Raw genomic sequence first — 144,179 nt, 5'->3', positions numbered from 1 at the left:
TCCTTGGGAAAGCTAGATGTCCTCAGCACACCAACAGCTCCAGGGATTCTGTTCTCTCACGTCCTACATGCCATGGAGTCTGCCTCATTGTCCGATTTTGAGCTGCTCTTAGAAACACAATCTGCTTCGCCTTTCTTCCAGGAACTCACACCCAAGGACCCCATACCTACAGTAGAAAGGAGGCTTGCATCCTACTGCAACGAAACCACAGTTTTCCTGTTACACTGCAGGATTATAGAATAGGATTTAGCCTATTCTAGCCCGATAGCCTACATAGAGCATTTCAAATTTGAGGGAGTTCGCTACATGGAGAACACTTTGTGAAGAAAAGTTGATTCAGGCAAGGGACCAGGGTAGAGCTAGAGTCTCTTTTGACTTGTTAGAAATCAGAAGACTTCAGGCTGATTGTTCACCTGCAAAGAAGACCTGATGGCACAAGCCTTGCTTTCCCATATTAAAAGCTCTTAGTCATGCTGCCCTGAAGCTACCTAAATAACTCTCTTTTTGACTGGCCTCTAGTCACTGTAGTTAGCCCTCTGGAACAAAAAGCAGTTTTCTCTAAAGAAACACGGTGCTTCCATAGTATGGGTGGGAGCTCATCCTGTCAGGCTCTAGAGCTAAAGGGAAACTTGACGTGAGTACTTGCCTCACGCTAAGGCCTGAAAAGCCCTGCTGAAGCGAAAGCGTGTTGCAGTTTCCATTAGCTAGTATTCGCAGTTCTGCTTTACTTTAACGTTTCTCCGCTTTTCCAGACACTTAGGACCCTCGTGTGGGCACCCCACTGCCTACAAATACAGTGAGTACCAGCAGGTTCCACTGCCCTTCTAAGAAACTTCCAGGCCGTAAGTCTTTCCAAGTCACTCTGCATTCAGAGAGCAGGGCAATACACTGCACCCTTCCTTGGGAACGCTAGATGTCCTCAGCACACCAACAGCTCCAGGGATTCTGTTCTCTCACGTCCTACATGCCATGGAAGTCTGCCTCATTGTCCTCATTTGAGCTGCACTTAGCAACACAATCTGCTTCACCTCTGTTCTAGGAACTCACACCCAAGGACCCCATACCTACAGTAGAAACGAGGCTTGCATTCCTACTGCAACGAAACCACTGTTTCCTGTTACACTGCAGGATTTTGAATAGGCTAAGGACCGATAGCCTACTCAAAGTGTTCCAAGGATGAGTGAGTTCGCTACATGCAGAACACTTTGGGAAGTAATGTTGATTCAGGCAAGGGAACAGGGTGTAGCTAGAGTCTCTTTTGACTTGTTGGAAATCAGAAGGGTTTAGACTTCGTGTTCACCGCAAAAGATGACCTGATGGCACAAGCCTTGTTTCCCATATTAAAAGCTCTATTCAGGCTGCCCTGAAGCTACCTAAATACGTCTATTTCTGACTGGCCTCTAGTCACTGTAGTTACACTCTGGACGAAAAGGTTTCTCTAACGAAGCACGATGCTTCCATAGCATGGGTGGTAGCTCATCCCGTCAGGCTCTAGAGCTAAAGGGAAACTTGACGTCAGTACTTGCCTCACGCTAAGGCCTGAAGAGCCCTGCTGAAGCGAAAGCGTGTTGCAGTTTACATTAGCTCGTATTCGCAGTTCTGCTTTACTTTAACGTTTCTACGGTTTTCCAGACTCTTTGGACCCTCGTGTGGGCACCCCATTGCCTACCAATACAGTGAGTACCAGCAGGCCGTACTGCCCTTCTAAGAAACATCCAGGCCGTAAGCCTTTCCAAGTCCCTCTATGTGTTCAGAGAGTAGGGCAATACACTGCACCCTTCCTTGGGAAAGCTAGATGTCCTCAGCACACCAACAGCTCCAGGGATTCTGTTCTCTCACGTCCTACATGCCATGGAGTCTGCCTCATTGTCCGATTTTGAGCTGCTCTTAGAAACACAATCTGCTTCGCCTTTCTTCCAGGAACTCACACCCAAGGACCCCATACCTACAGTAGAAAGGAGGCTTGCATCCTACTGCAACGAAACCACAGTTTTCCTGTTACACTGCAGGATTTTAGAATAGGCTTTAGCCTATTCTAGCCCGATAGCCTACATAGAGCATTTCAAATTTGAGGGAGTTCGCTATATGTAGAACACTTTGTGAAGAAAAGTTGATTCAGGCAAGGGACCAGGGTAGAGCTAGAGTCTCTTTTGACTTGTTAGAAATCAGAAGACTTCAGGCTGATTGTTCACCTGCAAAGAAGACCTGATGGCACAAGCCTTGCTTTCCCATATTAAAAGCTCTTAGTCATGCTGCCCTGAAGCTACCTAAATAACTCTCTTTTTGACTGGCCTCTAGTCACTGTAGTTAGCCCTCTGGAACAAAAAGCAGTTTTCTCTAAAGAAACACGGTGCTTCCATAGTATGGGTGGGAGCTCATCCTGTCAGGCTCTAGAGCTAAAGGGAAACTTGACGTGAGTACCTGCCTCACGCTAAGGCCTGAAAAGCCCTGCTGAAGCGAAAGCGTGTTGCAGTTTCCATTAGCTAGTATTCGCAGTTCTGCTTTACTTTAACGTTTCTCCGCTTTTCCAGACACTTAGGACCCTCGTGTGGGCACCCCACTGCCTACAAATACAGTGAGTAACAGCAGGTTCCACTGCCCTTCTAAGAAACTTCCAGGCCGTAAGTCTTTCCAAGTCACTCTGCATTCAGAGAGCAGGGCAATACACTGCACCCTTCCTTGGGAAAGCTAGATGTCCTCAGCACACCAACAGCTCCAGAGATTCTGTTCTCTCACGTCCTACATGCCATGGAAGTCTGCCTCATTGTCCTCATTTGAGCTGCACTTAGCAACACAATCTGATTCGCCTTTCTTCTAGGAACTCACACTCAAGGACCCCATACCTACAGGAGAAAGGAGGCTTGCATTCCTTCTGCAACCAAAGCACAGTTGTTCCTGTTACCCTGCAGGATTTTAGAATAGCCTAAGGACCGATAGCCTACATAGAGCATTTCAAATTTGAGGCAGTTCGCTACATGTAGAACACTTTGTGAAGAAAAGTTGATTCAGGCAAGGGACAAGGGTAGAGCTAGAGTCTCTTTTGACTTGTTAGAAATCAGAAGGCTTCAGGCTGATGGTTCACCGGCAAAGAAACCTGATGGCACGAGCCTTGCTTTCCCTTCTTAAAAGCTCTTAGTCATGCTGCCCTGAAGCTACCTAAATAACTCTCTTTTTGACTGGCCTCTAGTCACTGTAGTTAGCCCTCTGGAACAAAAAGCAGTTTTCTCTAAGGAAACACGGTGCTTCCATAGTATGGGTGGGAGCTCATCTTATCAGGCTCTAGAGCTAAAGGGAAACTTGACATGAGTACTTGCCTCACGCTAAGGCCTGAGGAGCCCTGCTGAAGCGAAAGCGTGTTGCAGTTTGCATCAGCTCGTATTCGAAGTTCTGCTTTACTTTAACGTTTCTACACATTTCCAGACACTTAGGAACCTCGTGTGGGCACCCCATTGCCTACAAATACAGTGAGTAGCAGCAGGCTCCACTGCCCTTCAAAGAAACATCCAGGCCGTAAGCCTTTCCAAGTCACTCTATGTATTCAGAGACTAGGGCAATACACTGCACCCTTCCTTGGGAACGCTAGATGTCCTCAGCACACCAACAGCTCCAGGGATTCTGTTCTCTCACGTCCTACATGCCATGGAAGTCTGCCTCATTGTCCTCATTTGAGCTGCACTTAGCAACACAATCTGCTTCACCTCTGTTCTAGGAACTCACACCCAAGGACCCCATACCTACAGTAGAAACGAGGCTTGCATTCCTACTGCAACGAAACCACTGTTTCCTGTTACACTGCAGGATTTTGAATAGGCTAAGGACCGATAGCCTACTCAAAGTGTTCCAAGGATGAGTGAGTTCGCTACATGCAGAACACTTTGGGAAGTAATGTTGATTCAGGCAAGGGAACAGGGTGTAGCTAGAGTCTCTTTTGACTTGTTGGAAATCAGAAGGGTTTAGACTTCGTGTTCACCGCAAAAGATGACCTGATGGCACAAGCCTTGTTTCCCATATTAAAAGCTCTATTCAGGCTGCCCTGAAGCTACCTAATTACGTCTATTTCTGGCTGGCCTCTAGTCACTGTAGTTACACTCTGGACGAAAAGGTTTCTCTAACGAAGCACGATGCTTCCATAGCATGGGTGGTAGCTCATCCCGTCAGGCTCTAGAGCTAAAGGGAAACTTGACGTCAGTACTTGCCTCACGCTAAGGCCTGAAGAGCCCTGCTGAAGCGAAAGCGTGTTGCAGTTTCCATTAGCTCGTATTCGCAGTTCTGCTTTACTTTAACGTTTCTACGGTTTTCCAGACTCTTTGGACCCTCGTGTGGGCACCCCATTGCCTACCAATACAGTGAGTACCAGCAGGCCGTACTGCCCTTCTAAGAAACATCCAGGCCGTAAGCCTTTCCAAGTCCCTCTATGTGTTCAGAGAGTAGGGCAATACACTGCACCCTTCCTTGGGAAAGCTAGATGTCCTCAGCACACCAACAGCTCCAGGGATTCTGTTCTCTCACGTCCTACATGCCATGGAGTCTGCCTCATTGTCCGATTTTGAGCTGCTCTTAGAAACACAATCTGCTTCGCCTTTCTTCCAGGAACTCACACCCAAGGACCCCATACCTACAGTAGAAAGGAGGCTTGCATCCTACTGCAACGAAACCACAGTTTTCCTGTTACACTGCAGGATTATAGAATAGGATTTAGCCTATTCTAGCCCGATAGCCTACATAGAGCATTTCAAATTTGAGGGAGTTCGCTACATGGAGAACACTTTGTGAAGAAAAGTTGATTCAGGCAAGGGACCAGGGTAGAGCTAGAGTCTCTTTTGACTTGTTAGAAATCAGAAGACTTCAGGCTGATTGTTCACCTGCAAAGAAGACCTGATGGCACAAGCCTTGCTTTCCCATATTAAAAGCTCTTAGTCATGCTGCCCTGAAGCTACCTAAATAACTCTCTTTTTGACTGGCCTCTAGTCACTGTAGTTAGCCCTCTGGAACAAAAAGCAGTTTTCTCTAAAGAAACACGGTGCTTCCATAGTATGGGTGGGAGCTCATCCTGTCAGGCTCTAGAGCTAAAGGGAAACTTGACGTGAGTACTTGCCTCACGCTAAGGCCTGAAAAGCCCTGCTGAAGCGAAAGCGTGTTGCAGTTTCCATTAGCTAGTATTCGCAGTTCTGCTTTACTTTAACGTTTCTCCGCTTTTCCAGACACTTAGGACCCTCGTGTGGGCACCCCACTGCCTACAAATACAGTGAGTACCAGCAGGTTCCACTGCCCTTCTAAGAAACTTCCAGGCCGTAAGTCTTTCCAAGTCACTCTGCATTCAGAGAGCAGGGCAATACACTGCACCCTTCCTTGGGAACGCTAGATGTCCTCAGCACACCAACAGCTCCAGGGATTCTGTTCTCTCACGTCCTACATGCCATGGAAGTCTGCCTCATTGTCCTCATTTGAGCTGCACTTAGCAACACAATCTGCTTCACCTCTGTTCTAGGAACTCACACCCAAGGACCCCATACCTACAGTAGAAACGAGGCTTGCATTCCTACTGCAACGAAACCACTGTTTCCTGTTACACTGCAGGATTTTGAATAGGCTAAGGACCGATAGCCTACTCAAAGTGTTCCAAGGATGAGTGAGTTCGCTACATGCAGAACACTTTGGGAAGTAATGTTGATTCAGGCAAGGGAACAGGGTGTAGCTAGAGTCTCTTTTGACTTGTTGGAAATCAGAAGGGTTTAGACTTCGTGTTCACCGCAAAAGATGACCTGATGGCACAAGCCTTGTTTCCCATATTAAAAGCTCTATTCAGGCTGCCCTGAAGCTACCTAAATACGTCTATTTCTGACTGGCCTCTAGTCACTGTAGTTACACTCTGGACGAAAAGGTTTCTCTAACGAAGCACGATGCTTCCATAGCATGGGTGGTAGCTCATCCCGTCAGGCTCTAGAGCTAAAGGGAAACTTGACGTCAGTACTTGCCTCACGCTAAGGCCTGAAGAGCCCTGCTGAAGCGAAAGCGTGTTGCAGTTTACATTAGCTCGTATTCGCAGTTCTGCTTTACTTTAACGTTTCTACGGTTTTCCAGACTCTTTGGACCCTCGTGTGGGCACCCCATTGCCTACCAATACAGTGAGTACCAGCAGGCCGTACTGCCCTTCTAAGAAACATCCAGGCCGTAAGCCTTTCCAAGTCCCTCTATGTGTTCAGAGAGTAGGGCAATACACTGCACCCTTCCTTGGGAAAGCTAGATGTCCTCAGCACACCAACAGCTCCAGGGATTCTGTTCTCTCACGTCCTACATGCCATGGAGTCTGCCTCATTGTCCGATTTTGAGCTGCTCTTAGAAACACAATCTGCTTCGCCTTTCTTCCAGGAACTCACACCCAAGGACCCCATACCTACAGTAGAAAGGAGGCTTGCATCCTACTGCAACGAAACCACAGTTTTCCTGTTACACTGCAGGATTTTAGAATAGGCTTTAGCCTATTCTAGCCCGATAGCCTACATAGAGCATTTCAAATTTGAGGGAGTTCGCTATATGTAGAACACTTTGTGAAGAAAAGTTGATTCAGGCAAGGGACCAGGGTAGAGCTAGAGTCTCTTTTGACTTGTTAGAAATCAGAAGACTTCAGGCTGATTGTTCACCTGCAAAGAAGACCTGATGGCACAAGCCTTGCTTTCCCATATTAAAAGCTCTTAGTCATGCTGCCCTGAAGCTACCTAAATAACTCTCTTTTTGACTGGCCTCTAGTCACTGTAGTTAGCCCTCTGGAACAAAAAGCAGTTTTCTCTAAAGAAACACGGTGCTTCCATAGTATGGGTGGGAGCTCATCCTGTCAGGCTCTAGAGCTAAAGGGAAACTTGACGTGAGTACCTGCCTCACGCTAAGGCCTGAAAAGCCCTGCTGAAGCGAAAGCGTGTTGCAGTTTCCATTAGCTAGTATTCGCAGTTCTGCTTTACTTTAACGTTTCTCCGCTTTTCCAGACACTTAGGACCCTCGTGTGGGCACCCCACTGCCTACAAATACAGTGAGTAACAGCAGGTTCCACTGCCCTTCTAAGAAACTTCCAGGCCGTAAGTCTTTCCAAGTCACTCTGCATTCAGAGAGCAGGGCAATACACTGCACCCTTCCTTGGGAAAGCTAGATGTCCTCAGCACACCAACAGCTCCAGAGATTCTGTTCTCTCACGTCCTACATGCCATGGAAGTCTGCCTCATTGTCCTCATTTGAGCTGCACTTAGCAACACAATCTGATTCGCCTTTCTTCTAGGAACTCACACTCAAGGACCCCATACCTACAGGAGAAAGGAGGCTTGCATTCCTTCTGCAACCAAAGCACAGTTGTTCCTGTTACCCTGCAGGATTTTAGAATAGCCTAAGGACCGATAGCCTACATAGAGCATTTCAAATTTGAGGCAGTTCGCTACATGTAGAACACTTTGTGAAGAAAAGTTGATTCAGGCAAGGGACAAGGGTAGAGCTAGAGTCTCTTTTGACTTGTTAGAAATCAGAAGGCTTCAGGCTGATGGTTCACCGGCAAAGAAACCTGATGGCACGAGCCTTGCTTTCCCTTCTTAAAAGCTCTTAGTCATGCTGCCCTGAAGCTACCTAAATAACTCTCTTTTTGACTGGCCTCTAGTCACTGTAGTTAGCCCTCTGGAACAAAAAGCAGTTTTCTCTAAGGAAACACGGTGCTTCCATAGTATGGGTGGGAGCTCATCTTATCAGGCTCTAGAGCTAAAGGGAAACTTGACATGAGTACTTGCCTCACGCTAAGGCCTGAGGAGCCCTGCTGAAGCGAAAGCGTGTTGCAGTTTGCATCAGCTCGTATTCGAAGTTCTGCTTTACTTTAACGTTTCTACACATTTCCAGACACTTAGGAACCTCGTGTGGGCACCCCATTGCCTACAAATACAGTGAGTAGCAGCAGGCTCCACTGCCCTTCAAAGAAACATCCAGGCCGTAAGCCTTTCCAAGTCACTCTATGTATTCAGAGACTAGGGCAATACACTGCACCCTTCCTTGGGAACGCTAGATGTCCTCAGCACACCAACAGCTCCAGGGATTCTGTTCTCTCACGTCCTACATGCCATGGAAGTCTGCCTCATTGTCCTCATTTGAGCTGCACTTAGCAACACAATCTGCTTCACCTCTGTTCTAGGAACTCACACCCAAGGACCCCATACCTACAGTAGAAACGAGGCTTGCATTCCTACTGCAACGAAACCACTGTTTCCTGTTACACTGCAGGATTTTGAATAGGCTAAGGACCGATAGCCTACTCAAAGTGTTCCAAGGATGAGTGAGTTCGCTACATGCAGAACACTTTGGGAAGTAATGTTGATTCAGGCAAGGGAACAGGGTGTAGCTAGAGTCTCTTTTGACTTGTTGGAAATCAGAAGGGTTTAGACTTCGTGTTCACCGCAAAAGATGACCTGATGGCACAAGCCTTGTTTCCCATATTAAAAGCTCTATTCAGGCTGCCCTGAAGCTACCTAATTACGTCTATTTCTGGCTGGCCTCTAGTCACTGTAGTTACACTCTGGACGAAAAGGTTTCTCTAACGAAGCACGATGCTTCCATAGCATGGGTGGTAGCTCATCCCGTCAGGCTCTAGAGCTAAAGGGAAACTTGACGTCAGTACTTGCCTCACGCTAAGGCCTGAAGAGCCCTGCTGAAGCGAAAGCGTGTTGCAGTTTCCATTAGCTCGTATTCGCAGTTCTGCTTTACTTTAACGTTTCTACGGTTTTCCAGACTCTTTGGACCCTCGTGTGGGCACCCCATTGCCTACCAATACAGTGAGTACCAGCAGGCCGTACTGCCCTTCTAAGAAACATCCAGGCCGTAAGCCTTTCCAAGTCCCTCTATGTGTTCAGAGAGTAGGGCAATACACTGCACCCTTCCTTGGGAAAGCTAGATGTCCTCAGCACACCAACAGCTCCAGGGATTCTGTTCTCTCACGTCCTACATGCCATGGAGTCTGCCTCATTGTCCGATTTTGAGCTGCTCTTAGAAACACAATCTGCTTCGCCTTTCTTCCAGGAACTCACACCCAAGGACCCCATACCTACAGTAGAAAGGAGGCTTGCATCCTACTGCAACGAAACCACAGTTTTCCTGTTACACTGCAGGATTATAGAATAGGCTTTAGCCTATTCTAGCCCGATAGCCTACATAGAGCATTTCAAATTTGAGGGAGTTCGCTACATGGAGAACACTTTGTGAAGAAAAGTTGATTCAGGCAAGGGACCAGGGTAGAGCTAGAGTCTCTTTTGACTTGTTAGAAATCAGAAGACTTCAGGCTGATTGTTCACCTGCAAAGAAGACCTGATGGCACAAGCCTTGCTTTCCCATATTAAAAGCTCTTAGTCATGCTGCCCTGAAGCTACCTAAATAACTCTCTTTTTGACTGGCCTCTAGTCACTGTAGTTAGCCCTCTGGAACAAAAAGCAGTTTTCTCTAAAGAAACACGGTGCTTCCATAGTATGGGTGGGAGCTCATCCTGTCAGGCTCTAGAGCTAAAGGGAAACTTGACGTGAGTACCTGCCTCACGCTAAGGCCTGAAAAGCCCTGCTGAAGCGAAAGCGTGTTGCAGTTTCCATTAGCTAGTATTCGCAGTTCTGCTTTACTTTAACGTTTCTCCGCTTTTCCAGACACTTAGGACCCTCGTGTGGGCACCCCACTGCCTACAAATACAGTGAGTACCAGCAGGTTCCACTGCCCTTCTAAGAAACTTCCAGGCCGTAAGTCTTTCCAAGTCACTCTGCATTCAGAGAGCAGGGCAATACACTGCACCCTTCCTTGGGAAAGCTAGATGTCCTCAGCACACCAACAGCTCCAGGGATTCTGTTCTCTCACGTCCTACATGCCATGGAAGTCTGCCTCATTGTCCTCATTTGAGCTGCACTTAGCAACACAATCTGATTCGCCTTTCTTCTAGGAACTCACACTCAAGGACCCCATACCTACAGGAGAAAGGAGGCTTGCATTCCTTCTGCAACCAAAGCACAGTTGTTCCTGTTACCCTGCAGGATTTTAGAATAGCCTAAGGACCGATAGCCTACATAGAGCATTTCAAATTTGAGGCAGTTCGCTACATGTAGAACACTTTGTGAAGAAAAGTTGATTCAGGCAAGGGACAAGGGTAGAGCTAGAGTCTCTTTTGACTTGTTAGAAATCAGAAGGCTTCAGGCTGATGGTTCACCGGCAAAGAAACCTGATGGCACGAGCCTTGCTTTCCCTCCTTAAAAGCTCTTAGTCATGCTGCCCTGAAGCTACCTAAATAACTCTCTTTTTGACTGGCCTCTAGTCACTGTAGTTAGCCCTCTGGAACAAAAAGCAGTTTTCTCTAAGGAAACACGGTGCTTCCATAGTATGGGTGGGAGCTCATCTTATCAGGCTCTAGAGCTAAACGGAAACTTGACGTCAGTACTTGCCTCACGCTAAGGCCTGAGGAGCCCTGCTGAAGCGAAAGCGTGTTGCAGTTTGCATCAGCTCGTATTCGAAGTTCTGCTTTACTTTAACGTTTCTACACATTTCCAGACACTTAGGAACCTCGTGTGGGCACCCCATTGCCTACAAATACAGTGAGTAGCAGCAGGCTCCACTGCCCTTCAAAGAAACATCCAGGCCGTAAGCCTTTCCAAGTCACTCTATGTATTCAGAGACTAGGGCAATACACTGCACCCTTCCTTGGGAACGCTAGATGTCCTCAGCACACCAACAGCTCCAGGGATTCTGTTCTCTCACGTCCTACATGCCATGGAAGTCTGCCTCATTGTCCTCATTTGAGCTGCACTTAGCAACACAATCTGCTTCACCTCTGTTCTAGGAACTCACACCCAAGGACCCCATACCTACAGTAGAAACGAGGCTTGCATTCCTACTGCAACGAAACCACTGTTTCCTGTTACACTGCAGGATTTTGAATAGGCTAAGGACCGATAGCCTACTCAAAGTGTTCCAAGGATGAGTGAGTTCGCTACATGCAGAACACTTTGGGAAGTAATGTTGATTCAGGCAAGGGAACAGGGTGTAGCTAGAGTCTCTTTTGACTTGTTGGAAATCAGAAGGGTTTAGACTTCGTGTTCACCGCAAAAGATGACCTGATGGCACAAGCCTTGTTTCCCATATTAAAAGCTCTATTCAGGCTGCCCTGAAGCTACCTAAATACGTCTATTTCTGACTGGCCTCTAGTCACTGTAGTTACACTCTGGACGAAAAGGTTTCTCTAACGAAGCACGATGCTTCCATAGCATGGGTGGTAGCTCATCCCGTCAGGCTCTAGAGCTAAAGGGAAACTTGACGTCAGTACTTGCCTCACGCTAAGGCCTGAAGAGCCCTGCTGAAGCGAAAGCGTGTTGCAGTTTCCATTAGCTCGTATTCGCAGTTCTGCTTTACTTTAACGTTTCTACGGTTTTCCAGACTCTTTGGACCCTCGTGTGGGCACCCCATTGCCTACCAATACAGTGAGTACCAGCAGGCCGTACTGCCCTTCTAAGAAACATCCAGGCCGTAAGCCTTTCCAAGTCCCTCTATGTGTTCAGAGAGTAGGGCAATACACTGCACCCTTCCTTGGGAAAGCTAGATGTCCTCAGCACACCAACAGCTCCAGGGATTCTGTTCTCTCACGTCCTACATGCCATGGAGTCTGCCTCATTGTCCGATTTTGAGCTGCTCTTAGAAACACAATCTGCTTCGCCTTTCTTCCAGGAACTCACACCCAAGGACCCCATACCTACAGTAGAAAGGAGGCTTGCATCCTACTGCAACGAAACCACAGTTTTCCTGTTACACTGCAGGATTATAGAATAGGCTTTAGCCTATTCTAGCCCGATAGCCTACATAGAGCATTTCAAATTTGAGGGAGTTCGCTACATGGAGAACACTTTGTGAAGAAAAGTTGATTCAGGCAAGGGACCAGGGTAGAGCTAGAGTCTCTTTTGACTTGTTAGAAATCAGAAGACTTCAGGCTGATTGTTCACCTGCAAAGAAGACCTGATGGCACAAGCCTTGCTTTCCCATATTAAAAGCTCTTAGTCATGCTGCCCTGAAGCTACCTAAATAACTCTCTTTTTGACTGGCCTCTAGTCACTGTAGTTAGCCCTCTGGAACAAAAAGCAGTTTTCTCTAAAGAAACACGGTGCTTCCATAGTATGGGTGGGAGCTCATCCTGTCAGGCTCTAGAGCTAAAGGGAAACTTGACGTGAGTACTTGCCTCACGCTAAGGCCTGAAAAGCCCTGCTGAAGCGAAAGCGTGTTGCAGTTTCCATTAGCTAGTATTCGCAGTTCTGCTTTACTTTAACGTTTCTCCGCTTTTCCAGACACTTAGGACCCTCGTGTGGGCACCCCACTGCCTACAAATACAGTGAGTACCAGCAGGTTCCACTGCCCTTCTAAGAAACTTCCAGGCCGTAAGTCTTTCCAAGTCACTCTGCATTCAGAGAGCAGGGCAATACACTGCACCCTTCCTTGGGAACGCTAGATGTCCTCAGCACACCAACAGCTCCAGGGATTCTGTTCTCTCACGTCCTACATGCCATGGAAGTCTGCCTCATTGTCCTCATTTGAGCTGCACTTAGCAACACAATCTGCTTCACCTCTGTTCTAGGAACTCACACCCAAGGACCCCATACCTACAGTAGAAACGAGGCTTGCATTCCTACTGCAACGAAACCACTGTTTCCTGTTACACTGCAGGATTTTGAATAGGCTAAGGACCGATAGCCTACTCAAAGTGTTCCAAGGATGAGTGAGTTCGCTACATGCAGAACACTTTGGGAAGTAATGTTGATTCAGGCAAGGGAACAGGGTGTAGCTAGAGTCTCTTTTGACTTGTTGGAAATCAGAAGGGTTTAGACTTCGTGTTCACCGCAAAAGATGACCTGATGGCACAAGCCTTGTTTCCCATATTAAAAGCTCTATTCAGGCTGCCCTGAAGCTACCTAAATACGTCTATTTCTGACTGGCCTCTAGTCACTGTAGTTACACTCTGGACGAAAAGGTTTCTCTAACGAAGCACGATGCTTCCATAGCATGGGTGGTAGCTCATCCCGTCAGGCTCTAGAGCTAAAGGGAAACTTGACGTCAGTACTTGCCTCACGCTAAGGCCTGAAGAGCCCTGCTGAAGCGAAAGCGTGTTGCAGTTTACATTAGCTCGTATTCGCAGTTCTGCTTTACTTTAACGTTTCTACGGTTTTCCAGACTCTTTGGACCCTCGTGTGGGCACCCCATTGCCTACCAATACAGTGAGTACCAGCAGGCCGTACTGCCCTTCTAAGAAACATCCAGGCCGTAAGCCTTTCCAAGTCCCTCTATGTGTTCAGAGAGTAGGGCAATACACTGCACCCTTCCTTGGGAAAGCTAGATGTCCTCAGCACACCAACAGCTCCAGGGATTCTGTTCTCTCACGTCCTACATGCCATGGAGTCTGCCTCATTGTCCGATTTTGAGCTGCTCTTAGAAACACAATCTGCTTCGCCTTTCTTCCAGGAACTCACACCCAAGGACCCCATACCTACAGTAGAAAGGAGGCTTGCATCCTACTGCAACGAAACCACAGTTTTCCTGTTACACTGCAGGATTTTAGAATAGGCTTTAGCCTATTCTAGCCCGATAGCCTACATAGAGCATTTCAAATTTGAGGGAGTTCGCTATATGTAGAACACTTTGTGAAGAAAAGTTGATTCAGGCAAGGGACCAGGGTAGAGCTAGAGTCTCTTTTGACTTGTTAGAAATCAGAAGACTTCAGGCTGATTGTTCACCTGCAAAGAAGACCTGATGGCACAAGCCTTGCTTTCCCATATTAAAAGCTCTTAGTCATGCTGCCCTGAAGCTACCTAAATAACTCTCTTTTTGACTGGCCTCTAGTCACTGTAGTTAGCCCTCTGGAACAAAAAGCAGTTTTCTCTAAAGAAACACGGTGCTTCCATAGTATGGGTGGGAGCTCATCCTGTCAGGCTCTAGAGCTAAAGGGAAACTTGACGTGAGTACCTGCCTCACGCTAAGGCCTGAAAAGCCCTGCTGAAGCGAAAGCGTGTTGCAGTTTCCATTAGCTAGTATTCGCAGTTCTGCTTTACTTTAACGTTTCTCCGCTTTTCCAGACACTTAGGACCCTCGTGTGGGCACCCCACTGCCTACAAATACAGTGAGTACCAGCAGGTTCCACTGCCCTTCAAAGAAACATCCAGGCCGTAAGCCTTTCCAAGTCACTCTATGTATTCAGAGACTAGGGCAATACACTGCACCCTTCCTTGGGAACGCTAGATGTCCTCAGCACACCAACAGCTCCAGGGATTCTGTTCTCTCACGTCCTACATGCCATGGAAGTCTGCCTCATTGTCCTCATTTGAGCTGCACTTAGCAACACAATCTGCTTCACCTCTGTTCTAGGAACTCACACCCAAGGACCCCATACCTACAGTAGAAACGAGGCTTGAATTCCTACTGCAACGAAACCACTGTTTCCTGTTACACTGCAGGATTTTGAATAGGCTAAGGACCGATAGCCTACTTAGAGTGTTCCAAGGATGAGTGAGTTCGCTACATGCAGAACACTTTGGGAAGAAAAGTTGATTCAGGCAAGGGAACAGGGTGTAGCTAGAGTCTCTTTTGACTTGTTGGAAATCAGATGGGTTTAGACTTCGTGTTCACCGCAAAAGATGACCTGATGGCACAAGCCTTGTTTCCCATATTAAAAGCTCTATTCATGCTGCCCTGAAGCTACCTAAATACATCTATTTCTGACTGGCCTCTAGTCACTGTAGTTACACTCTGGACGAAAAGGTTTCTCTAACGAAGCACGATGATTCCATAGCATGGGTGGTAGCTCATCCCGTCAGGCTCTAGAGCTAAAGGGAAACTTGACGTCAGTACTTGCCTCACGCTAAGGCCTGAAGAGCCCTGCTGAAGCGAAAGCGTGTTGCAGTTTACATTAGCTCGTATTCGCAGTTCTGCTTTACTTTAACGTTTCTACGGTTTTCCAGACTCTTTGGACCCTCGTGTGGGCACCCCATTGCCTACCAATACAGTGAGTACCAGCAGGCCGTACTGCCCTTCTAAGAAACATCCAGGCCGTAAGCCTTTCCAAGTCCCTCTATGTGTTCAGAGAGTAGGGCAATACACTGCACCCTTCCTTGGGAAAGCTAGATGTCCTCAGCACACCAACAGCTCCAGGGATTCTGTTCTCTCACGTCCTACATGCCATGGAGTCTGCCTCATTGTCCGATTTTGAGCTGCTCTTAGAAACACAATCTGCTTCGCCTTTCTTCCAGGAACTCACACCCAAGGACCCCATACCTACAGTAGAAAGGAGGCTTGCATCCTACTGCAACGAAACCACAGTTTTCCTGTTACACTGCAGGATTTTAGAATAGGCTTTAGCCTATTCTAGCCCGATAGCCTACATAGAGCATTTCAAATTTGAGGGAGTTCGCTACATGGAGAACACTTTGTGAAGAAAAGTTGATTCAGGCAAGGGACCAGGGTAGAGCTAGAGTCTCTTTTGACTTGTTAGAAATCAGAAGACTTCAGGCTGATTGTTCACCTGCAATGAAGACCTGATGGCACAAGCCTTGCTTTCCCATATTAAAAGCTCTTAGTCATGCTGCCCTGAAGCTACCTAAATAACACTCTTTTTGACTGGCCTCTAGTCACTGTAGTTAGCCCTCTGGAACAAAAAGCAGTTTTCTCTAAAGAAACACGGTGCTTCCATAGTATGGGTGGGAGCTCATCCTGTCAGGCTCTAGAGCTAAAGGGAAACTTGACGTGAGTACTTGCCTCACGCTAAGGCCTGAAAAGCCCTGCTGAAGCGAAAGCGTGTTGCAGTTTCCATTAGCTAGTATTCGCAGTTCTGCTTTACTTTAACGTTTCTCCGCTTTTCCAGACACTTAGGACCCTCGTGTGGGCACCCCACTGCCTACAAATACAGTGAGTACCAGCAGGTTCCACTGCCCTTCTAAGAAACTTCCAGGCCGTAAGTCTTTCCAAGTCACTCTGCATTCAGAGAGCAGGGCAATACACTGCACCCTTCCTTGGGAAAGCTAGATGTCCTCAGCACACCAACAGCTCCAGGGATTCTGTTCTCTCACGTCCTACATGCCATGGAAGTCTGCCTCATTGTCCTCATTTGAGCTGCACTTAGCAACACAATCTGATTCGCCTTTCTTCTAGGAACTCACACCCAAGGACCCCATACCTACAGTAGAAACGAGGCTTGCATTCCTACTGCAACGAAACCACTGTTTCCTGTTACACTGCAGGATTTTGAATAGGCTAAGGACCGATAGCCTACTCAAAGTGTTCCAAGGATGAGTGAGTTCGCTACATGCAGAACACTTTGGGAAGTAATGTTGATTCAGGCAAGGGAACAGGGTGTAGCTAGAGTCTCTTTTGACTTGTTGGAAATCAGAAGGGTTTAGACTTCGTGTTCACCGCAAAAGATGACCTGATGGCACAAGCCTTGTTTCCCATATTAAAAGCTCTATTCAGGCTGCCCTGAAGCTACCTAAATACGTCTATTTCTGACTGGCCTCTAGTCACTGTAGTTACACTCTGGACGAAAAGGTTTCTCTAACGAAGCACGATGCTTCCATAGCATGGGTGGTAGCTCATCCCGTCAGGCTCTAGAGCTAAAGGGAAACTTGACGTCAGTACTTGCCTCACGCTAAGGCCTGAAGAGCCCTGCTGAAGCGAAAGCGTGTTGCAGTTTACATTAGCTCGTATTCGCAGTTCTGCTTTACTTTAACGTTTCTACGGTTTTCCAGACTCTTTGGACCCTCGTGTGGGCACCCCATTGCCTACCAATACAGTGAGTACCAGCAGGCCGTACTGCCCTTCTAAGAAACATCCAGGCCGTAAGCCTTTCCAAGTCCCTCTATGTGTTCAGAGAGTAGGGCAATACACTGCACCCTTCCTTGGGAAAGCTAGATGTCCTCAGCACACCAACAGCTCCAGGGATTCTGTTCTCTCACGTCCTACATGCCATGGAGTCTGCCTCATTGTCCGATTTTGAGCTGCTCTTAGAAACACAATCTGCTTCGCCTTTCTTCCAGGAACTCACACCCAAGGACCCCATACCTACAGTAGAAAGGAGGCTTGCATCCTACTGCAACGAAACCACAGTTTTCCTGTTACACTGCAGGATTTTAGAATAGGCTTTAGCCTATTCTAGCCCGATAGCCTACATAGAGCATTTCAAATTTGAGGGAGTTCGCTATATGTAGAACACTTTGTGAAGAAAAGTTGATTCAGGCAAGGGACCAGGGTAGAGCTAGAGTCTCTTTTGACTTGTTAGAAATCAGAAGACTTCAGGCTGATTGTTCACCTGCAAAGAAGACCTGATGGCACAAGCCTTGCTTTCCCATATTAAAAGCTCTTAGTCATGCTGCCCTGAAGCTACCTAAATAACTCTCTTTTTGACTGGCCTCTAGGCACTGTAGTTAGCCCTCTGGAACAAAAAGCAGTTTTCTCTAAAGAAACACGGTGCTTCCATAGTATGGGTGGGAGCTCATCCTGTCAGGCTCTAGAGCTAAAGGGAAACTTGACGTGAGTACCTGCCTCACGCTAAGGCCTGAAAAGCCCTGCTGAAGCGAAAGCGTGTTGCAGTTTCCATTAGCTAGTATTCGCAGTTCTGCTTTACTTTAACGTTTCTCCGCTTTTCCAGACACTTAGGACCCTCGTGTGGGCACCCCACTGCCTACAAATACAGTGAGTACCAGCAGGTTCCACTGCCCTTCTAAGAAACTTCCAGGCCGTAAGTCTTTCCAAGTCACTCTGCATTCAGAGAGCAGGGCAATACACTGCACCCTTCCTTGGGAAAGCTAGATGTCCTCAGCACACCAACAGCTCCAGGGATTCTGTTCTCTCACGTCCTACATGCCATGGAAGTCTGCCTCATTGTCCTCATTTGAGCTGCACTTAGCAACACAATCTGATTCGCCTTTCTTCTAGGAACTCACACTCAAGGACCCCATACCTACAGGAGAAAGGAGGCTTGCATTCCTTCTGCAACCAAAGCACAGTTGTTCCTGTTACCCTGCAGGATTTTAGAATAGACTAAGGACCGATAGCCTACATAGAGCATTTCAAATTTGAGGCAGTTCGCTACATGGAGAACACTTTGTGAAGAAAAGTTGATTCAGGCAAGGGACAAGGGTAGAGCTAGAGTCTCTTTTGACTTGTTAGAAATCAGAAGGCTTCAGGCTGATGGTTCACCGGCAAAGAAACCTGATGGCACGAGCCTTGCTTTCCCTTCTTAAAAGCTCTTAGTCATGCTGCCCTGAAGCTACCTAAATAACTCTCTTTTTGACTGGCCTCTAGTCACTGTAGTTAGCCCTCTGGAACAAAAAGCAGTTTTCTCTAAGGAAACACGGTGCTTCCATAGTATGGGTGGGAGCTCATCCTGTCAGGCTCTAGAGCTAAAGGGAAACTTGACGTGAGTACCTGCCTCACGCTAAGGCCTGAAAAGCCCTGCTGAAGCGAAAGCGTGTTGCAGTTTCCATTAGCTAGTATTCGCAGTTCTGCTTTACTTTAACGTTTCTCCGCTTTTCCAGACACTTAGGACCCTCGTGTGGGCACCCCACTGCCTACAAATACAGTGAGTACCAGCAGGTTCCACTGCCCTTCTAAGAAACTTCCAGGCCGTAAGTCTTTCCAAGTCACTCTGCATTCAGAGAGCAGGGCAATACACTGCACCCTTCCTTGGGAAAGCTAGATGTCCTCAGCACACCAACAGCTCCAGGGATTCTGTTCTCTCACGTCCTACATGCCATGGAAGTCTGCCTCATTGTCCTCATTTGAGCTGCACTTAGCAACACAATCTGATTCGCCTTTCTTCTAGGAACTCACACTCAAGGACCCCATACCTACAGGAGAAAGGAGGCTTGCGTTCCTACTGCAACCAAAGCACAGTTGTTCCTGTTACACTGCAGTATTTTGAATAGGCTAAGGACCGATAGCCTACTTAGAGTGTTCCAAGGATGAGTGAGTTCGCTACATGCAGAACACTTTGGGAAGAAAAGTTGATTCAGGCAAGGGAACAGGGTGTAGCTAGAGTCTCTTTTGACTTGTTGGAAATCAGATGGGTTTAGACTTCGTGTTCACCGCAAAAGATGACCTGATGGCACAAGCCTTGTTTCCCATATTAAAAGCTCTATTCAGGTTGCCCTGAAGCTACCTAAATACGTCTATTTCTGACTGGCCTCTAGTCACTGTAGTTACACTCAGGATGAAAAGATTTCTCTAACGAAGCACGATGCTTCCATAGCATGGGTGGTAGCTCATCCCGTCAGGCTCTAGAGCTAAAGGGAAACTTGACGTCAGTACTTGCCTCACGCTAAGGCCTGAAGAGCCCTGCTGAAGCGAAAGCGTGTTGCAGTTTACATTAGCTCGTATTCGCAGTTCTGCTTTACTTTAACGTTTCTACGGTTTTCCAGACTCTTTGGACCCTCGTGTGGGCACCCCATTGCCTACCAATACAGTGAGTACCAGCAGGCCGTACTGCCCTTCTAAGAAACATCCAGGCCGTAAGCCTTTCCAAGTCCCTCTATGTGTTCAGAGAGTAGGGCAATACACTGCACCCTTCCTTGGGAAAGCTAGATGTCCTCAGCACACCAACAGCTCCAGGGATTCTGTTCTCTCACGTCCTACATGCCATGGAGTCTGCCTCATTGTCCGATTTTGAGCTGCTCTTAGAAACACAATCTGCTTCGCCTTTCTTCCAGGAACTCACACCCAAGGACCCCATACCTACAGTAGAAAGGAGGCTTGCATCCTACTGCAACGAAACCACAGTTTTCCTGTTACACTGCAGGATTATAGAATAGGCTTTAGCCTATTCTAGCCCGATAGCCTACATAGAGCATTTCAAATTTGAGGGAGTTCGCTACATGGAGAACACTTTGTGAAGAAAAGTTGATTCAGGCAAGGGACCAGGGTAGAGCTAGAGTCTCTTTTGACTTGTTAGAAATCAGAAGACTTCAGGCTGATTGTTCACCTGCAAAGAAGACCTGATGGCACAAGCCTTGCTTTCCCATATTAAAAGCTCTTAGTCATGCTGCCCTGAAGCTACCTAAATAACTCTCTTTTTGACTGGCCTCTAGTCACTGTAGTTAGCCCTCTGGAACAAAAAGCAGTTTTCTCTAAAGAAACACGGTGCTTCCATAGTATGGGTGGGAGCTCATCCTGTCAGGCTCTAGAGCTAAAGGGAAACTTGACGTGAGTACTTGCCTCACGCTAAGGCCTGAAAAGCCCTGCTGAAGCGAAAGTGTGTTGCAGTTTCCATTAGCTAGTATTCGCAGTTCTGCTTTACTTTAACGTTTCTCCGCTTTTCCAGACACTTAGGACCCTCGTGTGGGCACCCCACTGCCTACAAATACAGTGAGTACCAGCAGGTTCCACTGCCCTTCTAAGAAACTTCCAGGCCGTAAGTCTTTCCAAGTCACTCTGCATTCAGAGAGCAGGGCAATACACTGCACCCTTCCTTGGGAAAGCTAGATGTCCTCAGCACACCAACAGCTCCAGGGATTCTGTTCTCTCACGTCCTACATGCCATGGAAGTCTGCCTCATTGTCCTCATTTGAGCTGCACTTAGCAACACAATCTGATTCGCCTTTCTTCTAGGAACTCACACTCAAGGACCCCATACCTACAGGAGAAAGGAGGCTTGCGTTCCTACTGCAACCAAAGCACAGTTGTTCCTGTTACACTGCAGTATTTTGAATAGGCTAAGGACCGATAGCCTACTTAGAGTGTTCCAAGGATGAGTGAGTTCGCTACATACAGAACACTTTGGGAAGAAAAGTTGATTCAGGCAAGGGAACAGGGTGTAGCTAGAGTCTCTTTTGACTTGTTGGAAATCAGATGGGTTTAGACTTCGTGTTCACCGCAAAAGATGACCTGATGGCACAAGCCTTGTTTCCCATATTAAAAGCTCTATTCAGGTTGCCCTGAAGCTACCTAAATACGTCTATTTCTGACTGGCCTCTAGTCACTGTAGTTACACTCAGGACGAAAAGATTTCTCTAACGAAGCACGATGCTTCCATAGCATGGGTGGTAGCTCATCCCGTCAGGCTCTAGAGCTAAAGGGAAACTTGACGTCAGTACTTGCCTCACGCTAAGGCCTGAAGAGCCCTGCTGAAGCGAAAGCGTGTTGCAGTTTACATTAGCTCGTATTCGCAGTTCTGCTTTACTTTAACGTTTCTACGGTTTTCCAGACTCTTTGGACCCTCGTGTGGGCACCCCATTGCCTACCAATACAGTGAGTACCAGCAGGCCGTACTGCCCTTCTAAGAAACATCCAGGCCGTAAGCCTTTCCAAGTCCCTCTATGTGTTCAGAGAGTAGGGCAATACACTGCACCCTTCCTTGGGAAAGCTAGATGTCCTCAGCACACCAACAGCTCCAGGGATTCTGTTCTCTCACGTCCTACATGCCATGGAGTCTGCCTCATTGTCCGATTTTGAGCTGCTCTTAGAAACACAATCTGCTTCGCCTTTCTTCCAGGAACTCACACCCAAGGACCCCATACCTACAGTAGAAAGGAGGCTTGCATCCTACTGCAACGAAACCACAGTTTTCCTGTTACACTGCAGGATTATAGAATAGGATTTAGCCTATTCTAGCCCGATAGCCTACATAGAGCATTTCAAATTTGAGGGAGTTCGCTACATGGAGAACACTTTGTGAAGAAAAGTTGATTCAGGCAAGGGACCAGGGTAGAGCTAGAGTCTCTTTTGACTTGTTAGAAATCAGAAGACTTCAGGCTGATTGTTCACCTGCAAAGAAGACCTGATGGCACAAGCCTTGCTTTCCCATATTAAAAGCTCTTAGTCATGCTGCCCTGAAGCTACCTAAATAACTCTCTTTTTGACTGGCCTCTAGTCACTGTAGTTAGCCCTCTGGAACAAAAAGCAGTTTTCTCTAAAGAAACACGGTGCTTCCATAGTATGGGTGGGAGCTCATCCTGTCAGGCTCTAGAGCTAAAGGGAAACTTGACGTGAGTACTTGCCTCACGCTAAGGCCTGAAAAGCCCTGCTGAAGCGAAAGCGTGTTGCAGTTTCCATTAGCTAGTATTCGCAGTTCTGCTTTACTTTAACGTTTCTCCGCTTTTCCAGACACTTAGGACCCTCGTGTGGGCACCCCACTGCCTACAAATACAGTGAGTACCAGCAGGTTCCACTGCCCTTCTAAGAAACTTCCAGGCTGTAAGTCTTTCCAAGTCACTCTGCATTCAGAGAGCAGGGCAATACACTGCACCCTTCCTTTGGAACGCTAGATGTCCTCAGCACACCAACAGCTCCAGGGATTCTGTTCTCTCACGTCCTACATGCCATGGAAGTCTGCCTCATTGTCCTCATTTGAGCTGCACTTAGCAACACAATCTGCTTCACCTCTGTTCTAGGAACTCACACCCAAGGACCCCATACCTACAGTAGAAACGAGGCTTGCATTCCTACTGCAACGAAACCACTGTTTCCTGTTACACTGCAGGATTTTGAATAGGCTAAGGACCGATAGCCTACTCAAAGTGTTCCAAGGATGAGTGAGTTCGCTACATGCAGAACACTTTGGGAAGTAATGTTGATTCAGGCAAGGGAACAGGGTGTAGCTAGAGTCTCTTTTGACTTGTTGGAAATCAGAAGGGTTTAGACTTCGTGTTCACCGCAAAAGATGACCTGATGGCACAAGCCTTGTTTCCCATATTAAAAGCTCTATTCAGGCTGCCCTGAAGCTACCTAAATACGTCTATTTCTGACTGGCCTCTAGTCACTGTAGTTACACTCTGGACGAAAAGGTTTCTCTAACGAAGCACGATGCTTCCATAGCATGGGTGGTAGCTCATCCCGTCAGGCTCTAGAGCTAAAGGGAAACTTGACGTCAGTACTTGCCTCACGCTAAGGCCTGAAGAGCCCTGCTGAAGCGAAAGCGTGTTGCAGTTTACATTAGCTCGTATTCGCAGTTCTGCTTTACTTTAACGTTTCTACGGTTTTCCAGACTCTTTGGACCCTCGTGTGGGCACCCCATTGCCTACCAATACAGTGAGTACCAGCAGGCCGTACTGCCCTTCTAAGAAACATCCAGGCCGTAAGCCTTTCCAAGTCCCTCTATGTGTTCAGAGAGTAGGGCAATACACTGCACCCTTCCTTGGGAAAGCTAGATGTCCTCAGCACACCAACAGCTCCAGGGATTCTGTTCTCTCACGTCCTACATGCCATGGAGTCTGCCTCATTGTCCGATTTTGAGCTGCTCTTAGAAACACAATCTGCTTCGCCTTTCTTCCAGGAACTCACACCCAAGGACCCCATACCTACAGTAGAAAGGAGGCTTGCATCCTACTGCAACGAAACCACAGTTTTCCTGTTACACTGCAGGATTTTAGAATAGGCTTTAGCCTATTCTAGCCCGATAGCCTACATAGAGCATTTCAAATTTGAGGGAGTTCGCTATATGTAGAACACTTTGTGAAGAAAAGTTGATTCAGGCAAGGGACCAGGGTAGAGCTAGAGTCTCTTTTGACTTGTTAGAAATCAGAAGACTTCAGGCTGATTGTTCACCTGCAAAGAAGACCTGATGGCACAAGCCTTGCTTTCCCATATTAAAAGCTCTTAGTCATGCTGCCCTGAAGCTACCTAAATAACTCTCTTTTTGACTGGCCTCTAGGCACTGTAGTTAGCCCTCTGGAACAAAAAGCAGTTTTCTCTAAAGAAACACGGTGCTTCCATAGTATGGGTGGGAGCTCATCCTGTCAGGCTCTAGAGCTAAAGGGAAACTTGACGTGAGTACCTGCCTCACGCTAAGGCCTGAAAAGCCCTGCTGAAGCGAAAGCGTGTTGCAGTTTCCATTAGCTAGTATTCGCAGTTCTGCTTTACTTTAACGTTTCTCCGCTTTTCCAGACACTTAGGACCCTCGTGTGGGCACCCCACTGCCTACAAATACAGTGAGTACCAGCAGGTTCCACTGCCCTTCTAAGAAACTTCCAGGCCGTAAGTCTTTCCAAGTCACTCTGCATTCAGAGAGCAGGGCAATACACTGCACCCTTCCTTGGGAAAGCTAGATGTCCTCAGCACACCAACAGCTCCAGGGATTCTGTTCTCTCACGTCCTACATGCCATGGAAGTCTGCCTCATTGTCCTCATTTGAGCTGCACTTAGCAACACAATCTGATTCGCCTTTCTTCTAGGAACTCACACTCAAGGACCCCATACCTACAGGAGAAAGGAGGCTTGCATTCCTTCTGCAACCAAAGCACAGTTGTTCCTGTTACCCTGCAGGATTTTAGAATAGACTAAGGACCGATAGCCTACATAGAGCATTTCAAATTTGAGGCAGTTCGCTACATGGAGAACACTTTGTGAAGAAAAGTTGATTCAGGCAAGGGACAAGGGTAGAGCTAGAGTCTCTTTTGACTTGTTAGAAATCAGAAGGCTTCAGGCTGATGGTTCACCGGCAAAGAAACCTGATGGAACGAGCCTTGCTTTCCCTTCTTAAAAGCTCTTAGTCATGCTGCCCTGAAGCTACCTAAATAACTCTCTTTTTGACTGGCCTCTAGTCACTGTAGTTAGCCCTCTGGAACAAAAAGCAGTTTTCTCTAAGGAAACACGGTGCTTCCATAGTATGGGTGGGAGCTCATCCTGTCAGGCTCTAGAGCTAAAGGGAAACTTGACGTGAGTACCTGCCTCACGCTAAGGCCTGAAAAGCCCTGCTGAAGCGAAAGCGTGTTGCAGTTTCCATTAGCTAGTATTCGCAGTTCTGCTTTACTTTAACGTTTCTCCGCTTTTCCAGACACTTAGGACCCTCGTGTGGGCACCCCACTGCCTACAAATACAGTGAGTACCAGCAGGTTCCACTGCCCTTCTAAGAAACTTCCAGGCCGTAAGTCTTTCCAAGTCACTCTGCATTCAGAGAGCAGGGCAATACACTGCACCCTTCCTTGGGAAAGCTAGATGTCCTCAGCACACCAACAGCTCCAGGGATTCTGTTCTCTCACGTCCTACATGCCATGGAAGTCTGCCTCATTGTCCTCATTTGAGCTGCACTTAGCAACACAATCTGATTCGCCTTTCTTCTAGGAACTCACACTCAAGGACCCCATACCTACAGGAGAAAGGAGGCTTGCTTTCCTTCTGCAACCAAAGCACAGTTGTTCCTGTTACCCTGCAGGATTTTAGAATAGCCTAAGGACCGATAGCCTACATAGAGCATTTCAAATTTGAGGCAGTTCGCTACATGTAGAACACTTTGTGAAGAAAAGTTGATTCAGGCAAGGGACAAGGGTAGAGCTAGAGTCTCTTTTGACTTGTTGGAAATCAGAAGGGTTTAGACTTCGTGTTCACCGCAAAAGATGACCTGATGGCACAAGCCTTGTTTCCCATATTAAAAGCTCTATTCAGGCTGCCCTGAAGCTACCTAAATACGTCTATTTCTGACTGGCCTCTAGTCACTGTAGTTACACTCAGGACGAAAAGATTTCTCTAACGAAGCACGATGCTTCCATAGCATGGGTGGTAGCTCATCCCGTCAGGCTCTAGAGCTAAAGGGAAACTTGACGTCAGTACTTGCCTCACGCTAAGGCCTGAAGAGCCCTGCTGAAGCGAAAGCGTGTTGCAGTTTACATTAGCTCGTATTCGCAGTTCTGCTTTACTTTAACGTTTCTACGGTTTTCCAGACTCTTTGGACCCTCGTGTGGGCACCCCATTGCCTACCAATACAGTGAGTACCAGCAGGCCGTACTGCCCTTCTAAGAAACATCCAGGCCGTAAGCCTTTCCAAGTCCCTCTATGTGTTCAGAGAGTAGGGCAATACACTGCACCCTTCCTTGGGAAAGCTAGATGTCCTCAGCACACCAACAGCTCCAGGGATTCTGTTCTCTCACGTCCTACATGCCATGGAGTCTGCCTCATTGTCCGATTTTGAGCTGCTCTTAGAAACACAATCTGCTTCGCCTTTCTTCCAGGAACTCACACCCAAGGACCCCATACCTACAGTAGAAAGGAGGCTTGCATCCTACTGCAACGAAACCACAGTTTTCCTGTTACACTGCAGGATTATAGAATAGGCTTTAGCCTATTCTAGCCCGATAGCCTACATAGAGCATTTCAAATTTGAGGGAGTTCGCTACATGGAGAACACTTTGTGAAGAAAAGTTGATTCAGGCAAGGGACCAGGGTAGAGCTAGAGTCTCTTTTGACTTGTTAGAAATCAGAAGACTTCAGGCTGATTGTTCACCTGCAAAGAAGACCTGATGGCACAAGCCTTGCTTTCCCATATTAAAAGCTCTTAGTCATGCTGCCCTGAAGCTACCTAAATAACTCTCTTTTTGACTGGCCTCTAGTCACTGTAGTTAGCCCTCTGGAACAAAAAGCAGTTTTCTCTAAAGAAACACGGTGCTTCCATAGTATGGGTGGGAGCTCATCCTGTCAGGCTCTAGAGCTAAAGGGAAACTTGACGTGAGTACTTGCCTCACGCTAAGGCCTGAAAAGCCCTGCTGAAGCGAAAGCGTGTTGCAGTTTCCATTAGCTAGTATTCGCAGTTCTGCTTTACTTTAACGTTTCTCCGCTTTTCCAGACACTTAGGACCCTCGTGTGGGCACCCCACTGCCTACAAATACAGTGAGTACCAGCAGGTTCCACTGCCCTTCTAAGAAACTTCCAGGCCGTAAGTCTTTCCAAGTCACTCTGCATTCAGAGAGCAGGGCAATACACTGCACCCTTCCTTGGGAACGCTAGATGTCCTCAGCACACCAACAGCTCCAGGGATTCTGTTCTCTCACGTCCTACATGCCATGGAAGTCTGCCTCATTGTCCTCATTTGAGCTGCACTTAGCAACACAATCTGCTTCACCTCTGTTCTAGGAACTCACACCCAAGGACCCCATACCTACAGTAGAAACGAGGCTTGCATTCCTACTGCAACGAAACCACTGTTTCCTGTTACACTGCAGGATTTTGAATAGGCTAAGGACCGATAGCCTACTCAAAGGGTTCCAAGGATGAGTGAGTTCGCTACATGCAGAACACTTTGGGAAGAAAAGTTGATTCAGGCAAGGGAACAGGGTGTAGCTAGAGTCTCTTTTGACTTGTTGGAAATCAGATGGGTTTAGACTTCGTGTTCACCGCAAAAGATGACCTGATGGCACAAGCCTTGTTTCCCATATTAAAAGCTCTATTCAGGTTGCCCTGAAGCTACCTAAATACGTCTATTTCTGACTGGCCTCTAGTCACTGTAGTTACACTCAGGACGAAAAGATTTCTCTAACGAAGCACGATGCTTCCATAGCATGGGTGGTAGCTCATCCCGTCAGGCTCTAGAGCTAAAGGGAAACTTGACGTCAGTACTTGCCTCACGCTAAGGCCTGAAGAGCCCTGCTGAAGCGAAAGCGTGTTGCAGTTTACATTAGCTCGTATTCGCAGTTCTGCTTTACTTTAACGTTTCTACGGTTTTCCAGACTCTTTGGACCCTCGTGTGGGCACCCCATTGCCTACCAATACAGTGAGTACCAGCAGGCCGTACTGCCCTTCTAAGAAACATCCAGGCCGTAAGCCTTTCCAAGTCCCTCTATGTGTTCAGAGAGTAGGGCAATACACTGCACCCTTCCTTGGGAAAGCTAGATGTCCTCAGCACACCAACAGCTCCAGGGATTCTGTTCTCTCACGTCCTACATGCCATGGAGTCTGCCTCATTGTCCGATTTTGAGCTGCTCTTAGAAACACAATCTGCTTCGCCTTTCTTCCAGGAACTCACACCCAAGGACCCCATACCTACAGTAGAAAGGAGGCTTGCATCCTACTGCAACGAAACCACAGTTTTCCTGTTACACTGCAGGATTATAGAATAGGATTTAGCCTATTCTAGCCCGATAGCCTACATAGAGCATTTCAAATTTGAGGGAGTTCGCTACATGGAGAACACTTTGTGAAGAAAAGTTGATTCAGGCAAGGGACCAGGGTAGAGCTAGAGTCTCTTTTGACTTGTTAGAAATCAGAAGACTTCAGGCTGATTGTTCACCTGCAAAGAAGACCTGATGGCACAAGCCTTGCTTTCCCATATTAAAAGCTCTTAGTCATGCTGCCCTGAAGCTACCTAAATAACTCTCTTTTTGACTGGCCTCTAGTCACTGTAGTTAGCCCTCTGGAACAAAAAGCAGTTTTCTCTAAAGAAACACGGTGCTTCCATAGTATGGGTGGGAGCTCATCCTGTCAGGCTCTAGAGCTAAAGGGAAACTTGACGTGAGTACCTGCCTCACGCTAAGGCCTGAAAAGCCCTGCTGAAGCGAAAGCGTGTTGCAGTTTCCATTAGCTAGTATTCGCAGTTCTGCTTTACTTTAACGTTTCTCCGCTTTTCCAGACACTTAGGACCCTCGTGTGGGCACCCCACTGCCTACAAATACAGTGAGTACCAGCAGGTTCCACTGCCCTTCAAAGAAACATCCAGGCCGTAAGCCTTTCCAAGTCACTCTATGTATTCAGAGACTAGGGCAATACACTGCACCCTTCCTTGGGAACGCTAGATGTCCTCAGCACACCAACAGCTCCAGGGATTCTGTTCTCTCACGTCCTACATGCCATGGAAGTCTGCCTCATTGTCCTCATTTGAGCTGCACTTAGCAACACAATCTGCTTCACCTCTGTTCTAGGAACTCACACCCAAGGACCCCATACCTACAGTAGAAACGAGGCTTGCATTCCTACTGCAACGAAACCACTGTTTCCTGTTACACTGCAGGATTTTGAATAGGCTAAGGACCGATAGCCTACTTAGAGTGTTCCAAGGATGAGTGAGTTCGCTACATGCAGAACACTTTGGGAAGAAAAGTTGATTCAGGCAAGGGAACAGGGTGTAGCTAGAGTCTCTTTTGACTTGTTGGAAATCAGATGGGTTTAGACTTCGTGTTCACCGCAAAAGATGACCTGATGGCACAAGCCTTGTTTCCCATATTAAAAGCTCTATTCATGCTGCCCTGAAGCTACCTAAATACATCTATTTCTGACTGGCCTCTAGTCACTGTAGTTACACTCTGGACGAAAAGGTTTCTATAACGAAGCACGATGCTTCCATAGCATGGGTGGTAGCTCATCCCGTCAGGCTCTAGAGCTAAAGGGAAACTTGACGTCAGTACTTGCCTCACGCTAAGGCCTGAAGAGCCCTGCTGAAGCGAAAGCGTGTTGCAGTTTACATTAGCTCGTATTCGCAGTTCTGCTTTACTTTAACGTTTCTACGGTTTTCCAGACTCTTTGGACCCTCGTGTGGGCACCCCATTGCCTACCAATACAGTGAGTACCAGCAGGCCGTACTGCCCTTCTAAGAAACATCCAGGCCGTAAGCCTTTCCAAGTCCCTCTATGTGTTCAGAGAGTAGGGCAATACACTGCAACCTTCCTTGGGAAAGCTAGATGTCCTCAGCACACCAACAGCTCCAGGGATTCTGTTCTCTCACGTCCTACATGCCATGGAGTCTGCCTCATTGTCCGATTTTGAGCTGCTCTTAGAAACACAATCTGCTTCGCCTTTCTTCCAGGAACTCACACCCAAGGACCCCATACCTACAGTAGAAAGGAGGCTTGCATCCTACTGCAACGAAACCACAGTTTTCCTGTTACACTGCAGGATTTTAGAATAGGCTTTAGCCTATTCTAGCCCGATAGCCTACATAGAGCATTTCAAATTTGAGGGAGTTCGCTACATGGAGAACACTTTGTGAAGAAAAGTTGATTCAGGCAAGGGACCAGGGTAGAGCTAGAGTCTCTTTTGACTTGTTAGAAATCAGAAGACTTCAGGCTGATTGTTCACCTGCAATGAAGACCTGATGGCACAAGCCTTGCTTTCCCATATTAAAAGCTCTTAGTCATGCTGCCCTGAAGCTACCTAAATAACACTCTTTTTGACTGGCCTCTAGTCACTGTAGTTAGCCCTCTGGAACAAAAAGCAGTTTTCTCTAAAGAAACACGGTGCTTCCATAGTATGGGTGGGAGCTCATCCTGTCAGGCTCTAGAGCTAAAGGGAAACTTGACGTGAGTACTTGCCTCACGCTAAGGCCTGAAAAGCCCTGCTGAAGCGAAAGCGTGTTGCAGTTTCCATTAGCTAGTATTCGCAGTTCTGCTTTACTTTAACGTTTCTCCGCTTTTCCAGACACTTAGGACCCTCGTGTGGGCACCCCACTGCCTACAAATACAGTGAGTACCAGCAGGTTCCACTGCCCTTCTAAGAAACTTCCAGGCCGTAAGTCTTTCCAAGTCACTCTGCATTCAGAGAGCAGGGCAATACACTGCAAGCTTCCTTGGGAAAGCTAGATGTCCTCAGCACACCAACAGCTCCAGGGATTCTGTTCTCTCACGTCCTACATGCCATGGAAGTCTGCCTCATTGTCCTCATTTGAGCTGCACTTAGCAACACAATCTGCTTCACCTCTGTTCTAGGAACTCACACTCAAGGACCCCATACCTACAGGAGAAAGGAGGCTTGCGTTCCTACTGCAACCAAAGCACAGTTGTTCCTGTTACACTGCAGTATTTTGAATAGGCTAAGGACCGATAGCCTACTTAGAGTGTTCCAAGGATGAGTGAGTTCGCTACATGCAGAACACTTTGGGAAGAAAAGTTGATTCAGGCAAGGGAACAGGGTGTAGCTAGAGTCTCTTTTGACTTGTTGGAAATCAGATGGGTTTAGACTTCGTGTTCACCGCAAAAGATGACCTGATGGCACAAGCCTTGTTTCCCATATTAAAAGCTCTATTCAGGTTGCCCTGAAGCTACCTAAATACGTCTATTTCTGACTGGCCTCTAGTCACTGTAGTTACACTCAGGACGAAAAGATTTCTCTAACGAAGCACGATGCTTCCATAGCATGGGTGGTAGCTCATCCCGTCAGGCTCTAGAGCTAAAGGGAAACTTGACGTCAGTACTTGCCTCACGCTAAGGCCTGAAGAGCCCTGCTGAAGCGAAAGCGTGTTGCAGTTTACATTAGCTCGTATTCGCAGTTCTGCTTTACTTTAACGTTTCTACGGTTTTCCAGACTCTTTGGACCCTCGTGTGGGCACCCCATTGCCTACCAATACAGTGAGTACCAGCAGGCCGTACTGCCCTTCTAAGAAACATCCAGGCCGTAAGCCTTTCCAAGTCCCTCTATGTGTTCAGAGAGTAGGGCAATACACTGCAACCTTCCTTGGGAAAGCTAGATGTCCTCAGCACACCAACAGCTCCAGGGATTCTGTTCTCTCACGTCCTACATGCCATGGAGTCTGCCTCATTGTCCGATTTTGAGCTGCTCTTAGAAACACAATCTGCTTCGCCTTTCTTCCAGGAACTCACACCCAAGGACCCCATACCTACAGTAGAAAGGAGGCTTGCATCCTACTGCAACGAAACCACAGTTTTCCTGTTACACTGCAGGATTTTAGAATAGGCTTTAGCCTATTCTAGCCCGATAGCCTACATAGAGCATTTCAAATTTGAGGGAGTTCGCTACATGGAGAACACTTTGTGAAGAAAAGTTGATTCAGGCAAGGGACCAGGGTAGAGCTAGAGTCTCTTTTGACTTGTTAGAAATCAGAAGACTTCAGGCTGATTGTTCACCTGCAATGAAGACCTGATGGCACAAGCCTTGCTTTCCCATATTAAAAGCTCTTAGTCATGCTGCCCTGAAGCTACCTAAATAACACTCTTTTTGACTGGCCTCTAGTCACTGTAGTTAGCCCTCTGGAACAAAAAGCAGTTTTCTCTAAAGAAACACGGTGCTTCCATAGTATGGGTGGGAGCTCATCCTGTCAGGCTCTAGAGCTAAAGGGAAACTTGACGTGAGTACTTGCCTCACGCTAAGGCCTGAAAAGCCCTGCTGAAGCGAAAGCGTGTTGCAGTTTCCATTAGCTAGTATTCGCAGTTCTGCTTTACTTTAACGTTTCTCCGCTTTTCCAGACACTTAGGACCCTCGTGTGGGCACCCCACTGCCTACAAATACAGTGAGTACCAGCAGGTTCCACTGCCCTTCTAAGAAACTTCCAGGCCGTAAGTCTTTCCAAGTCACTCTGCATTCAGAGAGCAGGGCAATACACTGCACCCTTCCTTGGGAAAGCTAGATGTCCTCAGCACACCAACAGCTCCAGGGATTCTGTTCTCTCACGTCCTACATGCCATGGAAGTCTGCCTCATTGTCCTCATTTGAGCTGCACTTAGCAACACAATCTGATTCGCCTTTCTTCTAGGAACTCACACTCAAGGACCCCATACCTACAGGAGAAAGGAGGCTTGCGTTCCTACTGCAACCAAAGCACAGTTGTTCCTGTTACACTGCAGTATTTTGAATAGGCTAAGGACCGATAGCCTACTTAGAGTGTTCCAAGGATGAGTGAGTTCGCTACATGCAGAACACTTTGGGAAGAAAAGTTGATTCAGGCAAGGGAACAGGGTGTAGCTAGAGTCTCTTTTGACTTGTTGGAAATCAGATGGGTTTAGACTTCTTGTTCACCGCAAAAGATGACCTGATGGCACAAGCCTTGTTTCCCATATTAAAAGCTCTATTCAGGTTGCCCTGAAGCTACCTAAATACGTCTATTTCTGACTGGCCTCTAGTCACTGTAGTTACACTCAGGACGAAAAGATTTCTCTAACGAAGCACGATGCTTCCATAGCATGGGTGGTAGCTCATCCCGTCAGGCTCTAGAGCTAAAGGGAAACTTGACGTCAGTACTTGCCTCACGCTAAGGCCTGAAGAGCCCTGCTGAAGCGAAAGCGTGTTGCAGTTTACATTAGCTCGTATTCGCAGTTCTGCTTTACTTTAACGTTTCTACGGTTTTCCAGACTCTTTGGACCCTCGTGTGGGCACCCCATTGCCTACCAATACAGTGAGTACCAGCAGGCCGTACTGCCCTTCTAAGAAACATCCAGGCCGTAAGCCTTTCCAAGTCCCTCTATGTGTTCAGAGAGTAGGGCAATACACTGCAACCTTCCTTGGGAAAGCTAGATGTCCTCAGCACACCAACAGCTCCAGGGATTCTGTTCTCTCACGTCCTACATGCCATGGAGTCTGCCTCATTGTCCGATTTTGAGCTGCTCTTAGAAACACAATCTGCTTCGCCTTTCTTCCAGGAACTCACACCCAAGGACCCCATACCTACAGTAGAAAGGAGGCTTGCATCCTACTGCAACGAAACCACAGTTTTCCTGTTACACTGCAGGATTTTAGAATAGGCTTTAGCCTATTCTAGCCCGATAGCCTACATAGAGCATTTCAAATTTGAGGGAGTTCGCTACATGGAGAACACTTTGTGAAGAAAAGTTGATTCAGGCAAGGGACCAGGGTAGAGCTAGAGTCTCTTTTGACTTGTTAGAAATCAGAAGACTTCAGGCTGATTGTTCACCTGCAAAGAAGACCTGATGGCACAAGCCTTGCTTTCCCATATTAAAAGCTCTTAGTCATGCTGCCCTGAAGCTACCTAAATAACTCTCTTTTTGACTGGCCTCTAGTCACTGTAGTTAGCCCTCTGGAACAAAAAGCAGTTTTCTCTAAAGAAACACGGTGCTTCCATAGTATGGGTGGGAGCTCATCCTGTCAGGCTCTAGAGCTAAAGGGAAACTTGACGTGAGTACTTGCCTCACGCTAAGGCCTGAAAAGCCCTGCTGAAGCGAAAGTGTGTTGCAGTTTCCATTAGCTAGTATTCGCAGTTCTGCTTTACTTTAACGTTTCTCCGCTTTTCCAGACACTTAGGACCCTCGTGTGGGCACCCCACTGCCTACAAATACAGTGAGTACCAGCAGGTTCCACTGCCCTTCTAAGAAACTTCCAGGCCGTAAGTCTTTCCAAGTCACTCTGCATTCAGAGAGCAGGGCAATACACTGCACCCTTCCTTGGGAAAGCTAGATGTCCTCAGCACACCAACAGCTCCAGGGATTCTGTTCTCTCACGTCCTACATGCCATGGAAGTCTGCCTCATTGTCCTCATTTGAGCTGCACTTAGCAACACAATCTGATTCGCCTTTCTTCTAGGAACTCACACTCAAGGACCCCATACCTACAGGAGAAAGGAGGCTTGCTTTCCTACTGCAACCAAAGCACAGTTGTTCCTGTTACACTGCAGTATTTTGAATAAGCTAAGGACCGATAGCCTACTTAGAGTGTTCCAAGGATGAGTGAGTTCGCTACATGCAGAACACTTTGGGAAGAAAAGTTGATTCAGGCAAGGGAACAGGGTGTAGCTAGAGTCTCTTTTGACTTGTTGGAAATCAGATGGGTTTAGACTTCGTGTTCACCGCAAAAGATGACCTGATGGCACAAGCCTTGTTTCCCATATTAAAAGCTCTATTCAGGTTGCCCTGAAGCTACCTAAATACGTCTATTTCTGACTGGCCTCTAGTCACTGTAGTTACACTCAGGACGAAAAGATTTCTCTAACGAAGCACGATGCTTCCATAGCATGGGTGGTAGCTCATCCCGTCAGGCTCTAGAGCTAAAGGGAAACTTGACGTCAGTACTTGCCTCACGCTAAGGCCTGAAGAGCCCTGCTGAAGCGAAAGCGTGTTGCAGTTTACATTAGCTCGTATTCGCAGTTCTGCTTTACTTTAACGTTTCTACGGTTTTCCAGACTCTTTGGACCCTCGTGTGGGCACCCCATTGCCTACCAATACAGTGAGTACCAGCAGGCCGTACTGCCCTTCTAAGAAACATCCAGGCCGTAAGCCTTTCCAAGTCCCTCTATGTGTTCAGAGAGTAGGGCAATACACTGCACCCTTCCTTGGGAAAGCTAGATGTCCTCAGCACACCAACAGCTCCAGGGATTCTGTTCTCTCACGTCCTACATGCCATGGAGTCTGCCTCATTGTCCGATTTTGAGCTGCTCTTAGAAACACAATCTGCTTCGCCTTTCTTCCAGGAACTCACACCCAAGGACCCCATACCTACAGTAGAAAGGAGGCTTGCATCCTACTGCAACGAAACCACAGTTTTCCTGTTACACTGCAGGATTATAGAATAGGATTTAGCCTATTCTAGCCCGATAGCCTACATAGAGCATTTCAAATTTGAGGGAGTTCGCTACATGGAGAACACTTTGTGAAGAAAAGTTGATTCAGGCAAGGGACCAGGGTAGAGCTAGAGTCTCTTTTGACTTGTTAGAAATCAGAAGACTTCAGGCTGATTGTTCACCTGCAAAGAAGACCTGATGGCACAAGCCTTGCTTTCCCATATTAAAAGCTCTTAGTCATGCTGCCCTGAAGCTACCTAAATAACTCTCTTTTTGACTGGCCTCTAGTCACTGTAGTTAGCCCTCTGGAACAAAAAGCAGTTTTCTCTAAAGAAACACGGTGCTTCCATAGTATGGGTGGGAGCTCATCCTGTCAGGCTCTAGAGCTAAAGGGAAACTTGACGTGAGTACTTGCCTCACGCTAAGGCCTGAAAAGCCCTGCTGAAGCGAAAGCGTGTTGCAGTTTCCATTAGCTAGTATTCGCAGTTCTGCTTTACTTTAACGTTTCTCCGCTTTTCCAGACACTTAGGACCCTCGTGTGGGCACCCCACTGCCTACAAATACAGTGAGTACCAGCAGGTTCCACTGCCCTTCTAAGAAACTTCCAGGCCGTAAGTCTTTCCAAGTCACTCTGCATTCAGAGAGCAGGGCAATACACTGCACCCTTCCTTGGGAAAGCTAGATGTCCTCAGCACACCAACAGCTCCAGGGATTCTGTTCTCTCACGTCCTACATGCCATGGAAGTCTGCCTCATTGTCCTCATTTGAGCTGCACTTAGCAACACAATCTGCTTCACCTCTGTTCTAGGAACTCACACCCAAGGACCCCATACCTACAGTAGAAACGAGGCTTGCATTCCTACTGCAACGAAACCACTGTTTCCTGTTACACTGCAGGATTTTGAATAGGCTAAGGACCGATAGCCTACTCAAAGTGTTCCAAGGATGAGTGAGTTCGCTACATGCAGAACACTTTGGGAAGTAATGTTGATTCAGGCAAGGGAACAGGGTGTAGCTAGAGTCTCTTTTGACTTGTTGGAAATCAGAAGGGTTTAGACTTCGTGTTCACCGCAAAAGATGACCTGATGGCACAAGCCTTGTTTCCCATATTAAAAGCTCTATTCAGGCTGCCCTGAAGCTACCTAAATACGTCTATTTCTGACTGGCCTCTAGTCACTGTAGTTACACTCTGGACGAAAAGGTTTCTCTAACGAAGCACGATGCTTCCATAGCATGGGTGGTAGCTCATCCCGTCAGGCTCTAGAGCTAAAGGGAAACTTGACGTCAGTACTTGCCTCACGCTAAGGCCTGAAGAGCCCTGCTGAAGCGAAAGCGTGTTGCAGTTTACATTAGCTCGTATTCGCAGTTCTGCTTTACTTTAACGTTTCTACGGTTTTCCAGACTCTTTGGACCCTCGTGTGGGCACCCCATTGCCTACCAATACAGTGAGTACCAGCAGGCCGTACTGCCCTTCTAAGAAACATCCAGGCCGTAAGCCTTTCCAAGTCCCTCTATGTGTTCAGAGAGTAGGGCAATACACTGCACCCTTCCTTGGGAAAGCTAGATGTCCTCAGCACACCAACAGCTCCAGGGATTCTGTTCTCTCACGTCCTACATGCCATGGAGTCCACCTCATTGTCCGATTTTGAGCTGCTCTTAGAAACACAATCTGCTTCGCCTTTCTTCCAGGAACTCACACCCAAGGACCCCATACCTACAGTAGAAAGGAGGCTTGCATCCTACTGCAACGAAACCACAGTTTTCCTGTTACACTGCAGGATTTTAGAATAGGCTTTAGCCTATTCTAGCCCGATAGCCTACATAGAGCATTTCAAATTTGAGGGAGTTCGCTATATGTAGAACACTTTGTGAAGAAAAGTTGATTCAGGCAAGGGACCAGGGTAGAGCTAGAGTCTCTTTTGACTTGTTAGAAATCAGAAGACTTCAGGCTGATTGTTCACCTGCAAAGAAGACCTGATGGCACAAGCCTTGCTTTCCCATATTAAAAGCTCTTAGTCATGCTGCCCTGAAGCTACCTAAATAACTCTCTTTTTGACTGGCCTCTAGGCACTGTAGTTAGCCCTCTGGAACAAAAAGCAGTTTTCTCTAAAGAAACACGGTGCTTCCATAGTATGGGTGGGAGCTCATCCTGTCAGGCTCTAGAGCTAAAGGGAAACTTGACGTGAGTACCTGCCTCACGCTAAGGCCTGAAAAGCCCTGCTGAAGCGAAAGCGTGTTGCAGTTTCCATTAGCTAGTATTCGCAGTTCGGCTTTACTTTAACGTTTCTCCGCTTTTCCAGACACTTAGGACCCTCGTGTGGGCACCCCACTGCCTACAAATACAGTGAGTACCAGCAGGTTCCACTGCCCTTCTAAGAAACTTCCAGGCCGTAAGTCTTTCCAAGTCACTCTGCATTCAGAGAGCAGGGCAATACACTGCACCCTTCCTTGGGAAAGCTAGATGTCCTCAGCACACCAACAGCTCCAGGGATTCTGTTCTCTCACGTCCTACATGCCATGGAAGTCTGCCTCATTGTCCTCATTTGAGCTGCACTTAGCAACACAATCTGATTCGCCTTTCTTCTAGGAACTCACACTCAAGGACCCCATACCTACAGGAGAAAGGAGGCTTGCATTCCTTCTGCAACCAAAGCACAGTTGTTCCTGTTACCCTGCAGGATTTTAGAATAGACTAAGGACCGATAGCCTACATAGAGCATTTCAAATTTGAGGCAGTTCGCTACATGGAGAACACTTTGTGAAGAAAAGTTGATTCAGGCAAGGGACAAGGGTAGAGCTAGAGTCTCTTTTGACTTGTTAGAAATCAGAAGGCTTCAGGCTGATGGTTCACCGGCAAAGAAACCTGATGGCACGAGCCTTGCTTTCCCTTCTTAAAAGCTCTTAGTCATGCTGCCCTGAAGCTACCTAAATAACTCTCTTTTTGACTGGCCTCTAGTCACTGTAGTTAGCCCTCTGGAACAAAAAGCAGTTTTCTCTAAGGAAACACGGTGCTTCCATAGTATGGGTGGGAGCTCATCCTGTCAGGCTCTAGAGCTAAAGGGAAACTTGACGTGAGTACCTGCCTCACGCTAAGGCCTGAAAAGCCCTGCTGAAGCGAAAGCGTGTTGCAGTTTCCATTAGCTAGTATTCGCAGTTCTGCTTTACTTTAACGTTTCTCCGCTTTTCCAGACACTTAGGACCCTCGTGTGGGCACCCCACTGCCTACAAATACAGTGAGTACCAGCAGGTTCCACTGCCCTTCTAAGAAACTTCCAGGCCGTAAGTCTTTCCAAGTCACTCTGCATTCAGAGAGCAGGGCAATACACTGCACCCTTCCTTGGGAAAGCTAGATGTCCTCAGCACACCAACAGCTCCAGGGATTCTGTTCTCTCACGTCCTACATGCCATGGAAGTCTGCCTCATTGTCCTCATTTGAGCTGCACTTAGCAACACAATCTGATTCGCCTTTCTTCTAGGAACTCACACTCAAGGACCCCATACCTACAGGAGAAAGGAGGCTTGCTTTCCTTCTGCAACCAAAGCACAGTTGTTCCTGTTACCCTGCAGGATTTTAGAATAGCCTAAGGACCGATAGCCTACATAGAGCATTTCAAATTTGAGGCAGTTCGCTACATGTAGAACACTTTGTGAAGAAAAGTTGATTCAGGCAAGGGACAAGGGTAGAGCTAGAGTCTCTTTTGACTTGTTGGAAATCAGAAGGGTTTAGACTTCGTGTTCACCGCAAAAGATGACCTGATGGCACAAGCCTTGTTTCCCATATTAAAAGCTCTATTCAGGCTGCCCTGAAGCTACCTAAATACGTCTATTTCTGACTGGCCTCTAGTCACTGTAGTTACACTCAGGACGAAAAGATTTCTCTAACGAAGCACGATGCTTCCATAGCATGGGTGGTAGCTCATCCCGTCAGGCTCTAGAGCTAAAGGGAAACTTGACGTCAGTACTTGCCTCACGCTAAGGCCTGAAGAGCCCTGCTGAAGCGAAAGCGTGTTGCAGTTTACATTAGCTCGTATTCGCAGTTCTGCTTTACTTTAACGTTTCTACGGTTTTCCAGACTCTTTGGACCCTCGTGTGGGCACCCCATTGCCTACCAATACAGTGAGTACCAGCAGGCCGTACTGCCCTTCTAAGAAACATCCAGGCCGTAAGCCTTTCCAAGTCACTCTATGTGTTCAGAGAGTAGGGCAGTACACTGCACCCTTCCTTGGGAAAGCTAGATGTCCTCAGCACACCAACAGCTCCAGGGATTCTGTTCTCTCACGTCCTACATGCCATGGAGTCTGCCTCATTGTCCGATTTTGAGCTGCTCTTAGAAACACAATCTGCTTCGCCTTTCTTCCAGGAACTCACACCCAAGGACCCCATACCTACAGTAGAAAGGAGGCTTGCATCCTACTGCAACGAAACCACAGTTTTCCTGTTACACTGCAGGATTATAGAATAGGCTTTAGCCTATTCTAGCCCGATAGCCTACATAGAGCATTTCAAATTTGAGGGAGTTCGCTACATGGAGAACACTTTGTGAAGAAAAGTTGATTCAGGCAAGGGACCAGGGTAGAGCTAGAGTCTCTTTTGACTTGTTAGAAATCAGAAGACTTCAGGCTGATTGTTCACCTGCAAAGAAGACCTGATGGCACAAGCCTTGCTTTCCCATATTAAAAGCTCTTAGTCATGCTGCCCTGAAGCTACCTAAATAACTCTCTTTTTGACTGGCCTCTAGTCACTGTAGTTAGCCCTCTGGAACAAAAAGCAGTTTTCTCTAAAGAAACACGGTGCTTCCATAGTATGGGTGGGAGCTCATCCTGTCAGGCTCTAGAGCTAAAGGGAAACTTGACGTGAGTACTTGCCTCACGCTAAGGCCTGAAAAGCCCTGCTGAAGCGAAAGCGTGTTGCAGTTTCCATTAGCTAGTATTCGCAGTTCTGCTTTACTTTAACGTTTCTCCGCTTTTCCAGACACTTAGGACCCTCGTGTGGGCACCCCACTGCCTACAAATACAGTGAGTACCAGCAGGTTCCACTGCCCTTCTAAGAAACTTCCAGGCCGTAAGTCTTTCCAAGTCACTCTGCATTCAGAGAGCAGGGCAATACACTGCACCCTTCCTTGGGAACGCTAGATGTCCTCAGCACACCAACAGCTCCAGGGATTCTGTTCTCTCACGTCCTACATGCCATGGAAGTCTGCCTCATTGTCCTCATTTCAGCTGCACTTAGCAACACAATCTGCTTCACCTCTGTTCTAGGAACTCACACCCAAGGACCCCATACCTACAGTAGAAACGAGGCTTGCATTCCTACTGCAACGAAACCACTGTTTCCTGTTACACTGCAGGATTTTGAATAGGCTAAGGACCGATAGCCTACTCAAAGTGTTCCAAGGATGAGTGAGTTCGCTACATGTAGAACACTTTGGGAAGTAATGTTGATTCAGGCAAGGGAACAGGGTGTAGCTAGAGTCTCTTTTGACTTGTTGGAAATCAGAAGGGTTTAGACTTCGTGTTCACTGCAAAAGATGACCTGATGGCACAAGCCTTGTTTCCCATATTAAAAGCTCTATTCAGGCTGCCCTGAAGCTACCTAAATACGTCTATTTCTGACTGGCCTCTAGTCACTGTAGTTACACTCTGGACGAAAAGGTTTCTCTAACGAAGCACGATGCTTCCATAGCATGGGTGGTAGCTCATCCCGTCAGGCTCTAGAGCTAAAGGGAAACTTGACGTCAGTACTTGCCTCACGCTAAGGCCTGAAGAGCCCTGCTGAAGCGAAAGCGTGTTGCAGTTTCCATTAGCTCGTATTCGCAGTTCTGCTTTACTTTAACGTTTCTACGGTTTTCCAGACTCTTTGGACCCTCGTGTGGGCACCCCATTGCCTACCAATACAGTGAGTACCAGCAGGCCGTACTGCCCTTCTAAGAAACATCCAGGCCGTAAGCCTTTCCAAGTCCCTCTATGTGTTCAGAGAGTAGGGCAATACACTGCACCCTTCCTTGGGAAAGCTAGATGTCCTCAGCACACCAACAGCTCCAGGGATTCTGTTCTCTCACGTCCTACATGCCATGGAGTCTGCCTCATTGTCCGATTTTGAGCTGCTCTTAGAAACACAATCTGCTTCGCCTTTCTTCCAGGAACTCACACCCAAGGACCCCATACCTACAGTAGAAAGGAGGCTTGCATCCTACTGCAACGAAACCACAGTTTTCCTGTTACACTGCAGGATTTTAGAATAGGCTTTAGCCTATTCTAGCCCGATAGCCTACATAGAGCATTTCAAATTTGAGGGAGTTCGCTACATGGAGAACACTTTGTGAAGAAAAGTTGATTCAGGCAAGGGACCAGGGTAGAGCTAGAGTCTCTTTTGACTTGTTAGAAATCAGAAGACTTCAGGCTGATTGTTCACCTGCAAAGAAGACCTGATGGCACAAGCCTTGCTTTCCCATATTAAAAGCTCTTAGTCATGCTGCCCTGAAGCTACCTAAATAACTCTCTTTTTGACTGGCCTCTAGTCACTGTAGTTAGCCCTCTGGAACAAAAAGCAGTTTTCTCTAAAGAAACACGGTGCTTCCATAGTATGGGTGGGAGCTCATCCTGTCAGGCTCTAGAGCTAAAGGGAAACTTGACGTGAGTACCTGCCTCACGCTAAGGCCTGAAAAGCCCTGCTGAAGCGAAAGCGTGTTGCAGTTTCCATTAGCTAGTATTCGCAGTTCTGCTTTACTTTAACGTTTCTCCGCTTTTCCAGACACTTAGGACCCTCGTGTGGGCACCCCACTGCCTACAAATACAGTGAGTACCAGCAGGTTCCACTGCCCTTCTAAGAAACTTCCAGGCCGTAAGTCTTTCCAAGTCACTCTGCATTCAGAGAGCAGGGCAATACACTGCACCCTTCCTTGGGAAAGCTAGATGTCCTCAGCACACCAACAGCTCCAGGGATTCTGTTCTCTCACGTCCTACATGCCATGGAAGTCTGCCTCATTGTCCTCATTTGAGCTGCACTTAGCAACACAATCTGATTCGCCTTTCTTCTAGGAACTCACACTCAAGGACCCCATACCTACAGGAGAAAGGAGGCTTGCATTCCTTCTGCAACCAAAGCACAGTTGTTCCTGTTACCCTGCAGGATTTTAGAATAGACTAAGGACCGATAGCCTACATAGAGCATTTCAAATTTGAGGCAGTTCGCTACATGGAGAACACTTTGTGAAGAAAAGTTGATTCAGGCAAGGGACAAGGGTAGAGCTAGAGTCTCTTTTGACTTGTTAGAAATCAGAAGGCTTCAGGCTGATGGTTCACCGGCAAAGAAACCTGATGGCACGAGCCTTGCTTTCCCTTCTTAAAAGCTCTTAGTCATGCTGCCCTGAAGCTACCTAAATAACTCTCTTTTTGACTGGCCTCTAGTCACTGTAGTTAGCCCTCTGGAACAAAAAGCAGTTTTCTCTAAGGAAACACGGTGCTTCCATAGTATGGGTGGGAGCTCATCTTATCAGGCTCTAGAGCTAAAGGGAGACTTGACGTGAGTACTTGCCTCACGCTAAGGCCTGAGGAGCCCTGCTGAAGCGAAAGCGTGTTGCAGTTTGCATCAGCTCGTATTCGAAGTTCTGCTTTACTTTAACGTTTCTACACATTTCCAGACACTTAGGAACCTCGCGTGGGCACCCCATTGCCTACAAATACAGTGAGTAGCAGCAGGCTCCATTGCCCTTCAAAGAAACATCCAGGCCGTAAGCCTTTCCAAGTCACTCTATGTATTCAGAGACTAGGGCAATACACTGCACCCTTCCTTGGGAACGCTAGATGTCCTCAGCACACCAACAGCTCCAGGGATTCTGTTCTCTCACGTCCTACATGCCATGGAAGTCTGCCTCATTGTCCTCATTTGAACTGCACTTAGCAACACAATCTGCTTCACCTCTGTTCTAGGAACTCACACCCAAGGACCCCATACCTACAGTAGAAACGAGGCTTGCATTCCTACTGCAACGAAACCACTGTTTCCTGTTACACTGCAGGATTTTGAATAGGCTAAGGACCGATAGCCTACTCAAAGTGTTCCAAGGATGAGTGAGTTCGCTACATGCAGAACACTTTGGGAAGTAATGTTGATTCAGGCAAGGGAACAGGGTGTAGCTAGAGTCTCTTTTGACTTGGAAATCAGAAGGGTTTAGACTTCGTGTTCACCGCAAAAGATGACCTGATGGCACAAGCCTTGTTTCCCATATTAAAAGCTCTATTCAGGCTGCCCTGAAGCTACCTAAATACGTCTATTTCTGACTGGCCTCTAGTCACTGTAGTTACACTCTGGACGAAAAGGTTTCTCTAACGAAGCACGATGCTTCCATAGCATGGGTGGTAGCTCATCCCGTCAGGCTCTAGAGCTAAAGGGAAACTTGACGTCAGTACTTGCCTCACGCTAAGGCCTGAAGAGCCCTGCTGAAGCGAAAGCGTGTTGCAGTTTACATTAGTTCGTATTCGCAGTTCTGCTTTACTTTAACGTTTCTACGGTTTTCCAGACTCTTTGGACCCTCGTGTGGGCACCCCATTGCCTACCAATACAGTGAGAACCAGCAGGCCGTACTGCCCTTCTAAGAAACATCCAGGCCGTAAGCCTTTCCAAGTCACTCTATGTGTTCAGAGAGTAGGGCAATACACTGCACCCTTCCTTGGGAAAGCTAGATGTCCTCAGCACACCAACAGCTCCAGGGATTCTGTTCTCTCACGTCCTACATGCCATGGAGTCTGCCTCATTGTCCGATTTTGAGCTGCTCTTAGAAACACAATCTGCTTCGCCTTTCTTCCAGGAACTCACACCCAAGGACCCCATACCTACAGTAGAAAGGAGGCTTGCATCCTACTGCAACGAAACCACAGTTTTCCTGTTACACTGCAGGATTTTAGAATAGGCTTTAGCCTATTCTAGCCCGATAGCCTACATAGAGCATTTCAAATTTGAGGGAGTTCGCTACATGGAGAACACTTTGTGAAGAAAAGTTGATTCAGGCAAGGGACCAGGGTAGAGCTAGAGTCTCTTTTGACTTGTTAGAAATCAGAAGACTTCAGGCTGATTGTTCACCGGCAAAGAAGACCTGATGGCACAAGCCTTGCTTTCCCATATTAAAAGCTCTTAGTCATGCTGCCCTGAAGCTACCTAAATAACTCTCTTTTTGACTGGCCTCTAGTCACTGTAGTTAGCCCTCTGGAACAAAAAGCAGTTTTCTCTAAAGAAACACGGTGCTTCCATAGTATGGGTGGGAGCTCATCCTGTCAGGCTCTAGAGCTAAAGGGAAACTTGACGTGAGTACTTGCCTCACGCTAAGGCCTGAAAAGCCCTGCTGAAGCGAAAGCGTGTTGCAGTTTCCATTAGCTAGTATTCGCAGTTCTGCTTTACTTTAACGTTTCTCCGCTTTTCCAGACACTTAGGACCCTCGTGTGGGCACCCCACTGCCTACAAATACAGTGAGTACCAGCAGGTTCCACTGCCCTTCTAAGAAACTTCCAGGCCGTAAGTCTTTCCAAGTCACTCTGCATTCAGAGAGCAGGGCAATACACTGCACCCTTCCTTGGGAAAGCTAGATGTCCTCAGCACACCAACAGCTCCAGGGATTCTGTTCTCTCACGTCCTACATGCCATGGAAGTCTGCCTCATTGTCCTCATTTGAGCTGCACTTAGCAACACAATCTGATTCGCCTTTCTTCTAGGAACTCACACTCAAGGACCCCATACCTACAGGAGAAAGGAGGCTTGCGTTCCTACTGCAACCAAAGCACAGTTGTTCCTGTTACACTGCAGTATTTTGAATAGGCTAAGGACCGATAGCCTACTTAGAGTGTTCCAAGGATGAGTGAGTTCGCTACATGCAGAACACTTTGGGAAGAAAAGTTGATTCAGGCAAGGGAACAGGGTGTAGCTAGAGTCTCTTTTGACTTGTTGGAAATCAGATGGGTTTAGACTTCGTGTTCACCGCAAAAGATGACCTGATGGCACAAGCCTTGTTTCCCATATTAAAAGCTCTATTCAGGTTGCCCTGAAGCTACCTAAATACGTCTATTTCTGACTGGCCTCTAGTCACTGTAGTTACACTCAGGACGAAAAGATTTCTCTAACGAAGCACGATGCTTCCATACCATGGGTGATAGCTCATCCCGACAGGCTCTAGAGCTAAAGGGAAACTTGACGTCAGTACTTGCCTCACGCTAAGGCCTGAAGAGCCCTGCTGAAGCGAAAGCGTGTTGCAGTTTACATTAGCTCGTATTCGCAGTTCTGCTTTACTTTAACGTTTCTACGGTTTTCCAGACTCTTTGGACCCTCTGTGGGCACCCCATTGCCTACCAATACAGTGAGTACCAGCAGGCCGTACTGCCCTTCTAAGAAACATCCAGGCCGTAAGCCTTTCCAAGTCACTCTATGTGTTCAGAGAGTAGGGCAGTACACTGCACCCTTCCTTGGGAAAGCTAGATGTCCTCAGCACACCAACAGCTCCAGGGATTCTGTTCTCTCACGTCCTACATGCCATGGAGTCTGCCTCATTGTCCGATTTTGAGCTGCTCTTAGAAACACAATCTGCTTCGCCTTTCTTCCAGGAACTCACACCCAAGGACCCCATACCTACAGTAGAAAGGAGGCTTGCATCCTACTGCAACGAAACCACAGTTTTCCTGTTACACTGCAGGATTATAGAATAGGCTTTAGCCTATTCTAGCCCGATAGCCTACATAGAGCATTTCAAATTTGAGGGAGTTCGCTACATGGAGAACACTTTGTGAAGAAAAGTTGATTCAGGCAAGGGACCAGGGTAGAGCTAGAGTCTCTTTTGACTTGTTAGAAATCAGAAGACTTCAGGCTGATTGTTCACCTGCAAAGAAGACCTGATGGCACAAGCCTTGCTTTCCCATATTAAAAGCTCTTAGTCATGCTGCCCTGAAGCTACCTAAATAACTCTCTTTTTGACTGGCCTCTAGTCACTGTAGTTAGCCCTCTGGAACAAAAAGCAGTTTTCTCTAAAGAAACACGGTGCTTCCATAGTATGGGTGGGAGCTCATCCTGTCAGGCTCTAGAGCTAAAGGGAAACTTGACGTGAGTACTTGCCTCACGCTAAGGCCTGAAAAGCCCTGCTGAAGCGAAAGCGTGTTGCAGTTTCCATTAGCTAGTATTCGCAGTTCTGCTTTACTTTAACGTTTCTCCGCTTTTCCAGACACTTAGGACCCTCGTGTGGGCACCCCACTGCCTACAAATACAGTGAGTACCAGCAGGTTCCACTGCCCTTCTAAGAAACTTCCAGGCCGTAAGTCTTTCCAAGTCACTCTGCATTCAGAGAGCAGGGCAATACACTGCACCCTTCCTTGGGAACGCTAGATGTCCTCAGCACACCAACAGCTCCAGGGATTCTGTTCTCTCACGTCCTACATGCCATGGAAGTCTGCCTCATTGTCCTCATTTGAGCTGCACTTAGCAACACAATCTGCTTCACCTCTGTTCTAGGAACTCACACCCAAGGACCCCATACCTACAGTAGAAACGAGGCTTGCATTCCTACTGCAACGAAACCACTGTTTCCTGTTACACTGCAGGATTTTGAATAGGCTAAGGACCGATAGCCTACTCAAAGTGTTCCAAGGATGAGTGAGTTCGCTACATGCAGAACACTTTGGGAAGTAATGTTGATTCAGGCAAGGGAACAGGGTGTAGCTAGAGTCTCTTTTGACTTGTTGGAAATCAGAAGGGTTTAGACTTCGTGTTCACCGCAAAAGATGACCTGATGGCACAAGCCTTGTTTCCCATATTAAAAGCTCTATTCAGGCTGCCCTGAAGCTACCTAAATACGTCTATTTCTGACTGGCCTCTAGTCACTGTAGTTACACTCTGGACGAAAAGGTTTCTCTAACGAAGCACGATGCTTCCATAGCATGGGTGGTAGCTCATCCCGTCAGGCTCTAGAGCTAAAGGGAAACTTGACGTCAGTACTTGCCTCACGCTAAGGCCTGAAGAGCCCTGCTGAAGCGAAAGCGTGTTGCAGTTTACATTAGCTCGTATTCGCAGTTCTGCTTTACTTTAACGTTTCTACGGTTTTCCAGACTCTTTGGACCCTCGTGTGGGCACCCCATTGCCTACCAATACAGTGAGTACCAGCAGGCCGTACTGCCCTTCTAAGAAACATCCAGGCCGTAAGCCTTTCCAAGTCCCTCTATGTGTTCAGAGAGTAGGGCAATACACTGCACCCTTCCTTGGGAAAGCTAGATGTCCTCAGCACACCAACAGCTCCAGGGATTCTGTTCTCTCACGTCCTACATGCCATGGAGTCTGCCTCATTGTCCGATTTTGAGCTGCTCTTAGAAACACAATCTGCTTCGCCTTTCTTCCAGGAACTCACACCCAAGGACCCCATACCTACAGTAGAAAGGAGGCTTGCATCCTACTGCAACGAAACCACAGTTTTCCTGTTACACTGCAGGATTTTAGAATAGGCTTTAGCCTATTCTAGCCCGATAGCCTACATAGAGCATTTCAAATTTGAGGGAGTTCGCTATATGTAGAACACTTTGTGAAGAAAAGTTGATTCAGGCAAGGGACCAGGGTAGAGCTAGAGTCTCTTTTGACTTGTTAGAAATCAGAAGACTTCAGGCTGATTGTTCACCTGCAAAGAAGACCTGATGGCACAAGCCTTGCTTTCCCATATTAAAAGCTCTTAGTCATGCTGCCCTGAAGCTACCTAAATAACTCTCTTTTTGACTGGCCTCTAGTCACTGTAGTTAGCCCTCTGGAACAAAAAGCAGTTTTCTCTAAAGAAACACGGTGCTTCCATAGTATGGGTGGGAGCTCATCCTGTCAGGCTCTAGAGCTAAAGGGAAACTTGACGTGAGTACTTGCCTCACGCTAAGGCCTGAAAAGCCCTGCTGAAGCGAAAGCGTGTTGCAGTTTCCATTAGCTAGTATTCGCAGTTCTGCTTTACTTTAACGTTTCTCCGCTTTTCCAGACACTTAGGACCCTCGTGTGGGCACCCCACTGCCTACAAATACAGTGAGTACCAGCAGGTTCCACTGCCCTTCTAAGAAACTTCCAGGCCGTAAGTCTTTCCAAGTCACTCTGCATTCAGAGAGCAGGGCAATACACTGCACCCTTCCTTGGGAACGCTAGATGTCCTCAGCACACCAACAGCTCCAGGGATTCTGTTCTCTCACGTCCTACATGCCATGGAAGTCTGCCTCATTGTCCTCATTTGAGCTGCACTTAGCAACACAATCTGCTTCACCTCTGTTCTAGGAACTCACACCCAAGGACCCCATACCTACAGTAGAAACGAGGCTTGCATTCCTACTGCAACGAAACCACTGTTTCCTGTTACACTGCAGGATTTTGAATAGGCTAAGGACCGATAGCCTACTCAAAGTGTTCCAAGGATGAGTGAGTTCGCTACATGCAGAACACTTTGGGAAGTAATGTTGATTCAGGCAAGGGAACAGGGTGTAGCTAGAGTCTCTTTTGACTTGTTGGAAATCAGAAGGGTTTAGACTTCGTGTTCACCGCAAAAGATGACCTGATGGCACAAGCCTTGTTTCCCATATTAAAAGCTCTATTCAGGCTGCCCTGAAGCTACCTAAATACGTCTATTTCTGACTGGCCTCTAGTCACTGTAGTTACACTCTGGACGAAAAGGTTTCTCTAACGAAGCACGATGCTTCCATAGCATGGGTGGTAGCTCATCCCGTCAGGCTCTAGAGCTAAAGGGAAACTTGACGTCAGTACTTGCCTCACGCTAAGGCCTGAAGAGCCCTGCTGAAGCGAAAGCGTGTTGCAGTTTACATTAGCTCGTATTCGCAGTTCTGCTTTACTTTAACGTTTCTACGGTTTTCCAGACTCTTTGGACCCTCGTGTGGGCACCCCATTGCCTACCAATACAGTGAGTACCAGCAGGCCGTACTGCCCTTCTAAGAAACATCCAGGCCGTAAGCCTTTCCAAGTCCCTCTATGTGTTCAGAGAGTAGGGCAATACACTGCACCCTTCCTTGGGAAAGCTAGATGTCCTCAGCACACCAACAGCTCCAGGGATTCTGTTCTCTCACGTCCTACATGCCATGGAGTCTGCCTCATTGTCCGATTTTGAGCTGCTCTTAGAAACACAATCTGCTTCGCCTTTCTTCCAGGAACTCACACCCAAGGACCCCATACCTACAGTAGAAAGGAGGCTTGCATCCTACTGCAACGAAACCACAGTTTTCCTGTTACACTGCAGGATTTTAGAATAGGCTTTAGCCTATTCTAGCCCGATAGCCTACATAGAGCATTTCAAATTTGAGGGAGTTCGCTATATGTAGAACACTTTGTGAAGAAAAGTTGATTCAGGCAAGGGACCAGGGTAGAGCTAGAGTCTCTTTTGACTTGTTAGAAATCAGAAGACTTCAGGCTGATTGTTCACCTGCAAAGAAGACCTGATGGCACAAGCCTTGCTTTCCCATATTAAAAGCTCTTAGTCATGCTGCCCTGAAGCTACCTAAATAACTCTCTTTTTGACTGGCCTCTAGTCACTGTAGTTAGCCCTCTGGAACAAAAAGCAGTTTTCTCTAAAGAAACACGGTGCTTCCATAGTATGGGTGGGAGCTCATCCTGTCAGGCTCTAGAGCTAAAGGGAAACTTGACGTGAGTACCTGCCTCACGCTAAGGCCTGAAAAGCCCTGCTGAAGCGAAAGCGTGTTGCAGTTTCCATTAGCTAGTATTCGCAGTTCTGCTTTACTTTAACGTTTCTCCGCTTTTCCAGACACTTAGGACCCTCGTGTGGGCACCCCACTGCCTACAAATACAGTGAGTAACAGCAGGTTCCACTGCCCTTCTAAGAAACTTCCAGGCCGTAAGTCTTTCCAAGTCACTCTGCATTCAGAGAGCAGGGCAATACACTGCACCCTTCCTTGGGAAAGCTAGATGTCCTCAGCACACCAACAGCTCCAGGGATTCTGTTCTCTCACGTCCTACATGCCATGGAAGTCTGCCTCATTGTCCTCATTTGAGCTGCACTTAGCAACACAATCTGATTCGCCTTTCTTCTAGGAACTCACACTCAAGGACCCCATACCTACAGGAGAAAGGAGGCTTGCATTCCTTCTGCAACCAAAGCACAGTTGTTCCTGTTACCCTGCAGGATTTTAGAATAGCCTAAGGACCGATAGCCTACATAGAGCATTTCAAATTTGAGGCAGTTCGCTACATGTAGAACACTTTGTGAAGAAAAGTTGATTCAGGCAAGGGACAAGGGTAGAGCTAGAGTCTCTTTTGACTTGTTAGAAATCAGAAGGCTTCAGGCTGATGGTTCACCGGCAAAGAAACCTGATGGCACGAGCCTTGCTTTCCCTTCTTAAAAGCTCTTAGTCATGCTGCCCTGAAGCTACCTAAATAACTCTCTTTTTGACTGGCCTCTAGTCACTGTAGTTAGCCCTCTGGAACAAAAAGCAGTTTTCTCTAAGGAAACACGGTGCTTCCATAGTATGGGTGGGAGCTCATCTTATCAGGCTCTAGAGCTAAAGGGAAACTTGACGTGAGTACTTGCCTCACGCTAAGGCCTGAGGAGCCCTGCTGAAGCGAAAGCGTGTTGCAGTTTGCATCAGCTCGTATTCGAAGTTCTGCTTTACTTTAACGTTTCTACACATTTCCACACACTTAGGAACCTCGTGTGGGCACCCCATTGCCTACAAATACAGTGAGTAGCAGCAGGCTCCACTGCCCTTCAAAGAAACATCCAGGCCGTAAGCCTTTCCAAGTCACTCTATGTATTCAGAGACTAGGGCAATACACTGCACCCTTCCTTGGGAACGCTAGATGTCCTCAGCACACCAACAGCTCCAGGGATTCTGTTCTCTCACGTCCTACATGCCATGGAAGTCTGCCTCATTGTCCTCATTTGAGCTGCACTTAGCAACACAATCTGCTTCACCTCTGTTCTAGGAACTCACACCCAAGGACCCCATACCTACAGTAGAAACGAGGCTTGCATTCCTACTGCAACGAAACCACTGTTTCCTGTTACCCTGCAGGATTTTGAATAGGCTAAGGACCGATAGCCTACTCAAAGTGTTCCAAGGATGAGTGAGTTCGCTACATGCAGAACACTTTGGGAAGTAATGTTGATTCAGGCAAGGGAACAGGGTGTAGCTAGAGTCTCTTTTGACTTGGAAATCAGAAGGGTTTAGACTTCGTGTTCACCGCAAAAGATGACCTGATGGCACAAGCCTTGTTTCCCATATTAAAAGCTCTATTCAGGCTGCCCTGAAGCTACCTAAATACGTCTATTTCTGACTGGCCTCTAGTCACTGTAGTTACACTCTGGACGAAAAGGTTTCTCTAACGAAGCACGATGCTTCCATAGCATGGGTGGTAGCTCATCCCGTCAGGCTCTAGAGCTAAAGGGAAACTTGACGTCAGTACTTGCCTCACGCTAAGGCCTGAAGAGCCCTGCTGAAGCGAAAGCGTGTTGCAGTTTACATTAGCTCGTATTCGCAGTTCTGCTTTACTTTAACGTTTCTACGGTTTTCCAGACTCTTTAGACCCTCGTGTGGGCACCCCATTGCCTACCAATACAGTGAGAACCAGCAGGCCGTACTGCCCTTCTAAGAAACATCCAGGCCGTAAGCCTTTCCAAGTCACTCTATGTGTTCAGAGAGTAGGGCAATACACTGCACCCTTCCTTGGGAAAGCTAGATGTCCTCAGCACACCAACAGCTCCAGGGATTCTGTTCTCTCACGTCCTACATGCCATGGAGTCTGCCTCATTGTCCGATTTTGAGCTGCTCTTAGAAACACAATCTGCTTCGCCTTTCTTCCAGGAACTCACACCCAAGGACCCCATACCTACAGTAGAAAGGAGGCTTGCATCCTACTGCAACGAAACCACAGTTTTCCTGTTACACTGCAGGATTTTAGAATAGGCTTTAGCCTATTCTAGCCCGATAGCCTACATAGAGCATTTCAAATTTGAGGGAGTTCGCTACATGGAGAACACTTTGTGAAGAAAAGTTGATTCAGGCAAGGGACCAGGGTAGAGCTAGAGTCTCTTTTGACTTGTTAGAAATCAGAAGACTTCAGGCTGATTGTTCACCGGCAAAGAAGACCTGATGGCACAAGCCTTGCTTTCCCATATTAAAAGCTCTTAGTCATGCTGCCCTGAAGCTACCTAAATAACTCTCTTTTTGACTGGCCTCTAGTCACTGTAGTTAGCCCTCTGGAACAAAAAGCAGTTTTCTCTAAAGAAACACGGTGCTTCCATAGTATGGGTGGGAGCTCATCCTGTCAGGCTCTAGAGCTAAAGGGAAACTTGACGTGAGTACTTGCCTCACGCTAAGGCCTGAAAAGCCCTGCTGAAGCGAAAGCGTGTTGCAGTTTCCATTAGCTAGTATTCGCAGTTCTGCTTTACTTTAACGTTTCTCCGCTTTTCCAGACACTTAGGACCCTCGTGTGGGCACCCCACTGCCTACAAATACAGTGAGTACCAGCAGGTTCCACTGCCCTTCTAAGAAACTTCCAGGCCGTAAGTCTTTCCAAGTCACTCTGCATTCAGAGAGCAGGGCAATACACTGCACCCTTCCTTGGGAAAGCTAGATGTCCTCAGCACACCAACAGCTCCAGGGATTCTGTTCTCTCACGTCCTACATGCCATGGAAGTCTGCCTCATTGTCCTCATTTGAGCTGCACTTAGCAACACAATCTGATTCGCCTTTCTTCTAGGAACTCACACTCAAGGACCCCATACCTACAGGAGAAAGGAGGCTTGCGTTCCTACTGCAACCAAAGCACAGTTGTTCCTGTTACACTGCAGTATTTTGAATAGGCTAAGGACCGATAGCCTACTTAGAGTGTTCCAAGGATGAGTGAGTTCGCTACATGCAGAACACTTTGGGAAGAAAAGTTGATTCAGGCAAGGGAACAGGGTGTAGCTAGAGTCTCTTTTGACTTGTTGGAAATCAGATGGGTTTAGACTTCGTGTTCACCGCAAAAGATGACCTGATGGCACAAGCCTTGTTTCCCATATTAAAAGCTCTATTCAGGCTGCCCTGAAGCTACCTAAATACGTCTATTTCTGACTGGCCTCTAGTCACTGTAGTTACACTCAGGACGAAAAGATTTCTCTAACGAAGCACGATGCTTCCATAGCATGGGTGGTAGCTCATCCCGTCAGGCTCTAGAGCTAAAGGGAAACTTGACGTCAGTACTTGCCTCACGCTAAGGCCTGAAGAGCCCTGCTGAAGCGAAAGCGTGTTGCAGTTTACATTAGCTCGTATTCGCAGTTCTGCTTTACTTTAACGTTTCTACGGTTTTCCAGACTCTTTGGACCCTCGTGTGGGCACCCCATTGCCTACCAATACAGTGAGTACCAGCAGGCCGTACTGCCCTTCTAAGAAACATCCAGGCCGTAAGCCTTTCCAAGTCACTCTATGTGTTCAGAGAGTAGGGCAGTACACTGCACCCTTCCTTGGGAAAGCTAGATGTCCTCAGCACACCAACAGCTCCAGGGATTCTGTTCTCTCACGTCCTACATGCCATGGAGTCTGCCTCATTGTCCGATTTTGAGCTGCTCTTAGAAACACAATCTGCTTCGCCTTTCTTCCAGGAACTCACACCCAAGGACCCCATACCTACAGTAGAAAGGAGGCTTGCATCCTACTGCAACGAAACCACAGTTTTCCTGTTACACTGCAGGATTATAGAATAGGCTTTAGCCTATTCTAGCCCGATAGCCTACATAGAGCATTTCAAATTTGAGGGAGTTCGCTACATGGAGAACACTTTGTGAAGAAAAGTTGATTCAGGCAAGGGACCAGGGTAGAGCTAGAGTCTCTTTTGACTTGTTAGAAATCAGAAGACTTCAGGCTGATTGTTCACCTGCAAAGAAGACCTGATGGCACAAGCCTTGCTTTCCCATATTAAAAGCTCTTAGTCATGCTGCCCTGAAGCTACCTAAATAACTCTCTTTTTGACTGGCCTCTAGTCACTGTAGTTAGCCCTCTGGAACAAAAAGCAGTTTTCTCTAAAGAAACACGGTGCTTCCATAGTATGGGTGGGAGCTCATCCTGTCAGGCTCTAGAGCTAAAGGGAAACTTGACGTGAGTACTTGCCTCACGCTAAGGCCTGAAAAGCCCTGCTGAAGCGAAAGCGTGTTGCAGTTTCCATTAGCTAGTATTCGCAGTTCTGCTTTACTTTAACGTTTCTCCGCTTTTCCAGACACTTAGGACCCTCGTGTGGGCACCCCACTGCCTACAAATACAGTGAGTACCAGCAGGTTCCACTGCCCTTCTAAGAAACTTCCAGGCCGTAAGTCTTTCCAAGTCACTCTGCATTCAGAGAGCAGGGCAATACACTGCACCCTTCCTTGGGAACGCTAGATGTCCTCAGCACACCAACAGCTCCAGGGATTCTGTTCTCTCAAGTCCTACATGCCATGGAAGTCTGCCTCATTGTCCTCATTTGAGCTGCACTTAGCAACACAATCTGCTTCACCTCTGTTCTAGGAACTCACACCCAAGGACCCCATACCTACAGTAGAAACGAGGCTTGCATTCCTACTGCAACGAAACCACTGTTTCCTGTTACACTGCAGGATTTTGAATAGGCTAAGGACCGATAGCCTATTCAAAGTGTTCCAAGGATGAGTGAGTTCGCTACATGCAGAACACTTTGGGAAGTAATGTTGATTCAGGCAAGGGAACAGGGTGTAGCTAGAGTCTCTTTTGACTTGTTGGAAATCAGAAGGGTTTAGACTTCGTGTTCACCGCAAAAGATGACCTGATGGCACAAGCCTTGTTTCCCATATTAAAAGCTCTATTCAGGCTGCCCTGAAGCTACCTAAATACGTCTATTTCTGACTGGCCTCTAGTCACTGTAGTTACACTCTGGACGAAAAGGTTTCTCTAACGAAGCACGATGCTTCCATAGCATGGGTGGTAGCTCATCCCGTCAGGCTCTAGAGCTAAAGGGAAACTTGACGTCAGTACTTGCCTCACGCTAAGGCCTGAAGAGCCCTGCTGAAGCGAAAGCGTGTTGCAGTTTACATTAGCTCGTATTCGCAGTTCTGCTTTACTTTAACGTTTCTACGGTTTTCCAGACTCTTTGGACCCTCGTGTGGGCACCCCATTGCCTACCAATACAGTGAGTACCAGCAGGCCGTACTGCCCTTCTAAGAAACATCCAGGCCGTAAGCCTTTCCAAGTCCCTCTATGTGTTCAGAGAGTAGGGCAATACACTGCACCCTTCCTTGGGAAAGCTAGATGTCCTCAGCACACCAACAGCTCCAGGGATTCTGTTCTCTCACGTCCTACATGCCATGGAGTCTGCCTCATTGTCCGATTTTGAGCTGCTCTTAGAAACACAATCTGCTTCGCCTTTCTTCCAGGAACTCACACCCAAGGACCCCATACCTACAGTAGAAAGGAGGCTTGCATCCTACTGCAACGAAACCACAGTTTTCCTGTTACACTGCAGGATTTTAGAATAGGCTTTAGCCTATTCTAGCCCGATAGCCTACATAGAGCATTTCAAATTTGAGGGAGTTCGCTATATGTAGAACACTTTGTGAAGAAAAGTTGATTCAGGCAAGGGACCAGGGTAGAGCTAGAGTCTCTTTTGACTTGTTAGAAATCAGAAGACTTCAGGCTGATTGTTCACCTGCAAAGAAGACCTGATGGCACAAGCCTTGCTTTCCCATATTAAAAGCTCTTAGTCATGCTGCCCTGAAGCTACCTAAATAACTCTCTTTTTGACTGGCCTCTAGTCACTGTAGTTAGCCCTCTGGAACAAAAAGCAGTTTTCTCTAAAGAAACACGGTGCTTCCATAGTATGGGTGGGAGCTCATCCTGTCAGGCTCTAGAGCTAAAGGGAAACTTGACGTGAGTACCTGCCTCACGCTAAGGCCTGAAAAGCCCTGCTGAAGCGAAAGCGTGTTGCAGTTTCCATTAGCTAGTATTCGCAGTTCTGCTTTACTTTAACGTTTCTCCGCTTTTCCAGACACTTAGGACCCTCGTGTGGGCACCCCACTGCCTACAAATACAGTGAGTAACAGCAGGTTCCACTGCCCTTCTAAGAAACTTCCAGGCCGTAAGTCTTTCCAAGTCACTCTGCATTCAGAGAGCAGGGCAATACACTGCACCCTTCCTTGGGAAAGCTAGATGTCCTCAGCACACCAACAGCTCCAGGGATTCTGTTCTCTCACGTCCTACATGCCATGGAAGTCTGCCTCATTGTCCTCATTTGAGCTGCACTTAGCAACACAATCTGATTCGCCTTTCTTCTAGGAACTCACACTCAAGGACCCCATACCTACAGGAGAAAGGAGGCTTGCATTCCTTCTGCAACCAAAGCACAGTTGTTCCTGTTACCCTGCAGGATTTTAGAATAGCCTAAGGACCGATAGCCTACATAGAGCATTTCAAATTTGAGGCAGTTCGCTACATGTAGAACACTTTGTGAAGAAAAGTTGATTCAGGCAAGGGACAAGGGTAGAGCTAGAGTCTCTTTTGACTTGTTAGAAATCAGAAGGCTTCAGGCTGATGGTTCACCGGCAAAGAAACCTGATGGCACGAGCCTTGCTTTCCCTTCTTAAAAGCTCTTAGTCATGCTGCCCTGAAGCTACCTAAATAACTCTCTTTTTGACTGGCCTCTAGTCACTGTAGTTAGCCCTCTGGAACAAAAAGCAGTTTTCTCTAAGGAAACACGGTGCTTCCATAGTATGGGTGGGAGCTCATCTTATCAGGCTCTAGAGCTAAAGGGAAACTTGACGTGAGTACTTGCCTCACGCTAAGGCCTGAGGAGCCCTGCTGAAGCGAAAGCGTGTTGCAGTTTGCATCAGCTCGTATTCGAAGTTCTGCTTTACTTTAACGTTTCTACACATTTCCACACACTTAGGAACCTCGTGTGGGCACCCCATTGCCTACAAATACAGTGAGTAGCAGCAGGCTCCACTGCCCTTCAAAGAAACATCCAGGCCGTAAGCCTTTCCAAGTCACTCTATGTATTCAGAGACTAGGGCAATACACTGCACCCTTCCTTGGGAACGCTAGATGTCCTCAGCACACCAACAGCTCCAGGGATTCTGTTCTCTCACGTCCTACATGCCATGGAAGTCTGCCTCATTGTCCTCATTTGAGCTGCACTTAGCAACACAATCTGCTTCACCTCTGTTCTAGGAACTCACACCCAAGGACCCCATACCTACAGTAGAAACGAGGCTTGCATTCCTACTGCAACGAAACCACTGTTTCCTGTTACCCTGCAGGATTTTGAATAGGCTAAGGACCGATAGCCTACTCAAAGTGTTCCAAGGATGAGTGAGTTCGCTACATGCAGAACACTTTGGGAAGTAATGTTGATTCAGGCAAGGGAACAGGGTGTAGCTAGAGTCTCTTTTGACTTGTTGGAAATCAGATGGGTTTAGACTTCGTGTTCACCGCAAAAGATGACCTGATGGCACAAGCCTTGTTTCCCATATTAAAAGCTCTATTCAGGCTGCCCTGAAGCTACCTAAATACGTCTATTTCTGACTGGCCTCTAGTCACTGTAGTTACACTCTGGACGAAAAGGTTTCTCTAACGAAGCACGATGCTTCCATAGCATGGGTGGTAGCTCATCCCGTCAGGCTCTAGAGCTAAAGGGAAACTTGACGTCAGTACTTGCCTCACGCTAAGGCCTGAAGAGCCCTGCTGAAGCGAAAGCGTGTTGCAGTTTACATTAGTTCGTATTCGCAGTTCTGCTTTACTTTAACGTTTCTACGGTTTTCCAGACTCTTTAGACCCTCGTGTGGGCACCCCATTGCCTACCAATACAGTGAGAACCAGCAGGCCGTACTGCCCTTCTAAGAAACATCCAGGCCGTAAGCCTTTCCAAGTCACTCTATGTGTTCAGAGAGTAGGGCAATACACTGCACCCTTCCTTGGGAAAGCTAGATGTCCTCAGCACACCAACAGCTCCAGGGATTCTGTTCTCTCACGTCCTACATGCCATGGAGTCTGCCTCATTGTCCGATTTTGAGCTGCTCTTAGAAACACAATCTGCTTCGCCTTTCTTCCAGGAACTCACACCCAAGGACCCCATACCTACAGTAGAAAGGAGGCTTGCATCCTACTGCAACGAAACCACAGTTTTCCTGTTACACTGCAGGATTTTAGAATAGGCTTTAGCCTATTCTAGCCCGATAGCCTACATAGAGCATTTCAAATTTGAGGGAGTTCGCTACATGGAGAACACTTTGTGAAGAAAAGTTGATTCAGGCAAGGGACCAGGGTAGAGCTAGAGTCTCTTTTGACTTGTTAGAAATCAGAAGACTTCAGGCTGATTGTTCACCGGCAAAGAAGACCTGATGGCACAAGCCTTGCTTTCCCATATTAAAAGCTCTTAGTCATGCTGCCCTGAAGCTACCTAAATAACTCTCTTTTTGACTGGCCTCTAGTCACTGTAGTTAGCCCTCTGGAACAAAAAGCAGTTTTCTCTAAAGAAACACGGTGCTTCCATAGTATGGGTGGGAGCTCATCCTGTCAGGCTCTAGAGCTAAAGGGAAACTTGACGTGAGTACTTGCCTCACGCTAAGGCCTGAAAAGCCCTGCTGAAGCGAAAGCGTGTTGCAGTTTCCATTAGCTAGTATTCGCAGTTCTGCTTTACTTTAACGTTTCTCCGCTTTTCCAGACACTTAGGACCCTCGTGTGGGCACCCCACTGCCTACAAATACAGTGAGTACCAGCAGGTTCCACTGCCCTTCTAAGAAACTTCCAGGCCGTAAGTCTTTCCAAGTCACTCTGCATTCAGAGAGCAGGGCAATACACTGCACCCTTCCTTGGGAAAGCTAGATGTCCTCAGCACACCAACAGCTCCAGGGATTCTGTTCTCTCACGTCCTACATGCCATGGAAGTCTGCCTCATTGTCCTCATTTGAGCTGCACTTAGCAACACAATCTGATTCGCCTTTCTTCTAGGAACTCACACTCAAGGACCCCATACCTACAGGAGAAAGGAGGCTTGCGTTCCTACTGCAACCAAAGCACAGTTGTTCCTGTTACACTGCAGTATTTTGAATAGGCTAAGGACCGATAGCCTACTTAGAGTGTTCCAAGGATGAGTGAGTTCGCTACATGCAGAACACTTTGGGAAGAAAAGTTGATTCAGGCAAGGGAACAGGGTGTAGCTAGAGTCTCTTTTGACTTGTTGGAAATCAGATGGGTTTAGACTTCGTGTTCACCGCAAAAGATGACCTGATGGCACAAGCCTTGTTTCCCATATTAAAAGCTCTATTCAGGCTGCCCTGAAGCTACCTAAATACGTCTATTTCTGACTGGCCTCTAGTCACTGTAGTTACACTCAGGACGAAAAGATTTCTCTAACGAAGCACGATGCTTCCATAGCATGGGTGGTAGCTCATCCCGTCAGGCTCTAGAGCTAAAGGGAAACTTGACGTCAGTACTTGCCTCACGCTAAGGCCTGAAGAGCCCTGCTGAAGCGAAAGCGTGTTGCAGTTTACATTAGCTCGTATTCGCAGTTCTGCTTTACTTTAACGTTTCTACGGTTTTCCAGACTCTTTGGACCCTCGTGTGGGCACCCCATTGCCTACCAATACAGTGAGTACCAGCAGGCCGTACTGCCCTTCTAAGAAACATCCAGGCCGTAAGCCTTTCCAAGTCACTCTATGTGTTCAGAGAGTAGGGCAGTACACTGCACCCTTCCTTGGGAAAGCTAGATGTCCTCAGCACACCAACAGCTCCAGGGATTCTGTTCTCTCACGTCCTACATGCCATGGAGTCTGCCTCATTGTCCGATTTTGAGCTGCTCTTAGAAACACAATCTGCTTCGCCTTTCTTCCAGGAACTCACACCCAAGGACCCCATACCTACAGTAGAAAGGAGGCTTGCATCCTACTGCAACGAAACCACAGTTTTCCTGTTACACTGCAGGATTATAGAATAGGCTTTAGCCTATTCTAGCCCGATAGCCTACATAGAGCATTTCAAATTTGAGGGAGTTCGCTACATGGAGAACACTTTGTGAAGAAAAGTTGATTCAGGCAAGGGACCAGGGTAGAGCTAGAGTCTCTTTTGACTTGTTAGAAATCAGAAGACTTCAGGCTGATTGTTCACCTGCAAAGAAGACCTGATGGCACAAGCCTTGCTTTCCCATATTAAAAGCTCTTAGTCATGCTGCCCTGAAGCTACCTAAATAACTCTCTTTTTGACTGGCCTCTAGTCACTGTAGTTAGCCCTCTGGAACAAAAAGCAGTTTTCTCTAAAGAAACACGGTGCTTCCATAGTATGGGTGGGAGCTCATCCTGTCAGGCTCTAGAGCTAAAGGGAAACTTGACGTGAGTACTTGCCTCACGCTAAGGCCTGAAAAGCCCTGCTGAAGCGAAAGCGTGTTGCAGTTTCCATTAGCTAGTATTCGCAGTTCTGCTTTACTTTAACGTTTCTCCGCTTTTCCAGACACTTAGGACCCTCGTGTGGGCACCCCACTGCCTACAAATACAGTGAGTACCAGCAGGTTCCACTGCCCTTCTAAGAAACTTCCAGGCCGTAAGTCTTTCCAAGTCACTCTGCATTCAGAGAGCAGGGCAATACACTGCACCCTTCCTTGGGAACGCTAGATGTCCTCAGCACACCAACAGCTCCAGGGATTCTGTTCTCTCACGTCCTACATGCCATGGAAGTCTGCCTCATTGTCCTCATTTGAGCTGCACTTAGCAACACAATCTGCTTCACCTCTGTTCTAGGAACTCACACCCAAGGACCCCATACCTACAGTAGAAACGAGGCTTGCATTCCTACTGCAACGAAACCACTGTTTCCTGTTACACTGCAGGATTTTGAATAGGCTAAGGACCGATAGCCTATTCAAAGTGTTCCAAGGATGAGTGAGTTCGCTACATGCAGAACACTTTGGGAAGTAATGTTGATTCAGGCAAGGGAACAGGGTGTAGCTAGAGTCTCTTTTGACTTGTTGGAAATCAGAAGGGTTTAGACTTCGTGTTCACCGCAAAAGATGACCTGATGGCACAAGCCTTGTTTCCCATATTAAAAGCTCTATTCAGGCTGCCCTGAAGCTACCTAAATACGTCTATTTCTGACTGGCCTCTAGTCACTGTAGTTACACTCTGGACGAAAAGGTTTCTCTAACGAAGCACGATGCTTCCATAGCATGGGTGGTAGCTCATCCCGTCAGGCTCTAGAGCTAAAGGGAAACTTGACGTCAGTACTTGCCTCACGCTAAGGCCTGAAGAGCCCTGCTGAAGCGAAAGCGTGTTGCAGTTTACATTAGCTCGTATTCGCAGTTCTGCTTTACTTTAACGTTTCTACGGTTTTCCAGACTCTTTGGACCCTCGTGTGGGCACCCCATTGCCTACCAATACAGTGAGTACCAGCAGGCCGTACTGCCCTTCTAAGAAACATCCAGGCCGTAAGCCTTTCCAAGTCCCTCTATGTGTTCAGAGAGTAGGGCAATACACTGCACCCTTCCTTGGGAAAGCTAGATGTCCTCAGCACACCAACAGCTCCAGGGATTCTGTTCTCTCACGTCCTACATGCCATGGAGTCTGCCTCATTGTCCGATTTTGAGCTGCTCTTAGAAACACAATCTGCTTCGCCTTTCTTCCAGGAACTCACACCCAAGGACCCCATACCTACAGTAGAAAGGAGGCTTGCATCCTACTGCAACGAAACCACAGTTTTCCTGTTACACTGCAGGATTTTAGAATAGGCTTTAGCCTATTCTAGCCCGATAGCCTACATAGAGCATTTCAAATTTGAGGGAGTTCGCTATATGTAGAACACTTTGTGAAGAAAAGTTGATTCAGGCAAGGGACCAGGGTAGAGCTAGAGTCTCTTTTGACTTGTTAGAAATCAGAAGACTTCAGGCTGATTGTTCACCTGCAAAGAAGACCTGATGGCACAAGCCTTGCTTTCCCATATTAAAAGCTCTTAGTCATGCTGCCCTGAAGCTACCTAAATAACTCTCTTTTTGACTGGCCTCTAGTCACTGTAGTTAGCCCTCTGGAACAAAAAGCAGTTTTCTCTAAAGAAACACGGTGCTTCCATAGTATGGGTGGGAGCTCATCCTGTCAGGCTCTAGAGCTAAAGGGAAACTTGACGTGAGTACCTGCCTCACGCTAAGGCCTGAAAAGCCCTGCTGAAGCGAAAGCGTGTTGCAGTTTCCATTAGCTAGTATTCGCAGTTCTGCTTTACTTTAACGTTTCTCCGCTTTTCCAGACACTTAGGACCCTCGTGTGGGCACCCCACTGCCTACAAATACAGTGAGTAACAGCAGGTTCCACTGCCCTTCTAAGAAACTTCCAGGCCGTAAGTCTTTCCAAGTCACTCTGCATTCAGAGAGCAGGGCAATACACTGCACCCTTCCTTGGGAAAGCTAGATGTCCTCAGCACACCAACAGCTCCAGGGATTCTGTTCTCTCACGTCCTACATGCCATGGAAGTCTGCCTCATTGTCCTCATTTGAGCTGCACTTAGCAACACAATCTGATTCGCCTTTCTTCTAGGAACTCACACTCAAGGACCCCATACCTACAGGAGAAAGGAGGCTTGCATTCCTTCTGCAACCAAAGCACAGTTGTTCCTGTTACCCTGCAGGATTTTAGAATAGCCTAAGGACCGATAGCCTACATAGAGCATTTCAAATTTGAGGCAGTTCGCTACATGTAGAACACTTTGTGAAGAAAAGTTGATTCAGGCAAGGGACAAGGGTAGAGCTAGAGTCTCTTTTGACTTGTTAGAAATCAGAAGGCTTCAGGCTGATGGTTCACCGGCAAAGAAACCTGATGGCACGAGCCTTGCTTTCCCTTCTTAAAAGCTCTTAGTCATGCTGCCCTGAAGCTACCTAAATAACTCTCTTTTTGACTGGCCTCTAGTCACTGTAGTTAGCCCTCTGGAACAAAAAGCAGTTTTCTCTAAGGAAACACGGTGCTTCCATAGTATGGGTGGGAGCTCATCTTATCAGGCTCTAGAGCTAAAGGGAAACTTGACGTGAGTACTTGCCTCACGCTAAGGCCTGAGGAGCCCTGCTGAAGCGAAAGCGTGTTGCAGTTTGCATCAGCTCGTATTCGAAGTTCTGCTTTACTTTAACGTTTCTACACATTTCCACACACTTAGGAACCTCGTGTGGGCACCCCATTGCCTACAAATACAGTGAGTAGCAGCAGGCTCCACTGCCCTTCAAAGAAACATCCAGGCCGTAAGCCTTTCCAAGTCACTCTATGTATTCAGAGACTAGGGCAATACACTGCACCCTTCCTTGGGAACGCTAGATGTCCTCAGCACACCAACAGCTCCAGGGATTCTGTTCTCTCACGTCCTACATGCCATGGAAGTCTGCCTCATTGTCCTCATTTGAGCTGCACTTAGCAACACAATCTGCTTCACCTCTGTTCTAGGAACTCACACCCAAGGACCCCATACCTACAGTAGAAACGAGGCTTGCATTCCTACTGCAACGAAACCACTGTTTCCTGTTACCCTGCAGGATTTTGAATAGGCTAAGGACCGATAGCCTACTCAAAGTGTTCCAAGGATGAGTGAGTTCGCTACATGCAGAACACTTTGGGAAGTAATGTTGATTCAGGCAAGGGAACAGGGTGTAGCTAGAGTCTCTTTTGACTTGTTGGAAATCAGATGGGTTTAGACTTCGTGTTCACCGCAAAAGATGACCTGATGGCACAAGCCTTGTTTCCCATATTAAAAGCTCTATTCAGGCTGCCCTGAAGCTACCTAAATACGTCTATTTCTGACTGGCCTCTAGTCACTGTAGTTACACTCTGGACGAAAAGGTTTCTCTAACGAAGCACGATGCTTCCATAGCATGGGTGGTAGCTCATCCCGTCAGGCTCTAGAGCTAAAGGGAAACTTGACGTCAGTACTTGCCTCACGCTAAGGCCTGAAGAGCCCTGCTGAAGCGAAAGCGTGTTGCAGTTTACATTAGTTCGTATTCGCAGTTCTGCTTTACTTTAACGTTTCTACGGTTTTCCAGACTCTTTAGACCCTCGTGTGGGCACCCCATTGCCTACCAATACAGTGAGAACCAGCAGGCCGTACTGCCCTTCTAAGAAACATCCAGGCCGTAAGCCTTTCCAAGTCACTCTATGTGTTCAGAGAGTAGGGCAATACACTGCACCCTTCCTTGGGAAAGCTAGATGTCCTCAGCACACCAACAGCTCCAGGGATTCTGTTCTCTCACGTCCTACATGCCATGGAGTCTGCCTCATTGTCCGATTTTGAGCTGCTCTTAGAAACACAATCTGCTTCGCCTTTCTTCCAGGAACTCACACCCAAGGACCCCATACCTACAGTAGAAAGGAGGCTTGCATCCTACTGCAACGAAACCACAGTTTTCCTGTTACACTGCAGGATTTTAGAATAGGCTTTAGCCTATTCTAGCCCGATAGCCTACATAGAGCATTTCAAATTTGAGGGAGTTCGCTACATGGAGAACACTTTGTGAAGAAAAGTTGATTCAGGCAAGGGACCAGGGTAGAGCTAGAGTCTCTTTTGACTTGTTAGAAATCAGAAGACTTCAGGCTGATTGTTCACCGGCAAAGAAGACCTGATGGCACAAGCCTTGCTTTCCCATATTAAAAGCTCTTAGTCATGCTGCCCTGAAGCTACCTAAATAACTCTCTTTTTGACTGGCCTCTAGTCACTGTAGTTAGCCCTCTGGAACAAAAAGCAGTTTTCTCTAAAGAAACACGGTGCTTCCATAGTATGGGTGGGAGCTCATCCTGTCAGGCTCTAGAGCTAAAGGGAAACTTGACGTGAGTACTTGCCTCACGCTAAGGCCTGAAAAGCCCTGCTGAAGCGAAAGCGTGTTGCAGTTTCCATTAGCTAGTATTCGCAGTTCTGCTTTACTTTAACGTTTCTCCGCTTTTCCAGACACTTAGGACCCTCGTGTGGGCACCCCACTGCCTACAAATACAGTGAGTACCAGCAGGTTCCACTGCCCTTCTAAGAAACTTCCAGGCCGTAAGTCTTTCCAAGTCACTCTGCATTCAGAGAGCAGGGCAATACACTGCACCCTTCCTTGGGAAAGCTAGATGTCCTCAGCACACCAACAGCTCCAGGGATTCTGTTCTCTCACGTCCTACATGCCATGGAAGTCTGCCTCATTGTCCTCATTTGAGCTGCACTTAGCAACACAATCTGATTCGCCTTTCTTCTAGGAACTCACACTCAAGGACCCCATACCTACAGGAGAAAGGAGGCTTGCGTTCCTACTGCAACCAAAGCACAGTTGTTCCTGTTACACTGCAGTATTTTGAATAGGCTAAGGACCGATAGCCTACTTAGAGTGTTCCAAGGATGAGTGAGTTCGCTACATGCAGAACACTTTGGGAAGAAAAGTTGATTCAGGCAAGGGAACAGGGTGTAGCTAGAGTCTCTTTTGACTTGTTGGAAATCAGATGGGTTTAGACTTCGTGTTCACCGCAAAAGATGACCTGATGGCACAAGCCTTGTTTCCCATATTAAAAGCTCTATTCAGGCTGCCCTGAAGCTACCTAAATACGTCTATTTCTGACTGGCCTCTAGTCACTGTAGTTACACTCAGGACGAAAAGATTTCTCTAACGAAGCACGATGCTTCCATAGCATGGGTGGTAGCTCATCCCGTCAGGCTCTAGAGCTAAAGGGAAACTTGACGTCAGTACTTGCCTCACGCTAAGGCCTGAAGAGCCCTGCTGAAGCGAAAGCGTGTTGCAGTTTCCATTAGCTCGTATTCGCAGTTCTGCTTTACTTTAACGTTTCTACGGTTTTCCAGACTCTTTGGACCCTCGTGTGGGCACCCCATTGCCTACCAATACAGTGAGTACCAGCAGGCCGTACTGCCCTTCTAAGAAACATCCAGGCCGTAAGCCTTTCCAAGTCACTCTATGTGTTCAGAGAGTAGGGCAGTACACTGCACCCTTCCTTGGGAAAGCTAGATGTCCTCAGCACACCAACAGCTCCAGGGATTCTGTTCTCTCACGTCCTACATGCCATGGAGTCTGCCTCATTGTCCGATTTTGAGCTGCTCTTAGAAACACAATCTGCTTCGCCTTTCTTCCAGGAACTCACACCCAAGGACCCCATACCTACAGTAGAAAGGAGGCTTGCATCCTACTGCAACGAAACCACAGTTTTCCTGTTACACTGCAGGATTATAGAATAGGCTTTAGCCTATTCTAGCCCGATAGCCTACATAGAGCATTTCAAATTTGAGGGAGTTCGCTACATGGAGAACACTTTGTGAAGAAAAGTTGATTCAGGCAAGGGACCAGGGTAGAGCTAGAGTCTCTTTTGACTTGTTAGAAATCAGAAGACTTCAGGCTGATTGTTCACCTGCAAAGAAGACCTGATGGCACAAGCCTTGCTTTCCCATATTAAAAGCTCTTAGTCATGCTGCCCTGAAGCTACCTAAATAACTCTCTTTTTGACTGGCCTCTAGTCACTGTAGTTAGCCCTCTGGAACAAAAAGCAGTTTTCTCTAAAGAAACACGGTGCTTCCATAGTATGGGTGGGAGCTCATCCTGTCAGGCTCTAGAGCTAAAGGGAAACTTGACGTGAGTACTTGCCTCACGCTAAGGCCTGAAAAGCCCTGCTGAAGCGAAAGCGTGTTGCAGTTTCCATTAGCTAGTATTCGCAGTTCTGCTTTACTTTAACGTTTCTCCGCTTTTCCAGACACTTAGGACCCTCGTGTGGGCACCCCACTGCCTACAAATACAGTGAGTACCAGCAGGTTCCACTGCCCTTCTAAGAAACTTCCAGGCCGTAAGTCTTTCCAAGTCACTCTGCATTCAGAGAGCAGGGCAATACACTGCACCCTTCCTTGGGAACGCTAGATGTCCTCAGCACACCAACAGCTCCAGGGATTCTGTTCTCTCACGTCCTACATGCCATGGAAGTCTGCCTCATTGTCCTCATTTGAGCTGCACTTAGCAACACAATCTGCTTCACCTCTGTTCTAGGAACTCACACCCAAGGACCCCATACCTACAGTAGAAACGAGGCTTGCATTCCTACTGCAACGAAACCACTGTTTCCTGTTACACTGCAGGATTTTGAATAGGCTAAGGACCGATAGCCTACTCAAAGTGTTCCAAGGATGAGTGAGTTCGCTACATGCAGAACACTTTGGGAAGTAATGTTGATTCAGGCAAGGGAACAGGGTGTAGCTAGAGTCTCTTTTGACTTGTTGGAAATCAGAAGGGTTTAGACTTCGTGTTCACCGCAAAAGATGACCTGATGGCACAAGCCTTGTTTCCCATATTAAAAGCTCTATTCAGGCTGCCCTGAAGCTACCTAAATACGTCTATTTCTGACTGGCCTCTAGTCACTGTAGTTACACTCTGGACGAAAAGGTTTCTCTAACGAAGCACGATGCTTCCATAGCATGGGTGGTAGCTCATCCCGTCAGGCTCTAGAGCTAAAGGGAAACTTGACGTCAGTACTTGCCTCACGCTAAGGCCTGAAGAGCCCTGCTGAAGCGAAAGCGTGTTGCAGTTTACATTAGCTCGTATTCGCAGTTCTGCTTTACTTTAACGTTTCTACGGTTTTCCAGACTCTTTGGACCCTCGTGTGGGCACCCCATTGCCTACCAATACAGTGAGTACCAGCAGGCCGTACTGCCCTTCTAAGAAACATCCAGGCCGTAAGCCTTTCCAAGTCCCTCTATGTGTTCAGAGAGTAGGGCAATACACTGCACCCTTCCTTGGGAAAGCTAGATGTCCTCAGCACACCAACAGCTCCAGGGATTCTGTTCTCTCACGTCCTACATGCCATGGAGTCTGCCTCATTGTCCGATTTTGAGCTGCTCTTAGAAACACAATCTGCTTCGCCTTTCTTCCAGGAACTCACACCCAAGGACCCCATACCTACAGTAGAAAGGAGGCTTGCATCCTACTGCAACGAAACCACAGTTTTCCTGTTACACTGCAGGATTTTAGAATAGGCTTTAGCCTATTCTAGCCCGATAGCCTACATAGAGCATTTCAAATTTGAGGGAGTTCGCTATATGTAGAACACTTTGTGAAGAAAAGTTGATTCAGGCAAGGGACCAGGGTAGAGCTAGAGTCTCTTTTGACTTGTTAGAAATCAGAAGACTTCAGGCTGATTGTTCACCTGCAAAGAAGACCTGATGGCACAAGCCTTGCTTTCCCATATTAAAAGCTCTTAGTCATGCTGCCCTGAAGCTACCTAAATAACTCTCTTTTTGACTGGCCTCTAGTCACTGTAGTTAGCCCTCTGGAACAAAAAGCAGTTTTCTCTAAAGAAACACGGTGCTTCCATAGTATGGGTGGGAGCTCATCCTGTCAGGCTCTAGAGCTAAAGGGAAACTTGACGTGAGTACCTGCCTCACGCTAAGGCCTGAAAAGCCCTGCTGAAGCGAAAGCGTGTTGCAGTTTCCATTAGCTAGTATTCGCAGTTCTGCTTTACTTTAACGTTTCTCCGCTTTTCCAGACACTTAGGACCCTCGTGTGGGCACCCCACTGCCTACAAATACAGTGAGTAACAGCAGGTTCCACTGCCCTTCTAAGAAACTTCCAGGCCGTAAGTCTTTCCAAGTCACTCTGCATTCAGAGAGCAGGGCAATACACTGCACCCTTCCTTGGGAAAGCTAGATGTCCTCAGCACACCAACAGCTCCAGGGATTCTGTTCTCTCACGTCCTACATGCCATGGAAGTCTGCCTCATTGTCCTCATTTGAGCTGCACTTAGCAACACAATCTGATTCGCCTTTCTTCTAGGAACTCACACTCAAGGACCCCATACCTACAGGAGAAAGGAGGCTTGCATTCCTTCTGCAACCAAAGCACAGTTGTTCCTGTTACCCTGCAGGATTTTAGAATAGCCTAAGGACCGATAGCCTACATAGAGCATTTCAAATTTGAGGCAGTTCGCTACATGTAGAACACTTTGTGAAGAAAAGTTGATTCAGGCAAGGGACAAGGGTAGAGCTAGAGTCTCTTTTGACTTGTTAGAAATCAGAAGGCTTCAGGCTGATGGTTCACCGGCAAAGAAACCTGATGGCACGAGCCTTGCTTTCCCTTCTTAAAAGCTCTTAGTCATGCTGCCCTGAAGCTACCTAAATAACTCTCTTTTTGACTGGCCTCTAGTCACTGTAGTTAGCCCTCTGGAACAAAAAGCAGTTTTCTCTAAGGAAACACGGTGCTTCCATAGTATGGGTGGGAGCTCATCTTATCAGGCTCTAGAGCTAAAGGGAAACTTGACGTGAGTACTTGCCTCACGCTAAGGCCTGAGGAGCCCTGCTGAAGCGAAAGCGTGTTGCAGTTTGCATCAGCTCGTATTCGAAGTTCTGCTTTACTTTAACGTTTCTACACATTTCCACACACTTAGGAACCTCGTGTGGGCACCCCATTGCCTACAAATACAGTGAGTAGCAGCAGGCTCCACTGCCCTTCAAAGAAACATCCAGGCCGTAAGCCTTTCCAAGTCACTCTATGTATTCAGAGACTAGGGCAATACACTGCACCCTTCCTTGGGAACGCTAGATGTCCTCAGCACACCAACAGCTCCAGGGATTCTGTTCTCTCAAGTCCTACATGCCATGGAAGTCTGCCTCATTGTCCTCATTTGAGCTGCACTTAGCAACACAATCTGCTTCACCTCTGTTCTAGGAACTCACACCCAAGGACCCCATACCTACAGTAGAAACGAGGCTTGCATTCCTACTGCAACGAAACCACTGTTTCCTGTTACCCTGCAGGATTTTGAATAGGCTAAGGACCGATAGCCTACTCAAAGTGTTCCAAGGATGAGTGAGTTCGCTACATGCAGAACACTTTGGGAAGTAATGTTGATTCAGGCAAGGGAACAGGGTGTAGCTAGAGTCTCTTTTGACTTGGAAATCAGAAGGGTTTAGACTTCGTGTTCACCGCAAAAGATGACCTGATGGCACAAGCCTTGTTTCCCATATTAAAAGCTCTATTCAGGCTGCCCTGAAGCTACCTAAATACGTCTATTTCTGACTGGCCTCTAGTCACTGTAGTTACACTCTGGACGAAAAGGTTTCTCTAACGAAGCACGATGCTTCCATAGCATGGGTGGTAGCTCATCCCGTCAGGCTCTAGAGCTAAAGGGAAACTTGACGTCAGTACTTGCCTCACGCTAAGGCCTGAAGAGCCCTGCTGAAGCGAAAGCGTGTTGCAGTTTACATTAGTTCGTATTCGCAGTTCTGCTTTACTTTAACGTTTCTACGGTTTTCCAGACTCTTTAGACCCTCGTGTGGGCACCCCATTGCCTACCAATACAGTGAGAACCAGCAGGCCGTACTGCCCTTCTAAGAAACATCCAGGCCGTAAGCCTTTCCAAGTCACTCTATGTGTTCAGAGAGTAGGGCAATACACTGCACCCTTCCTTGGGAAAGCTAGATGTCCTCAGCACACCAACAGCTCCAGGGATTCTGTTCTCTCACATCCTACATGCCATGGAGTCTGCCTCATTGTCCGATTTTGAGCTGCTCTTAGAAACACAATCTGCTTCGCCTTTCTTCCAGGAACTCACACCCAAGGACCCCATACCTACAGTAGAAAGGAGGCTTGCATCCTACTGCAACGAAACCACAGTTTTCCTGTTACACTGCAGGATTTTAGAATAGGCTTTAGCCTATTCTAGCCCGATAGCCTACATAGAGCATTTCAAATTTGAGGGAGTTCGCTACATGGAGAACACTTTGTGAAGAAAAGTTGATTCAGGCAAGGGACCAGGGTAGAGCTAGAGTCCCTTTTGACTTGTTAGAAATCAGAAGACTTCAGGCTGATTGTTCACCGGCAAAGAAGACCTGATGGCACAAGCCTTGCTTTCCCATATTAAAAGCTCTTAGTCATGCTGCCCTGAAGCTACCTAAATAACTCTCTTTTTGACTGGCCTCTAGTCACTGTAGTTAGCCCTCTGGAACAAAAAGCAGTTTTCTCTAAAGAAACACGGTGCTTCCATAGTATGGGTGGGAGCTCATCCTGTCAGGCTCTAGAGCTAAAGGGAAACTTGACGTGAGTACTTGCCTCACGCTAAGGCCTGAAAAGCCCTGCTGAAGCGAAAGCGTGTTGCAGTTTCCATTAGCTAGTATTCGCAGTTCTGCTTTACTTTAACGTTTCTCCGCTTTTCCAGACACTTAGGACCCTCGTGTGGGCACCCCACTGCCTACAAATACAGTGAGTACCAGCAGGTTCCACTGCCCTTCTAAGAAACTTCCAGGCCGTAAGTCTTTCCAAGTCACTCTGCATTCAGAGAGCAGGGCAATACACTGCACCCTTCCTTGGGAAAGCTAGATGTCCTCAGCACACCAACAGCTCCAGGGATTCTGTTCTCTCACGTCCTACATGCCATGGAAGTCTGCCTCATTGTCCTCATTTGAGCTGCACTTAGCAACACAATCTGATTCGCCTTTCTTCTAGGAACTCACACTCAAGGACCCCATACCTACAGGAGAAAGGAGGCTTGCGTTCCTACTGCAACCAAAGCACAGTTGTTCCTGTTACACTGCAGTATTTTGAATAGGCTAAGGACCGATAGCCTACTTAGAGTGTTCCAAGGATGAGTGAGTTCGCTACATGCAGAACACTTTGGGAAGAAAAGTTGATTCAGGCAAGGGAACAGGGTGTAGCTAGAGTCTCTTTTGACTTGTTGGAAATCAGATGGGTTTAGACTTCGTGTTCACCGCAAAAGATGACCTGATGGCACAAGCCTTGTTTCCCATATTAAAAGCTCTATTCAGGTTGCCCTGAAGCTACCTAAATACGTCTATTTCTGACTGGCCTCTAGTCACTGTAGTTACACTCAGGACGAAAAGATTTCTCTAACGAAGCACGATGCTTCCATAGCATGGGTGGTAGCTCATCCCGTCAGGCTCTAGAGCTAAAGGGAAACTTGACGTCAGTACTTGCCTCACGCTAAGGCCTGAAGAGCCCTGCTGAAGCGAAAGCGTGTTGCAGTTTACATTAGCTCGTATTCGCAGTTCTGCTTTACTTTAACGTTTCTACGGTTTTCCAGACTCTTTGGACCCTCGTGTGGGCACCCCATTGCCTACCAATACAGTGAGTACCAGCAGGCCGTACTGCCCTTCTAAGAAACATCCAGGCCGTAAGCCTTTCCAAGTCCCTCTATGTGTTCAGAGAGTAGGGCAATACACTGCACCCTTCCTTGGGAAAGCTAGATGTCCTCAGCACACCAACAGCTCCAGGGATTCTGTTCTCTCACGTCCTACATGCCATGGAGTCTGCCTCATTGTCCGATTTTGAGCTGCTCTTAGAAACACAATCTGCTTCGCCTTTCTTCCAGGAACTCACACCCAAGGACCCCATACCTACAGTAGAAAGGAGGCTTGCATCCTACTACAACGAAACCACAGTTTTCCTGTTACACTGCAGGATTTTAGAATAGGCTTTAGCCTATTCTAGCCCGATAGCCTACATAGAGCATTTCAAATTTGAGGGAGTTCGCTATATGTAGAACACTTTGTGAAGAAAAGTTGATTCAGGCAAGGGACCAGGGTAGAGCTAGAGTCTCTTTTGACTTGTTAGAAATCAGAAGACTTCAGGCTGATTGTTCACCTGCAAAGAAGACCTGATGGCACAAGCCTTGCTTTCCCATATTAAAAGCTCTTAGTCATGCTGCCCTGAAGCTACCTAAATAACTCTCTTTTTGACTGGCCTCTAGTCACTGTAGTTAGCCCTCTGGAACAAAAAGCAGTTTTCTCTAAAGAAACACGGTGCTTCCATAGTATGGGTGGGAGCTCATCCTGTCAGGCTCTAGAGCTAAAGGGAAACTTGACGTGAGTACCTGCCTCACGCTAAGGCCTGAAAAGCCCTGCTGAAGCGAAAGCGTGTTGCAGTTTCCATTAGCTAGTATTCGCAGTTCTGCTTTACTTTAACGTTTCTCCGCTTTTCCAGACACTTAGGACCCTCGTGTGGGCACCCCACTGCCTACAAATACAGTGAGTAACAGCAGGTTCCACTGCCCTTCTAAGAAACTTCCAGGCCGTAAGTCTTTCCAAGTCACTCTGCATTCAGAGAGCAGGGCAATACACTGCACCCTTCCTTGGGAAAGCTAGATGTCCTCAGCACACCAACAGCTCCAGGGATTCTGTTCTCTCACGTCCTACATGCCATGGAAGTCTGCCTCATTGTCCTCATTTGAGCTGCACTTAGCAACACAATCTGATTCGCCTTTCTTCTAGGAACTCACACTCAAGGACCCCATACCTACAGGAGAAAGGAGGCTTGCATTCCTTCTGCAACCAAAGCACAGTTGTTCCTGTTACCCTGCAGGATTTTAGAATAGCCTAAGGACCGATAGCCTACATAGAGCATTTCAAATTTGAGGCAGTTCGCTACATGTAGAACACTTTGTGAAGAAAAGTTGATTCAGGCAAGGGACAAGGGTAGAGCTAGAGTCTCTTTTGACTTGTTAGAAATCAGAAGGCTTCAGGCTGATGGTTCACCGGCAAAGAAACCTGATGGCACGAGCCTTGCTTTCCCTTCTTAAAAGCTCTTAGTCATGCTGCCCTGAAGCTACCTAAATAACTCTCTTTTTGACTGGCCTCTAGTCACTGTAGTTAGCCCTCTGGAACAAAAAGCAGTTTTCTCTAAGGAAACACGGTGCTTCCATAGTATGGGTGGGAGCTCATCTTATCAGGCTCTAGAGCTAAAGGGAAACTTGACGTGAGTACTTGCCTCACGCTAAGGCCTGAGGAGCCCTGCTGAAGCGAAAGCGTGTTGCAGTTTGCATCAGCTCGTATTCGAAGTTCTGCTTTACTTTAACGTTTCTACACATTTCCACACACTTAGGAACCTCGTGTGGGCACCCCATTGCCTACAAATACAGTGAGTAGCAGCAGGCTCCACTGCCCTTCAAAGAAACATCCAGGCCGTAAGCCTTTCCAAGTCACTCTATGTATTCAGAGACTAGGGCAATACACTGCACCCTTCCTTGGGAACGCTAGATGTCCTCAGCACACCAACAGCTCCAGGGATTCTGTTCTCTCACGTCCTACATGCCATGGAAGTCTGCCTCATTGTCCTCATTTGAGCTGCACTTAGCAACACAATCTGCTTCACCTCTGTTCTAGGAACTCACACCCAAGGACCCCATACCTACAGTAGAAACGAGGCTTGCATTCCTACTGCAACGAAACCACTGTTTCCTGTTACCCTGCAGGATTTTGAATAGGCTAAGGACCGATAGCCTACTCAAAGTGTTCCAAGGATGAGTGAGTTCGCTACATGCAGAACACTTTGGGAAGTAATGTTGATTCAGGCAAGGGAACAGGGTGTAGCTAGAGTCTCTTTTGACTTGGAAATCAGAAGGGTTTAGACTTCGTGTTCACCGCAAAAGATGACCTGATGGCACAAGCCTTGTTTCCCATATTAAAAGCTCTATTCAGGCTGCCCTGAAGCTACCTAAATACGTCTATTTCTGACTGGCCTCTAGTCACTGTAGTTACACTCTGGACGAAAAGGTTTCTCTAACGAAGCACGATGCTTCCATAGCATGGGTGGTAGCTCATCCCGTCAGGCTCTAGAGCTAAAGGGAAACTTGACGTCAGTACTTGCCTCACGCTAAGGCCTGAAGAGCCCTGCTGAAGCGAAAGCGTGTTGCAGTTTACATTAGTTCGTATTCGCAGTTCTGCTTTACTTTAACGTTTCTACGGTTTTCCAGACTCTTTGGACCCTCGTGTGGGCACCCCATTGCCTACCAATACAGTGAGAACCAGCAGGCCGTACTGCCCTTCTAAGAAACATCCAGGCCGTAAGCCTTTCCAAGTCACTCTATGTGTTCAGAGAGTAGGGCAATACACTGCACCCTTCCTTGGGAAAGCTAGATGTCCTCAGCACACCAACAGCTCCAGGGATTCTGTTCTCTCACGTCCTACATGCCATGGAGTCTGCCTCATTGTCCGATTTTGAGCTGCTCTTAGAAACACAATCTGCTTCGCCTTTCTTCCAGGAACTCACACCCAAGGACCCCATACCTACAGTAGAAAGGAGGCTTGCATCCTACTGCAACGAAACCACAGTTTTCCTGTTACACTGCAGGATTTTAGAATAGGCTTTAGCCTATTCTAGCCCGATAGCCTACATAGAGCATTTCAAATTTGAGGGAGTTCGCTACATGGAGAACACTTTGTGAAGAAAAGTTGATTCAGGCAAGGGACCAGGGTAGAGCTAGAGTCTCTTTTGACTTGTTAGAAATCAGAAGACTTCAGGCTGATTGTTCACCGGCAAAGAAGACCTGATGGCACAAGCCTTGCTTTCCCATATTAAAAGCTCTTAGTCATGCTGCCCTGAAGCTACCTAAATAACTCTCTTTTTGACTGGCCTCTAGTCACTGTAGTTAGCCCTCTGGAACAAAAAGCAGTTTTCTCTAAAGAAACACGGTGCTTCCATAGTATGGGTGGGAGCTCATCCTGTCAGGCTCTAGAGCTAAAGGGAAACTTGACGTGAGTACTTGCCTCACGCTAAGGCCTGAAAAGCCCTGCTGAAGCGAAAGCGTGTTGCAGTTTCCATTAGCTAGTATTCGCAGTTCTGCTTTACTTTAACGTTTCTCCGCTTTTCCAGACACTTAGGACCCTCGTGTGGGCACCCCACTGCCTACAAATACAGTGAGTACCAGCAGGTTCCACTGCCCTTCTAAGAAACTTCCAGGCCGTAAGTCTTTCCAAGTCACTCTGCATTCAGAGAGCAGGGCAATACACTGCACCCTTCCTTGGGAAAGCTAGATGTCCTCAGCACACCAACAGCTCCAGGGATTCTGTTCTCTCACGTCCTACATGCCATGGAAGTCTGCCTCATTGTCCTCATTTGAGCTGCACTTAGCAACACAATCTGATTCGCCTTTCTTCTAGGAACTCACACTCAAGGACCCCATACCTACAGGAGAAAGGAGGCTTGCGTTCCTACTGCAACCAAAGCACAGTTGTTCCTGTTACACTGCAGTATTTTGAATAGGCTAAGGACCGATAGCCTACTTAGAGTGTTCCAAGGATGAGTGAGTTCGCTACATGCAGAACACTTTGGGAAGAAAAGTTGATTCAGGCAAGGGAACAGGGTGTAGCTAGAGTCTCTTTTGACTTGTTGGAAATCAGATGGGTTTAGACTTCGTGTTCACCGCAAAAGATGACCTGATGGCACAAGCCTTGTTTCCCATATTAAAAGCTCTATTCAGGTTGCCCTGAAGCTACCTAAATACGTCTATTTCTGACTGGCCTCTAGTCACTGTAGTTACACTCAGGACGAAAAGATTTCTCTAACGAAGCACGATGCTTCCATAGCATGGGTGGTAGCTCATCCCGTCAGGCTCTAGAGCTAAAGGGAAACTTGACGTCAGTACTTGCCTCACGCTAAGGCCTGAAGAGCCCTGCTGAAGCGAAAGCGTGTTGCAGTTTCCATTAGCTCGTATTCGCAGTTCTGCTTTACTTTAACGTTTCTACGGTTTTCCAGACTCTTTGGACCCTCGTGTGGGCACCCCATTGCCTACCAATACAGTGAGTACCAGCAGGCCGTACTGCCCTTCTAAGAAACATCCAGGCCGTAAGCCTTTCCAAGTCCCTCTATGTGTTCAGAGAGTAGGGCAATACACTGCACCCTTCCTTGGGAAAGCTAGATGTCCTCAGCACACCAACAGCTCCAGGGATTCTGTTCTCTCACGTCCTACATGCCATGGAGTCTGCCTCATTGTCCGATTTTGAGCTGCTCTTAGAAACACAATCTGCTTCGCCTTTCTTCCAGGAACTCACACCCAAGGACCCCATACCTACAGTAGAAAGGAGGCTTGCATCCTACTGCAACGAAACCACAGTTTTCCTGTTACACTGCAGGATTTTAGAATAGGCTTTAGCCTATTCTAGCCCGATAGCCTACATAGAGCATTTCAAATTTGAGGGAGTTCGCTACATGGAGAACACTTTGTGAAGAAAAGTTGATTCAGGCAAGGGACCAGGGTAGAGCTAGAGTCTCTTTTGACTTGTTAGAAATCAGAAGACTTCAGGCTGATTGTTCACCGGCAAAGAAGACCTGATGGCACAAGCCTTGCTTTCCCATATTAAAAGCTCTTAGTCATGCTGCCCTGAAGCTACCTAAATAACTCTCTTTTTGACTGGCCTCTAGTCACTGTAGTTAGCCCTCTGGAACAAAAAGCAGTTTTCTCTAAAGAAACACGGTGCTTCCATAGTATGGGTGGGAGCTCATCCTGTCAGGCTCTAGAGCTAAAGGGAAACTTGACGTGAGTACTTGCCTCACGCTAAGGCCTGAAAAGCCCTGCTGAAGCGAAAGCGTGTTGCAGTTTCCATTAGCTAGTATTCGCAGTTCTGCTTTACTTTAACGTTTCTCCGCTTTTCCAGACACTTAGGACCCTCGTGTGGGCACCCCACTGCCTACAAATACAGTGAGTACCAGCAGGTTCCACTGCCCTTCTAAGAAACTTCCAGGCCGTAAGTCTTTCCAAGTCACTCTGCATTCAGAGAGCAGGGCAATACACTGCACCCTTCCTTGGGAAAGCTAGATGTCCTCAGCACACCAACAGCTCCAGGGATTCTGTTCTCTCACGTCCTACATGCCATGGAAGTCTGCCTCATTGTCCTCATTTGAGCTGCACTTAGCAACACAATCTGATTCGCCTTTCTTCTAGGAACTCACACTCAAGGACCCCATACCTACAGGAGAAAGGAGGCTTGCGTTCCTACTGCAACCAAAGCACAGTTGTTCCTGTTACACTGCAGTATTTTGAATAGGCTAAGGACCGATAGCCTACTTAGAGTGTTCCAAGGATGAGTGAGTTCGCTACATGCAGAACACTTTGGGAAGAAAAGTTGATTCAGGCAAGGGAACAGGGTGTAGCTAGAGTCTCTTTTGACTTGTTGGAAATCAGATGGGTTTAGACTTCGTGTTCACCGCAAAAGATGACCTGATGGCACAAGCCTTGTTTCCCATATTAAAAGCTCTATTCAGGTTGCCCTGAAGCTACCTAAATACGTCTATTTCTGACTGGCCTCTAGTCACTGTAGTTACACTCAGGACGAAAAGATTTCTCTAACGAAGCACGATGCTTCCATACCATGGGTGATAGCTCATCCCGACAGGCTCTAGAGCTAAAGGGAAACTTGACGTCAGTACTTGCCTCACGCTAAGGCCTGAAGAGCCCTGCTGAAGCGAAAGCGTGTTGCAGTTTACATTAGCTCGTATTCGCAGTTCTGCTTTACTTTAACGTTTCTACGGTTTTCCAGACTCTTTGGACCCTCTGTGGGCACCCCATTGCCTACCAATACAGTGAGTACCAGCAGGCCGTACTGCCCTTCTAAGAAACATCCAGGCCGTAAGCCTTTCCAAGTCACTCTATGTGTTCAGAGAGTAGGGCAGTACACTGCACCCTTCCTTGGGAAAGCTAGATGTCCTCAGCACACCAACAGCTCCAGGGATTCTGTTCTCTCACGTCCTACATGCCATGGAGTCTGCCTCATTGTCCGATTTTGAGCTGCTCTTAGAAACACAATCTGCTTCGCCTTTCTTCCAGGAACTCACACCCAAGGACCCCATACCTACAGTAGAAAGGAGGCTTGCATCCTACTGCAACGAAACCACAGTTTTCCTGTTACACTGCAGGATTATAGAATAGGCTTTAGCCTATTCTAGCCCGATAGCCTACATAGAGCATTTCAAATTTGAGGGAGTTCGCTACATGGAGAACACTTTGTGAAGAAAAGTTGATTCAGGCAAGGGACCAGGGTAGAGCTAGAGTCTCTTTTGACTTGTTAGAAATCAGAAGACTTCAGGCTGATTGTTCACCTGCAAAGAAGACCTGATGGCACAAGCCTTGCTTTCCCATATTAAAAGCTCTTAGTCATGCTGCCCTGAAGCTACCTAAATAACTCTCTTTTTGACTGGCCTCTAGTCACTGTAGTTAGCCCTCTGGAACAAAAAGCAGTTTTCTCTAAAGAAACACGGTGCTTCCATAGTATGGGTGGGAGCTCATCCTGTCAGGCTCTAGAGCTAAAGGGAAACTTGACGTGAGTACTTGCCTCACGCTAAGGCCTGAAAAGCCCTGCTGAAGCGAAAGCGTGTTGCAGTTTCCATTAGCTAGTATTCGCAGTTCTGCTTTACTTTAACGTTTCTCCGCTTTTCCAGACACTTAGGACCCTCGTGTGGGCACCCCACTGCCTACAAATACAGTGAGTACCAGCAGGTTCCACTGCCCTTCTAAGAAACTTCCAGGCCGTAAGTCTTTCCAAGTCACTCTGCATTCAGAGAGCAGGGCAATACACTGCACCCTTCCTTGGGAACGCTAGATGTCCTCAGCACACCAACAGCTCCAGGGATTCTGTTCTCTCACGTCCTACATGCCATGGAAGTCTGCCTCATTGTCCTCATTTGAGCTGCACTTAGCAACACAATCTGCTTCACCTCTGTTCTAGGAACTCACACCCAAGGACCCCATACCTACAGTAGAAACGAGGCTTGCATTCCTACTGCAACGAAACCACTGTTTCCTGTTACACTGCAGGATTTTGAATAGGCTAAGGACCGATAGCCTACTCAAAGTGTTCCAAGGATGAGTGAGTTCGCTACATGCAGAACACTTTGGGAAGTAATGTTGATTCAGGCAAGGGAACAGGGTGTAGCTAGAGTCTCTTTTGACTTGTTGGAAATCAGAAGGGTTTAGACTTCGTGTTCACCGCAAAAGATGACCTGATGGCACAAGCCTTGTTTCCCATATTAAAAGCTCTATTCAGGCTGCCCTGAAGCTACCTAAATACGTCTATTTCTGACTGGCCTCTAGTCACTGTAGTTACACTCTGGACGAAAAGGTTTCTCTAACGAAGCACGATGCTTCCATAGCATGGGTGGTAGCTCATCCCGTCAGGCTCTAGAGCTAAAGGGAAACTTGACGTCAGTACTTGCCTCACGCTAAGGCCTGAAGAGCCCTGCTGAAGCGAAAGCGTGTTGCAGTTTACATTAGCTCGTATTCGCAGTTCTGCTTTACTTTAACGTTTCTACGGTTTTCCAGACTCTTTGGACCCTCGTGTGGGCACCCCATTGCCTACCAATACAGTGAGTACCAGCAGGCCGTACTGCCCTTCTAAGAAACATCCAGGCCGTAAGCCTTTCCAAGTCCCTCTATGTGTTCAGAGAGTAGGGCAATACACTGCACCCTTCCTTGGGAAAGCTAGATGTCCTCAGCACACCAACAGCTCCAGGGATTCTGTTCTCTCACGTCCTACATGCCATGGAGTCTGCCTCATTGTCCGATTTTGAGCTGCTCTTAGAAACACAATCTGCTTCGCCTTTCTTCCAGGAACTCACACCCAAGGACCCCATACCTACAGTAGAAAGGAGGCTTGCATCCTACTGCAACGAAACCACAGTTTTCCTGTTACACTGCAGGATTTTAGAATAGGCTTTAGCCTATTCTAGCCCGATAGCCTACATAGAGCATTTCAAATTTGAGGGAGTTCGCTATATGTAGAACACTTTGTGAAGAAAAGTTGATTCAGGCAAGGGACCAGGGTAGAGCTAGAGTCTCTTTTGACTTGTTAGAAATCAGAAGACTTCAGGCTGATTGTTCACCTGCAAAGAAGACCTGATGGCACAAGCCTTGCTTTCCCATATTAAAAGCTCTTAGTCATGCTGCCCTGAAGCTACCTAAATAACTCTCTTTTTGACTGGCCTCTAGTCACTGTAGTTAGCCCTCTGGAACAAAAAGCAGTTTTCTCTAAAGAAACACGGTGCTTCCATAGTATGGGTGGGAGCTCATCCTGTCAGGCTCTAGAGCTAAAGGGAAACTTGACGTGAGTACCTGCCTCACGCTAAGGCCTGAAAAGCCCTGCTGAAGCGAAAGCGTGTTGCAGTTTCCATTAGCTAGTATTCGCAGTTCTGCTTTACTTTAACGTTTCTCCGCTTTTCCAGACACTTAGGACCCTCGTGTGGGCACCCCACTGCCTACAAATACAGTGAGTAACAGCAGGTTCCACTGCCCTTCTAAGAAACTTCCAGGCCGTAAGTCTTTCCAAGTCACTCTGCATTCAGAGAGCAGGGCAATACACTGCACCCTTCCTTGGGAAAGCTAGATGTCCTCAGCACACCAACAGCTCCAGGGATTCTGTTCTCTCACGTCCTACATGCCATGGAAGTCTGCCTCATTGTCCTCATTTGAGCTGCACTTAGCAACACAATCTGATTCGCCTTTCTTCTAGGAACTCACACTCAAGGACCCCATACCTACAGGAGAAAGGAGGCTTGCATTCCTTCTGCAACCAAAGCACAGTTGTTCCTGTTACCCTGCAGGATTTTAGAATAGCCTAAGGACCGATAGCCTACATAGAGCATTTCAAATTTGAGGCAGTTCGCTACATGTAGAACACTTTGTGAAGAAAAGTTGATTCAGGCAAGGGACAAGGGTAGAGCTAGAGTCTCTTTTGACTTGTTAGAAATCAGAAGGCTTCAGGCTGATGGTTCACCGGCAAAGAAACCTGATGGCACGAGCCTTGCTTTCCCTTCTTAAAAGCTCTTAGTCATGCTGCCCTGAAGCTACCTAAATAACTCTCTTTTTGACTGGCCTCTAGTCACTGTAGTTAGCCCTCTGGAACAAAAAGCAGTTTTCTCTAAGGAAACACGGTGCTTCCATAGTATGGGTGGGAGCTCATCTTATCAGGCTCTAGAGCTAAAGGGAAACTTGACGTGAGTACTTGCCTCACGCTAAGGCCTGAGGAGCCCTGCTGAAGCGAAAGCGTGTTGCAGTTTGCATCAGCTCGTATTCGAAGTTCTGCTTTACTTTAACGTTTCTACACATTTCCACACACTTAGGAACCTCGTGTGGGCACCCCATTGCCTACAAATACAGTGAGTAGCAGCAGGCTCCACTGCCCTTCAAAGAAACATCCAGGCCGTAAGCCTTTCCAAGTCACTCTATGTATTCAGAGACTAGGGCAATACACTGCACCCTTCCTTGGGAACGCTAGATGTCCTCAGCACACCAACAGCTCCAGGGATTCTGTTCTCTCACGTCCTACATGCCATGGAAGTCTGCCTCATTGTCCTCATTTGAGCTGCACTTAGCAACACAATCTGCTTCACCTCTGTTCTAGGAACTCACACCCAAGGACCCCATACCTACAGTAGAAACGAGGCTTGCATTCCTACTGCAACGAAACCACTGTTTCCTGTTACCCTGCAGGATTTTGAATAGGCTAAGGACCGATAGCCTACTCAAAGTGTTCCAAGGATGAGTGAGTTCGCTACATGCAGAACACTTTGGGAAGTAATGTTGATTCAGGCAAGGGAACAGGGTGTAGCTAGAGTCTCTTTTGACTTGGAAATCAGAAGGGTTTAGACTTCGTGTTCACCGCAAAAGATGACCTGATGGCACAAGCCTTGTTTCCCATATTAAAAGCTCTATTCAGGCTGCCCTGAAGCTACCTAAATACGTCTATTTCTGACTGGCCTCTAGTCACTGTAGTTACACTCTGGACGAAAAGGTTTCTCTAACGAAGCACGATGCTTCCATAGCATGGGTGGTAGCTCATCCCGTCAGGCTCTAGAGCTAAAGGGAAACTTGACGTCAGTACTTGCCTCACGCTAAGGCCTGAAGAGCCCTGCTGAAGCGAAAGCGTGTTGCAGTTTACATTAGTTCGTATTCGCAGTTCTGCTTTACTTTAACGTTTCTACGGTTTTCCAGACTCTTTAGACCCTCGTGTGGGCACCCCATTGCCTACCAATACAGTGAGAACCAGCAGGCCGTACTGCCCTTCTAAGAAACATCCAGGCCGTAAGCCTTTCCAAGTCACTCTATGTGTTCAGAGAGTAGGGCAATACACTGCACCCTTCCTTGGGAAAGCTAGATGTCCTCAGCACACCAACAGCTCCAGGGATTCTGTTCTCTCACGTCCTACATGCCATGGAGTCTGCCTCATTGTCCGATTTTGAGCTGCTCTTAGAAACACAATCTGCTTCGCCTTTCTTCCAGGAACTCACACCCAAGGACCCCATACCTACAGTAGAAAGGAGGCTTGCATCCTACTGCAACGAAACCACAGTTTTCCTGTTACACTGCAGGATTTTAGAATAGGCTTTAGCCTATTCTAGCCCGATAGCCTACATAGAGCATTTCAAATTTGAGGGAGTTCGCTACATGGAGAACACTTTGTGAAGAAAAGTTGATTCAGGCAAGGGACCAGGGTAGAGCTAGAGTCTCTTTTGACTTGTTAGAAATCAGAAGACTTCAGGCTGATTGTTCACCGGCAAAGAAGACCTGATGGCACAAGCCTTGCTTTCCCATATTAAAAGCTCTTAGTCATGCTGCCCTGAAGCTACCTAAATAACTCTCTTTTTGACTGGCCTCTAGTCACTGTAGTTAGCCCTCTGGAACAAAAAGCAGTTTTCTCTAAAGAAACACGGTGCTTCCATAGTATGGGTGGGAGCTCATCCTGTCAGGCTCTAGAGCTAAAGGGAAACTTGACGTGAGTACTTGCCTCACGCTAAGGCCTGAAAAGCCCTGCTGAAGCGAAAGCGTGTTGCAGTTTCCATTAGCTAGTATTCGCAGTTCTGCTTTACTTTAACGTTTCTCCGCTTTTCCAGACACTTAGGACCCTCGTGTGGGCACCCCACTGCCTACAAATACAGTGAGTACCAGCAGGTTCCACTGCCCTTCTAAGAAACTTCCAGGCCGTAAGTCTTTCCAAGTCACTCTGCATTCAGAGAGCAGGGCAATACACTGCACCCTTCCTTGGGAAAGCTAGATGTCCTCAGCACACCAACAGCTCCAGGGATTCTGTTCTCTCACGTCCTACATGCCATGGAAGTCTGCCTCATTGTCCTCATTTGAGCTGCACTTAGCAACACAATCTGATTCGCCTTTCTTCTAGGAACTCACACTCAAGGACCCCATACCTACAGGAGAAAGGAGGCTTGCGTTCCTACTGCAACCAAAGCACAGTTGTTCCTGTTACACTGCAGTATTTTGAATAGGCTAAGGACCGATAGCCTACTTAGAGTGTTCCAAGGATGAGTGAGTTCGCTACATGCAGAACACTTTGGGAAGAAAAGTTGATTCAGGCAAGGGAACAGGGTGTAGCTAGAGTCTCTTTTGACTTGTTGGAAATCAGATGGGTTTAGACTTCGTGTTCACCGCAAAAGATGACCTGATGGCACAAGCCTTGTTTCCCATATTAAAAGCTCTATTCAGGCTGCCCTGAAGCTACCTAAATACGTCTATTTCTGACTGGCCTCTAGTCACTGTAGTTACACTCAGGACGAAAAGATTTCTCTAACGAAGCACGATGCTTCCATAGCATGGGTGGTAGCTCATCCCGTCAGGCTCTAGAGCTAAAGGGAAACTTGACGTCAGTACTTGCCTCACGCTAAGGCCTGAAGAGCCCTGCTGAAGCGAAAGCGTGTTGCAGTTTACATTAGCTCGTATTCGCAGTTCTGCTTTACTTTAACGTTTCTACGGTTTTCCAGACTCTTTGGACCCTCGTGTGGGCACCCCATTGCCTACCAATACAGTGAGTACCAGCAGGCCGTACTGCCCTTCTAAGAAACATCCAGGCCGTAAGCCTTTCCAAGTCACTCTATGTGTTCAGAGAGTAGGGCAGTACACTGCACCCTTCCTTGGGAAAGCTAGATGTCCTCAGCACACCAACAGCTCCAGGGATTCTGTTCTCTCACGTCCTACATGCCATGGAGTCTGCCTCATTGTCCGATTTTGAGCTGCTCTTAGAAACACAATCTGCTTCGCCTTTCTTCCAGGAACTCACACCCAAGGACCCCATACCTACAGTAGAAAGGAGGCTTGCATCCTACTGCAACGAAACCACAGTTTTCCTGTTACACTGCAGGATTATAGAATAGGCTTTAGCCTATTCTAGCCCGATAGCCTACATAGAGCATTTCAAATTTGAGGGAGTTCGCTACATGGAGAACACTTTGTGAAGAAAAGTTGATTCAGGCAAGGGACCAGGGTAGAGCTAGAGTCTCTTTTGACTTGTTAGAAATCAGAAGACTTCAGGCTGATTGTTCACCTGCAAAGAAGACCTGATGGCACAAGCCTTGCTTTCCCATATTAAAAGCTCTTAGTCATGCTGCCCTGAAGCTACCTAAATAACTCTCTTTTTGACTGGCCTCTAGTCACTGTAGTTAGCCCTCTGGAACAAAAAGCAGTTTTCTCTAAAGAAACACGGTGCTTCCATAGTATGGGTGGGAGCTCATCCTGTCAGGCTCTAGAGCTAAAGGGAAACTTGACGTGAGTACTTGCCTCACGCTAAGGCCTGAAAAGCCCTGCTGAAGCGAAAGCGTGTTGCAGTTTCCATTAGCTAGTATTCGCAGTTCTGCTTTACTTTAACGTTTCTCCGCTTTTCCAGACACTTAGGACCCTCGTGTGGGCACCCCACTGCCTACAAATACAGTGAGTACCAGCAGGTTCCACTGCCCTTCTAAGAAACTTCCAGGCCGTAAGTCTTTCCAAGTCACTCTGCATTCAGAGAGCAGGGCAATACACTGCACCCTTCCTTGGGAACGCTAGATGTCCTCAGCACACCAACAGCTCCAGGGATTCTGTTCTCTCACGTCCTACATGCCATGGAAGTCTGCCTCATTGTCCTCATTTGAGCTGCACTTAGCAACACAATCTGCTTCACCTCTGTTCTAGGAACTCACACCCAAGGACCCCATACCTACAGTAGAAACGAGGCTTGCATTCCTACTGCAACGAAACCACTGTTTCCTGTTACACTGCAGGATTTTGAATAGGCTAAGGACCGATAGCCTACTCAAAGTGTTCCAAGGATGAGTGAGTTCGCTACATGCAGAACACTTTGGGAAGTAATGTTGATTCAGGCAAGGGAACAGGGTGTAGCTAGAGTCTCTTTTGACTTGTTGGAAATCAGAAGGGTTTAGACTTCGTGTTCACCGCAAAAGATGACCTGATGGCACAAGCCTTGTTTCCCATATTAAAAGCTCTATTCAGGCTGCCCTGAAGCTACCTAAATACGTCTATTTCTGACTGGCCTCTAGTCACTGTAGTTACACTCTGGACGAAAAGGTTTCTCTAACGAAGCACGATGCTTCCATAGCATGGGTGGTAGCTCATCCCGTCAGGCTCTAGAGCTAAAGGGAAACTTGACGTCAGTACTTGCCTCACGCTAAGGCCTGAAGAGCCCTGCTGAAGCGAAAGCGTGTTGCAGTTTACATTAGCTCGTATTCGCAGTTCTGCTTTACTTTAACGTTTCTACGGTTTTCCAGACTCTTTGGACCCTCGTGTGGGCACCCCATTGCCTACCAATACAGTGAGTACCAGCAGGCCGTACTGCCCTTCTAAGAAACATCCAGGCCGTAAGCCTTTCCAAGTCCCTCTATGTGTTCAGAGAGTAGGGCAATACACTGCACCCTTCCTTGGGAAAGCTAGATGTCCTCAGCACACCAACAGCTCCAGGGATTCTGTTCTCTCACGTCCTACATGCCATGGAGTCTGCCTCATTGTCCGATTTTGAGCTGCTCTTAGAAACACAATCTGCTTCGCCTTTCTTCCAGGAACTCACACCCAAGGACCCCATACCTACAGTAGAAAGGAGGCTTGCATCCTACTGCAACGAAACCACAGTTTTCCTGTTACACTGCAGGATTTTAGAATAGGCTTTAGCCTATTCTAGCCCGATAGCCTACATAGAGCATTTCAAATTTGAGGGAGTTCGCTATATGTAGAACACTTTGTGAAGAAAAGTTGATTCAGGCAAGGGACCAGGGTAGAGCTAGAGTCTCTTTTGACTTGTTAGAAATCAGAAGACTTCAGGCTGATTGTTCACCTGCAAAGAAGACCTGATGGCACAAGCCTTGCTTTCCCATATTAAAAGCTCTTAGTCATGCTGCCCTGAAGCTACCTAAATAACTCTCTTTTTGACTGGCCTCTAGTCACTGTAGTTAGCCCTCTGGAACAAAAAGCAGTTTTCTCTAAAGAAACACGGTGCTTCCATAGTATGGGTGGGAGCTCATCCTGTCAGGCTCTAGAGCTAAAGGGAAACTTGACGTGAGTACCTGCCTCACGCTAAGGCCTGAAAAGCCCTGCTGAAGCGAAAGCGTGTTGCAGTTTCCATTAGCTAGTATTCGCAGTTCTGCTTTACTTTAACGTTTCTCCGCTTTTCCAGACACTTAGGACCCTCGTGTGGGCACCCCACTGCCTACAAATACAGTGAGTAACAGCAGGTTCCACTGCCCTTCTAAGAAACTTCCAGGCCGTAAGTCTTTCCAAGTCACTCTGCATTCAGAGAGCAGGGCAATACACTGCACCCTTCCTTGGGAAAGCTAGATGTCCTCAGCACACCAACAGCTCCAGGGATTCTGTTCTCTCACGTCCTACATGCCATGGAAGTCTGCCTCATTGTCCTCATTTGAGCTGCACTTAGCAACACAATCTGATTCGCCTTTCTTCTAGGAACTCACACTCAAGGACCCCATACCTACAGGAGAAAGGAGGCTTGCATTCCTTCTGCAACCAAAGCACAGTTGTTCCTGTTACCCTGCAGGATTTTAGAATAGCCTAAGGACCGATAGCCTACATAGAGCATTTCAAATTTGAGGCAGTTCGCTACATGTAGAACACTTTGTGAAGAAAAGTTGATTCAGGCAAGGGACAAGGGTAGAGCTAGAGTCTCTTTTGACTTGTTAGAAATCAGAAGGCTTCAGGCTGATGGTTCACCGGCAAAGAAACCTGATGGCACGAGCCTTGCTTTCCCTTCTTAAAAGCTCTTAGTCATGCTGCCCTGAAGCTACCTAAATAACTCTCTTTTTGACTGGCCTCTAGTCACTGTAGTTAGCCCTCTGGAACAAAAAGCAGTTTTCTCTAAGGAAACACGGTGCTTCCATAGTATGGGTGGGAGCTCATCTTATCAGGCTCTAGAGCTAAAGGGAAACTTGACGTGAGTACTTGCCTCACGCTAAGGCCTGAGGAGCCCTGCTGAAGCGAAAGCGTGTTGCAGTTTGCATCAGCTCGTATTCGAAGTTCTGCTTTACTTTAACGTTTCTACACATTTCCACACACTTAGGAACCTCGTGTGGGCACCCCATTGCCTACAAATACAGTGAGTAGCAGCAGGCTCCACTGCCCTTCAAAGAAACATCCAGGCCGTAAGCCTTTCCAAGTCACTCTATGTATTCAGAGACTAGGGCAATACACTGCACCCTTCCTTGGGAACGCTAGATGTCCTCAGCACACCAACAGCTCCAGGGATTCTGTTCTCTCACGTCCTACATGCCATGGAAGTCTGCCTCATTGTCCTCATTTGAGCTGCACTTAGCAACACAATCTGCTTCACCTCTGTTCTAGGAACTCACACCCAAGGACCCCATACCTACAGTAGAAACGAGGCTTGCATTCCTACTGCAACGAAACCACTGTTTCCTGTTACCCTGCAGGATTTTGAATAGGCTAAGGACCGATAGCCTACTCAAAGTGTTCCAAGGATGAGTGAGTTCGCTACATGCAGAACACTTTGGGAAGTAATGTTGATTCAGGCAAGGGAACAGGGTGTAGCTAGAGTCTCTTTTGACTTGGAAATCAGAAGGGTTTAGACTTCGTGTTCACCGCAAAAGATGACCTGATGGCACAAGCCTTGTTTCCCATATTAAAAGCTCTATTCAGGCTGCCCTGAAGCTACCTAAATACGTCTATTTCTGACTGGCCTCTAGTCACTGTAGTTACACTCTGGACGAAAAGGTTTCTCTAACGAAGCACGATGCTTCCATAGCATGGGTGGTAGCTCATCCCGTCAGGCTCTAGAGCTAAAGGGAAACTTGACGTCAGTACTTGCCTCACGCTAAGGCCTGAAGAGCCCTGCTGAAGCGAAAGCGTGTTGCAGTTTACATTAGTTCGTATTCGCAGTTCTGCTTTACTTTAACGTTTCTACGGTTTTCCAGACTCTTTAGACCCTCGTGTGGGCACCCCATTGCCTACCAATACAGTGAGAACCAGCAGGCCGTACTGCCCTTCTAAGAAACATCCAGGCCGTAAGCCTTTCCAAGTCACTCTATGTGTTCAGAGAGTAGGGCAATACACTGCACCCTTCCTTGGGAAAGCTAGATGTCCTCAGCACACCAACAGCTCCAGGGATTCTGTTCTCTCACGTCCTACATGCCATGGAGTCTGCCTCATTGTCCGATTTTGAGCTGCTCTTAGAAACACAATCTGCTTCGCCTTTCTTCCAGGAACTCACACCCAAGGACCCCATACCTACAGTAGAAAGGAGGCTTGCATCCTACTGCAACGAAACCACAGTTTTCCTGTTACACTGCAGGATTTTAGAATAGGCTTTAGCCTATTCTAGCCCGATAGCCTACATAGAGCATTTCAAATTTGAGGGAGTTCGCTACATGGAGAACACTTTGTGAAGAAAAGTTGATTCAGGCAAGGGACCAGGGTAGAGCTAGAGTCTCTTTTGACTTGTTAGAAATCAGAAGACTTCAGGCTGATTGTTCACCGGCAAAGAAGACCTGATGGCACAAGCCTTGCTTTCCCATATTAAAAGCTCTTAGTCATGCTGCCCTGAAGCTACCTAAATAACTCTCTTTTTGACTGGCCTCTAGTCACTGTAGTTAGCCCTCTGGAACAAAAAGCAGTTTTCTCTAAAGAAACACGGTGCTTCCATAGTATGGGTGGGAGCTCATCCTGTCAGGCTCTAGAGCTAAAGGGAAACTTGACGTGAGTACTTGCCTCACGCTAAGGCCTGAAAAGCCCTGCTGAAGCGAAAGCGTGTTGCAGTTTCCATTAGCTAGTATTCGCAGTTCTGCTTTACTTTAACGTTTCTCCGCTTTTCCAGACACTTAGGACCCTCGTGTGGGCACCCCACTGCCTACAAATACAGTGAGTACCAGCAGGTTCCACTGCCCTTCTAAGAAACTTCCAGGCCGTAAGTCTTTCCAAGTCACTCTGCATTCAGAGAGCAGGGCAATACACTGCACCCTTCCTTGGGAAAGCTAGATGTCCTCAGCACACCAACAGCTCCAGGGATTCTGTTCTCTCACGTCCTACATGCCATGGAAGTCTGCCTCATTGTCCTCATTTGAGCTGCACTTAGCAACACAATCTGATTCGCCTTTCTTCTAGGAACTCACACTCAAGGACCCCATACCTACAGGAGAAAGGAGGCTTGCGTTCCTACTGCAACCAAAGCACAGTTGTTCCTGTTACACTGCAGTATTTTGAATAGGCTAAGGACCGATAGCCTACTTAGAGTGTTCCAAGGATGAGTGAGTTCGCTACATGCAGAACACTTTGGGAAGAAAAGTTGATTCAGGCAAGGGAACAGGGTGTAGCTAGAGTCTCTTTTGACTTGTTGGAAATCAGATGGGTTTAGACTTCGTGTTCACCGCAAAAGATGACCTGATGGCACAAGCCTTGTTTCCCATATTAAAAGCTCTATTCAGGCTGCCCTGAAGCTACCTAAATACGTCTATTTCTGACTGGCCTCTAGTCACTGTAGTTACACTCAGGACGAAAAGATTTCTCTAACGAAGCACGATGCTTCCATAGCATGGGTGGTAGCTCATCCCGTCAGGCTCTAGAGCTAAAGGGAAACTTGACGTCAGTACTTGCCTCACGCTAAGGCCTGAAGAGCCCTGCTGAAGCGAAAGCGTGTTGCAGTTTACATTAGCTCGTATTCGCAGTTCTGCTTTACTTTAACGTTTCTACGGTTTTCCAGACTCTTTGGACCCTCGTGTGGGCACCCCATTGCCTACCAATACAGTGAGTACCAGCAGGCCGTACTGCCCTTCTAAGAAACATCCAGGCCGTAAGCCTTTCCAAGTCACTCTATGTGTTCAGAGAGTAGGGCAGTACACTGCACCCTTCCTTGGGAAAGCTAGATGTCCTCAGCACACCAACAGCTCCAGGGATTCTGTTCTCTCACGTCCTACATGCCATGGAGTCTGCCTCATTGTCCGATTTTGAGCTGCTCTTAGAAACACAATCTGCTTCGCCTTTCTTCCAGGAACTCACACCCAAGGACCCCATACCTACAGTAGAAAGGAGGCTTGCATCCTACTGCAACGAAACCACAGTTTTCCTGTTACACTGCAGGATTATAGAATAGGCTTTAGCCTATTCTAGCCCGATAGCCTACATAGAGCATTTCAAATTTGAGGGAGTTCGCTACATGGAGAACACTTTGTGAAGAAAAGTTGATTCAGGCAAGGGACCAGGGTAGAGCTAGAGTCTCTTTTGACTTGTTAGAAATCAGAAGACTTCAGGCTGATTGTTCACCTGCAAAGAAGACCTGATGGCACAAGCCTTGCTTTCCCATATTAAAAGCTCTTAGTCATGCTGCCCTGAAGCTACCTAAATAACTCTCTTTTTGACTGGCCTCTAGTCACTGTAGTTAGCCCTCTGGAACAAAAAGCAGTTTTCTCTAAAGAAACACGGTGCTTCCATAGTATGGGTGGGAGCTCATCCTGTCAGGCTCTAGAGCTAAAGGGAAACTTGACGTGAGTACTTGCCTCACGCTAAGGCCTGAAAAGCCCTGCTGAAGCGAAAGCGTGTTGCAGTTTCCATTAGCTAGTATTCGCAGTTCTGCTTTACTTTAACGTTTCTCCGCTTTTCCAGACACTTAGGACCCTCGTGTGGGCACCCCACTGCCTACAAATACAGTGAGTACCAGCAGGTTCCACTGCCCTTCTAAGAAACTTCCAGGCCGTAAGTCTTTCCAAGTCACTCTGCATTCAGAGAGCAGGGCAATACACTGCACCCTTCCTTGGGAACGCTAGATGTCCTCAGCACACCAACAGCTCCAGGGATTCTGTTCTCTCACGTCCTACATGCCATGGAAGTCTGCCTCATTGTCCTCATTTGAGCTGCACTTAGCAACACAATCTGCTTCACCTCTGTTCTAGGAACTCACACCCAAGGACCCCATACCTACAGTAGAAACGAGGCTTGCATTCCTACTGCAACGAAACCACTGTTTCCTGTTACACTGCAGGATTTTGAATAGGCTAAGGACCGATAGCCTACTCAAAGTGTTCCAAGGATGAGTGAGTTCGCTACATGCAGAACACTTTGGGAAGTAATGTTGATTCAGGCAAGGGAACAGGGTGTAGCTAGAGTCTCTTTTGACTTGTTGGAAATCAGAAGGGTTTAGACTTCGTGTTCACCGCAAAAGATGACCTGATGGCACAAGCCTTGTTTCCCATATTAAAAGCTCTATTCAGGCTGCCCTGAAGCTACCTAAATACGTCTATTTCTGACTGGCCTCTAGTCACTGTAGTTACACTCTGGACGAAAAGGTTTCTCTAACGAAGCACGATGCTTCCATAGCATGGGTGGTAGCTCATCCCGTCAGGCTCTAGAGCTAAAGGGAAACTTGACGTCAGTACTTGCCTCACGCTAAGGCCTGAAGAGCCCTGCTGAAGCGAAAGCGTGTTGCAGTTTACATTAGCTCGTATTCGCAGTTCTGCTTTACTTTAACGTTTCTACGGTTTTCCAGACTCTTTGGACCCTCGTGTGGGCACCCCATTGCCTACCAATACAGTGAGTACCAGCAGGCCGTACTGCCCTTCTAAGAAACATCCAGGCCGTAAGCCTTTCCAAGTCCCTCTATGTGTTCAGAGAGTAGGGCAATACACTGCACCCTTCCTTGGGAAAGCTAGATGTCCTCAGCACACCAACAGCTCCAGGGATTCTGTTCTCTCACGTCCTACATGCCATGGAGTCTGCCTCATTGTCCGATTTTGAGCTGCTCTTAGAAACACAATCTGCTTCGCCTTTCTTCCAGGAACTCACACCCAAGGACCCCATACCTACAGTAGAAAGGAGGCTTGCATCCTACTGCAACGAAACCACAGTTTTCCTGTTACACTGCAGGATTTTAGAATAGGCTTTAGCCTATTCTAGCCCGATAGCCTACATAGAGCATTTCAAATTTGAGGGAGTTCGCTATATGTAGAACACTTTGTGAAGAAAAGTTGATTCAGGCAAGGGACCAGGGTAGAGCTAGAGTCTCTTTTGACTTGTTAGAAATCAGAAGACTTCAGGCTGATTGTTCACCTGCAAAGAAGACCTGATGGCACAAGCCTTGCTTTCCCATATTAAAAGCTCTTAGTCATGCTGCCCTGAAGCTACCTAAATAACTCTCTTTTTGACTGGCCTCTAGTCACTGTAGTTAGCCCTCTGGAACAAAAAGCAGTTTTCTCTAAAGAAACACGGTGCTTCCATAGTATGGGTGGGAGCTCATCCTGTCAGGCTCTAGAGCTAAAGGGAAACTTGACGTGAGTACCTGCCTCACGCTAAGGCCTGAAAAGCCCTGCTGAAGCGAAAGCGTGTTGCAGTTTCCATTAGCTAGTATTCGCAGTTCTGCTTTACTTTAACGTTTCTCCGCTTTTCCAGACACTTAGGACCCTCGTGTGGGCACCCCACTGCCTACAAATACAGTGAGTAACAGCAGGTTCCACTGCCCTTCTAAGAAACTTCCAGGCCGTAAGTCTTTCCAAGTCACTCTGCATTCAGAGAGCAGGGCAATACACTGCACCCTTCCTTGGGAAAGCTAGATGTCCTCAGCACACCAACAGCTCCAGGGATTCTGTTCTCTCACGTCCTACATGCCATGGAAGTCTGCCTCATTGTCCTCATTTGAGCTGCACTTAGCAACACAATCTGATTCGCCTTTCTTCTAGGAACTCACACTCAAGGACCCCATACCTACAGGAGAAAGGAGGCTTGCATTCCTTCTGCAACCAAAGCACAGTTGTTCCTGTTACCCTGCAGGATTTTAGAATAGCCTAAGGACCGATAGCCTACATAGAGCATTTCAAATTTGAGGCAGTTCGCTACATGTAGAACACTTTGTGAAGAAAAGTTGATTCAGGCAAGGGACAAGGGTAGAGCTAGAGTCTCTTTTGACTTGTTAGAAATCAGAAGGCTTCAGGCTGATGGTTCACCGGCAAAGAAACCTGATGGCACGAGCCTTGCTTTCCCTTCTTAAAAGCTCTTAGTCATGCTGCCCTGAAGCTACCTAAATAACTCTCTTTTTGACTGGCCTCTAGTCACTGTAGTTAGCCCTCTGGAACAAAAAGCAGTTTTCTCTAAGGAAACACGGTGCTTCCATAGTATGGGTGGGAGCTCATCTTATCAGGCTCTAGAGCTAAAGGGAAACTTGACGTGAGTACTTGCCTCACGCTAAGGCCTGAGGAGCCCTGCTGAAGCGAAAGCGTGTTGCAGTTTGCATCAGCTCGTATTCGAAGTTCTGCTTTACTTTAACGTTTCTACACATTTCCACACACTTAGGAACCTCGTGTGGGCACCCCATTGCCTACAAATACAGTGAGTAGCAGCAGGCTCCACTGCCCTTCAAAGAAACATCCAGGCCGTAAGCCTTTCCAAGTCACTCTATGTATTCAGAGACTAGGGCAATACACTGCACCCTTCCTTGGGAACGCTAGATGTCCTCAGCACACCAACAGCTCCAGGGATTCTGTTCTCTCACGTCCTACATGCCATGGAAGTCTGCCTCATTGTCCTCATTTGAGCTGCACTTAGCAACACAATCTGCTTCACCTCTGTTCTAGGAACTCACACCCAAGGACCCCATACCTACAGTAGAAACGAGGCTTGCATTCCTACTGCAACGAAACCACTGTTTCCTGTTACCCTGCAGGATTTTGAATAGGCTAAGGACCGATAGCCTACTCAAAGTGTTCCAAGGATGAGTGAGTTCGCTACATGCAGAACACTTTGGGAAGTAATGTTGATTCAGGCAAGGGAACAGGGTGTAGCTAGAGTCTCTTTTGACTTGGAAATCAGAAGGGTTTAGACTTCGTGTTCACCGCAAAAGATGACCTGATGGCACAAGCCTTGTTTCCCATATTAAAAGCTCTATTCAGGCTGCCCTGAAGCTACCTAAATACGTCTATTTCTGACTGGCCTCTAGTCACTGTAGTTACACTCTGGACGAAAAGGTTTCTCTAACGAAGCACGATGCTTCCATAGCATGGGTGGTAGCTCATCCCGTCAGGCTCTAGAGCTAAAGGGAAACTTGACGTCAGTACTTGCCTCACGCTAAGGCCTGAAGAGCCCTGCTGAAGCGAAAGCGTGTTGCAGTTTACATTAGTTCGTATTCGCAGTTCTGCTTTACTTTAACGTTTCTACGGTTTTCCAGACTCTTTAGACCCTCGTGTGGGCACCCCATTGCCTACCAATACAGTGAGAACCAGCAGGCCGTACTGCCCTTCTAAGAAACATCCAGGCCGTAAGCCTTTCCAAGTCACTCTATGTGTTCAGAGAGTAGGGCAATACACTGCACCCTTCCTTGGGAAAGCTAGATGTCCTCAGCACACCAACAGCTCCAGGGATTCTGTTCTCTCACGTCCTACATGCCATGGAGTCTGCCTCATTGTCCGATTTTGAGCTGCTCTTAGAAACACAATCTGCTTCGCCTTTCTTCCAGGAACTCACACCCAAGGACCCCATACCTACAGTAGAAAGGAGGCTTGCATCCTACTGCAACGAAACCACAGTTTTCCTGTTACACTGCAGGATTTTAGAATAGGCTTTAGCCTATTCTAGCCCGATAGCCTACATAGAGCATTTCAAATTTGAGGGAGTTCGCTACATGGAGAACACTTTGTGAAGAAAAGTTGATTCAGGCAAGGGACCAGGGTAGAGCTAGAGTCTCTTTTGACTTGTTAGAAATCAGAAGACTTCAGGCTGATTGTTCACCGGCAAAGAAGACCTGATGGCACAAGCCTTGCTTTCCCATATTAAAAGCTCTTAGTCATGCTGCCCTGAAGCTACCTAAATAACTCTCTTTTTGACTGGCCTCTAGTCACTGTAGTTAGCCCTCTGGAACAAAAAGCAGTTTTCTCTAAAGAAACACGGTGCTTCCATAGTATGGGTGGGAGCTCATCCTGTCAGGCTCTAGAGCTAAAGGGAAACTTGACGTGAGTACTTGCCTCACGCTAAGGCCTGAAAAGCCCTGCTGAAGCGAAAGCGTGTTGCAGTTTCCATTAGCTAGTATTCGCAGTTCTGCTTTACTTTAACGTTTCTCCGCTTTTCCAGACACTTAGGACCCTCGTGTGGGCACCCCACTGCCTACAAATACAGTGAGTACCAGCAGGTTCCACTGCCCTTCTAAGAAACTTCCAGGCCGTAAGTCTTTCCAAGTCACTCTGCATTCAGAGAGCAGGGCAATACACTGCACCCTTCCTTGGGAAAGCTAGATGTCCTCAGCACACCAACAGCTCCAGGGATTCTGTTCTCTCACGTCCTACATGCCATGGAAGTCTGCCTCATTGTCCTCATTTGAGCTGCACTTAGCAACACAATCTGCTTCACCTCTGTTCTAGGAACTCACACCCAAGGACCCCATACCTACAGTAGAAACGAGGCTTGCATTCCTACTGCAACGAAACCACTGTTTCCTGTTACACTGCAGGATTTTGAATAGGCTAAGGACCGATAGCCTACTCAAAGTGTTCCAAGGATGAGTGAGTTCGCTACATGCAGAACACTTTGGGAAGTAATGTTGATTCAGGCAAGGGAACAGGGTGTAGCTAGAGTCTCTTTTGACTTGTTGGAAATCAGAAGGGTTTAGACTTCGTGTTCACCGCAAAAGATGACCTGATGGCACAAGCCTTGTTTCCCATATTAAAAGCTCTATTCAGGCTGCCCTGAAGCTACCTAAATACGTCTATTTCTGACTGGCCTCTAGTCACTGTAGTTACACTCTGGACGAAAAGGTTTCTCTAACGAAGCACGATGCTTCCATAGCATGGGTGGTAGCTCATCCCGTCAGGCTCTAGAGCTAAAGGGAAACTTGACGTCAGTACTTGCCTCACGCTAAGGCCTGAAGAGCCCTGCTGAAGCGAAAGCGTGTTGCAGTTTACATTAGCTCGTATTCGCAGTTCTGCTTTACTTTAACGTTTCTACGGTTTTCCAGACTCTTTGGACCCTCGTGTGGGCACCCCATTGCCTACCAATACAGTGAGTACCAGCAGGCCGTACTGCCCTTCTAAGAAACATCCAGGCCGTAAGCCTTTCCAAGTCCCTCTATGTGTTCAGAGAGTAGGGCAATACACTGCACCCTTCCTTGGGAAAGCTAGATGTCCTCAGCACACCAACAGCTCCAGGGATTCTGTTCTCTCACGTCCTACATGCCATGGAGTCTGCCTCATTGTCCGATTTTGAGCTGCTCTTAGAAACACAATCTGCTTCGCCTTTCTTCCAGGAACTCACACCCAAGGACCCCATACCTACAGTAGAAAGGAGGCTTGCATCCTACTGCAACGAAACCACAGTTTTCCTGTTACACTGCAGGATTTTAGAATAGGCTTTAGCCTATTCTAGCCCGGTAGCCTACATAGAGCATTTCAAATTTGAGGGAGTTCGCTATATGTAGAACACTTTGTGAAGAAAAGTTGATTCAGGCAAGGGACCAGGGTAGAGCTAGAGTCTCTTTTGACTTGTTAGAAATCAGAAGACTTCAGGCTGATTGTTCACCTGCAAAGAAGACCTGATGGCACAAGCCTTGCTTTCCCATATTAAAAGCTCTTAGTCATGCTGCCCTGAAGCTACCTAAATAACTCTCTTTTTGACTGGCCTCTAGTCACTGTAGTTAGCCCTCTGGAACAAAAAGCAGTTTTCTCTAAAGAAACACGGTGCTTCCATAGTATGGGTGGGAGCTCATCCTGTCAGGCTCTAGAGCTAAAGGGAAACTTGACGTGAGTACTTGCCTCACGCTAAGGCCTGAAAAGCCCTGCTGAAGCGAAAGCGTGTTGCAGTTTCCATTAGCTAGTATTCGCAGTTCTGCTTTACTTTAACGTTTCTCCGCTTTTCCAGACACTTAGGACCCTCGTGTGGGCACCCCACTGCCTACAAATACAGTGAGTACCAGCAGGTTCCACTGCCCTTCTAAGAAACTTCCAGGCCGTAAGTCTTTCCAAGTCACTCTGCATTCAGAGAGCAGGGCAATACACTGCACCCTTCCTTGGGAAAGCTAGATGTCCTCAGCACACCAACAGCTCCAGGGATTCTGTTCTCTCACGTCCTACATGCCATGGAAGTCTGCCTCATTGTCCTCATTTGAGCTGCACTTAGCAACACAATCTGATTCGCCTTTCTTCTAGGAACTCACACTCAAGGACCCCATACCTACAGGAGAAAGGAGGCTTGCGTTCCTACTGCAACCAAAGCACAGTTGTTCCTGTTACACTGCAGTATTTTGAATAGGCTAAGGACCGATAGCCTACTTAGAGTGTTCCAAGGATGAGTGAGTTCGCTACATGCAGAACACTTTGGGAAGAAAAGTTGATTCAGGCAAGGGAACAGGGTGTAGCTAGAGTCTCTTTTGACTTGTTGGAAATCAGATGGGTTTAGACTTCGTGTTCACCGCAAAAGATGACCTGATGGCACAAGCCTTGTTTCCCATATTAAAAGCTCTATTCAGGTTGCCCTGAAGCTACCTAAATACGTCTATTTCTGACTGGCCTCTAGTCACTGTAGTTACACTCAGGACGAAAAGATTTCTCTAACGAAGCACGATGCTTCCATAGCATGGGTGGTAGCTCATCCCGTCAGGCTCTAGAGCTAAAGGGAAACTTGACGTCAGTACTTGCCTCACGCTAAGGCCTGAAGAGCCGTGCTGAAGCGAAAGCGTGTTGCAGTTTCCATTAGCTCGTATTCGCAGTTCTGCTTTACTTTAACGTTTCTACGGTTTTCCAGACTCTTTGGACCCTCGTGTGGGCACCCCATTGCCTACCAATACAGTGAGTACCAGCAGGCCGTACTGCCCTTCTAAGAAACATCCAGGCCGTAAGCCTTTCCAAGTCCCTCTATGTGTTCAGAGAGTAGGGCAATACACTGCACCCTTCCTTGGGAAAGCTAGATGTCCTCAGCACACCAACAGCTCCAGGGATTCTGTTCTCTCACGTCCTACATGCCATGGAGTCTGCCTCATTGTCCGATTTTGAGCTGCTCTTAGAAACACAATCTGCTTCGCCTTTCTTCCAGGAACTCACACCCAAGGACCCCATACCTACAGTAGAAAGGAGGCTTGCATCCTACTGCAACGAAACCACAGTTTTCCTGTTACACTGCAGGATTTTAGAATAGGCTTTAGCCTATTCTAGCCCGATAGCCTACATAGAGCATTTCAAATTTGAGGGAGTTCGCTATATGTAGAACACTTTGTGAAGAAAAGTTGATTCAGGCAAGGGACCAGGGTAGAGCTAGAGTCTCTTTTGACTTGTTAGAAATCAGAAGACTTCAGGCTGATTGTTCACCTGCAAAGAAGACCTGATGGCACAAGCCTTGCTTTCCCATATTAAAAGCTCTTAGTCATGCTGCCCTGAAGCTACCTAAATAACTCTCTTTTTGACTGGCCTCTAGTCACTGTAGTTAGCCCTCTGGAACAAAAAGCAGTTTTCTCTAAAGAAACACGGTGCTTCCATAGTATGGGTGGGAGCTCATCCTGTCAGGCTCTAGAGCTAAAGGGAAACTTGACGTGAGTACCTGCCTCACGCTAAGGCCTGAAAAGCCCTGCTGAAGCGAAAGCGTGTTGCAGTTTCCATTAGCTAGTATTCGCAGTTCTGCTTTACTTTAACGTTTCTCCGCTTTTCCAGACACTTAGGACCCTCGTGTGGGCACCCCACTGCCTACAAATACAGTGAGTAACAGCAGGTTCCACTGCCCTTCTAAGAAACTTCCAGGCCGTAAGTCTTTCCAAGTCACTCTGCATTCAGAGAGCAGGGCAATACACTGCACCCTTCCTTGGGAAAGCTAGATGTCCTCAGCACACCAACAGCTCCAGGGATTCTGTTCTCTCACGTCCTACATGCCATGGAAGTCTGCCTCATTGTCCTCATTTGAGCTGCACTTAGCAACACAATCTGATTCGCCTTTCTTCTAGGAACTCACACTCAAGGACCCCATACCTACAGGAGAAAGGAGGCTTGCATTCCTTCTGCAACCAAAGCACAGTTGTTCCTGTTACCCTGCAGGATTTTAGAATAGCCTAAGGACCGATAGCCTACATAGAGCATTTCAAATTTGAGGCAGTTCGCTACATGTAGAACACTTTGTGAAGAAAAGTTGATTCAGGCAAGGGACAAGGGTAGAGCTAGAGTCTCTTTTGACTTGTTAGAAATCAGAAGGCTTCAGGCTGATGGTTCACCGGCAAAGAAACCTGATGGCACGAGCCTTGCTTTCCCTTCTTAAAAGCTCTTAGTCATGCTGCCCTGAAGCTACCTAAATAACTCTCTTTTTGACTGGCCTCTAGTCACTGTAGTTAGCCCTCTGGAACAAAAAGCAGTTTTCTCTAAGGAAACACGGTGCTTCCATAGTATGGGTGGGAGCTCATCTTATCAGGCTCTAGAGCTAAAGGGAAACTTGACGTGAGTACTTGCCTCACGCTAAGGCCTGAGGAGCCCTGCTGAAGCGAAAGCGTGTTGCAGTTTGCATCAGCTCGTATTCGAAGTTCTGCTTTACTTTAACGTTTCTACACATTTCCACACACTTAGGAACCTCGTGTGGGCACCCCATTGCCTACAAATACAGTGAGTAGCAGCAGGCTCCACTGCCCTTCAAAGAAACATCCAGGCCGTAAGCCTTTCCAAGTCACTCTATGTATTCAGAGACTAGGGCAATACACTGCACCCTTCCTTGGGAACGCTAGATGTCCTCAGCACACCAACAGCTCCAGGGATTCTGTTCTCTCACGTCCTACATGCCATGGAAGTCTGCCTCATTGTCCTCATTTGAGCTGCACTTAGCAACACAATCTGCTTCACCTCTGTTCTAGGAACTCACACCCAAGGACCCCATACCTACAGTAGAAACGAGGCTTGCATTCCTACTGCAACGAAACCACTGTTTCCTGTTACCCTGCAGGATTTTGAATAGGCTAAGGACCGATAGCCTACTCAAAGTGTTCCAAGGATGAGTGAGTTCGCTACATGCAGAACACTTTGGGAAGTAATGTTGATTCAGGCAAGGGAACAGGGTGTAGCTAGAGTCTCTTTTGACTTGGAAATCAGAAGGGTTTAGACTTCGTGTTCACCGCAAAAGATGACCTGATGGCACAAGCCTTGTTTCCCATATTAAAAGCTCTATTCAGGCTGCCCTGAAGCTACCTAAATACGTCTATTTCTGACTGGCCTCTAGTCACTGTAGTTACACTCTGGACGAAAAGGTTTCTCTAACGAAGCACGATGCTTCCATAGCATGGGTGGTAGCTCATCCCGTCAGGCTCTAGAGCTAAAGGGAAACTTGACGTCAGTACTTGCCTCACGCTAAGGCCTGAAGAGCCCTGCTGAAGCGAAAGCGTGTTGCAGTTTACATTAGTTCGTATTCGCAGTTCTGCTTTACTTTAACGTTTCTACGGTTTTCCAGACTCTTTGGACCCTCGTGTGGGCACCCCATTGCCTACCAATACAGTGAGAACCAGCAGGCCGTACTGCCCTTCTAAGAAACATCCAGGCCGTAAGCCTTTCCAAGTCACTCTATGTGTTCAGAGAGTAGGGCAATACACTGCACCCTTCCTTGGGAAAGCTAGATGTCCTCAGCACACCAACAGCTCCAGGGATTCTGTTCTCTCACGTCCTACATGCCATGGAGTCTGCCTCATTGTCCGATTTTGAGCTGCTCTTAGAAACACAATCTGCTTCGCCTTTCTTCCAGGAACTCACACCCAAGGACCCCATACCTACAGTAGAAAGGAGGCTTGCATCCTACTGCAACGAAACCACAGTTTTCCTGTTACACTGCAGGATTTTAGAATAGGCTTTAGCCTATTCTAGCCCGATAGCCTACATAGAGCATTTCAAATTTGAGGGAGTTCGCTACATGGAGAACACTTTGTGAAGAAAAGTTGATTCAGGCAAGGGACCAGGGTAGAGCTAGAGTCTCTTTTGACTTGTTAGAAATCAGAAGACTTCAGGCTGATTGTTCACCGGCAAAGAAGACCTGATGGCACAAGCCTTGCTTTCCCATATTAAAAGCTCTTAGTCATGCTGCCCTGAAGCTACCTAAATAACTCTCTTTTTGACTGGCCTCTAGTCACTGTAGTTAGCCCTCTGGAACAAAAAGCAGTTTTCTCTAAAGAAACACGGTGCTTCCATAGTATGGGTGGGAGCTCATCCTGTCAGGCTCTAGAGCTAAAGGGAAACTTGACGTGAGTACTTGCCTCACGCTAAGGCCTGAAAAGCCCTGCTGAAGCGAAAGCGTGTTGCAGTTTCCATTAGCTAGTATTCGCAGTTCTGCTTTACTTTAACGTTTCTCCGCTTTTCCAGACACTTAGGACCCTCGTGTGGGCACCCCACTGCCTACAAATACAGTGAGTACCAGCAGGTTCCACTGCCCTTCTAAGAAACTTCCAGGCCGTAAGTCTTTCCAAGTCACTCTGCATTCAGAGAGCAGGGCAATACACTGCACCCTTCCTTGGGAAAGCTAGATGTCCTCAGCACACCAACAGCTCCAGGGATTCTGTTCTCTCACGTCCTACATGCCATGGAAGTCTGCCTCATTGTCCTCATTTGAGCTGCACTTAGCAACACAATCTGATTCGCCTTTCTTCTAGGAACTCACACTCAAGGACCCCATACCTACAGGAGAAAGGAGGCTTGCGTTCCTACTGCAACCAAAGCACAGTTGTTCCTGTTACACTGCAGTATTTTGAATAGGCTAAGGACCGATAGCCTACTTAGAGTGTTCCAAGGATGAGTGAGTTCGCTACATGCAGAACACTTTGGGAAGAAAAGTTGATTCAGGCAAGGGAACAGGGTGTAGCTAGAGTCTCTTTTGACTTGTTGGAAATCAGATGGGTTTAGACTTCGTGTTGACCGCAAAAGATGACCTGATGGCACAAGCCTTGTTTCCCATATTAAAAGCTCTATTCAGGTTGCCCTGAAGCTACCTAAATACGTCTATTTCTGACTGGCCTCTAGTCACTGTAGTTACACTCAGGACGAAAAGATTTCTCTAACGAAGCACGATGCTTCCATAGCATGGGTGGTAGCTCATCCCGTCAGGCTCTAGAGCTAAAGGGAAACTTGACGTCAGTACTTGCCTCACGCTAAGGCCTGAAGAGCCCTGCTGAAGCGAAAGCGTGTTGCAGTTTCCATTAGCTCGTATTCGCAGTTCTGCTTTACTTTAACGTTTCTACGGTTTTCCAGACTCTTTGGACCCTCGTGTGGGCACCCCATTGCCTACCAATACAGTGAGTACCAGCAGGCCGTACTGCCCTTCTAAGAAACATCCAGGCCGTAAGCCTTTCCAAGTCCCTCTATGTGTTCAGAGAGTAGGGCAATACACTGCACCCTTCCTTGGGAAAGCTAGATGTCCTCAGCACACCAACAGCTCCAGGGATTCTGTTCTCTCACGTCCTACATGCCATGGAGTCTGCCTCATTGTCCGATTTTGAGCTGCTCTTAGAAACACAATCTGCTTCGCCTTTCTTCCAGGAACTCACACCCAAGGACCCCATACCTACAGTAGAAAGGAGGCTTGCATCCTACTGCAACGAAACCACAGTTTTCCTGTTACACTGCAGGATTTTAGAATAGGCTTTAGCCTATTCTAGCCCGATAGCCTACATAGAGCATTTCAAATTTGAGGGAGTTCGCTATATGTAGAACACTTTGTGAAGAAAAGTTGATTCAGGCAAGGGACCAGGGTAGAGCTAGAGTCTCTTTTGACTTGTTAGAAATCAGAAGACTTCAGGCTGATTGTTCACCTGCAAAGAAGACCTGATGGCACAAGCCTTGCTTTCCCATATTAAAAGCTCTTAGTCATGCTGCCCTGAAGCTACCTAAATAACTCTCTTTTTGACTGGCCTCTAGTCACTGTAGTTAGCCCTCTGGAACAAAAAGCAGTTTTCTCTAAAGAAACACGGTGCTTCCATAGTATGGGTGGGAGCTCATCCTGTCAGGCTCTAGAGCTAAAGGGAAACTTGACGTGAGTACCTGCCTCACGCTAAGGCCTGAAAAGCCCTGCTGAAGCGAAAGCGTGTTGCAGTTTCCATTAGCTAGTATTCGCAGTTCTGCTTTACTTTAACGTTTCTCCGCTTTTCCAGACACTTAGGACCCTCGTGTGGGCACCCCACTGCCTACAAATACAGTGAGTACCAGCAGGTTCCACTGCCCTTCTAAGAAACTTCCAGGCCGTAAGTCTTTCCAAGTCACTCTGCATTCAGAGAGCAGGGCAATACACTGCACCCTTCCTTGGGAAAGCTAGATGTCCTCAGCACACCAACAGCTCCAGAGATTCTGTTCTCTCACGTCCTACATGCCATGGAAGTCTGCCTCATTGTCCTCATTTGAGCTGCACTTAGCAACACAATCTGATTCGCCTTTCTTCTAGGAACTCACACTCAAGGACCCCATACCTACAGGAGAAAGGAGGCTTGCATTCCTTCTGCAACCAAAGCACAGTTGTTCCTGTTACCCTGCAGGATTTTAGAATAGCCTACGGACCGATAGCCTACATAGAGCATTTCAAATTTGAGGCAGTTCGCTACATGTAGAACACTTTGTGAAGAAAAGTTGATTCAGGCAAGGGACAAGGGTAGAGCTAGAGTCTCTTTTGACTTGTTAGAAATCAGAAGGCTTCAGGCTGATGGTTCACCGGCAAAGAAACCTGATGGCACGAGCCTTGCTTTCCCTTCTTAAAAGCTCTTAGTCATGCTGCCCTGAAGCTACCTAAATAACTCTCTTTTTGACTGGCCTCTAGTCACTGTAGTTAGCCCTCTGGAACAAAAAGCAGTTTTCTCTAAGGAAACACGGTGCTTCCATAGTATGGGTGGGAGCTCATCTTATCAGGCTCTAGAGCTAAAGGGAAACTTGACGTGAGTACTTGCCTCACGCTAAGGCCTGAGGAGCCCTGCTGAAGCGAAAGCGTGTTGCAGTTTGCATCAGCTCGTATTCGAAGTTCTGCTTTACTTTAACGTTTCTACACATTTCCAGACACTTAGGAACCTCGTGTGGGCACCCCATTGCCTACAAATACAGTGAGTAGCAGCAGGCTCCACTGCCCTTCAAAGAAACATCCAGGCCGTAAGCCTTTCCAAGTCACTCTATGTATTCAGAGACTAGTGCAATACACTGCACCCTTCCTTGGGAACGCTAGATGTCCTCAGCACACCAACAGCTCCAGGGATTCTGTTCTCTCACGTCCTACATGCCATGGAAGTCTGCCTCATTGTCCTCATTTGAGCTGCACTTAGCAACACAATCTGCTTCACCTCTGTTCTAGGAACTCACACCCAAGGACCCCATACCTACAGTAGAAACGAGGCTTGCATTCCTACTGCAACGAAACCACTGTTTCCTGTTACACTGCAGGATTTTGAATAGGCTAAGGACCGATAGCCTACTCAAAGTGTTCCAAGGATGAGTGAGTTCGCTACATGCAGAACACTTTGGGAAGTAATGTTGATTCAGGCAAGGGAACAGGGTGTAGCTAGAGTCTCTTTTGACTTGTTGGAAATCAGAAGGGTTTAGACTTCGTGTTCACCGCAAAAGATGACCTGATGGCACAAGCCTTGTTTCCCATATTAAAAGCTCTATTCAGGCTGCCCTGAAGCTACCTAAATACGTCTATTTCTGACTGGCCTCTAGTCACTGTAGTTACACTCTGGACGAAAAGGTTTCTCTAACGAAGCACGATGCTTCCATAGCATGGGTGGTAGCTCATCCCGTCAGGCTCTAGAGCTAAAGGGAAACTTGACGTCAGTACTTGCCTCACGCTAAGGCCTGAAGAGCCCTGCTGAAGCGAAAGCGTGTTGCAGTTTACATTAGTTCGTATTCGCAGTTCTGCTTTACTTTAACGTTTCTACGGTTTTCCAGACTCTTTGGACCCTCGTGTGGGCACCCCATTGCTTACCAATACAGTGAGAACCAGCAGGCCGTACTGCCCTTCTAAGAAACATCCAGGCCGTAAGCCTTTCCAAGTCACTCTATGTGTTCAGAGAGTAGGGCAATACACTGCACCCTTCCTTGGGAAAGCTAGATGTCCTCAGCACACCAACAGCTCCAGGGATTCTGTTCTCTCACGTCCTACATGCCATGGAGTCTGCCTCATTGTCCGATTTTGAGCTGCTCTTAGAAACACAATCTGCTTCGCCTTTCTTCCAGGAACTCACACCCAAGGACCCCATACCTACAGTAGAAAGGAGGCTTGCATCCTACTGCAACGAAACCACAGTTTTCCTGTTACACTGCAGGATTTTAGAATAGGCTTTAGCCTATTCTAGCCCGATAGCCTACATAGAGCATTTCAAATTTGAGGGAGTTCGCTACATGGAGAACACTTTGTGAAGAAAAGTTGATTCAGGCAAGGGACCAGGGTAGAGCTAGAGTCTCTTTTGACTTGTTAGAAATCAGAAGACTTCAGGCTGATTGTTCACCGGCAAAGAAGACCTGATGGCACAAGCCTTGCTTTCCCATATTAAAAGCTCTTAGTCATGCTGCCCTGAAGCTACCTAAATAACTCTCTTTTTGACTGGCCTCTAGTCACTGTAGTTAGCCCTCTGGAACAAAAAGCAGTTTTCTCTAAAGAAACACGGTGCTTCCATAGTATGGGTGGGAGCTCATCCTGTCAGGCTCTAGAGCTAAAGGGAAACTTGACGTGAGTACTTGCCTCACGCTAAGGCCTGAAAAGCCCTGCTGAAGCGAAAGCGTGTTGCAGTTTCCATTAGCTAGTATTCGCAGTTCTGCTTTACTTTAACGTTTCTCCGCTTTTCCAGACACTTAGGACCCTCGTGTGGGCACCCCACTGCCTACAAATACAGTGAGTACCAGCAGGTTCCACTGCCCTTCTAAGAAACTTCCAGGCCGTAAGTCTTTCCAAGTCACTCTGCATTCAGAGAGCAGGGCAATACACTGCACCCTTCCTTGGGAAAGCTAGATGTCCTCAGCACACCAACAGCTCCAGGGATTCTGTTCTCTCACGTCCTACATGCCATGGAAGTCTGCCTCATTGTCCTCATTTGAGCTGCACTTAGCAACACAATCTGATTCGCCTTTCTTCTAGGAACTCACACTCAAGGACCCCATACCTACAGGAGAAAGGAGGCTTGCGTTCCTACTGCAACCAAAGCACAGTTGTTCCTGTTACACTGCAGTATTTTGAATAGGCTAAGGACCGATAGCCTACTTAGAGTGTTCCAAGGATGAGTGAGTTCGCTACATGCAGAACACTTTGGGAAGAAAAGTTGATTCAGGCAAGGGAACAGGGTGTAGCTAGAGTCTCTTTTGACTTGTTGGAAATCAGATGGGTTTAGACTTCGTGTTCACCGCAAAAGATGACCTGATGGCACAAGCCTTGTTTCCCATATTAAAAGCTCTATTCAGGTTGCCCTGAAGCTACCTAAATACGTCTATTTCTGACTGGCCTCTAGTCACTGTAGTTACACTCAGGACGAAAAGATTTCTCTAACGAAGCACGATGCTTCCATAGCATGGGTGGTAGCTCATCCCGTCAGGCTCTAGAGCTAAAGGGAAACTTGACGTCAGTACTTGCCTCACGCTAAGGCCTGAAGAGCCCTGCTGAAGCGAAAGCGTGTTGCAGTTTCCATTAGCTCGTATTCGCAGTTCTGCTTTACTTTAACGTTTCTACGGTTTTCCAGACTCTTTGGACCCTCGTGTGGGCACCCCATTGCCTACCAATACAGTGAGTACCAGCAGGCCGTACTGCCCTTCTAAGAAACATCCAGGCCGTAAGCCTTTCCAAGTCACTCTATGTGTTCAGAGAGTAGGGCAGTACACTGCACCCTTCCTTGGGAAAGCTAGATGTCCTCAGCACACCAACAGCTCCAGGGATTCTGTTCTCTCACGTCCTACATGCCATGGAGTCTGCCTCATTGTCCGATTTTGAGCTGCTCTTAGAAACACAATCTGCTTCGCCTTTCTTCCAGGAACTCACACCCAAGGACCCCATACCTACAGTAGAAAGGAGGCTTGCATCCTACTGCAACGAAACCACAGTTTTCCTGTTACACTGCAGGATTATAGAATAGGCTTTAGCCTATTCTAGCCCGATAGCCTACATAAAGCATTTCAAATTTGAGGGAGTTCGCTACATGGAGAACACTTTGTGAAGAAAAGTTGATTCAGGCAAGGGACCAGGGTAGAGCTAGAGTCTCTTTTGACTTGTTAGAAATCAGAAGACTTCAGGCTGATTGTTCACCTGCAAAGAAGACCTGATGGCACAAGCCTTGCTTTCCCATATTAAAAGCTCTTAGTCATGCTGCCCTGAAGCTACCTAAATAACTCTCTTTTTGACTGGCCTCTAGTCACTGTAGTTAGCCCTCTGGAACAAAAAGCAGTTTTCTCTAAAGAAACACGGTGCTTCCATAGTATGGGTGGGAGCTCATCCTGTCAGGCTCTAGAGCTAAAGGGAAACTTGACGTGAGTACTTGCCTCACGCTAAGGCCTGAAAAGCCCTGCTGAAGCGAAAGCGTGTTGCAGTTTCCATTAGCTAGTATTCGCAGTTCTGCTTTACTTTAACGTTTCTCCGCTTTTCCAGACACTTAGGACCCTCGTGTGGGCACCCCACTGCCTACAAATACAGTGAGTACCAGCAGGTTCCACTGCCCTTCTAAGAAACTTCCAGGCCGTAAGTCTTTCCAAGTCACTCTGCATTCAGAGAGCAGGGCAATACACTGCACCCTTCCTTGGGAACGCTAGATGTCCTCAGCACACCAACAGCTCCAGGGATTCTGTTCTCTCACGTCCTACATGCCATGGAAGTCTGCCTCATTGTCCTCATTTGAGCTGCACTTAGCAACACAATCTGCTTCACCTCTGTTCTAGGAACTCACACCCAAGGACCCCATACCTACAGTAGAAACGAGGCTTGCATTCCTACTGCAACGAAACCACTGTTTCCTGTTACACTGCAGGATTTTGAATAGGCTAAGGACCGATAGCCTACTTAGAGTGTTCCAAGGATGAGTGAGTTCGCTACATGCAGAACACTTTGGGAAGTAATGTTGATTCAGGCAAGGGAACAGGGTGTAGCTAGAGTCTCTTTTGACTTGTTGGAAATCAGAAGGGTTTAGACTTCGTGTTCACCGCAAAAGATGACCTGATGGCACAAGCCTTGTTTCCCATATTAAAAGCTCTATTCAGGCTGCCCTGAAGCTACCTAAATACGTCTATTTCTGACTGGCCTCTAGTCACTGTAGTTACACTCTGGACGAAAAGGTTTCTCTAACGAAGCACGATGCTTCCATAGCATGGGTGGTAGCTCATCCCGTCAGGCTCTAGAGCTAAAGGGAAACTTGACGTCAGTACTTGCCTCACGCTAAGGCCTGAAGAGCCCTGCTGAAGCGAAAGCGTGTTGCAGTTTACATTAGCTCGTATTCGCAGTTCTGCTTTACTTTAACGTTTCTACGGTTTTCCAGACTCTTTGGACCCTCGTGTGGGCACCCCATTGCCTACCAATACAGTGAGTACCAGCAGGCCGTACTGCCCTTCTAAGAAACATCCAGGCCGTAAGCCTTTCCAAGTCCCTCTATGTGTTCAGAGAGTAGGGCAATACACTGCACCCTTCCTTGGGAAAGCTAGATGTCCTCAGCACACCAACAGCTCCAGGGATTCTGTTCTCTCACGTCCTACATGCCATGGAGTCTGCCTCATTGTCCGATTTTGAGCTGCTCTTAGAAACACAATCTGCTTCGCCTTTCTTCCAGGAACTCACACCCAAGGACCCCATACCTACAGTAGAAAGGAGGCTTGCATCCTACTGCAACGAAACCACAGTTTTCCTGTTACACTGCAGGATTATAGAATAGGCTTTAGCCTATTCTAGCCCGATAGCCTACATAGAGCATTTCAAATTTGAGGGAGTTCGCTACATGGAGAACACTTTGTGAAGAAAAGTTGATTCAGGCAAGGGACCAGGGTAGAGCTAGAGTCTCTTTTGACTTGTTAGAAATCAGAAGACTTCAGGCTGATTGTTCACCTGCAAAGAAGACCTGATGGCACAAGCCTTGCTTTCCCATATTAAAAGCTCTTAGTCATGCTGCCCTGAAGCTACCTAAATAACTCTCTTTTTGACTGGCCTCTAGTCACTGTAGTTAGCCCTCTGGAACAAAAAGCAGTTTTCTCTAAAGAAACACGGTGCTTCCATAGTATGGGTGGGAGCTCATCCTGTCAGGCTCTAGAGCTAAAGGGAAACTTGACGTGAGTACTTGCCTCACGCTAAGGCCTGAAAAGCCCTGCTGAAGCGAAAGCGTGTTGCAGTTTCCATTAGCTAGTATTCGCAGTTCTGCTTTACTTTAACGTTTCTCCGCTTTTCCAGACACTTAGGACCCTCGTGTGGGCACCCCACTGCCTACAAATACAGTGAGTACCAGCAGGTTCCACTGCCCTTCTAAGAAACTTCCAGGCCGTAAGTCTTTCCAAGTCACTCTGCATTCAGAGAGCAGGGCAATACACTGCACCCTTCCTTGGGAACGCTAGATGTCCTCAGCACACCAACAGCTCCAGGGATTCTGTTCTCTCACGTCCTACATGCCATGGAAGTCTGCCTCATTGTCCTCATTTGAGCTGCACTTAGCAACACAATCTGCTTCACCTCTGTTCTAGGAACTCACACCCAAGGACCCCATACCTACAGTAGAAACGAGGCTTGCATTCCTACTGCAACGAAACCACTGTTTCCTGTTACACTGCAGGATTTTGAATAGGCTAAGGACCGATAGCCTACTTAGAGTGTTCCAAGGATGAGTGAGTTCGCTACATGCAGAACACTTTGGGAAGTAATGTTGATTCAGGCAAGGGAACAGGGTGTAGCTAGAGTCTCTTTTGACTTGTTGGAAATCAGAAGGGTTTAGACTTCGTGTTCACCGCAAAAGATGACCTGATGGCACAAGCCTTGTTTCCCATATTAAAAGCTCTATTCAGGCTGCCCTGAAGCTACCTAAATACGTCTATTTCTGATTGGCCTCTAGTCACTGTAGTTACACTCTGGACGAAAAGATTTCTCTAACGAAGCACGATGCTTCCATAGCATGGGTGGTAGCTCATCCCGTCAGGCTCTAGAGCTAAAGGGAAACTTGACGTCAGTACTTGCCTCACGCTAAGGCCTGAAGAGCCCTGCTGAAGCGAAAGCGTGTTGCAGTTTACATTAGCTCGTATTCGCAGTTCTGCTTTACTTTAACGTTTCTACGGTTTTCCAGACTCTTTGGACCCTCGTGTGGGCACCCCATTGCCTACCAATACAGTGAGTACCAGCAGGCCGTACTGCCCTTCTAAGAAACATCCAGGCCGTAAGCCTTTCCAAGTCCCTCTATGTGTTCAGAGAGTAGGGCAATACACTGCACCCTTCCTTGGGAAAGCTAGATGTCCTCAGCACACCAACAGCTCCAGGGATTCTGTTCTCTCACGTCCTACATGCCATGGAGTCTGCCTCATTGTCCGATTTTGAGCTGCTCTTAGAAACACAATCTGCTTCGCCTTTCTTCCAGGAACTCACACCCAAGGACCCCATACCTACAGTAGAAAGGAGGCTTGCATCCTACTGCAACGAAACCACAGTTTTCCTGTTACACTGCAGGATTTTAGAATAGGCTTTAGCCTATTCTAGCCCGATAGCCTACATAGAGCATTTCAAATTTGAGGGAGTTCGCTACATGGAGAACACTTTGTGAAGAAAAGTTGATTCAGGCAAGGGACCAGGGTAGAGCTAGAGTCTCTTTTGACTTGTTAGAAATCAGAAGACTTCAGGCTGATTGTTCACCTGCAAAGAAGACCTGATGGCACAAGCCTTGCTTTCCCATATTAAAAGCTCTTAGTCATGCTGCCCTGAAGCTACCTAAATAACTCTCTTTTTGACTGGCCTCTAGTCACTGTAGTTAGCCCTCTGGAACAAAAAGCAGTTTTCTCTAAAGAAACACGGTGCTTCCATAGTATGGGTGGGAGCTCATCCTGTCAGGCTCTAGAGCTATAGGGAAACTTGACGTGAGTACTTGCCTCACGCTAAGGCCTGAAAAGCCCTGCTGAAGCGAAAGCGTGTTGCAGTTTCCATTAGCTAGTATTCGCAGTTCTGCTTTACTTTAATGTTTCTCCGCTTTTCCAGACACTTAGGACCCTCGTGTGGGCACCCCACTGCCTACAAATACAGTGAGTACCAGCAGGTTCCACTGCCCTTCTAAGAAACTTCCAGGCCGTAAGTCTTTCCAAGTCACTCTGCATTCAGAGAGCAGGGCAATACACTGCACCCTTCCTTGGGAAAGCTAGATGTCCTCAGCACACCAACAGCTCCAGGGATTCTGTTCTCTCACGTCCTACATGCCATGGAAGTCTGCCTCATTGTCCTCATTTGAGCTGCACTTAGCAACACAATCTGATTCGCCTTTCTTCTAGGAACTCACACTCAAGGACCCCATAACTACAGGAGAAAGGAGGCTTGCGTTCCTACTGCAACCAAAGCACAGTTGTTCCTGTTACACTGCAGTATTTTGAATAGGCTAAGGACCGATAGCCTACTTAGAGTGTTCCAAGGATGAGTGAGTTTGCTACATGCAGAACACTTTGGGAAGAAAAGTTGATTCAGGCAAGGGAACAGGGTGTAGCTAGAGTCTCTTTTGACTTGTTGGAAATCAGATGGGTTTAGACTTCGTGTTCACCGCAAAAGATGACCTGATGGCACAAGCCTTGTTTCCCATATTAAAAGCTCTATTCAGGCTGCCCTGAAGCTACCTAAATACGTCTATTTCTGACTGGCCTCTAGTCACTGTAGTTACACTCTGGACGAAAAGGTTTCTCTAACGAAGCACGATGCTTCCATAGCATGGGTGGTAGCTCATCCCGTCAGGCTCTAGAGCTAAAGGGAAACTTGACGTCAGTACTTGCCTCACGCTAAGGCCTGAAGAGCCCTGCTGAAGCGAAAGCGTGTTGCAGTTTACATTAGCTCGTATTCGCAGTTCTGCTTTACTTTAACGTTTCTACGGTTTTCCAGACTCTTTGGACCCTCGTGTGGGCACCCCATTGCCTACCAATACAGTGAGTACCAGCAGGCCGTACTGCCCTTCTAAGAAACATCCAGGCCGTAAGCCTTTCCAAGTCCCTCTATGTGTTCAGAGAGTAGGGCAATACACTGCACCCTTCCTTGGGAAAGCTAGATGTCCTCAGCACACCAACAGCTCCAGGGATTCTGTTCTCTCACGTCCTACATGCCATGGAGTCTGCCTCATTGTCCGATTTTGAGCTGCTCTTAGAAACACAATCTGCTTCGCCTTTCTTCCAGGAACTCACACCCAAGGACCCCATACCTACAGTAGAAAGGAGGCTTGCATCCTACTGCAACGAAACCACAGTTTTCCTGTTACACTGCAGGATTTTAGAATAGGCTTTAGCCTATTCTAGCCCGATAGCCTACATAGAGCATTTCAAATTTGAGGGAGTTCGCTATATGTAGAACACTTTGTGAAGAAAAGTTGATTCAGGCAAGGGACCAGGGTAGAGCTAGAGTCTCTTTTGACTTGTTAGAAATCAGAAGACTTCAGGCTGATTGTTCACCTGCAAAGAAGACCTGATGGCACAAGCCTTGCTTTCCCATATTAAAAGCTCTTAGTCATGCTGCCCTGAAGCTACCTAAATAACTCTCTTTTTGACTGGCCTCTAGTCACTGTAGTTAGCCCTCTGGAACAAAAAGCAGTTTTCTCTAAAGAAACACGGTGCTTCCATAGTATGGGTGGGAGCTCATCCTGTCAGGCTCTAGAGCTAAAGGGAAACTTGACGTGAGTACCTGCCTCACGCTAAGGCCTGAAAAGCCCTGCTGAAGCGAAAGCGTGTTGCAGTTTCCATTAGCTAGTATTCGCAGTTCTGCTTTACTTTAACGTTTCTCCGCTTTTCCAGACACTTAGGACCCTCGTGTGGGCACCCCACTGCCTACAAATACAGTGAGTACCAGCAGGTTCCACTGCCCTTCTAAGAAACTTCCAGGCCGTAAGTCTTTCCAAGTCACTCTGCATTCAGAGAGCAGGGCAATACACTGCACCCTTCCTTGGGAAAGCTAGATGTCCTCAGCACACCAACAGCTCCAGAGATTCTGTTCTCTCACGTCCTACATGCCATGGAAGTCTGCCTCATTGTCCTCATTTGAGCTGCACTTAGCAACACAATCTGATTCGCCTTTCTTCTAGGAACTCACACTCAAGGACCCCATACCTACAGGAGAAAGGAGGCTTGCATTCCTTCTGCAACCAAAGCACAGTTGTTCCTGTTACCCTGCAGGATTTTAGAATAGCCTACGGACCGATAGCCTACATAGAGCATTTCAAATTTGAGGCAGTTCGCTACATGTAGAACACTTTGTGAAGAAAAGTTGATTCAGGCAAGGGACAAGGGTAGAGCTAGAGTCTCTTTTGACTTGTTAGAAATCAGAAGGCTTCAGGCTGATGGTTCACCGGCAAAGAAACCTGATGGCACGAGCCTTGCTTTCCCTTCTTAAAAGCTCTTAGTCATGCTGCCCTGAAGCTACCTAAATAACTCTCTTTTTGACTGGCCTCTAGTCACTGTAGTTAGCCCTCTGGAACAAAAAGCAGTTTTCTCTAAGGAAACACGGTGCTTCCATAGTATGGGTGGGAGCTCATCTTATCAGGCTCTAGAGCTAAAGGGAAACTTGACGTGAGTACTTGCCTCACGCTAAGGCCTGAGGAGCCCTGCTGAAGCGAAAGCGTGTTGCAGTTTGCATCAGCTCGTATTCGAAGTTCTGCTTTACTTTAACGTTTCTACACATTTCCAGACACTTAGGAACCTCGTGTGGGCACCCCATTGCCTACAAATACAGTGAGTAGCAGCAGGCTCCACTGCCCTTCAAAGAAACATCCAGGCCGTAAGCCTTTCCAAGTCACTCTATGTATTCAGAGACTAGGGCAATACACTGCACCCTTCCTTGGGAACGCTAGATGTCCTCAGCACACCAACAGCTCCAGGGATTCTGTTCTCTCACGTCCTACATGCCATGGAAGTCTGCCTCATTGTCCTCATTTGAGCTGCACTTAGCAACACAATCTGCTTCACCTCTGTTCTAGGAACTCACACCCAAGGACCCCATACCTACAGTAGAAACGAGGCTTGCATTCCTACTGCAACGAAACCACTGTTTCCTGTTACACTGCAGGATTTTGAATAGGCTAAGGACCGATAGCCTACTCAAAGTGTTCCAAGGATGAGTGAGTTCGCTACATGCAGAACACTTTGGGAAGTAATGTTGATTCAGGCAAGGGAACAGGGTGTAGCTAGAGTCTCTTTTGACTTGTTGGAAATCAGAAGGGTTTAGACTTCGTGTTCACCGCAAAAGATGACCTGATGGCACAAGCCTTGTTTCCCATATTAAAAGCTCTATTCAGGCTGCCCTGAAGCTACCTAAATACGTCTATTTCTGACTGGCCTCTAGTCACTGTAGTTACACTCTGGACGAAAAGGTTTCTCTAACGAAGCACGATGCTTCCATAGCATGGGTGGTAGCTCATCCCGTCAGGCTCTAGAGCTAAAGGGAAACTTGACGTCAGTACTTGCCTCACGCTAAGGCCTGAAGAGCCCTGCTGAAGCGAAAGCGTGTTGCAGTTTACATTAGCTCGTATTCGCAGTTCTGCTTTACTTTAACGTTTCTACGGTTTTCCAGACTCTTTGGACCCTCGTGTGGGCACCCCATTGCTTACCAATACAGTGAGAACCAGCAGGCCGTACTGCCCTTCTAAGAAACATCCAGGCCGTAAGCCTTTCCAAGTCACTCTATGTGTTCAGAGAGTAGGGCAATACACTGCACCCTTCCTTGGGAAAGCTAGATGTCCTCAGCACACCAACAGCTCCAGGGATTCTGTTCTCTCACGTCCTACATGCCATGGAGTCTGCCTCATTGTCCGATTTTGAGCTGCTCTTAGAAACACAATCTGCTTCGCCTTTCTTCCAGGAACTCACACCCAAGGACCCCATACCTACAGTAGAAAGGAGGCTTGCATCCTACTGCAACGAAACCACCGTTTTCCTGTTACACTGCAGGATTTTAGAATAGGCTTTAGCCTATTCTAGCCCGATAGCCTACATAGAGCATTTCAAATTTGAGGGAGTTCGCTACATGGAGAACACTTTGTGAAGAAAAGTTGATTCAGGCAAGGGACCAGGGTAGAGCTAGAGTCTCTTTTGACTTGTTAGAAATCAGAAGACTTCAGGCTGATTGTTCACCGGCAAAGAAGACCTGATGGCACAAGCCTTGCTTTCCCATATTAAAAGCTCTTAGTCATGCTGCCCTGAAGCTACCTAAATAACTCTCTTTTTGACTGGCCTCTACTCACTGTAGTTAGCCCTCTGGAACAAAAAGCAGTTTTCTCTAAAGAAACACGGTGCTTCCATAGTATGGGTGGGAGCTCATCCTGTCAGGCTCTAGAGCTAAAGGGAAACTTGACGTGAGTACTTGCCTCACGCTAAGGCCTGAAAAGCCCTGCTGAAGCGAAAGCGTGTTGCAGTTTCCATTAGCTAGTATTCGCAGTTCTGCTTTACTTTAACGTTTCTCCGCTTTTCCAGACACTTAGGACCCTCGTGTGGGCACCCCACTGCCTACAAATACAGTGAGTACCAGCAGGTTCCACTGCCCTTCTAAGAAACTTCCAGGCCGTAAGTCTTTCCAAGTCACTCTGCATTCAGAGAGCAGGGCAATACACTGCACCCTTCCTTGGGAACGCTAGATGTCCTCAGCACACCAACAGCTCCAGGGATTCTGTTCTCTCACGTCCTACATGCCATGGAAGTCTGCCTCATTGTCCTCATTTGAGCTGCACTTAGCAACACAATCTGCTTCACCTCTGTTCTAGGAACTCACACCCAAGGACCCCATACCTACAGTAGAAACGAGGCTTGCATTCCTACTGCAACGAAACCACTGTTTCCTGTTACACTGCAGGATTTTGAATAGGCTAAGGACCGATAGCCTACTCAAAGTGTTCCAAGGATGAGTGAGTTCGCTACATGCAGAACACTTTGGGAAGTAATGTTGATTCAGGCAAGGGAACAGGGTGTAGCTAGAGTCTCTTTTGACTTGTTGGAAATCAGAAGGGTTTAGACTTCGTGTTCACCGCAAAAGATGACCTGATGGCACAAGCCTTGTTTCCCATATTAAAAGCTCTATTCAGGCTGCCCTGAAGCTACCTAAATACGTCTATTTCTGACTGGCCTCTAGTCACTGTAGTTACACTCTGGACAAAAAGGTTTCTCTAACGAAGCACGATGCTTCCATAGCATGGGTGGTAGCTCGTCCCGTCAGGCTCTAGAGCTAAAGGGAAACTTGACGTCAGTACTTGCCTCACGCTAAGGCCTGAAGAGCCCTGCTGAAGCGAAAGCGTGTTGCAGTTTACATTAGCTCGTATTCGCAGTTCTGCTTTACTTTAACGTTTCTACGGTTTTCCAGACTCTTTGGACCCTCGTGTGGGCACCCCATTGCCTACCAATACAGTGAGTACCAGCAGGCCGTACTGCCCTTCTAAGAAACATCCAGGCCGTAAGCCTTTCCAAGTCCCTCTATGTGTTCAGAGAGTAGGGCAATACACTGCACCCTTCCTTGGGAAAGCTAGATGTCCTCAGCACACCAACAGCTCCAGGGATTCTGTTCTCTCACGTCCTACATGCCATGGAGTCTGCCTCATTGTCCGATTTTGAGCTGCTCTTAGAAACACAATCTGCTTCGCCTTTCTTCCAGGAACTCACACCCAAGGACCCCATACCTACAGTAGAAAGGAGGCTTGCATCCTACTGCAACGAAACCACAGTTTTCCTGTTACACTGCAGGATTTTAGAATAGGCTTTAGCCTATTCTAGCCCGATAGCCTACATAGAGCATTTCAAATTTGAGGGAGTTCGCTATATGTAGAACACTTTGTGAAGAAAAGTTGATTCAGGCAAGGGACCAGGGTAGAGCTAGAGTCTCTTTTGACTTGTTAGAAATCAGAAGACTTCAGGCTGATTGTTCACCTGCAAAGAAGACCTGATGGCACAAGCCTTGCTTTCCCATATTAAAAGCTCTTAGTCATGCTGCCCTGAAGCTACCTAAATAACTCTCTTTTTGACTGGCCTCTAGTCACTGTAGTTAGCCCTCTGGAACAAAAAGCAGTTTTCTCTAAAGAAACACGGTGCTTCCATAGTATGGGTGGGAGCTCATCCTGTCAGGCTCTAGAGCTAAAGGGAAACTTGACGTGAGTACCTGCCTCACGCTAAGGCCTGAAAAGCCCTGCTGAAGCGAAAGCGTGTTGCAGTTTCCATTAGCTAGTATTCGCAGTTCTGCTTTACTTTAACGTTTCTCCGCTTTTCCAGACACTTAGGACCCTCGTGTGGGCACCCCACTGCCTACAAATACAGTGAGTAACAGCAGGTTCCACTGCCCTTCTAAGAAACTTCCAGGCCGTAAGTCTTTCCAAGTCACTCTGCATTCAGAGAGCAGGGCAATACACTGCACCCTTCCTTGGGAAAGCTAGATGTCCTCAGCACACCAACAGCTCCAGGGATTCTGTTCTCTCACGTCCTACATGCCATGGAAGTCTGCCTCATTGTCCTCATTTGAGCTGCACTTAGCAACACAATCTGATTCGCCTTTCTTCTAGGAACTCACACCCAAGGACCCCATACCTACAGTAGAAAGGAGGCTTGCATCCTACTGCAACGAAACCACAGTTTTCCTGTTACACTGCAGGATTTTAGAATAGGCTTTAGCCTATTCTAGCCCGATAGCCTACATAGAGCATTTCAAATTTGAGGGAGTTCGCTACATGGAGAACACTTTGTGAAGAAAAGTTGATTCAGGCAAGGGACCAGGGTAGAGCTAGAGTCTCTTTTGACTTGTTAGAAATCAGAAGACTTCAGGCTGATTGTTCACCTGCAAAGAAGACCTGATGGCACAAGCCTTGCTTTCCCATATTAAAAGCTCTTAGTCATGCTGCCCTGAAGCTACCTAAATAACTCTCTTTTTGACTGGCCTCTAGTCACTGTAGTTAGCCCTCTGGAACAAAAAGCAGTTTTCTCTAAGGAAACACGGTGCTTCCATAGTATGGGTGGGAGTTCATCTTATCAGGCTCTAGAGCTAAAGGGAAACTTGACGTGAGTACTTGCCTCACGCTAAGGCCTGAGGAGCCCTGCTGAAGCGAAAGCGTGTTGCAGTTTGCATCAGCTCGTATTCGAAGTTCTGCTTTACTTTAACGTTTCTACACATTTCCAGACACTTAGGAACCTCGTGTGGGCACCCCATTGCCTACAAATACAGTGAGTAGCAGCAGGCTCCACTGCCCTTCAAAGAAACATCCAGGCCGTAAGCCTTTCCAATTCACTCTATGTATTCAGAGACTAGGGCAATACACTGCACCCTTCCTTGGGAACGCTAGATGTCCTCAGCACACCAACAGCTCCAGGGATTCTGTTCTCTCACGTCCTACATGCCATGGAAGTCTGCCTCATTGTCCTCATTTGAGCTGCACTTAGCAACACAATCTGCTTCACCTCTGTTCTAGGAACTCACACTCAAGGACCCCATACCTACAGGAGAAAGGAAGCTTGCGTTCCTACTGCAACCAAAGCACAGTTGTTCCTGTTACACTGCAGTATTTTGAATAGGCTAAGGACCGATAGCCTACTTAGAGTGTTCCAAGGATGAGTGAGTTCGCTACATGCAGAACACTTTGGGAAGAAAAGTTGATTCAGGCAAGGGAACAGGGTGTAGCTAGAGTCTCTTTTGACTTGTTGGAAATCAGATGGGTTTAGACTTCGTGTTCACCGCAAAAGATGACCTGATGGCACAAGCCTTGTTTCCCATATTAAAAGCTCTATTCAGGTTGCCCTGAAGCTACCTAAATACGTCTATTTCTGACTGGCCTCTAGTCACTGTAGTTACACTCAGGACGAAAAGATTTCTCTAACGAAGCACGATGCTTCCATAGCATGGGTGGTAGCTCATCCCGTCAGGCTCTAGAGCTAAAGGGAAACTTGACGTCAGTACTTGCCTCACGCTAAGGCCTGAAGAGCCCTGCTGAAGCGAAAGCGTGTTGCAGTTTCCATTAGCTCGTATTCGCAGTTCTGCTTTACTTTAACGTTTCTACGGTTTTCCAGACTCTTTGGACCCTCGTGTGGGCACCCCATTGCCTACCAATACAGTGAGTACCAGCAGGCCGTACTGCCCTTCTAAGAAACATCCAGGCCGTAAGCCTTTCCAAGTCCCTCTATGTGTTCAGAGAGTAGGGCAATACACTGCACCCTTCCTTGGGAAAGCTAGATGTCCTCAGCACACCAACAGCTCCAGGGATTCTGTTCTCTCACGTCCTACATGCCATGGAGTCTGCCTCATTGTCCGATTTTGAGCTGCTCTTAGAAACACAATCTGCTTCGCCTTTCTTCCAGGAACTCACACCCAAGGACCCCATACCTACAGTAGAAAGGAGGCTTGCATCCTACTGCAACGAAACCACAGTTTTCCTGTTACACTGCAGGATTTTAGAATAGGCTTTAGCCTATTCTAGCCCGATAGCCTACATAGAGCATTTAAAATTTGAGGGAGTTCGCTACATGGAGAACACTTTGTGAAGAAAAGTTGATTCAGGCAAGGGACCAGGGTAGAGCTAGAGTCTCTTTTGACTTGTTAGAAATCAGAAGACTTCAGGCTGATTGTTCACCTGCAAAGAAGACCTGATGGCACAAGCCTTGCTTTCCCATATTAAAAGCTCTTAGTCATGCTGCCCTGAAGCTACCTAAATAACTCTCTTTTTGACTGGCCTCTAGTCACTGTAGTTAGCCCTCTGGAACAAAAAGCAGTTTTCTCTAAGGAAACATGGTGCTTCCATAGTATGGGTGGGAGCTCATCTTATCAGGCTCTAGAGCTAAAGGGAAACTTGACGTGAGTACTTGCCTCACGCTAAGGCCTGAGGAGCCCTGCTGAAGCGAAAGCGTGTTGCAGTTTGCATCAGCTCGTATTCGAAGTTCTGCTTTACTTTAACGTTTCTCCGCTTTTCCAGACACTTAGGACCCTCGTGTGGGCACCCCACTGCCTACAAATACAGTGAGTACCAGCAGGTTCCACTGCCCTTCTAAGAAACTTCCAGGCCGTAAGTCTTTCCAAGTCACTCTGCATTCAGAGAGCAGGGCAATACACTGCACCCTTCCTTGGGAAAGCTAGATGTCCTCAGCACACCAACAGCTCCAGGGATTCTGTTCTCTCACGTCCTACATGCCATGGAAGTCTGCCTCATTGTCCTCATTTGAGCTGCACTTAGCAACACAATCTGATTCGCCTTTCTTCTAGGAACTCACACTCAAGGACCCCATACCTACAGGAGAAAGGAGGCTTGCGTTCCTACTGCAACCAAAGCACAGTTGTTCCTGTTACACTGCAGTATTTTGAATAGGCTAAGGACCGATAGCCTACATAGAGCATTTCAAATTTGAGGCAGTTCGCTACATGTAGAACACTTTGTGAAGAAAAGTTGATTCAGGCAAGGGACAAGGGTAGAGCTAGAGTCTCTTTTGACTTGTTAGAAATCAGAAGGCTTCAGGCTGATGGTTCACCGGCAAAGAAACCTGATGGCACGAGCCTTGCTTTCCCTTCTTAAAAGCTCTTAGTCATGCTGCCCTGAAGCTACCTAAATAACTCTCTTTTTGACTGGCCTCTAGTCACTGTAGTTAGCCCTCTGGAACAAAAAGCAGTTTTCTCTAAGGAAACACGGTGCTTCCATAGTATGGGTGGGAGCTCATCTTATCAGGCTCTAGAGCTAAAGGGAAACTTGACGTGAGTACTTGCCTCACGCTAAGGCCTGAGGAGCCCTGCTGAAGCGAAAGCGTGTTGCAGTTTGCATCAGCTCGTATTCGAAGTTCTGCTTTACTTTAACGTTTCTACACATTTCCACACACTTAGGAACCTCGTGTGGGCACCCCATTGCCTACAAATACAGTGAGTAGCAGCAGGCTCCACTGCCCTTCAAAGAAACATCCAGGCCGTAAGCCTTTCCAAGTCACTCTATGTATTCAGAGACTAGGGCAATACACTGCACCCTTCCTTGGGAACGCTAGATGTCCTCAGCACACCAACAGCTCCAGGGATTCTGTTCTCTCACGTCCTACATGCCATGGAAGTCTGCCTCATTGTCCTCATTTGAGCTGCACTTAGCAACACAATCTGCTTCACCTCTGTTCTAGGAACTCACACCCAAGGACCCCATACCTACAGTAGAAACGAGGCTTGCATTCCTACTGCAACGAAACCACTGTTTCCTGTTACCCTGCAGGATTTTGAATAGGCTAAGGACCGATAGCCTACTCAAAGTGTTCCAAGGATGAGTGAGTTCGCTACATGCAGAACACTTTGGGAAGTAATGTTGATTCAGGCAAGGGAACAGGGTGTAGCTAGAGTCTCTTTTGACTTGGAAATCAGAAGGGTTTAGACTTCGTGTTCACCGCAAAAGATGACCTGATGGCACAAGCCTTGTTTCCCATATTAAAAGCTCTATTCAGGCTGCCCTGAAGCTACCTAAATACGTCTATTTCTGACTGGCCTCTAGTCACTGTAGTTACACTCTGGACGAAAAGGTTTCTCTAACGAAGCACGATGCTTCCATAGCATGGGTGGTAGCTCATCCCGTCAGGCTCTAGAGCTAAAGGGAAACTTGACGTCAGTACTTGCCTCACGCTAAGGCCTGAAGAGCCCTGCTGAAGCGAAAGCGTGTTGCAGTTTACATTAGCTCGTATTCGCAGTTCTGCTTTACTTTAACGTTTCTACGGTTTTCCAGACTCTTTGGACCCTCGTGTGGGCACCCCATTGCCTACCAATACAGTGAGAACCAGCAGGCCGTACTGCCCTTCTAAGAAACATCCAGGCCGTAAGCCTTTCCAAGTCACTCTATGTGTTCAGAGAGTAGGGCAATACACTGCACCCTTCCTTGGGAAAGCTAGATGTCCTCAGCACACCAACAGCTCCAGGGATTCTGTTCTCTCACGTCCTACATGCCATGGAGTCTGCCTCATTGTCCGATTTTGAGCTGCTCTTAGAAACACAATCTGCTTCGCCTTTCTTCCAGGAACTCACACCCAAGGACCCCATACCTACAGTAGAAAGGAGGCTTGCATCCTACTGCAACGAAACCACAGTTTTCCTGTTACACTGCAGGATTTTAGAATAGGCTTTAGCCTATTCTAGCCCGATAGCCTACATAGAGCATTTCAAATTTGAGGGAGTTCGCTACATGGAGAACACTTTGTGAAGAAAAGTTGATTCAGGCAAGGGACCAGGGTAGAGCTAGAGTCTCTTTTGACTTGTTAGAAATCAGAAGACTTCAGGCTGATTGTTCACCTGCAAAGAAGACCTGATGGCACAAGCCTTGCTTTCCCATATTAAAAGCTCTTAGTCATGCTGCCCTGAAGCTACCTAAATAACTCTCTTTTTGACTGGCCTCTAGTCACTGTAGTTAGCCCTCTGGAACAAAAAGCAGTTTTCTCTAAAGAAACACGGTGCTTCCATAGTATGGGTGGGAGCTCATCCTGTCAGGCTCTAGAGCTAAAGGGAAACTTGACGTGAGTACTTGCCTCACGCTAAGGCCTGAAAAGCCCTGCTGAAGCGAAAGCGTGTTGCAGTTTCCATTAGCTAGTATTCGCAGTTCTGCTTTACTTTAACGTTTCTCCGCTTTTCCAGACACTTAGGACCCTCGTGTGGGCACCCCACTGCCTACAAATACAGTGAGTACCAGCAGGTTCCACTGCCCTTCTAAGAAACTTCCAGGCCGTAAGTCTTTCCAAGTCACTCTGCATTCAGAGAGCAGGGCAATACACTGCACCCTTCCTTGGGAAAGCTAGATGTCCTCAGCACACCAACAGCTCCAGGGATTCTGTTCTCTCACGTCCTACATGCCATGGAAGTCTGCCTCATTGTCCTCATTTGAGCTGCACTTAGCAACACAATCTGATTCGCCTTTCTTCTAGGAACTCACACTCAAGGACCCCATACCTACAGGAGAAAGGAGGCTTGCGTTCCTACTGCAACCAAAGCACAGTTGTTCCTGTTACACTGCAGTATTTTGAATAGGCTAAGGACCGATAGCCTACTTAGAGTGTTCCAAGGATGAGTGAGTTCGCTACATGCAGAACACTTTGGGAAGAAAAGTTGATTCAGGCAAGGGAACAGGGTGTAGCTAGAGTCTCTTTTGACTTGTTGGAAATCAGATGGGTTTAGACTTCGTGTTGACCGCAAAAGATGACCTGATGGCACAAGCCTTGTTTCCCATATTAAAAGCTCTATTCAGGTTGCCCTGAAGCTACCTAAATACGTCTATTTCTGACTGGCCTCTAGTCACTGTAGTTACACTCAGGACGAAAAGATTTCTCTAACGAAGCACGATGCTTCCATAGCATGGGTGGTAGCTCATCCCGTCAGGCTCTAGAGCTAAAGGGAAACTTGACGTCAGTACTTGCCTCACGCTAAGGCCTGAAGAGCCCTGCTGAAGCGAAAGCGTGTTGCAGTTTCCATTAGCTCGTATTCGCAGTTCTGCTTTACTTTAACGTTTCTACGGTTTTCCAGACTCTTTGGACCCTCGTGTGGGCACCCCATTGCCTACCAATACAGTGAGTACCAGCAGGCCGTACTGCCCTTCTAAGAAACATCCAGGCCGTAAGCCTTTCCAAGTCCCTCTATGTGTTCAGAGAGTAGGGCAATACACTGCACCCTTCCTTGGGAAAGCTAGATGTCCTCAGCACACCAACAGCTCCAGGGATTCTGTTCTCTCACGTCCTACATGCCATGGAGTCTGCCTCATTGTCCGATTTTGAGCTGCTCTTAGAAACACAATCTGCTTCGCCTTTCTTCCAGGAACTCACACCCAAGGACCCCATACCTACAGTAGAAAGGAGGCTTGCATCCTACTGCAACGAAACCACAGTTTTCCTGTTACACTGCAGGATTTTAGAATAGGCTTTAGCCTATTCTAGCCCGATAGCCTACATAGAGCATTTCAAATTTGAGGGAGTTCGCTATATGTAGAACACTTTGTGAAGAAAAGTTGATTCAGGCAAGGGACCAGGGTAGAGCTAGAGTCTCTTTTGACTTGTTAGAAATCAGAAGACTTCAGGCTGATTGTTCACCTGCAAAGAAGACCTGATGGCACAAGCCTTGCTTTCCCATATTAAAAGCTCTTAGTCATGCTGCCCTGAAGCTACCTAAATAACTCTCTTTTTGACTGGCCTCTAGTCACTGTAGTTAGCCCTCTGGAACAAAAAGCAGTTTTCTCTAAAGAAACACGGTGCTTCCATAGTATGGGTGGGAGCTCATCCTGTCAGGCTCTAGAGCTAAAGGGAAACTTGACGTGAGTACCTGCCTCACGCTAAGGCCTGAAAAGCCCTGCTGAAGCGAAAGCGTGTTGCAGTTTCCATTAGCTAGTATTCGCAGTTCTGCTTTACTTTAACGTTTCTCCGCTTTTCCAGACACTTAGGACCCTCGTGTGGGCACCCCACTGCCTACAAATACAGTGAGTACCAGCAGGTTCCACTGCCCTTCTAAGAAACTTCCAGGCCGTAAGTCTTTCCAAGTCACTCTGCATTCAGAGAGCAGGGCAATACACTGCACCCTTCCTTGGGAAAGCTAGATGTCCTCAGCACACCAACAGCTCCAGAGATTCTGTTCTCTCACGTCCTACATGCCATGGAAGTCTGCCTCATTGTCCTCATTTGAGCTGCACTTAGCAACACAATCTGATTCGCCTTTCTTCTAGGAACTCACACTCAAGGACCCCATACCTACAGGAGAAAGGAGGCTTGCATTCCTTCTGCAACCAAAGCACAGTTGTTCCTGTTACCCTGCAGGATTTTAGAATAGCCTACGGACCGATAGCCTACATAGAGCATTTCAAATTTGAGGCAGTTCGCTACATGTAGAACACTTTGTGAAGAAAAGTTGATTCAGGCAAGGGACAAGGGTAGAGCTAGAGTCTCTTTTGACTTGTTAGAAATCAGAAGGCTTCAGGCTGATGGTTCACCGGCAAAGAAACCTGATGGCACGAGCCTTGCTTTCCCTTCTTAAAAGCTCTTAGTCATGCTGCCCTGAAGCTACCTAAATAACTCTCTTTTTGACTGGCCTCTAGTCACTGTAGTTAGCCCTCTGGAACAAAAAGCAGTTTTCTCTAAGGAAACACGGTGCTTCCATAGTATGGGTGGGAGCTCATCTTATCAGGCTCTAGAGCTAAAGGGAAACTTGACGTGAGTACTTGCCTCACGCTAAGGCCTGAGGAGCCCTGCTGAAGCGAAAGCGTGTTGCAGTTTGCATCAGCTCGTATTCGAAGTTCTGCTTTACTTTAACGTTTCTACACATTTCCAGACACTTAGGAACCTCGTGTGGGCACCCCATTGCCTACAAATACAGTGAGTAGCAGCAGGCTCCACTGCCCTTCAAAGAAACATCCAGGCCGTAAGCCTTTCCAAGTCACTCTATGTATTCAGAGACTAGTGCAATACACTGCACCCTTCCTTGGGAACGCTAGATGTCCTCAGCACACCAACAGCTCCAGGGATTCTGTTCTCTCACGTCCTACATGCCATGGAAGTCTGCCTCATTGTCCTCATTTGAGCTGCACTTAGCAACACAATCTGCTTCACCTCTGTTCTAGGAACTCACACCCAAGGACCCCATACCTACAGTAGAAACGAGGCTTGCATTCCTACTGCAACGAAACCACTGTTTCCTGTTACACTGCAGGATTTTGAATAGGCTAAGGACCGATAGCCTACTCAAAGTGTTCCAAGGATGAGTGAGTTCGCTACATGCAGAACACTTTGGGAAGTAATGTTGATTCAGGCAAGGGAACAGGGTGTAGCTAGAGTCTCTTTTGACTTGTTGGAAATCAGAAGGGTTTAGACTTCGTGTTCACCGCAAAAGATGACCTGATGGCACAAGCCTTGTTTCCCATATTAAAAGCTCTATTCAGGCTGCCCTGAAGCTACCTAAATACGTCTATTTCTGACTGGCCTCTAGTCACTGTAGTTACACTCTGGACGAAAAGGTTTCTCTAACGAAGCACGATGCTTCCATAGCATGGGTGGTAGCTCATCCCGTCAGGCTCTAGAGCTAAAGGGAAACTTGACGTCAGTACTTGCCTCACGCTAAGGCCTGAAGAGCCCTGCTGAAGCGAAAGCGTGTTGCAGTTTACATTAGTTCGTATTCGCAGTTCTGCTTTACTTTAACGTTTCTACGGTTTTCCAGACTCTTTGGACCCTCGTGTGGGCACCCCATTGCTTACCAATACAGTGAGAACCAGCAGGCCGTACTGCCCTTCTAAGAAACATCCAGGCCGTAAGCCTTTCCAAGTCACTCTATGTGTTCAGAGAGTAGGGCAATACACTGCACCCTTCCTTGGGAAAGCTAGATGTCCTCAGCACACCAACAGCTCCAGGGATTCTGTTCTCTCACGTCCTACATGCCATGGAGTCTGCCTCATTGTCCGATTTTGAGCTGCTCTTAGAAACACAATCTGCTTCGCCTTTCTTCCAGGAACTCACACCCAAGGACCCCATACCTACAGTAGAAAGGAGGCTTGCATCCTACTGCAACGAAACCACAGTTTTCCTGTTACACTGCAGGATTTTAGAATAGGCTTTAGCCTATTCTAGCCCGATAGCCTACATAGAGCATTTCAAATTTGAGGGAGTTCGCTACATGGAGAACACTTTGTGAAGAAAAGTTGATTCAGGCAAGGGACCAGGGTAGAGCTAGAGTCTCTTTTGACTTGTTAGAAATCAGAAGACTTCAGGCTGATTGTTCACCGGCAAAGAAGACCTGATGGCACAAGCCTTGCTTTCCCATATTAAAAGCTCTTAGTCATGCTGCCCTGAAGCTACCTAAATAACTCTCTTTTTGACTGGCCTCTAGTCACTGTAGTTAGCCCTCTGGAACAAAAAGCAGTTTTCTCTAAAGAAACACGGTGCTTCCATAGTATGGGTGGGAGCTCATCCTGTCAGGCTCTAGAGCTAAAGGGAAACTTGACGTGAGTACTTGCCTCACGCTAAGGCCTGAAAAGCCCTGCTGAAGCGAAAGCGTGTTGCAGTTTCCATTAGCTAGTATTCGCAGTTCTGCTTTACTTTAACGTTTCTCCGCTTTTCCAGACACTTAGGACCCTCGTGTGGGCACCCCACTGCCTACAAATACAGTGAGTACCAGCAGGTTCCACTGCCCTTCTAAGAAACTTCCAGGCCGTAAGTCTTTCCAAGTCACTCTGCATTCAGAGAGCAGGGCAATACACTGCACCCTTCCTTGGGAAAGCTAGATGTCCTCAGCACACCAACAGCTCCAGGGATTCTGTTCTCTCACGTCCTACATGCCATGGAAGTCTGCCTCATTGTCCTCATTTGAGCTGCACTTAGCAACACAATCTGATTCGCCTTTCTTCTAGGAACTCACACTCAAGGACCCCATACCTACAGGAGAAAGGAGGCTTGCGTTCCTACTGCAACCAAAGCACAGTTGTTCCTGTTACACTGCAGTATTTTGAATAGGCTAAGGACCGATAGCCTACTTAGAGTGTTCCAAGGATGAGTGAGTTCGCTACATGCAGAACACTTTGGGAAGAAAAGTTGATTCAGGCAAGGGAACAGGGTGTAGCTAGAGTCTCTTTTGACTTGTTGGAAATCAGATGGGTTTAGACTTCGTGTTCACCGCAAAAGATGACCTGATGGCACAAGCCTTGTTTCCCATATTAAAAGCTCTATTCAGGTTGCCCTGAAGCTACCTAAATACGTCTATTTCTGACTGGCCTCTAGTCACTGTAGTTACACTCAGGACGAAAAGATTTCTCTAACGAAGCACGATGCTTCCATAGCATGGGTGGTAGCTCATCCCGTCAGGCTCTAGAGCTAAAGGGAAACTTGACGTCAGTACTTGCCTCACGCTAAGGCCTGAAGAGCCCTGCTGAAGCGAAAGCGTGTTGCAGTTTCCATTAGCTCGTATTCGCAGTTCTGCTTTACTTTAACGTTTCTACGGTTTTCCAGACTCTTTGGACCCTCGTGTGGGCACCCCATTGCCTACCAATACAGTGAGTACCAGCAGGCCGTACTGCCCTTCTAAGAAACATCCAGGCCGTAAGCCTTTCCAAGTCACTCTATGTGTTCAGAGAGTAGGGCAGTACACTGCACCCTTCCTTGGGAAAGCTAGATGTCCTCAGCACACCAACAGCTCCAGGGATTCTGTTCTCTCACGTCCTACATGCCATGGAGTCTGCCTCATTGTCCGATTTTGAGCTGCTCTTAGAAACACAATCTGCTTCGCCTTTCTTCCAGGAACTCACACCCAAGGACCCCATACCTACAGTAGAAAGGAGGCTTGCATCCTACTGCAACGAAACCACAGTTTTCCTGTTACACTGCAGGATTATAGAATAGGCTTTAGCCTATTCTAGCCCGATAGCCTACATAAAGCATTTCAAATTTGAGGGAGTTCGCTACATGGAGAACACTTTGTGAAGAAAAGTTGATTCAGGCAAGGGACCAGGGTAGAGCTAGAGTCTCTTTTGACTTGTTAGAAATCAGAAGACTTCAGGCTGATTGTTCACCTGCAAAGAAGACCTGATGGCACAAGCCTTGCTTTCCCATATTAAAAGCTCTTAGTCATGCTGCCCTGAAGCTACCTAAATAACTCTCTTTTTGACTGGCCTCTAGTCACTGTAGTTAGCCCTCTGGAACAAAAAGCAGTTTTCTCTAAAGAAACACGGTGCTTCCATAGTATGGGTGGGAGCTCATCCTGTCAGGCTCTAGAGCTAAAGGGAAACTTGACGTGAGTACTTGCCTCACGCTAAGGCCTGAAAAGCCCTGCTGAAGCGAAAGCGTGTTGCAGTTTCCATTAGCTAGTATTCGCAGTTCTGCTTTACTTTAACGTTTCTCCGCTTTTCCAGACACTTAGGACCCTCGTGTGGGCACCCCACTGCCTACAAATACAGTGAGTACCAGCAGGTTCCACTGCCCTTCTAAGAAACTTCCAGGCCGTAAGTCTTTCCAAGTCACTCTGCATTCAGAGAGCAGGGCAATACACTGCACCCTTCCTTGGGAACGCTAGATGTCCTCAGCACACCAACAGCTCCAGGGATTCTGTTCTCTCACGTCCTACATGCCATGGAAGTCTGCCTCATTGTCCTCATTTGAGCTGCACTTAGCAACACAATCTGCTTCACCTCTGTTCTAGGAACTCACACCCAAGGACCCCATACCTACAGTAGAAACGAGGCTTGCATTCCTACTGCAACGAAACCACTGTTTCCTGTTACACTGCAGGATTTTGAATAGGCTAAGGACCGATAGCCTACTTAGAGTGTTCCAAGGATGAGTGAGTTCGCTACATGCAGAACACTTTGGGAAGTAATGTTGATTCAGGCAAGGGAACAGGGTGTAGCTAGAGTCTCTTTTGACTTGTTGGAAATCAGAAGGGTTTAGACTTCGTGTTCACCGCAAAAGATGACCTGATGGCACAAGCCTTGTTTCCCATATTAAAAGCTCTATTCAGGCTGCCCTGAAGCTACCTAAATACGTCTATTTCTGACTGGCCTCTAGTCACTGTAGTTACACTCTGGACGAAAAGGTTTCTCTAACGAAGCACGATGCTTCCATAGCATGGGTGGTAGCTCATCCCGTCAGGCTCTAGAGCTAAAGGGAAACTTGACGTCAGTACTTGCCTCACGCTAAGGCCTGAAGAGCCCTGCTGAAGCGAAAGCGTGTTGCAGTTTACATTAGCTCGTATTCGCAGTTCTGCTTTACTTTAACGTTTCTACGGTTTTCCAGACTCTTTGGACCCTCGTGTGGGCACCCCATTGCCTACCAATACAGTGAGTACCAGCAGGCCGTACTGCCCTTCTAAGAAACATCCAGGCCGTAAGCCTTTCCAAGTCCCTCTATGTGTTCAGAGAGTAGGGCAATACACTGCACCCTTCCTTGGGAAAGCTAGATGTCCTCAGCACACCAACAGCTCCAGGGATTCTGTTCTCTCACGTCCTACATGCCATGGAGTCTGCCTCATTGTCCGATTTTGAGCTGCTCTTAGAAACACAATCTGCTTCGCCTTTCTTCCAGGAACTCACACCCAAGGACCCCATACCTACAGTAGAAAGGAGGCTTGCATCCTACTGCAACGAAACCACAGTTTTCCTGTTACACTGCAGGATTATAGAATAGGCTTTAGCCTATTCTAGCCCGATAGCCTACATAGAGCATTTCAAATTTGAGGGAGTTCGCTACATGGAGAACACTTTGTGAAGAAAAGTTGATTCAGGCAAGGGACCAGGGTAGAGCTAGAGTCTCTTTTGACTTGTTAGAAATCAGAAGACTTCAGGCTGATTGTTCACCTGCAAAGAAGACCTGATGGCACAAGCCTTGCTTTCCCATATTAAAAGCTCTTAGTCATGCTGCCCTGAAGCTACCTAAATAACTCTCTTTTTGACTGGCCTCTAGTCACTGTAGTTAGCCCTCTGGAACAAAAAGCAGTTTTCTCTAAAGAAACACGGTGCTTCCATAGTATGGGTGGGAGCTCATCCTGTCAGGCTCTAGAGCTAAAGGGAAACTTGACGTGAGTACTTGCCTCACGCTAAGGCCTGAAAAGCCCTGCTGAAGCGAAAGCGTGTTGCAGTTTCCATTAGCTAGTATTCGCAGTTCTGCTTTACTTTAACGTTTCTCCGCTTTTCCAGACACTTAGGACCCTCGTGTGGGCACCCCACTGCCTACAAATACAGTGAGTACCAGCAGGTTCCACTGCCCTTCTAAGAAACTTCCAGGCCGTAAGTCTTTCCAAGTCACTCTGCATTCAGAGAGCAGGGCAATACACTGCACCCTTCCTTGGGAACGCTAGATGTCCTCAGCACACCAACAGCTCCAGGGATTCTGTTCTCTCACGTCCTACATGCCATGGAAGTCTGCCTCATTGTCCTCATTTGAGCTGCACTTAGCAACACAATCTGCTTCACCTCTGTTCTAGGAACTCACACCCAAGGACCCCATACCTACAGTAGAAACGAGGCTTGCATTCCTACTGCAACGAAACCACTGTTTCCTGTTACACTGCAGGATTTTGAATAGGCTAAGGACCGATAGCCTACTTAGAGTGTTCCAAGGATGAGTGAGTTCGCTACATGCAGAACACTTTGGGAAGTAATGTTGATTCAGGCAAGGGAACAGGGTGTAGCTAGAGTCTCTTTTGACTTGTTGGAAATCAGAAGGGTTTAGACTTCGTGTTCACCGCAAAAGATGACCTGATGGCACAAGCCTTGTTTCCCATATTAAAAGCTCTATTCAGGCTGCCCTGAAGCTACCTAAATACGTCTATTTCTGATTGGCCTCTAGTCACTGTAGTTACACTCTGGACGAAAAGATTTCTCTAACGAAGCACGATGCTTCCATAGCATGGGTGGTAGCTCATCCCGTCAGGCTCTAGAGCTAAAGGGAAACTTGACGTCAGTACTTGCCTCACGCTAAGGCCTGAAGAGCCCTGCTGAAGCGAAAGCGTGTTGCAGTTTACATTAGCTCGTATTCGCAGTTCTGCTTTACTTTAACGTTTCTACGGTTTTCCAGACTCTTTGGACCCTCGTGTGGGCACCCCATTGCCTACCAATACAGTGAGTACCAGCAGGCCGTACTGCCCTTCTAAGAAACATCCAGGCCGTAAGCCTTTCCAAGTCCCTCTATGTGTTCAGAGAGTAGGGCAATACACTGCACCCTTCCTTGGGAAAGCTAGATGTCCTCAGCACACCAACAGCTCCAGGGATTCTGTTCTCTCACGTCCTACATGCCATGGAGTCTGCCTCATTGTCCGATTTTGAGCTGCTCTTAGAAACACAATCTGCTTCGCCTTTCTTCCAGGAACTCACACCCAAGGACCCCATACCTACAGTAGAAAGGAGGCTTGCATCCTACTGCAACGAAACCACAGTTTTCCTGTTACACTGCAGGATTTTAGAATAGGCTTTAGCCTATTCTAGCCCGATAGCCTACATAGAGCATTTCAAATTTGAGGGAGTTCGCTACATGGAGAACACTTTGTGAAGAAAAGTTGATTCAGGCAAGGGACCAGGGTAGAGCTAGAGTCTCTTTTGACTTGTTAGAAATCAGAAGACTTCAGGCTGATTGTTCACCTGCAAAGAAGACCTGATGGCACAAGCCTTGCTTTCCCATATTAAAAGCTCTTAGTCATGCTGCCCTGAAGCTACCTAAATAACTCTCTTTTTGACTGGCCTCTAGTCACTGTAGTTAGCCCTCTGGAACAAAAAGCAGTTTTCTCTAAAGAAACACGGTGCTTCCATAGTATGGGTGGGAGCTCATCCTGTCAGGCTCTAGAGCTATAGGGAAACTTGACGTGAGTACTTGCCTCACGCTAAGGCCTGAAAAGCCCTGCTGAAGCGAAAGCGTGTTGCAGTTTCCATTAGCTAGTATTCGCAGTTCTGCTTTACTTTAATGTTTCTCCGCTTTTCCAGACACTTAGGACCCTCGTGTGGGCACCCCACTGCCTACAAATACAGTGAGTACCAGCAGGTTCCACTGCCCTTCTAAGAAACTTCCAGGCCGTAAGTCTTTCCAAGTCACTCTGCATTCAGAGAGCAGGGCAATACACTGCACCCTTCCTTGGGAAAGCTAGATGTCCTCAGCACACCAACAGCTCCAGGGATTCTGTTCTCTCACGTCCTACATGCCATGGAAGTCTGCCTCATTGTCCTCATTTGAGCTGCACTTAGCAACACAATCTGATTCGCCTTTCTTCTAGGAACTCACACTCAAGGACCCCATAACTACAGGAGAAAGGAGGCTTGCGTTCCTACTGCAACCAAAGCACAGTTGTTCCTGTTACACTGCAGTATTTTGAATAGGCTAAGGACCGATAGCCTACTTAGAGTGTTCCAAGGATGAGTGAGTTTGCTACATGCAGAACACTTTGGGAAGAAAAGTTGATTCAGGCAAGGGAACAGGGTGTAGCTAGAGTCTCTTTTGACTTGTTGGAAATCAGATGGGTTTAGACTTCGTGTTCACCGCAAAAGATGACCTGATGGCACAAGCCTTGTTTCCCATATTAAAAGCTCTATTCAGGCTGCCCTGAAGCTACCTAAATACGTCTATTTCTGACTGGCCTCTAGTCACTGTAGTTACACTCTGGACGAAAAGGTTTCTCTAACGAAGCACGATGCTTCCATAGCATGGGTGGTAGCTCATCCCGTCAGGCTCTAGAGCTAAAGGGAAACTTGACGTCAGTACTTGCCTCACGCTAAGGCCTGAAGAGCCCTGCTGAAGCGAAAGCGTGTTGCAGTTTACATTAGCTCGTATTCGCAGTTCTGCTTTACTTTAACGTTTCTACGGTTTTCCAGACTCTTTGGACCCTCGTGTGGGCACCCCATTGCCTACCAATACAGTGAGTACCAGCAGGCCGTACTGCCCTTCTAAGAAACATCCAGGCCGTAAGCCTTTCCAAGTCCCTCTATGTGTTCAGAGAGTAGGGCAATACACTGCACCCTTCCTTGGGAAAGCTAGATGTCCTCAGCACACCAACAGCTCCAGGGATTCTGTTCTCTCACGTCCTACATGCCATGGAGTCTGCCTCATTGTCCGATTTTGAGCTGCTCTTAGAAACACAATCTGCTTCGCCTTTCTTCCAGGAACTCACACCCAAGGACCCCATACCTACAGTAGAAAGGAGGCTTGCATCCTACTGCAACGAAACCACAGTTTTCCTGTTACACTGCAGGATTTTAGAATAGGCTTTAGCCTATTCTAGCCCGATAGCCTACATAGAGCATTTCAAATTTGAGGGAGTTCGCTATATGTAGAACACTTTGTGAAGAAAAGTTGATTCAGGCAAGGGACCAGGGTAGAGCTAGAGTCTCTTTTGACTTGTTAGAAATCAGAAGACTTCAGGCTGATTGTTCACCTGCAAAGAAGACCTGATGGCACAAGCCTTGCTTTCCCATATTAAAAGCTCTTAGTCATGCTGCCCTGAAGCTACCTAAATAACTCTCTTTTTGACTGGCCTCTAGTCACTGTAGTTAGCCCTCTGGAACAAAAAGCAGTTTTCTCTAAAGAAACACGGTGCTTCCATAGTATGGGTGGGAGCTCATCCTGTCAGGCTCTAGAGCTAAAGGGAAACTTGACGTGAGTACCTGCCTCACGCTAAGGCCTGAAAAGCCCTGCTGAAGCGAAAGCGTGTTGCAGTTTCCATTAGCTAGTATTCGCAGTTCTGCTTTACTTTAACGTTTCTCCGCTTTTCCAGACACTTAGGACCCTCGTGTGGGCACCCCACTGCCTACAAATACAGTGAGTACCAGCAGGTTCCACTGCCCTTCTAAGAAACTTCCAGGCCGTAAGTCTTTCCAAGTCACTCTGCATTCAGAGAGCAGGGCAATACACTGCACCCTTCCTTGGGAAAGCTAGATGTCCTCAGCACACCAACAGCTCCAGAGATTCTGTTCTCTCACGTCCTACATGCCATGGAAGTCTGCCTCATTGTCCTCATTTGAGCTGCACTTAGCAACACAATCTGATTCGCCTTTCTTCTAGGAACTCACACTCAAGGACCCCATACCTACAGGAGAAAGGAGGCTTGCATTCCTTCTGCAACCAAAGCACAGTTGTTCCTGTTACCCTGCAGGATTTTAGAATAGCCTACGGACCGATAGCCTACATAGAGCATTTCAAATTTGAGGCAGTTCGCTACATGTAGAACACTTTGTGAAGAAAAGTTGATTCAGGCAAGGGACAAGGGTAGAGCTAGAGTCTCTTTTGACTTGTTAGAAATCAGAAGGCTTCAGGCTGATGGTTCACCGGCAAAGAAACCTGATGGCACGAGCCTTGCTTTCCCTTCTTAAAAGCTCTTAGTCATGCTGCCCTGAAGCTACCTAAATAACTCTCTTTTTGACTGGCCTCTAGTCACTGTAGTTAGCCCTCTGGAACAAAAAGCAGTTTTCTCTAAGGAAACACGGTGCTTCCATAGTATGGGTGGGAGCTCATCTTATCAGGCTCTAGAGCTAAAGGGAAACTTGACGTGAGTACTTGCCTCACGCTAAGGCCTGAGGAGCCCTGCTGAAGCGAAAGCGTGTTGCAGTTTGCATCAGCTCGTATTCGAAGTTCTGCTTTACTTTAACGTTTCTACACATTTCCAGACACTTAGGAACCTCGTGTGGGCACCCCATTGCCTACAAATACAGTGAGTAGCAGCAGGCTCCACTGCCCTTCAAAGAAACATCCAGGCCGTAAGCCTTTCCAAGTCACTCTATGTATTCAGAGACTAGGGCAATACACTGCACCCTTCCTTGGGAACGCTAGATGTCCTCAGCACACCAACAGCTCCAGGGATTCTGTTCTCTCACGTCCTACATGCCATGGAAGTCTGCCTCATTGTCCTCATTTGAGCTGCACTTAGCAACACAATCTGCTTCACCTCTGTTCTAGGAACTCACACCCAAGGACCCCATACCTACAGTAGAAACGAGGCTTGCATTCCTACTGCAACGAAACCACTGTTTCCTGTTACACTGCAGGATTTTGAATAGGCTAAGGACCGATAGCCTACTCAAAGTGTTCCAAGGATGAGTGAGTTCGCTACATGCAGAACACTTTGGGAAGTAATGTTGATTCAGGCAAGGGAACAGGGTGTAGCTAGAGTCTCTTTTGACTTGTTGGAAATCAGAAGGGTTTAGACTTCGTGTTCACCGCAAAAGATGACCTGATGGCACAAGCCTTGTTTCCCATATTAAAAGCTCTATTCAGGCTGCCCTGAAGCTACCTAAATACGTCTATTTCTGACTGGCCTCTAGTCACTGTAGTTACACTCTGGACGAAAAGGTTTCTCTAACGAAGCACGATGCTTCCATAGCATGGGTGGTAGCTCATCCCGTCAGGCTCTAGAGCTAAAGGGAAACTTGACGTCAGTACTTGCCTCACGCTAAGGCCTGAAGAGCCCTGCTGAAGCGAAAGCGTGTTGCAGTTTACATTAGCTCGTATTCGCAGTTCTGCTTTACTTTAACGTTTCTACGGTTTTCCAGACTCTTTGGACCCTCGTGTGGGCACCCCATTGCTTACCAATACAGTGAGAACCAGCAGGCCGTACTGCCCTTCTAAGAAACATCCAGGCCGTAAGCCTTTCCAAGTCACTCTATGTGTTCAGAGAGTAGGGCAATACACTGCACCCTTCCTTGGGAAAGCTAGATGTCCTCAGCACACCAACAGCTCCAGGGATTCTGTTCTCTCACGTCCTACATGCCATGGAGTCTGCCTCATTGTCCGATTTTGAGCTGCTCTTAGAAACACAATCTGCTTCGCCTTTCTTCCAGGAACTCACACCCAAGGACCCCATACCTACAGTAGAAAGGAGGCTTGCATCCTACTGCAACGAAACCACCGTTTTCCTGTTACACTGCAGGATTTTAGAATAGGCTTTAGCCTATTCTAGCCCGATAGCCTACATAGAGCATTTCAAATTTGAGGGAGTTCGCTACATGGAGAACACTTTGTGAAGAAAAGTTGATTCAGGCAAGGGACCAGGGTAGAGCTAGAGTCTCTTTTGACTTGTTAGAAATCAGAAGACTTCAGGCTGATTGTTCACCGGCAAAGAAGACCTGATGGCACAAGCCTTGCTTTCCCATATTAAAAGCTCTTAGTCATGCTGCCCTGAAGCTACCTAAATAACTCTCTTTTTGACTGGCCTCTACTCACTGTAGTTAGCCCTCTGGAACAAAAAGCAGTTTTCTCTAAAGAAACACGGTGCTTCCATAGTATGGGTGGGAGCTCATCCTGTCAGGCTCTAGAGCTAAAGGGAAACTTGACGTGAGTACTTGCCTCACGCTAAGGCCTGAAAAGCCCTGCTGAAGCGAAAGCGTGTTGCAGTTTCCATTAGCTAGTATTCGCAGTTCTGCTTTACTTTAACGTTTCTCCGCTTTTCCAGACACTTAGGACCCTCGTGTGGGCACCCCACTGCCTACAAATACAGTGAGTACCAGCAGGTTCCACTGCCCTTCTAAGAAACTTCCAGGCCGTAAGTCTTTCCAAGTCACTCTGCATTCAGAGAGCAGGGCAATACACTGCACCCTTCCTTGGGAACGCTAGATGTCCTCAGCACACCAACAGCTCCAGGGATTCTGTTCTCTCACGTCCTACATGCCATGGAAGTCTGCCTCATTGTCCTCATTTGAGCTGCACTTAGCAACACAATCTGCTTCACCTCTGTTCTAGGAACTCACACCCAAGGACCCCATACCTACAGTAGAAACGAGGCTTGCATTCCTACTGCAACGAAACCACTGTTTCCTGTTACACTGCAGGATTTTGAATAGGCTAAGGACCGATAGCCTACTCAAAGTGTTCCAAGGATGAGTGAGTTCGCTACATGCAGAACACTTTGGGAAGTAATGTTGATTCAGGCAAGGGAACAGGGTGTAGCTAGAGTCTCTTTTGACTTGTTGGAAATCAGAAGGGTTTAGACTTCGTGTTCACCGCAAAAGATGACCTGATGGCACAAGCCTTGTTTCCCATATTAAAAGCTCTATTCAGGCTGCCCTGAAGCTACCTAAATACGTCTATTTCTGACTGGCCTCTAGTCACTGTAGTTACACTCTGGACAAAAAGGTTTCTCTAACGAAGCACGATGCTTCCATAGCATGGGTGGTAGCTCGTCCCGTCAGGCTCTAGAGCTAAAGGGAAACTTGACGTCAGTACTTGCCTCACGCTAAGGCCTGAAGAGCCCTGCTGAAGCGAAAGCGTGTTGCAGTTTACATTAGCTCGTATTCGCAGTTCTGCTTTACTTTAACGTTTCTACGGTTTTCCAGACTCTTTGGACCCTCGTGTGGGCACCCCATTGCCTACCAATACAGTGAGTACCAGCAGGCCGTACTGCCCTTCTAAGAAACATCCAGGCCGTAAGCCTTTCCAAGTCCCTCTATGTGTTCAGAGAGTAGGGCAATACACTGCACCCTTCCTTGGGAAAGCTAGATGTCCTCAGCACACCAACAGCTCCAGGGATTCTGTTCTCTCACGTCCTACATGCCATGGAGTCTGCCTCATTGTCCGATTTTGAGCTGCTCTTAGAAACACAATCTGCTTCGCCTTTCTTCCAGGAACTCACACCCAAGGACCCCATACCTACAGTAGAAAGGAGGCTTGCATCCTACTGCAACGAAACCACAGTTTTCCTGTTACACTGCAGGATTTTAGAATAGGCTTTAGCCTATTCTAGCCCGATAGCCTACATAGAGCATTTCAAATTTGAGGGAGTTCGCTATATGTAGAACACTTTGTGAAGAAAAGTTGATTCAGGCAAGGGACCAGGGTAGAGCTAGAGTCTCTTTTGACTTGTTAGAAATCAGAAGACTTCAGGCTGATTGTTCACCTGCAAAGAAGACCTGATGGCACAAGCCTTGCTTTCCCATATTAAAAGCTCTTAGTCATGCTGCCCTGAAGCTACCTAAATAACTCTCTTTTTGACTGGCCTCTAGTCACTGTAGTTAGCCCTCTGGAACAAAAAGCAGTTTTCTCTAAAGAAACACGGTGCTTCCATAGTATGGGTGGGAGCTCATCCTGTCAGGCTCTAGAGCTAAAGGGAAACTTGACGTGAGTACCTGCCTCACGCTAAGGCCTGAAAAGCCCTGCTGAAGCGAAAGCGTGTTGCAGTTTCCATTAGCTAGTATTCGCAGTTCTGCTTTACTTTAACGTTTCTCCGCTTTTCCAGACACTTAGGACCCTCGTGTGGGCACCCCACTGCCTACAAATACAGTGAGTAACAGCAGGTTCCACTGCCCTTCTAAGAAACTTCCAGGCCGTAAGTCTTTCCAAGTCACTCTGCATTCAGAGAGCAGGGCAATACACTGCACCCTTCCTTGGGAAAGCTAGATGTCCTCAGCACACCAACAGCTCCAGGGATTCTGTTCTCTCACGTCCTACATGCCATGGAAGTCTGCCTCATTGTCCTCATTTGAGCTGCACTTAGCAACACAATCTGATTCGCCTTTCTTCTAGGAACTCACACCCAAGGACCCCATACCTACAGTAGAAAGGAGGCTTGCATCCTACTGCAACGAAACCACAGTTTTCCTGTTACACTGCAGGATTTTAGAATAGGCTTTAGCCTATTCTAGCCCGATAGCCTACATAGAGCATTTCAAATTTGAGGGAGTTCGCTACATGGAGAACACTTTGTGAAGAAAAGTTGATTCAGGCAAGGGACCAGGGTAGAGCTAGAGTCTCTTTTGACTTGTTAGAAATCAGAAGACTTCAGGCTGATTGTTCACCTGCAAAGAAGACCTGATGGCACAAGCCTTGCTTTCCCATATTAAAAGCTCTTAGTCATGCTGCCCTGAAGCTACCTAAATAACTCTCTTTTTGACTGGCCTCTAGTCACTGTAGTTAGCCCTCTGGAACAAAAAGCAGTTTTCTCTAAGGAAACACGGTGCTTCCATAGTATGGGTGGGAGTTCATCTTATCAGGCTCTAGAGCTAAAGGGAAACTTGACGTGAGTACTTGCCTCACGCTAAGGCCTGAGGAGCCCTGCTGAAGCGAAAGCGTGTTGCAGTTTGCATCAGCTCGTATTCGAAGTTCTGCTTTACTTTAACGTTTCTACACATTTCCAGACACTTAGGAACCTCGTGTGGGCACCCCATTGCCTACAAATACAGTGAGTAGCAGCAGGCTCCACTGCCCTTCAAAGAAACATCCAGGCCGTAAGCCTTTCCAATTCACTCTATGTATTCAGAGACTAGGGCAATACACTGCACCCTTCCTTGGGAACGCTAGATGTCCTCAGCACACCAACAGCTCCAGGGATTCTGTTCTCTCACGTCCTACATGCCATGGAAGTCTGCCTCATTGTCCTCATTTGAGCTGCACTTAGCAACACAATCTGCTTCACCTCTGTTCTAGGAACTCACACTCAAGGACCCCATACCTACAGGAGAAAGGAAGCTTGCGTTCCTACTGCAACCAAAGCACAGTTGTTCCTGTTACACTGCAGTATTTTGAATAGGCTAAGGACCGATAGCCTACTTAGAGTGTTCCAAGGATGAGTGAGTTCGCTACATGCAGAACACTTTGGGAAGAAAAGTTGATTCAGGCAAGGGAACAGGGTGTAGCTAGAGTCTCTTTTGACTTGTTGGAAATCAGATGGGTTTAGACTTCGTGTTCACCGCAAAAGATGACCTGATGGCACAAGCCTTGTTTCCCATATTAAAAGCTCTATTCAGGTTGCCCTGAAGCTACCTAAATACGTCTATTTCTGACTGGCCTCTAGTCACTGTAGTTACACTCAGGACGAAAAGATTTCTCTAACGAAGCACGATGCTTCCATAGCATGGGTGGTAGCTCATCCCGTCAGGCTCTAGAGCTAAAGGGAAACTTGACGTCAGTACTTGCCTCACGCTAAGGCCTGAAGAGCCCTGCTGAAGCGAAAGCGTGTTGCAGTTTCCATTAGCTCGTATTCGCAGTTCTGCTTTACTTTAACGTTTCTACGGTTTTCCAGACTCTTTGGACCCTCGTGTGGGCACCCCATTGCCTACCAATACAGTGAGTACCAGCAGGCCGTACTGCCCTTCTAAGAAACATCCAGGCCGTAAGCCTTTCCAAGTCCCTCTATGTGTTCAGAGAGTAGGGCAATACACTGCACCCTTCCTTGGGAAAGCTAGATGTCCTCAGCACACCAACAGCTCCAGGGATTCTGTTCTCTCACGTCCTACATGCCATGGAGTCTGCCTCATTGTCCGATTTTGAGCTGCTCTTAGAAACACAATCTGCTTCGCCTTTCTTCCAGGAACTCACACCCAAGGACCCCATACCTACAGTAGAAAGGAGGCTTGCATCCTACTGCAACGAAACCACAGTTTTCCTGTTACACTGCAGGATTTTAGAATAGGCTTTAGCCTATTCTAGCCCGATAGCCTACATAGAGCATTTAAAATTTGAGGGAGTTCGCTACATGGAGAACACTTTGTGAAGAAAAGTTGATTCAGGCAAGGGACCAGGGTAGAGCTAGAGTCTCTTTTGACTTGTTAGAAATCAGAAGACTTCAGGCTGATTGTTCACCTGCAAAGAAGACCTGATGGCACAAGCCTTGCTTTCCCATATTAAAAGCTCTTAGTCATGCTGCCCTGAAGCTACCTAAATAACTCTCTTTTTGACTGGCCTCTAGTCACTGTAGTTAGCCCTCTGGAACAAAAAGCAGTTTTCTCTAAGGAAACATGGTGCTTCCATAGTATGGGTGGGAGCTCATCTTATCAGGCTCTAGAGCTAAAGGGAAACTTGACGTGAGTACTTGCCTCACGCTAAGGCCTGAGGAGCCCTGCTGAAGCGAAAGCGTGTTGCAGTTTGCATCAGCTCGTATTCGAAGTTCTGCTTTACTTTAACGTTTCTCCGCTTTTCCAGACACTTAGGACCCTCGTGTGGGCACCCCACTGCCTACAAATACAGTGAGTACCAGCAGGTTCCACTGCCCTTCTAAGAAACTTCCAGGCCGTAAGTCTTTCCAAGTCACTCTGCATTCAGAGAGCAGGGCAATACACTGCACCCTTCCTTGGGAAAGCTAGATGTCCTCAGCACACCAACAGCTCCAGGGATTCTGTTCTCTCACGTCCTACATGCCATGGAAGTCTGCCTCATTGTCCTCATTTGAGCTGCACTTAGCAACACAATCTGATTCGCCTTTCTTCTAGGAACTCACACTCAAGGACCCCATACCTACAGGAGAAAGGAGGCTTGCGTTCCTACTGCAACCAAAGCACAGTTGTTCCTGTTACACTGCAGTATTTTGAATAGGCTAAGGACCGATAGCCTACATAGAGCATTTCAAATTTGAGGCAGTTCGCTACATGTAGAACACTTTGTGAAGAAAAGTTGATTCAGGCAAGGGACAAGGGTAGAGCTAGAGTCTCTTTTGACTTGTTAGAAATCAGAAGGCTTCAGGCTGATGGTTCACCGGCAAAGAAACCTGATGGCACGAGCCTTGCTTTCCCTTCTTAAAAGCTCTTAGTCATGCTGCCCTGAAGCTACCTAAATAACTCTCTTTTTGACTGGCCTCTAGTCACTGTAGTTAGCCCTCTGGAACAAAAAGCAGTTTTCTCTAAGGAAACACGGTGCTTCCATAGTATGGGTGGGAGCTCATCTTATCAGGCTCTAGAGCTAAAGGGAAACTTGACGTGAGTACTTGCCTCACGCTAAGGCCTGAGGAGCCCTGCTGAAGCGAAAGCGTGTTGCAGTTTGCATCAGCTCGTATTCGAAGTTCTGCTTTACTTTAACGTTTCTACACATTTCCACACACTTAGGAACCTCGTGTGGGCACCCCATTGCCTACAAATACAGTGAGTAGCAGCAGGCTCCACTGCCCTTCAAAGAAACATCCAGGCCGTAAGCCTTTCCAAGTCACTCTATGTATTCAGAGACTAGGGCAATACACTGCACCCTTCCTTGGGAACGCTAGATGTCCTCAGCACACCAACAGCTCCAGGGATTCTGTTCTCTCACGTCCTACATGCCATGGAAGTCTGCCTCATTGTCCTCATTTGAGCTGCACTTAGCAACACAATCTGCTTCACCTCTGTTCTAGGAACTCACACCCAAGGACCCCATACCTACAGTAGAAACGAGGCTTGCATTCCTACTGCAACGAAACCACTGTTTCCTGTTACCCTGCAGGATTTTGAATAGGCTAAGGACCGATAGCCTACTCAAAGTGTTCCAAGGATGAGTGAGTTCGCTACATGCAGAACACTTTGGGAAGTAATGTTGATTCAGGCAAGGGAACAGGGTGTAGCTAGAGTCTCTTTTGACTTGGAAATCAGAAGGGTTTAGACTTCGTGTTCACCGCAAAAGATGACCTGATGGCACAAGCCTTGTTTCCCATATTAAAAGCTCTATTCAGGCTGCCCTGAAGCTACCTAAATACGTCTATTTCTGACTGGCCTCTAGTCACTGTAGTTACACTCTGGACGAAAAGGTTTCTCTAACGAAGCACGATGCTTCCATAGCATGGGTGGTAGCTCATCCCGTCAGGCTCTAGAGCTAAAGGGAAACTTGACGTCAGTACTTGCCTCACGCTAAGGCCTGAAGAGCCCTGCTGAAGCGAAAGCGTGTTGCAGTTTACATTAGCTCGTATTCGCAGTTCTGCTTTACTTTAACGTTTCTACGGTTTTCCAGACTCTTTGGACCCTCGTGTGGGCACCCCATTGCCTACCAATACAGTGAGAACCAGCAGGCCGTACTGCCCTTCTAAGAAACATCCAGGCCGTAAGCCTTTCCAAGTCACTCTATGTGTTCAGAGAGTAGGGCAATACACTGCACCCTTCCTTGGGAA

This window comes from Eubalaena glacialis, chromosome 20 (genome assembly GCF_028564815.1).
Source record: "Eubalaena glacialis isolate mEubGla1 chromosome 20, mEubGla1.1.hap2.+ XY, whole genome shotgun sequence".
Classification (NCBI taxonomy): domain Eukaryota; kingdom Metazoa; phylum Chordata; class Mammalia; order Artiodactyla; family Balaenidae; genus Eubalaena; species Eubalaena glacialis.
This window is presented reverse-complemented; position numbering follows the sequence as displayed.